Raw genomic sequence first — 121,896 nt, forward strand, 5'->3', positions numbered from 1 at the left:
AGCACTGGCAGTGATATGTAAATACCTTCTCAATTTCATTGAAGTGAGGAGACTCCAAAATAACAACAAAAGCTCTTACTCTTAGTTTTTAAGTGTGTAAGCTCCTGTTCAACGCATTTCTAACATACTAGTATGCTCCTGCTCCCACAGTCCTCAGTAACAGCAACTGTGAGAGCAGTAATAGAATTTTGCCTACCAGCTTTGTGATGGCCACACACTTCATAACCACACATACACTCCTTAAAGCCAACAACACCGGTGTTCTTGCCTCCAGACTGGTCCCTGAGTGCACCTCAGACAGCCTGCCTCTTTCAGATCTTGGCTTCCCGTTTGCAATTCCCATACCTGATGCTGACCCATAGTTGCAGCTGTCTGCCTCTAGTTAAGTCTTTTTCTCTGAAGGACTCTGTGTAGACATGCAGAGAAATTTGCTTCACTGAATTGCTTTTGCCTGCAAAATCATTTACCTTATCAAACATCTTGGTAGTCTGACATGATCTAGCTTTGATGAACTATAATGTAGCTGAACATATTTTTCACTTATCGCTAAGACTTTCTTCAGTCAAATTAACAGAGTTTGGAGTTGCTACTCCTTTCACTCCCTCTCCCTTTTTAGAAGACAGGTTTCTTCTCCAGTAACAGTACTTCACCTCCAGCTTGCCTAATTCATCAAAAGTATTGCTCAGGACTTGAAAAGATAGCTAATAATTCTTTCAGCATTTGGGGTGCAATTTTATGTGGCCTGACACAAGAAAAAGCCTAATTTATGCTTCCACTTCACATCTGATAATGTAATCTTTTACATTATCTCTGCTTATTTTTGGTTCTCTGCCAGTACCCTCACAATAATAATTTTTTTCATTGAAAATGGAGGCAATTTATTTGTTCAATATTTGGAGCAGTCTTCCTCTCATCTCTGCATTTAGCCACCAGACATCTCCTTCTTTGAATCACTTTTATTTATATAGTTGAAGAATTCTTTATCTCTTATCCTTTTCTTTGCAACATCTGGCTCAGCTAGATTTTTATCCATTCTTTCTCTCTGATCCTGCAGTTTCTAACCCTCCAAACTGTACTTCTGTTGTTTCCTTTCCTACAGGTTCACTCACTGATTACCTTTTTCTGGTAGTTACTTATCCACTAGCTCTACTAGTTCTTGACCTATTCCAACCTCTTTTATGGGATGAAAGTGCTATACCGGATTTTCCATTTTGGATTTAAAGTAAGTCCATGATTCTTCCATGCTCAAATGCTTGAGATTTTAGTCCCATGAAGTCTCACCAATCATTTTTCCATAGTTTCTTAATTTTTGCCCTCAGATATTCAGGACTGGAGGACCAGATCTATTCTTGGTTCTCCTGAAATTTGCAGTAAAAAATGTGAGCCATTCACCAAAGGTTATTTTCTATAATCAAATTATTTTAAAAAGGATTTATAATATCCTTTTATTTTACTGAAAAGAGTTATAGAACAGCTTCCTTGTAGGTTGTTGAGACTGTTCAGTGGTTGCTGGTAAATAAAGTTTATTGCCCATCATACTCAAAATACATGCTGCATATGGATTTTGTTTTCCAAACTGTCTAGGGAATTAAAGTCTTCCCTGACCTTTGCTGCTATTTAGTGTTGATGAAAATCTCTATTCGTAGCCATTCCTGAATCTGAGGGTCTTTATCAGATTTGGGGGCATTTTTATCACTCTTATCCACTATCACTTTCAAATAAATATTTTATTTGTACCATCACCATCTCTGTCTTCTCAATCTATTAGTCACAAAATCCTATTAAAAATTAGTAATTAATAGTACAAATACTACCTCCATCCTATTTTTCTCCTTTCTTCAAACCCTCCAAATTAGAGAAGGTAAAGAGAAAAAGGTGGCTTTGTGGTTGGCCTTAGCTCCTAACTTACTTGGCTTCATAGGCTACAGGGATAGTACCTGAGAAAGTTGGCTCTTTCCATCTAACCATTTCCTGGGGAAATCAACCAGATACTGAAGAACTTAAATACATACACATACATACATTTAGAGGCTGGAGGAAAAGAAAAACAAGAACGTTGACTAGAGTTGCGTTTGTTGCAAGTGGGAGAATACACCTTAATGTAAGGCAGCCTATTTTTTGATAACATTTTCCATAAAAAATGTTGTTACATTCTCTGCTATAGAGAAGTCATGCAAAAGGAGCAGCAGGCACCAAAACAGCACAGTGCCTTTGGCTGTTTCTTCTCAGTTGTTGCTAGATTCTTTCAGACAGAAGTCACACAGCCCTACATTCAGTAGTTCCTGGGTTGCAGCAGGACAGGAATCAGGATCTGCGGTGGGAATAAAAACCGAGACAGTGAGGATGAGAAATTGATAGACATCATGTAAGAAAAAAAACAACCCTGTGGTATCTCTTGATCATTTACGTTTTCTGTTTTAGCCTATGCCTACCTTAACCTATGTCTCAAAGATGCCTGCTTCTGTTATTTAATTAGTATTTCTGGTTGCAGTGATATTTTATTTCTGATTTATATTGTGGGGTTTTTTTTAAAAAGGGAAGACGAAACGGAAAGTTTGATAATTCTGATCTCTGCCAGGTGATAAATTGGCCAAGAACAAATCCAGAAGTGACGCCAAGGCTGAGGCACGGGTAAAACATATGACGGATTAAGCAGTTGATGGCTGCACGAACAAAGACCTTGTCCGTGCTCTAGGGCGGCAGGGACGGGCACCGACACACGCGGGGCGGCGAGTCGGGGCCAGGGGCCGGTTCGACGGCAGGAACGCCCCGCCCCGGCCCCGGGGCGCTGCCCCTCGGGGCGGACCCGCCGGGCCCCGCACCACGGGCATCGCCGGCCGCGGAGCGGAGCGGAGCGGGGCGAGGTGCCCGAGGGACATGATGGTGCCGCCGCCCGTCCCCGCGGCGTCGGGTCCGCTGGCCGTGCTGGACCCCACAGGTGAGCCCGGCACCTGCCCCACAGAGCGAGGGAGCCCTGGGGACACAGCGGCGGGAGAGAGGGAGCCGGGAGCCGGTGGCGGGGGCTGGACCGCCGAGCTCCCCCGGGGGCAGCACCGCTGCCTCTGCGCTTTGGTTACGGGCTGTGCCCCGGGGCTTTCCGCCTGAGGTTGCCGGCGGTGCGCGCTGCCGCTCATCCTCTCGCTCGCGGAGATGTTTAAAAATACCGGTCCTTCTTTAGAGCTTTCAGCTGCCCTTGGTGAATCCCTGTGTTGGAGGTTTAACATTGGAAGGAATAGGTACGGGACGCGCACAGGAAATTAATGTAAGAGACATCCTGCTGTGCTCGATGGCCGTGGCCGGTGGCCGTGCTGGAGCAAGTGGAGGTGCCCGCAGGTGTGGGGCGGGCTGGGGACAGGTGTTGGGTTAGTTTCCTTTCTCCTGTTTCTCCTTGTTGAGTGGTTCGCTGCTGAAGTGGTGTGCTGCTTGTGTTTACAGCTTTACGTCCTGAAATATAAACACACAGGCAAAAGAAAGGTCAAGTATTTCATTATCTCAGCAGAATTTGTTGAAGTCGAGAAAATACAAAACTTACTGCTAAGGATTGCTCCATGTAGTGTTTGGAAGGATAAGCAGAGACTTTGCTGTGCACTCAAGGGTCTTAACAGCTCGATAAAAAATTTATCAGATCTTAATTTTTGTCTTAAACTTGGAAGAAAAATTATGTTGGTGCTGAAATGGTGGCACTGGAAGAAGTGCAATAACTTAAATAATAAGTTATAGCAATGATTTTCAGGTAATCATTGGAAAAAGAAGTACCTGTATGCTAGCTTTAAACTAATGAGTAACTGCTCATTAAATTATTTACTGGTGAAACAATTGCTGCCAAGCAGTGAAGTCATAGTGATACTGCATGATATCACTTACTATAGCTATTCTATGTAGTATAGCAGGGTTTGTGGGATTGCTGTCTTGTTTTGGTTTGTTTGCGGTTTATTGTAATAGAATTGTAAACTGTTACGCGTGATCTTGAATTATATAACACATTCATGAAATCTTACTTGAAAACTAATGATAAAGGTAAGAGATGGGCCTGATAAAACCTGCTGTCTTGTGGCTTGAAACAAATGCTGTTGCCTCTGGTTTAATTAGTTCAGCACTCTGGACAAGTCAAGCATACAATCAGAAAAGGGAAAGTAATCACCAATAGCAGGTGTGAGTATCTCTTTTAAGTATCTCAATCCATCACATTGAATTTTGGGAGGCAGTGTAGGATTAATGTAGTTTCACTGGCATAAAACAGTTTTGAAAATATACAATGAAAACCATAGCTGAGAGAGAGATGGCACTGAAGTGAGCACTGCAATAATTAAAAATTATTAATTTAGCTCCAAAGATCTTCTCTTAAATAGTTTCTCAACAGCAGCAAAGCAGTGGATACCTTTGATACTACAGTTTGTCTATTGTGAGGTTCCACTTATTATGTTATCTTAGTATATATGCTTAATGCCACTCTCTGAAATGTCACAATTTTTAGTAGTATTCATTACATAATAAAAATGCACTGGTTTTTTTCTGTTACAAAAGTTCCCTAATATACATTAAGCTAGGGTGTAGCTTAATGTAAGCTACACCTGCTAATATACATTAAGCCAGGGTGTTATTTGAAATAAGTTTTTCCATTTAGATCACCTTAACTAGATCAAAGAAGAAGGTATGAAATTAGGTAGTGCTAATATTCAGCAAATGTGATCGTGATCCCAGTAAATTGCTACATCCTACAGCAATTCTTTCCTTGCCAAAAACCATTCCAAACTTAACAGACTTTATGATGCCTGAAGATAGATTTTAGAAGGAGTAGTGAAGTTAGTAAAGGATAGTTACCTTAATTTAAATGTAGACTTTTTTTTTAGTTTGGTTGCAAATCGTATGCAAGTTTTCCAAGGTGGAAAGATGCTGTTTCACTCTATTTTTTCTTTCCCTTGACCACTGGACACATTTTGTACCATGGACATGTTTCATCATTAATTAGTTCATTCTCCTTTTAAACTCACTCTTTGTTTTGTTCAAATCCAGACCCTACCATTCATCATGAGATCCACCACTTCACAATCTGATATATACCCTCCCCACAAAACCATTCATATTTCCATAGTCTTCCTACAAATTGAATTGAGCCCCTAGCCATTGAAGACAGAGCATTGTAAATACAATTTTGTTTCCTGCAGCTGATAAATGGACAGAAGTCTTTTTGTGGATGCAGCAGAGCATGGTCTTTAGCAGGCACTTTTTCTGTTTGATCCCTGGGGGGTCATCTCAGTTTCTCTCCTCACAGGCCTTTCTCTGTCCCAGGCAGGCAGCAGTCTGGTGTCTTTCCTCCTTGAACTGATGGCATTCCCTCTTTTTCCATTGTGGTAGCTGGGCTGAATGGCTCTAGCAGGTACTTTGCCTAACAAACGATTAGCAAGCAAAGAAGAGAGTGTTTTGGGAACTGTTTCTTTTTATGCACAATTTAGGTCTATGCCAGACAGAGCGAAAGCCAGTGATGTGGAAGCAGCGTTACCTCTCTGATTTATCTGTAGTGACCATTGCTGCAGTATCAAAACTCTGTTAGTACTTTGCTGGCCAAAATGGCCAAAGAATATTGCCAATAGAAAGTAATAACATGATCACATCTACTGTTGACCCTAGTCTCAAGCTAATGCTAATAAGGATAGGACAAGAAAATTTCTTTCTACAACCTTGATTTTTGGTATGCTAAATATAAGAATTTTGAGTTATAACTAAATTGCATTAAGGTCCAGACCAGGAGTTTTTCATATTCTTACCGTATCATTGTTAAAGAAGTTAAAGGTAATAAATGTCCAAATTATTCTAAGAGTCACTTCAGTACTAAAAAATTAGAAAGTGAATAGCCTACCTTAACTGTTTCCTGCACCCCAGGAACATAGGTGCTGGAAGAAAATTCAGCCTACAAAGACTGACAGCAACATTTCCTCTGCTCTTAATTTAACTGCTGTTCTTGTGTATGGCCAGCCTTTGGTCCAAGCCTTGCCACAGAGAGTGTCAGGGAAGAAGGCTGGGCCAGGCACACTGTCTGAGCTGTGGACAGGACTTTTGAGGCAAAAGTCTGGCATTGGGTCTTGGCTGGCATGTACGTTAAAAACAGATCCAAATAAATTGCATGGCAACTGCTACAAACAGCAGTAAACAAAGGCTCAAAAATCTTGGGAGCCAACAAGACTGAAATTGCAGAAGGAAGCTAATAGTGAGAACTCTTTGCAGCTGTAGCTTTTTTCATCCAAAGATATAATGCTGCTTTACAAATATTACGTAGCATATTACTAATATGCTGGTGGCTTATATGCATGTCATTACACACATTTGGATAGCTAAAGATTTTTATTGTTATGACTAAGGAAAGCTGGGTAGTAACCAATTTAGATCTGAGTTCTACCCATCTTCTCTGAGCACGTGGCAGTCTTTGAGAATGCATCCTTGTATGTACCAGCCTCTGCTCCAGACGGGGCCTTTCTGTCCTCCTTGCCTGCAAGTCTTCTCTCATAAGGGTGGAGTTCATAGCTAGCAACATGTAGTTACCAGAGTTTCCAAACTGGACTATGAAAAAGCGATCCAATTGAATATTTACCTCTGTTTTGAGGTGCAGGTGGCAATTGATCAATGACTGTGAGGATTGAAGTATGTCTGCATTGTAGCTGCAGTTTTGTAACAGTGCCTATGAGCAGACATGCCCAACCCACTTTCAGTCTAGCTGTTGTGACTATCATAAAACCATAGAATCATAGGAAAATACAGGTAGGAAGGTACCTCAGGAGGTTGCTATTCCAACCTCCCGCTTGGAACAGGGTTAACTATAAAGTCAGGCCAGATTGCTGAGCGCTTTTTTCAGTTGAGTCTTGAAAACCTCCAAGGATGAAGACAGCACAACCTCTTTGGGCAACTTGTTGCAATGTTTGACTGTCCTAGTGCTGAATTTTTTTCTCCTTATACCCAGTCTGAAACACTTTTTTGTATTACAGTTTGTCTGCTGTCTGTTCTCCTGCTGTGCACCATTATGAAAAGCCTGAGTCTGTTCTCTTGACAACAACTCATAGGCATTGGAAAACTGCTACTAGCCCTGCCAAAAGTCATCTCATCTCCAGGCTGAGCAAGCCTCATTCCCTCAGTCTCTTCTCATACAGCGAGTGCACCAGCCCCTGACCTTCTTTGCAGTCCTCTGTGGAATTCACTGCAGTTAGTTTATGTATTTCCTGTACTAGGGCCCCAAAAATGGGTGTAATATTATGTGGTCTAAAAAGGGCTGAATAGATAGGTGTAGTTGCTCCTCTGATGTACTAATGATGCTCCTGTTAATAAAGCCCAGGATTCTGTTGCTAGGCCACACTGCTGCTTCATGTTCAGCTCATCATCTGCCAATACCCCCCGGTCCTTTTCAGCAGAGCTGCTTCATTGCCTGGCAGTCCCTTACCTGTATCATTGAAAGGAACTGTTGCTTCCTTTGCTCAGGACTTTGCATCTGTCTGTTGGATCTGTAAGGTTTTTGCTGGCCTGTTTTTCCATCCTGCCTAGATCCCTTTGAATGGGAATGCTGCCCTCAGGTGTTGGTTGACTGGCCCCCAGTTTTGTGTCATCTGCCAGCTTGATGAGTGGGCATGCTACGCCTTTCTCTAGGACATTGATGAATACATTAAATGGGACAGATCCCAAGACAGACTCTCATGGTACTGCACTTGTTACTGGCCTACAGGTAGAGTAAATTAATTTACCTCTCCCTCTGAACCCAACAATACAGCTAATTTTTTAACCATCTGCTTGTCCAGCCATCCATGCCATGACATCTCAGCTGGGTTATGTGGGTGTTGGAGGATACCATACTCAAAGCCTTGCTCTCATCTCGTGGCTAGGCTTTGCGAACGAAGATTTAGGAAGGCTCTATCCACATTTGTTACAGGCACGCTGGTGGCTAATGAGGCCAATACGAGATGGACATAGCCGATTGCAAAAGGCACAGCAGAAAGACTCCTTAGATGGTATATTCCACAAGACATGGTTCTTTCTGCGAAAAGCCTTGCTAGAATTAAGGTAAAAGACATCCACTGCTCCACAAGTCCAGCCTTCTTGCCATAGCAGCCACCTGGGCTGGTCAGATATGGCTTGGCTGTGGTAAATCTGTGCTGTTGCCAGTTGCCTTTTCCTTAAGTGGCCAGAAATGTCCTACAAAGGATTGGTCCCAGCATCACAGGAACCAAAGTGAGGTTGGTTGGTTTGTAATTCCCTGAATCATCTTTTTGGTCTTTTTAAAAACAGGTGGAGCACTTGCCTTTCTTCAGTTATTGGGGATTCCCTAATCTCCATGACTTTTCAAAGATGATACAGTATGGCAAGGGCATTCAGATATTATTTACAATCTGGTAGGTATATTGAATGAATCATTTTAGTTTGTGGGAAGCACAGCTGACTTGTGGAGTGTCACATCTGAAGTCTGCTTTTCCCTCTTGGCCATGTGAACAGGCTTCATTGAAAGAACTGTCTTCAACTCTGTACACTTGGGGATGAACTGATTGCTAATGAAGAACCTCTCTGCTTCCATGTCCCCAGTGATCCTCCATGGATTAACAGGAAATTGCCAGAGGCAGACAGCAGGGACACAGGCTGGAGAAGAGGTGTTTGGAGACTGTTATGAGTTATTTCTTAATCTTTAGCAGGACGACTTTGTACATGCAGGTGAAAGACACTTATGAAAGCTCAATAGATGATATTTGTCTTCAGAAAAGTTGCCTGAATTTCATACTAAAAGGCTGGACTCATTTTGGCTGGTTGCTCTGCTGGAGAAATGTCAACAAATACAGCTTTTTATTATAAATGCACTTTTTTACTAATTAAAATAATTTGACTTGGTTTGCAGGCATCGCTAATCTAGTCTGGCTTTTGAACTCTAAACATTTAACTAAGTTACCTGCTTTTAAACTGGCCACAAAACTCAAGTGACTCATTGCAAATGGCTTCTGCTTCCTTTTTGACTTTCCTGCATTTCCCCTGCTGTTTCTTACAGTGGCATCTCCAGAGCCTGACCCATGCAAGTTGCCTTTCCCTCTCATCTGTTGCTGCTTGGTGAGAGCTGCTGCCTCCAGTATGCAGTGAATATCACAGCCTCTGCCTTCTCCTGAAGCTGGGTATGCAGGCAGCTTCATGGGACCATGGAGGGAAAGACACTGGCCCTGTGTCGTGGCCAGGTTGTGCTCTCTTAGGAGCTCTGCCCTGCCCAGATGCAGTCTATATTAGCATGGCATCACATGGCCCAGTGCTCCAGGGGCGATCCTACACACTCTTGGCTTGCCTTTCAAAGCAGGAACACCAGAAATGGGGACCACAGTTTGATTCACTTGGGTGTCTTTCATTACTTAGGGTCATGTATGAATGGCTGTTTTTAAATTGGTCTTATGTATGTCTGTACTGTAGGATGGGGCCCTGATGTTCGTAACCTGTGGCTGCAGCTCAGATATGCCACCACATTCACATGGTTAAGTGCCTTGAAGCAGGCTGAAAGCTGTGGGTGAGGGTGCTGTTTTTCACTTTGGGGTATCTGAATCCAAATCCCAGTGAGACTGAATGTATTTCACTGAGCAGCTACTGTTTGAAAAGTCTCATATATCATTACCTGATTAACTATTATTACAGCTTTTCTTCAGGGATACAGATTGCTTACCCCAGTAAATACGAGAAGCACATTCGTTTTCATGATAGCATGCAGAGTTTCTGATAATCTTGTTTAAAATATACATTTATTTATGTTCTGGCCAGGTAGAGTCAAACTGGTACTTCACATAGTAAGCATTTAAGGCCTGCAGGATCTGACTAACCAATGTGAGCAACATTTAATTATAAATGTTACTGAAGACAAGGTGTAATTATTGTTGTCACTGACTTACAGTTCAGCTTAATAAAAACTCATCTCACACCTGTACTCAATGTATGTGCATTAAGCTGTGCTGAACTGTAGCTAAATCTGTAGCTTCTAATTCCTTTTGTTTTCTCCTAGAAATTTTCTTACATAGGAGAACAACAGTGGCTTAACAACAGAAAAGATTAACAAAAGAAAATCTTCCATTCTTTTTTATTTGTTCTGCCATGATTGCAATGAAAAACTCTCTTTTTTTTTTTTTTTTCATTTTTTCCCTCCCCACTCCCTACAGGACAGTTTGCAAAAAGGAAAAAGACTTCGCTTTGGTTCACAGTTGCACTGCTGGTGGTGTCTGTTTTCATACTGACCATAGGTCTGGCAGCTACCACAAGAACAGAAAATGTTACCGTGGGAGGCTACTACCCAGGCATCGTTGTAAGTAAAAAGCTCTATTTTAGATTATTAGGTATATCCAGAGAAATTATTTTCAGCTGCAGATGTGAAGCTTGGATTGGTTGGGAAAAAAAAAAATTAGTCCTGTAGCATTTCACAGGAGAGATCTGATGCTCCTTTGTTTTGATCTAGTTCTAGTGTGTGATAAGGTTGCAGGGCAAAATGTTTTTCTGAGGTGTCCCGAAGGGGAGGCTGTTAGGGGGCAGAAGGAGGTCAAGGTTGCACTGCACAGCAGTATGCTGGGCTCAGGAACATGTGTGAACACCTGAGCCTGGACTTACCACTGGTCTCCATTAAATGTGGATGTGTAAATGACTGGACAGTAGGCATGGCATAGATTTAAAGAACCCTTTAGAAGTTTACTATGATCATGGCAGAAAGAGCCACTCCACTCTTATGTCCATGTGCCAGGAATTCTGCTCAGTCTGTTGCAGGGCAAACCCTGTAAATGGCCATGTGGAGGCTTCTCCCTGGAGCCTGCCTAACATCCTGTCGTGCAGTCTTGCTGCCAGTCCTCTTGTGCAAGATCCCGTTTCCAAAGTCCTTACTCTTCTTTCTGCCTTGGGAACAGACTGCTTTAACACATTCCTACAGTGGGCACAAGGTTTGAGCTCCACCTGCTTTGCCCTGTGGTGCCTCTCTGAATTCTTGGGAGGAGTAGCCCTGACAGCCCCTTACTGTTTCAACCCCCATGGCCCTTTCTGATCTCAGAAGAAGGGATCAGTCATATCGAAAAGCATAGAAATCCCTGGAGTAAAAAAAAAAAAAAGTTAAATACCTGGGCTGAGTTTTAACTAAGAGGAGTACAGGCAGCAAATAGAGAAGGGCCCATCTACTTCATTTGGTCTCCCTGAGTCAACCAAGAGGAGGTAAAGGGTGCAAAGTGGAGAAAGAAACTCACATGCTTAGACTTAGACACCTGCTTAGGTATGTGGCTCCACCACTGACAAATATGTTGTAAAGTACCGTTATTTCTTGTTCTCTATGCAATTAAATGTCCAGAGAAGAGGAATATGCATCTTTTAATACTGTGCATACATTTTGCACTGCCATTAATAATTTGTGAGTTAGAATTGTTCCTCCTAAACAAGTCCTCTTACATCTTAGTGTCATGCTGAGAACAGGACATTCAGAAAGATAATTTTGGAATAATGATATATAAGCAGTGGTGTTTTAAAAATAGAACAAAAAGCAGTTCCAAGAATAAGACCTTAAAAGAATGAATTTCCCTTCCATTAACCTAAAATAGATAGATTAATACTGACAAAAGTCTCTTCTTGTTCCATAATTTGAGTTAAAATCTTTTAGAAGACCACATTCATTATCTGCATTCATTCTCTAGAAAGAAGTTTCATTTTTAAACTATTGTCTTTAGCAAGTGTAATAAGTAATAAACCCACCCATTTGCACAAAACGGGTTCTTTCAGCATTTATTTTCTTTTAGGAATAACACAATGTCTATTCAGTCATCTGAAAAATATCATCTGGTCAATTTTTTTTCCTAAATCTTGGATTCATTAGCAACCAGGTAGAATAGCAAGAATTTATTAGAACACTTTGAAAATAAAACCTTTTATTAATAATTTTCCCTGTCAAAATATTATTGGAGCTAAATAATTTTCATAAAATTTGGAATTCTATTTGTGCATGTGTGATGGATTTTTGAAGTAACTGAGAAAGAGTGATGGGTAATTGTTACTGTAAATGTCATCAAATACTAAATATTGCAAACATTTAGCAAGAGTTAAAGGTTCTATGCAAATCTTATATGATATCTTTCCAAAAGTCTAGTAAGAGGTGTGTGACAGCACTGCTGTGTTCCTGCCTCACTGCCAGAGGTGATTGACTCCAGTACAGCATTGGCAGATGAACTATCCTAGAATCATAGAATGGTTTGGGATGGAAGGGACCTCAAAGATCATCTCAACCCCCCTGCCATGGGCAGAGACGCCTTCCACTAGACCAGGTTGCTCAAAGCCCCATCCAAACTAGCCTTGAATACTTTGGGAATGGGGTATCCACAACTTCTGTGGGTAACCTGTTCCAGAGCCTTACCACCCTCACAGTAAAGAATTTCTTCCTGATATTTTATCTAAACCTACCTTGCTTCAGTTTGAAGCCATTCACCCTTTCCTGTCATTGCATGCTTTCTTGTATTGCACCTCTAGGAATTGGAAGGCAGTAATAAGGTCCCCTGGAGCCTTCTCGTTTCCAGGCTGAATAACCCTAACTATCTCAGCCTGTCATCAAGGAGAAGTGCTCCAGCCCTCTGATCATCTTTGTAGCCCTCCTCTATACTTGCTCCAACAGGTCCATGTCCTTCCTATTTTGGGAGCCCCACTGAACACGGTACTCCAGGTGGAGTCTCAACAAAGCAGAGTGGAGGGGCAGAATCACTTCCCACCATCACTGTGAGATGGACTCTCCTCCTCTGCACGGAGTCAGCCACCTTTCAGGATGAACTGAATAGCCCCCAAAAGGTGCTTCTCTTTGCTGACAGTAGAGGGAGCTTAGAAAACCAACATAGCACTGATCCCAAACTTCTAGATACCTAAAGCCAGGGGAGTGAATTCAACACTACATATTTAACTGCTTTGCTCAGAGGAAAGAAAGAATATGAGGACAGCGTTCATTTAAATTAAAAATATGGTCTAATTGTCATAGAATTCAGTAGTAAAATATTAATTTAACAGCTGATGGATGAGATGTAAATCTCTACTGACCTTAGGCAAGAGTTTTTTTCTTAAAAAACATTCAGAATTAACCCTACCTTGCAAACACCTACGAAGGTGAGTAGCACTATCCACTGGCATAGATTTACTTGCATAGAGAAGCATTTGCAGAACATGGCTTCAGGGTTAGATTCATAATATTATTTGGCTTCTGCCTAGTTCCCACTGGCTTCAAGAAGTTGGGTGCCTTAATTTCCCTGCATATGTGGTCACTTGTAATTTGTTTTGAAAAAACCTTTTTTCTAAATTCAGCTTTATAGAGCTAGGTATTATCTGCATTTATGCATCCAAAGTAATTGAGTGTAAAATAATTCTGTATGTAGAGGAGTTAATATAATGTTACACTTTGGGAGGTGTCTGCATTTAGTAAATTACTGCTTGATCATCAGTTTGGGCTGTCTTTTTGGAATGGTCTGCAAATACAAAGTTGGAACTTCTTCAGCCTCACTTCCTTATAAATGTTATTTATACTTAAATATTTAATGTCACTTCTCTATGACTACTGCTTGTATTATTTTTGTTTGCTATTCTTATAATCTTTCAATGGGATCCAATTTTCCCAGTCAGCATACTGACCTAGACTCCCAGAGTTCCCAAGCCAAATAGCCTGTTGTCTAAACAGACAAAAAAAAGCAGCTCATCTGACCCTAAACCAATCTCAGCAATTCCATGGCTTCTATTGTGATCTCTGTGGTTCTGCTCCTTCAGATTTAATTGCTATTGTTATGTATTTGGTAATTTTTTTTCTTCATATGGATAATATTACTCCATTTTGTGTCTCCTTAATTGGCAATAAATGGGGCCTTATGAATTGTTCCTTTTGGAATGAAAAATGGAGCTTGGAACCAGGTGTCATTTTGATGTAGTTATCTCAATTTACGAAGTTGCTGTCTCCTGAACAGTGTGTCCTTGCTCACGGTTCCAAGTCTCTCTACCATTCTGCTGTCAGTGTGGGCACACTTGCTCACTCTTTCAGTCTCTGCTCTTAGTCCTTGTGCCTCCCTTTCACGTAAATCTTCCCAAAGCACTCAAGAGTAAATCTCCTTTCCCTGCATTTGCTTTCTTGAGAGTAAGTGATGGATTCCTCTGATACTGAGCAAGTAAAGTGCTTGCAGGGGATTTGCTTTCTGCTGTGAGTAGTTGTGCATACCAGCAAGGAATTTACGGACATGGCTCAAACCCTTGGCTGGGACATATAGTCCTTAAAAACTTAATTTGTTCTTGGAGGAGAGGCTCTGAGCTCAACTCAGAGACCTCATTCCAGAGAGGGGCTTAAAGGGGCTTAGGTTCCTGAGCAGAAATATCTTGCCCCATGGAGTGGGCTGGGTGGAACCCAAGGGTGTGACTTGAGGCTTTGTCTGGGCAGGGAGGAATGTCAGCCCTAGTGAAGAGGAGAGCAAAGAGCATAGAAGTGATGGGGAATTGAGTCTGAGCTGACCACAGGACAACGTGCAACCAGGCAAGGCAAGGAGGGAGCCCTATGGAAAGAGCCTGTTGACACTGGCAGTCCTGCTATGGCTTCTCCTGAGTCTGTGGCCAGCTATGTCACAGGTGTCTAGCACCCAGGAGACCTCATTTTTCCTAGTCAACATGAGCCCAGTGGGAGTCCTGATGAAAAGCTGTTATCACCTGTTGCTGCTTTACTTCATGTTAGCCATGAAAACAAGTCATTTCTACTGCTCCAAACCTTCATTGACCCATCATAAGGAGGGGGCTTTTCCTGCCATGCCAGTGTTAAAGCAACACTGGTAGGAACATTAGGACCACCTTACTCCAGTGGCCCTTCCTACTCTCTCTCCTGCGGCTGTTGATGACACAGCTGACTGTACTGGTCCTTTTAGCATTTTAGCAAGGAGTTTTTCTGGGATCTATGACAGTGTTCAGTCAAACAAACCTAATTCTAAGGGTTTGAACTTGTGTCATTTGCATGGCAGGAGCACATCAATTTTTTTGTGAAAAACTGTTTGCAGTTGCCTAAAGCTTTGCAATTTTCCAAAATAATGATGTGTGGACTAAATGTAAGTATTCTTTTCTCCTACTTCACGTAATTTTTGTTTCACAGTCTGTAAAACCACATGTGACAATGGTAACAGTTGTCAGGTTACAGAAATGTGTCTGCATGGGCTTCTGTTTAGCATGTGACAAATTTTGCACTGAAATACCAAAGAGCTGCAGTTCTAGCCATTGCCCATTACATTGTATTATTTATGTCCAGCAGTAACTTCCACCTTTTCCCCTGATCCATCCCAGTTAGCCTATCTCTGTGATGCATCAGCTCAGATATCTCTGTATGTGTTGGTATATTGACCAAATAAGCTGACATCATGCATTTCTTTTGGTTTTTTTCTTTGCCTTAGCTTGGCTTTGGATCTTTCCTAGGGATTGTTGGCATCTACCTGGTAGAAAACAGAAGACAAATAGTAAGTAACAGCCCTTTTCATTCTTCTTTTATTTTTTTTTTATCATAATGTATTAAACATGAAAAACAGGGATTTTCAGCTGACTTAAAACTGATGCATCTGCCTCAAAATATTAGTCATTTGTTTCACCACTTCTGAGAAGTTTTAGAGAATGAGAAATATGAACTGGCCAGTGACTTCATTTGTACTAGGCAAGACAAAAGCAACTTGCTATGTTTTACTGAATTTACTTTCCTACTAGTTTAGTGAGTTGAATTGACCAAGGACAGGATTAGATAAGGCCAGAGCTTGGCCAGGACTGTGTAGCTGGGAAAAGGGTGAGTAGAGAGCAAAATACCAATTTGAGCATCAACAACCTACATGATCAGCTCTACCCTAAGAGCTGATCTCATCCTGCACAAGAAGTTTAAGTCAGGAACACTTTCCTGAAACTATATGTGTTAAACAGAAGAAAAAAACCCAGAGCTCTTGCTGTCAAGATTCTAGGGCTACATCAGATAGGATCTGAGATACTGTGTGATTTGTTTTTAGATTTAGCTTGGCTTTCCAAATGCTTTGCTTTTATATATATGAGGAAGTCATAGAAAGTCTCTGGAAGGCAAAGGAAGGGATCTGAAGAAGGATGAAGGAATCTGTGGAAATTCTTAACACTTTCCTTGTTCTTTGCTAAAAATTGAAGTCTGGGTTGAATAACAGCATGTCCAATGTGCACTTTACAGAAGATTGATTATATACAAACATCATGAAATATGATTAATTTCATAATGCAGAGGTTTCACTGGTATAAATCAAGAATGGTGTTAAGGTCAGAGGAGGAACTGATGGATTTACTTTGCATTTTATTACCAAGTAACTATTTTACTTACAACTAATCTGTTGTCATTTCCTGTTTTGTTCTTCATAAAATGCAGTCATGTTCTCACTATTTGTAGGCAAATTTCTTTCATAATATCACTCTTTTTTTGCATTGTCTTTAAGTGTCAGTGGCGTCTTTGCAAGTATTCCTTTGCTTTTAACTTCTGTTTCTGGCTGGGTTTCCCAAAGGAATAAGATTTATAAAGCCGTAATGTTTGTCTGTGTCTTTCCCTGTTCCCTATTCCATTTTTTTAGCACGTTGACCAATTTCAGGCAAATTCAAGAGGGTGGAAGAGACTTCAAGGGTGTGCAGTTCCCTCAAGTTTTATGAAAATTCACAGGGGGGTAGAGAAGAGAATTATGACTTAGTTCCCCCATGGTGGTAAAGGTTGCAATGTTAGCTCACCACTTATTAAACAGTAGAGAATCCAAATGGGGCATGACCTATGAGACAAAAATCTGCAGCAAGTCAGTTTTTTAAAAACTATTGCCCCTCATTTCTACATTAGAGACTAGGATGAACAACAGGTTCCAAGTTGCAGACTGAGTGGTGGGCAGATGAAATTAGCTTTATCTTCCACAGCACTCATGCTACATTACTAACAGGCATAATGTTTTAAGGTTGTTTTATTTTTCCATTTTCTTCTAATCTGCCTCATAGTTTTTCTATTGCTTCTGCCCTTAGCAGAAAGTTAAATGTCTGAAGAAGCTATAAGGTGGTTAAACCATGTATTTCTCAGCATGTTGTGTCATTTCCACAGGGACTGTGGAAAAATAAGTGTCCCGTATGTTTGGTATTAGTGCCTGTTTGCATATCCCATCATGGAATAAGGAAAACTTCTTCCTGCTAATAACACATAGTTATGATTTAGCTGTTGAAAGATTGGATTTCTGGGGAACAGACTGAGAGAATAACTAGAAAGTTTAATTATGCTTCCTACCTTGAGCACTGTCCACTGTGGGTCTTTTAACATTGTCTTTGCTGAGGCTGAGCTGTTTGTTTCAAATATTGCAGAAAACAGATTGAAAGGATTTACGTCGTACTACCACAGAGAGTGGTAATTATTCGTTGGGACATAACGGAGTATATTTGATTGAAAGAGTTTAGGGCAGCTTTAACAAATTTGCAGCCGTCAGTAAGATTGTAAAGCCTTATATAAGCACAGAAGGGTAGCATAAATGTCATATTCCTGTAACAAAAAATTTTATACAGTGCAACAGGACAAAAGGGAGTGAGAAGGAAAAGAAATTGTTTACTCAGTTACTTGTATTTTAACTAGACTTCCTTTGAGCAGTTGCTGCAGTATAATTTGAGTTTAACTCAATATAGCTCTGACGATTGTCTGGGTCTTGTAATGACTCAATACTTCATTTTTTATTTGTTGTTTAAATTGAAAATGAATGCAGGTTCAATTGAACTGGGAAACTCCCTCCCTTATTTTAAATTGACATTTCTACTTAAATCTGTTTCTCTTTTTGTCTTGAAATTCTACTTCCTTGTGAGCTGTCCTCTGTAAGTCCAAGTTCTTTCATGGTTGATGAAATGCTAAATGCAATATAAAATATATAATGATTAACGAAACTAGTACAGCAAAACCTCAGCACTCAGTAACTGATGAGCAGGGAGTTTGAGAAAGAATGAAAACACAATTAGGTAGAATGGACAATGGTTTGTTCTTAAAACATGTCATTAATAATATTGCACCTCTTTGACCTCATTCTTGGCATCCCAGGGCCCACAGTGGGAGTTCAATGTGCTGACCAAGGTATAACACTTAATTTAAAGGAACTGCTGCTTGCAGAAGCAGGCTCTGCCTCATTGACTAGTATGATTTCACTTCAGCTCTTAGCATTTGTGCTTGGCTCTGCTATGCAAAGCCTGGCACCAGCTTTGACTGAAGATTTGCACTGACTTGGGATGTTTCTAAGTGGCAAACAGAAGGCATTGAAGAATAATGTGTTGCAGTCTCTTTTCGCCTCTCTTGTAACCTGCAAAGCAGGTTATGGATTGAAGAGCAGCATATAAAGCTGTATGTTGTTTCATTACAAAGGCACACTTACTGCAGCTGGATGGGTGGAAATATGATACTGCTCAAATCAAATGGATTTGATTGTAAGACATGAAGTGTCCTTGCTCATTTGCTTGCTTTCCTTCTCCTCACATTACAGTACAAAATATTTCCAATCAGGAAATGAGATGCTGAAATTACATACAGAGGTGGGGAAGGCTGGGTGTGGGGGGGGTTCATGGCAGCAGAGTTGAGCTGAGAGCAGAAATTTGTGCTGAGGGAGTGCTGTAACAGGTTTCTGCTCGGAAAATATGTGGAGGTGGCATGAGCTAGCACCTAGAAATGAAGCACTCTCTAAATGTGCAATGTCGATATGACACCATGTATGTAGTTTTAGCTAACCCAATGGATAAACCAAGCACTGGCTCACAGTTTCACTCACAAGTCTTTCCAATGCCAGCCTCACCAAGCTGTACTGTTTGCAAGGCTGAAAATGAGCATACTGAAGCTGTGGTGCCTACCAGAGTGATTGGGAGATGCAAGGGCACCATAATAGCTGTTAGGGTTTTGAATGTTTGCAATAGCACAGTGCTGCCTGCAAGAGCCCTCATTAGGGCTGTGGGAGCCACACTGACAGCAGCACAGCTATGGCAGAGAGCAGCGCAGGCAGGGAGGGAGTGGGAGGAGGTACAGGAGCATAAAGGACACAGAGAGGATGGGGAGGGGTCATAGAATATGCTGAGTTGGAAGGCACCCATCAGGATCATCGAGTCCAACTCCTGGCCCTGCACAGGACGCCCCAAGAGTCACATCATGTACCTGAGAGCATTGTCCAAACACTTCTTGAACTCAGACAAGCTTGATGCTGTGGCCACTTCCTTGGGGAGCCTGTTCTAGTGCACAACCACCATATGGGTGAAGAACTTTTTCCTGCTATCCAACCCACACCTCCCCCTCATGAGATTTGAGTTAGCACAAACCTTGGTACTTAGGCACAACTTGGAGGCAGTTGTCTGCAGCAGGTCTGAGACCCAAATTTGTCCACTGCTTAGTCTTCCTCATGTTTTCTTCATGCTAACAAATATTTAATTTTCTTGCTGACATGTCTAGCACATACTCAGATATAAATCTAATGCTCAGCTGGCTCAGTCTGGCCCATGACTTTTTCAAAGAGATGGACAAAAGCAGAATTTGAAAACATGAGGAAGGTAAAAACATGGAGCTCTGCACACAGATAGAAAAGGCAAAGCTGTTTATTCAGGCTTCTCAAGGGATGCTAATTTTAGGTGCCTTAATATGCTTGCTTCCCAATCTCTGTGAACAAGAGTTAGATTTCAAATGAAGTGTTGAAAAGCAACTAAAGCAGAAGTTGGAGAAGCAAAGCAGTAATTTTCCTTTTTTTTGTCAGTTGATAGACTTCTCTGACAATGCATGCATTCCTTCCCTGTGTTCACACATACACGACGGTAGTGTTTCAATATCATCTCCTGCCACCAGATTTGCACCTGTTTCAGAATAAAAGTTTTTTTGAAGCAGTTACATGTGTGAGCCGGTTTTCAGAAGAGCTAAACTTCTTTCACTTTTCAAAACTGATGTATCTTGTAAATAGGTTACGTCCTTCAGAAAATGCCCACTGGGCATTTTGTGTAAAGGTGGTCTTTATTAACATGTACAAAAAAATGTATACTGCTATGTTTACCTAATCTGCTCAGTACAAATCTATTTCTTTTCATCTACTTTTTCATGCAAATCAAACATTCTAGAAGAGACTGGCTGTGTGCAGATTTTGGTCAAAGATGTTAATTACTGATAGATTTCATATCACGTATTAAGCTAATTAAAGCAACTTGTTTACATGAAGAAAGAAAGAAAGACTACTGAAATTCTGTAGATTTCCTGAGACCGTCTTTGATGTTCCTGTGCAAATAAATGGAAAAAGTCTTTACTGTTGTGCACGGGAAATGCAGATAATATAAAGGCAATTTTTGTAATTACCAAGGTATAATTTCTCTTATGAACTCAAGATTCTGACAAAGTCAGCAGCACTTCTTTCTTTCACTGTTGATTTTTTGTGTGCTCATATTTCACATAGTTCAGGGAAAAACAATTAATGCTGGTGTGGAAATGATAATAATGGAAAAAATTATCAATCATCCTTGTCTTGTTTAGCAGCTTTAAAATTATTGAAACTGAAAAGACCTACTAATCCCTTTTCAGTCATAAATGTGTTCTAGGTTTTGTGGTGTGATCTAACTGCACATTTCAGAAACAGACAAGGAGATTTATATAATGATAATCAGTATAGGTTGACATTGATACTTGCATGAGCTTGAGTGGCTCTTCTTTAGGTGTCTGTTCTTTTCAAAATATGAAAGAATCTTATTAGCTGTGAAGTTCAAACAGCTTATTCTTTGAGAGCATCTTCCCGCTCTCTCATGCCTAGCTCTTCAAACCACTCTAATGAGGTGCCCTTTGCAGGCATCTCATTCTCTTCTTAGGTTCTGGAAGGAACCTGGAAGGGTGATTTAGACTAGACTCTGGAATTTTAGGTAGCTAAAGTGTGGTAAGAAAAATCCTGCGTGAAGAGGCAATTATATTTCTCTTCCATAATATTGAGGAGATTACAAAATGTATCGTACTATAACTCTGAAAAGTTTTGGGTTTAGAACAGAGCAGCCTATGTATAGACTGTCCAGTCTCCTTTAGTGCTATATATGTGGTGCAGTCTTGGGCATTAGCTACCTTATTTTGCAGGAATCGGCTTTGAAACCCCTTTTTAATCCTTTTCAGGAAGGATTTTGAAAGTGGTCTGTATATGGTAGGCCTGGGAAATCTGTGTTATTCCTTGTAATGCAGGAAAATATTCAGCAAAGTCAGGGGGAAAAGTCAGGTGAATAATAAGAGGTGTTTTGAAGGCTCAGTTAGATCAGCTGAAGAGGAGGAGGACAGGTGATACGTCTGTGGGTATGAAAGCACCATCCAAAGTGAAGACAAGTGAAATTAAAAGAAGAAAGTTTTATGGACAAAGAAAGTGTAAATAGTTGAAAAGTTGTTTCTAATTTATTTTAGTTAGTATAATATTATGAGAGACATTTTGCTATTATTAGTGTTATATATTCCATGAATAAAGGACTGAATAAAGTATTTTGGATTTTTTTAATGCAGTTCTTTGACTTCGTGCATTTAATGTGAGGATTTCCAATTTGTAATAAATGTAAATATCCACTGATACAGAGAGATCTTCCTTTCTTCTCTTCTCTCCTTTCCTCTGTCCTCTATTTTGCTGATTCTTTCTTCTCATCTTCCTTGCCCCAGCCAGAAATAATTTCCACTGGTTAAGTGAGTAAAAAGGTTCATAGCCTAATACACGTCATACATGGCAAGTAACTGGTGGGGCTGTATGGCTGAGAGTAGAAAGGAATACGTGGAGAGGTGGAACAAGATTTGTCCCTTTTGCTAGTAATGAAGTGTTTTATCAACTCACTGTTCTGTGAAAACAGTGCTGTCAGTGAGTTAGGCAGCCTGAAGTTAGATAGAGTAAGTTTCCCCCCAGTGTTTGAGAATTTGACTCAAAGACAAAAATAGGTGCTCTCACTGTGTGAATTACCAAAGGAAGTGTGGGAGATGTTTCAGATCTTCTGTGGTCTAGTTCCTGATGGATCAGCGTTTCACATCATGTAACTACAGGTCTATACTTTCAGATTTTACCAGTGCAGATTCATCAGATAGTCATGCAAATATTTGTATGTAAATATTACAATATAGAAATTTAATATGACATTATAACCATATAATATATAACCTGTAATATATGTACAAGTAGGTATTTACAGCTGACATGTGCTGGTAAATACCTGTCATAATGACGAAAAGCCTATGCCACTGTGTCTCTGACACTATGTCTTTATTGCACAAAATGCTTTTTTCACTCTTATAGATGTGTCTGCCAGGGTGTTTGAGCTAGTAAAGCTGTAATGGGAAGTACAGTCAGGTCTGTAGTAATCTCTGTGTTCCATCATCAGGGCTCTGTCTGTCTGACATACCAAGAGAGGTGCCACCAAATACATCCACTTGCAGCCCAGCACTGTAGTTCTTGCCCTCTCACACAACCCTATGCTGGTCCATTGGTTGTACCAATCCCATGTAGTACCCTTCCCAGATTCCTCAGCTTGTGACACAACAAAGCATTAGCTCAGTTTCAGACAAGAAACTACCACATTTTCGCTGTTATCATTGGTAGAAAGAAATGGAAAATTGAATCCAAAGGGGAACATTTTGGAAAGGGATGCTTTGGTTTCTATTTAGAGAGCTTTTTTTTGGCAACAAGAGTTACTTCAGTTTGCTTCTGGAAGCTTTATTCTATAGAAACAGAAGGGAGATGCATACATAAGATATATATATATATATATGTATGAAAATATATATGCACCAGCACAGTTTATTTTCGACACTCCGATTTTTGAAGGCTAGCCCCATTCTTTTGAATCAGAGACTCAAGCCACCAATTCAGTTTAAGTCCTCTGTCTTATTTAGTGCAAGTCTTTTGGGATATGGTTCCTTTAAGATGTGTGCTTGGAAACAGCACACAGAATTAAGTGCATAATAGGACACTTTTTAACTGCCAGTTTGTTTTCTTTGGCTGTTTATGTAATGAAAGCATTACTGTCGCACAGTTGAAAGCAAAAGTAAACTTTATGACTCATGAAATGTGCTTCTGGAACAACAAAGTCACTCTCTACAGCAAGCAGGAGCACAAGATAAATAGAAAGTCTTAGTAAGGAGTCTGGGATAAGTGCTCATGTGCGCATGGTGGAGAGGGTTGAGGTGGGGTGTTCCTTGTGAAAAGAACAGGTGGTTTCTGAGCCTCTTGTTGAAGAACAGTTCAAATTGAATAGCTGAGCATCCCTGATGGCCAGGTACAATCTTCCAGACTCTGCAGGTAGAACTTCACTATGTGAAAGCTTGTAATTGTAATGCATTTCTGGTAAAGAGTGTGTGTGTCTTGAGAAACAAATGCAGTCACTATATAGTGAGAAATGATTTATCAAAACACAGATTTTGGTGTAAAAACACTTCTTGCTGATAAAACACTGAGCTGTAACAGTCCTGATCTATGTAAATTTCACTATTTTTTACCAGGAAGCATAAACTTTTATGACACATGGTGTGCTATGTATTTTTGGTTTATTGTTCTTCTACTGCTCCGAACATCTATTTCTGTTTAAGTGATGAAATGGGTTTGTTCCAGTTTAATCAATAAAAGAGCATCCGTGAAAGGAAGTATGCGACTATAATGTCAGCACTGCTGATCAGCAAATCTAAATTTCTCTCGCTTTTGTTTGTTTTCCTTTTAATGCTCTGTTTAGGTGAATTTTATGTCCTTAAATGTATAATAATTTTTAACCACTTTTAGATAAGTGCTTTTGTTGATGTTTGCAAAAGGGAATTCTTACCAGTTTGAAGTGCCTACTGGACTAAGGCTTACTTAGCCTGGTTCCAAAACCATTAGCATTTCTCCAGCTATGAAATCCAGATGGGTTTTTTTCTCTTTTCTGTATAACTTCACTTTGTCTTCTTCTAGGTATCCTTCTCTCCTTCCACATTACTCCCCTCCCTCCCTTTTAAGTCCCAGGCAAATGAGTGAAGGGAAGTTCCGAAGTGGAGAAGAAAAAGCACAGATCAGAGCAGAAGAAAAAGCACAGATCATCAAGGGAATGAAAGAATTATTGACAAGATGTTGATTTTTGCTACGCAGGTACTTCCTCATCTAGGCTTCCTCTGTAGCCAGTGGGAAAAAAGATACCATCAGAAGGTAATTCATCCCGTTTCACAGTAGGTGTAGAAGGTATCTGGAAGTGTCTGGTTCTCCACTGACTACATAGGAGCACAGATAACCAACCACCTGACGCAAATACTTATATTTTAAGTAGCTGAAGTTATATATGATGAAGTCTACCCCTTAAGAGAATTTTCTGAGCAGCTTCACCACATATAAAACACCACAATTGGTACCATTTAGCAGGCTGGATAAGAACTACTGCTTCACTTTGGATGAAGCACCGCAACATTCCCATTTCAGAAATACATACTGAGGCTTCACACCTCAGTACTTCTATTGAGCAGAGCCCAGCTAATTGCCAATACAGACCCATCTGATTTGTGAAGGCCTGCTGCTCCTGTTTTTGGTATGCCTCAGCCTATACTTACATCTGCACAAATGAACACAGTACCAAATGCACCAATAATTTTGGTCTCAAATATAGTCTGGAATCAGTTCACATGGTTTGCCATAGAATATGGCAACACACCCGTGTGACAAAAAAAAAAAGCTAAGAAACAGATGTAAAAAGATGAAAAGGAATAAAAAAGTACATTGCTGAAAGACAGCTCTTGAAACAAAGCAATAATTTGGGAATGACAACTCTGATTCTGAATGTGACTTTAGAATAGGGAGACAAGAACTTGCAAAACCAGGAGAAGATGGCCAGAGAATGATGTTGCCTGTCACAGCACACTACACTGAACTGCCCTGAGAAGCCTCAGTGCTCCTCTACATAGCAGTAAGAATGTGAAACAGAGGGAAGGGGTTTGATCATACAGTCAGCACCCTATTTAATGGGCAGGAAGAAAAGTAGAGCAGCTATAAAAAAAAATATCTCTAAAAGGAGTGAAAATGTGAGAGGAGCAGAGCATATGTATTGCACCTGCTTAAACTAGAGATGGTCAGTCATTAGGGTGGTTGTATCAACTCATACTAGGAAGAAAATAGAGCAGTGCTGTTTGAATGAGCTGAATGAAGCTGAGATGTGCTGCTGCTAAGAGGAAGAGTAACTGCAGTACTCTTAGTGGGATATGAACTGCAGTCCTCAGATGCTGTGGGGGCTTAAATCAGTACTGATAATAAAAGGAACCCTGTCCAAGGGGAAAAAAATACTTTTTTTAAGGTTACCTTCTGTTTCTTGTCTTGGAAAATATGAAGCAAGTACAGTTTAATCTTTTTTTTTTTTTTAATTGTTTCAGTAATATCTCCTGGACTCCAGTGGCTATAACTCTAGGACTCTACCAAACTCCCAGGAAACCTGATATTGCATTATCCATGGTAGCATTTTTAACTGAGTCAAGACAAGCATTTTACTCATCAGTGAATGGATTATCTTGAATTTAATATGTGTTCATTTACACATATATCAAATTAATTCTCTGATTGCAATGTAATGATGACTCCAATTTCAAAGTCTAAGTGCACAGAAACTACTTGATATAGGTTATTTTATCCAGTAGATTGGTCATTCTAGTAAAGGTTTCCTTGTAAAACAAATTGAAAATATTTCCTAGCTATTCTAGTCTGAGTTTGTATCTGATATTAGATTATGAGAGAAGAAAGAATGTATTAATCAGGTAACCTTTTTCAGTAATTTTGTTTCATGTTTCGTAATGGCTATTGATTTAATTCCCACTGTTCTCTCATTGCCTGAAGATAAAAATATAGGAAAATTCATCTTTATTTTGTATAGCATTTTTTGCAGAACCTCTATCTTTGAATGCTTTATCAGGTTAGAAGAAAAGATGAGATGAATTACAGAAAGAGTAGTGCAAATGGATTGGTATAAATTAAGGATTAATGCTGAAGAAAGAATTTCTAGAGGATGAAATCAACAGAGAGACCTAGACTAGGGAACTGTCAGAATTAGCATACAGGGTATTATTTGGACACTACAACATTAAGGCAAAATGTTTCCATGCTACTTTTCCAGGTAACTGGAGTTGCAGAAGGCTTTAGCTGCTGTACTTATCACCTGTGAGAATGGCACAGTTGCTACCAGCAGGCAGAGAACAGGGAAGGAGGATGAGAGAGGCTCAGTGGTGGATGGCTGGGGAGGCTTAACAGCAAGGGTACAAAGGGACAGTTTTGAACAATGGGCTTTCATGCCCTCAAGAGAAATGGCAAGCAAAGATGGCTGTGTGAGCCACTTCCTGTCATAGTACCCAGCACAGCCATCACACAACCCTGGGCATGTCTCAGCGTGGTCAGATGCTAAATTCCCCCACCTCTATAACTAGCTGTCACAGCAAATGGCACAAGTAAAGTTCCCAGCAGCTCAGGTAGTCTGTTTATCTGACTAATAAACAGGTAGTCCCTATGCTAAAGATCTCCGTGTGTGCCTGGAGGAGCTGGACTAAGCAGACTCAGAATCTGTACTCCTTTTCTTGTTTTACTTGACTGTGCTGCATAAGCCCTCTTGGGCTGGGTGAAAGCTGGGACCACTAAGTCACCCTGTTGCACAATTCCCATTCACAGGCACTTCTGGTGGTCCCTTGCCCTTGTGTGTAGCCTAATTGATGAATTATCTGCAAAAGTTGAGTGTCAATACCACTGGAAGTGAAAAAGACAAAACCATGTGCATTACCGATGCCTACGTGTTATGAAAATTAACTGTGAGTACTTAAGGTGTAACAAAAGGTCTTGCAAATTCTGCCTTCCGCAATTTTGCCCTTCTGGATGCGGGGCAAGAAGAAAAGATAAATTTTCCAAACGAGAATGCCACCTTGATTTTGAAAGTAGATTTTGATCTTGTTTTTTTCTCTTTGGCATAATAGTTTATGCCTCTCATGTGGCTTCTGTCATCTTTCCATTTGTTTATCTAATTAATTCAACCTTTTTATGCATGTGAGGTTGCTTAAGTTTCTCATGGGACCTCTTCCCTACCTGTGTTACATCAATTGGCCTTTTCACGTTGCTATTTTTCCTCATTATCTCTGACACTATACTGGAAAACAGTATATGACTTTTTCATAGGCAGTAAAACAAGTCTTCTCGACCACAGACAACAAAATAACCCCAGTCCTTATGATTTATTCATTATGGCTAAAACCTAGCTTTTACTTTGATAATCTCTAGGACTGCAAATTACATGGAACAGGTGAAACAACTTATTAGTTGTCAGCACTTCTACCTCCTTCCCTTCTGTCATGGCTACATGGTCTCACCTTCTCATTTGCACTGGGTCTAGTGCTCATCTCTCCTTACAGTTCTCATTTAATTAATTTCTGCCTATTGAGTGAATTGCACTGGCTTACTCTGGGTAAGCACAGGAGGTGGTATGCAGGGATGCAGCCCTTTGGGAGAGAGAGCAGGAGAAGGGGCTGGACAGCAAGAAACCAAACTAAGGACTGTAGAGCAAGACACCATTTCAGATGACAGTGACCAACTGCCTAGGCTCACACTCTGAGGTGCTATTAACAACAAAGAAAGAGAAAAAAACCCTAATCAGAGATCTGTTATGTTCCTGATAATATTGAACACCATATGACTGAAATTACTGGATTCAGCAGTGATTATGCTGTGAAAAAGTTGTAGTTTTTTGACTTGGTCACTTGATCTAAGCATGAGACTTGATCTAAACACCTGACAACACAGAATCATAGAATCACAGAATGGTTTAGGTTGGGAGGGGCCTTAAAGAGAAGATCATCTTGTTTCAACCCCATTGCCATGGACATCTTCTGCTAGACCAGGTTTCTCAAAGCCTTGTCCAACCTGGCCTTGATCACTTCCAGGGATGGGGCATCCACAACTTCTCTGGGCAACCTGTTCCAGTCCTTCACCACCCTGACGGTTAAGAATTTCTTCCTAATATCTAACCTAAACCTTCCCTCTTTTAGTTAGAGGCTGTTACCCCTTGTCCTCTTACTAAATGCCCTTATGGAAAGTCCTTCTCCAGCTTTTTTGTAGAGTTCCTTTAGGAATTGGAAGACACAGTTTGGGCAGTTATGAAAGTCTTCCATCATTCTGAATCTGTGTCATTGTAGCTAGTGCTGATTGGAATTGGCATTAATGAATAACAAACATGACTTAATTCTATCTCCTGTGGTGTGGCAACCCTCCAGCAGGAGCCTCAGTTACAGTAGTGCCATTACTTAAGGACCAACCTTTGGGAAAAAATACCTTGTCAGGCCATAAATTGTGAAGCACGTTACCTAATGTAGTGACAAACTTCCTAATTAGCTCAACTGTGAAAACCCCCATAGTAGGAGCCTTGCCCAGGCTTAATTTTCATTACAGCAGCACAACTTCTGTCCCAAGGGCAGGGAAAAGAAGAGGCTGTTATGTGAAGAGAAGGGGCCACATAGGAGAGAAAGACTTTCCAAATTAGAGTAAATTAACTCACAATTAGAAGCACTTATATACAGTCCCATCTCACAAGACAGGCAGTGTGTAGTTGACAGCAGCATCTGAAATGCAACGCAATGAGTTTAATTGTCTTAGTTTTGAGGGCTTTTAATTTACAGACCTGCTGAGGTGCCATGGTAACGGATGCAGCTCCTGCTTGAGATTGGTTGTTCCACCTCCCTGGTTGCACCAGGGTGGAAAATCATTCTCTGTGTTGGATTTGTGATAAAGAGGTTTTGTAAACTTCTGCTCTTACATCATCATCCCCATCATCATCCCCATAGTACTGAAAAAGTGCAGCAGATTTATATAAGCCTGTATTAAATTCTGATCTTGGAGACATAGGGAAATCAAACCAGTAACATGGCCCACAGAATTAAACTCTAATTTGGGAAATGTAATGTTAGGGGCAGCCAACAACAAACTGCCCCATAAATTTCTTTTCCAAATGCTTTTGCTTGAACCTCTGTGGGGATAAAAAGGAGTTTACAAACCTATGGTATAACATTCATGCAGCCTTTTGCAAAGACTTCACTTTCTAGAGCAAAAAGTATTGGATGACGGTGTTTCTCAATTTACACTGATGAGCATAATTCTGAGTATTTCTCTGCCTGGAAAAAAAATCCCAGAGAGACTTGATGAACAAACAGTGCTTGGAGACATTGAAGGCTGTGCAATGCAGAAGTAGCCATTTAGCATGGGCAAAGTGAGTCTGTTTGATATAATGTAACTTGCATCCCATATGGAGGTGATTTCAAAAACAAAAATCCATGCATTTTTCAAAGTCTCAAATCTACTTAGTCTAAACTGAGTGAATGAGGCATTTCACACAGCATCTGGTGCTGGAAATGACTGTTGTTATCTGAGAAGCTGTGCCTTTTGGCTGAGGACAGGTAAGGACTGAATTAGAACCATGAGGAAACCAGGGATGTGCTAGAATGGAGACCTGGAGTCTAGCTAGCCTTGCAGAAGTATTTCAAAGGACTGTTGTAAACATCCAGCAAGGTACCAGCCTGTAGCCAGCACGTGCTTATGCTGGGGGGCAATGTAATTTTCCATGTGTCTGCTGGCAAACGGTGGCACATCTCTGCATGTTGCACAGCAGGGACAGGAAGGGACAGGAAGACACGGCACCAACAGTGTGTGATTCAGCACATGAAGTGCCACGGAGCCTGAGATGCGGTGTTTACATGAGAGTGTGGCTGCAGCTGGGGTGGCCTCACCAAACTACTTGTTGGATTTGGTCTGTTGTTGTAGGAGACTTAGTTGCAAAATACTTGGGCCAGGTGCGTTTCTGGCAGCTGAACAGAGTCTGTGACTAGTGTCCATGGCCACTGTGTGTCCCCTGTTGCCTTCACTAGTCTTGTTTGGACAGGAGGGTGACAGGGCAGGCAGTGCTGTTGTACGGCTGCTGAAGGACAGGAGGTTGTCCAAGACAGGTGAATTCTGCAATAAAATGCATGTCTTTTCTGAAAGAAGGCAGCATGCAAGAATTTAGCAGTCCAGCTTTTCACTAGTTTTCCATTTTTGAGTGTTTTCATATTTCTATGAAGTGTCTGAAGATAGATAACAGCTCTCCAGTTAATACTGCGTACAGAAGTCCCTCATTCCACATGCTATTTTGCTCTCCCTTTTGCTAAAATACCTCTGTTAAACAACTGTTTTTTGGTTTTGATTGTTAGGCCCACACAGTACAGCTTTCATTGTTTAGTAACTGGTTTTATTGCTCCTTGTAAATAATCAAATTATTGTATTCCGTACCAGAACCAGGAGTAAATATTTTCTGATAGCAACAGCTGTAGAGAAGCCTGGCTGCACAGCAGTAGAACAGCGAGAACAAAAACTGTTTCTTCAATAACTGTTATTGCTATGAATAATGAACAGTTGTCCTGACAAAACACACTACTATTAAAAATGGAGATGAGATGATGCAACAGATCAGTATTTATTTCTTTTAAAGCGCTATTTCTTGTACCTGTCAACAAGCATTCTCTATGTTTAAATAACCTGCACTTCTTTTCTTTCTAGACAGTGCTAGGCTTGTGAACTCACAACTCCAGCAATCACATACTACTCAGGAAAACTATCTTCTGAATTTACAACAGCTCTTCATTTGTCTGTCTTGGCTGCAATTTTTAGAAGTAGTTAATTTTGTACTTTGTTTATGTGTTTCTCACATTCTCAGTAAGCAGTGAGAGACTTCAGAGAGAATATAAATCTGTAATTTCATTTTAAGGACTTTTATGGTGTTATTCTTCTATTACTAGTTCTTTTATAATTTGAATACATATATAAGGCAATTTAAGTCATAAGAACCTCTCAGTGTTGCATTCTGCCACTTGGCATTGTAATAAGTATTACTTCAGTCAGGAAATGTTCTTGATTTCAAAGGGACTGCTCACTGTAGGCAACCCCTTGAATGGGTAGATGAACCCCAACACGACTGAGGGGTGCAAAGCCAACTCCATAGCTCCTGTCTATACTGCAATTTACTGTGCTATATGGTGAAACTGTGTCCTGGTTTAAAAGTTAACCAGCAGGGGGAATGAACCCAACTCAAAGGAGAGATTATAAGTCAGAATAACAATTTATTAAAATAATACAGTAAGTACAATAATACAAACAAACAATTGGTCTCAACCCACAAAAACCCAAATGTATGACCCAGTACCCTGGGGCCTGAACAAAGTGGTGTTCCTTGGGCCCTGTTTGAGTCCAAAGTAAAGGGAGAGGGGAAGAACCTGCTGGTGGGAGAGCTGCTGCAGTCTGGCCAGAACTGGTGATCGCAGTCCAGTGGTGGTCTAAGTCTGGTTGAGAGCGATGAGATGCAGCCGTCCTCTGGATCCCACGAGTGGGTTGAAAAATGTTCCAAAACTCCAAGATTATATATCCTCCAGTTCAGGCAGGAATGCTTGGTACTCTCCTCAGGGCGGGGAGTTCACAAAGGGTGTGAGGACAGAAACATCCTTCTATCTCACAGGCCTCTTAACACCTAGTTTATAGCCTGAGGAGTCAGGCTCTATGGGCAGAGGGTGCGAATAGTCTATTGACAACAATAGTCTAGTTTCTGGGAAATGACATGGAAGGCTATAGAATACAGTTTTGGGTTACACCCACCATGATGAACTGATCTCAGCTGTCCTAACTAGGACAAACTGAAAGGCCAGCATACTCATTAGGTGATTTAAACTATCTCCGTGGGTGGAAAACGTTGATTTGGAGACTGTAGATCATCAATAAGTTGCTCATGCATGAAATGAAAAGCCACCCTGAGGTTAGCTTCCAGTAAATTCATCTTGGGCTCCGGCAATTTGGAGATAACTGGCTAGGCCCACTAATTATTTGGTTGACTGCCATGACTTGAAAAATAGGATAGAGATATCTGACAATCATGACTTAATCAGAACTTTTAAACACTGCTACATTTTCAAATAAAGAGATCAGGATCTGCAGCAAAGGCAGCTGCCACAGGGCAGCACAGCCCAGTGGTCTGCAGTGATAGGAGCCCACAGCCTTCTTGATTTCATGAATTGCACGCCAAGGTCTTTAGACAGCCAAATTCATGACACATGAACTACCACAGTGGAGAGCCAAGGGACAGTGGAGGTTGAAGGGTGATACAGCCAACAGTGCTTTCTTAGGGTTTCAGCAGGCTGGAGCTGGCTTCAGGGGGAATGCAGCAGGTCCCCAAGATAAGCCAGTACCATCTGCTTCAGCCACTTTGTGTGCTGCTTTTCTCCCCGTGCTGAGGATTCCAATTCCACAGCAATCCCTGTGGCAGTGCCAACTCACCTCTGACTGCATAAGACATGAGCTAATGAGAGGTCAAAATAGTGTATCAGAAAATGTTGTGATTCTTTTGCTTCTAAGTTGTACTTTTTTCCAATTCACTAAGAGCTCTTGTCTCCAAGTGGGTAATACTGCTTTGACCTACGTGTCCAATGCTGTGGGCTTATATGGCTGTAATTTCTTACTTGTCCAATATAATTTTTTTGAGGAAGTCACCAATGCTGCGTCCCCTGTTACCACTATTGACATTGTACTGTTCTTAACCTAACATAAGCTAAAGAGTCTATTTTTCAAGTGGCTTTGTGGTGCCTTACAAATTTTACACTTGTGAAAACAGTGCTTAGGTAATGCAGGTGTGGATTTTGTATAGGCAAAAGGGATATATGAACTGTATGGATGAGATTTTGGTAATCTATACCTGGGAATTTCAGGAATACATGTTATGAAGGAGTAATTAACGACTAGTAAATAACAAAAAGGTTCCACATTCTCGACCAAATCCCTCTTTCATGTGCTCTATCAATTAAGAATGGCATTCTATCAGGTTTTGAAGGATTTTTTTAATCTGTTGCAGTTATTAACTATAACTGTAGTGGGTTGGCCATGGCTGGATGCCAGGTACCCACTAAAGCCACTCTCTCACTCCCTTCTGCAACTGGACAGAGGAGAGAAAAAAAAACAGCTAAGGATTCATGAGCTGAGATAAGAACTGGGAGAGGTCACTTACTGATTACTTTCATGGGCAAAACAGATTTAAAGTGGGGATATTACTTAAATTTATTACTAACAGGATCAGACCAGAAGAGCGAGAAGTAAAATAATCTTAAAAACATGTTCCCTCCACTCCTCCTTCCTTCCATGTTCTCCCTCCTCCCCCCCCAGCAGTGCAGGGGGATAGGGAATGGGGGTTATGGTTAGTTGTTGTTTCTGCTGCTGCTCAGAGAGAGGAGTCCTTCCCCTGCTTCCATGGGGTCCCTCCCACAGGAGACAGTCCTTGATGGACCTCTCGTGTGTGATTCCATCCCGCAGGCAACAGTTCTTCACAAACTACTGTCCCATGGGTCACTCCTCCATGGGGTGCAGTCCTTCACAAACGAGCTGTACCAGCATGAGTCCCCCACAGGGGCCACAAGTCCTACCCGGGAAAAACCTACTCCAGTGTGGGCTCCTTTCTCCACGGGCTGCAGGTCCCTGGCAGGACCCTGCTCCATCTTGGGCCTCCCACTGGGTCACAGCCTCCTTCAGGCATTCACCTGCTCCAGCATGAGCTTCTCCATGGGCTGCAGGTGGGTCTCTGCACCCTGATGTTCCTCCATGGGCTGCAGGGGCTCAGCTGCTCCACCATGGTCTGCACCATGGGCTGCAGGGGCCTCACTCCAGCACCTGGAGCACCTCCTGTCCCTCCTTCTGCACTGACCTTGGTGTCTACTTTGTTGTTCCCATGTTCTCACTCCGCTCTTCCCTGGCTGGAGTTCTTTCTGCGCAATACCTTTCTGTTCTTAAATATGTTATCACAGAGGTGTTACCATTACTCCTAATTGGCTCAGCCTTGGCCAGCGGCAGGAAGTCCATCCTGGAGCCGGCTGGCATTGGCTCCACTAGACAGGGGAAGCTTCTAGCAGCTTCTAACAGACCCCTGTAGTGCCCCCCCCAGTACCAAAACCTAGCCACAGAAACGCATTTCAATAATTTAATGCTGTTGTAAATTAAAATTAACCTATCACATAGAATGTTTCAAAGGGTTCCTCTTGTGACTTTGTGTGAGAAATGCCAGAGATGTGGGAGATGTACATTATCTCACATTAAAAACATAGCCAGAGAGTGCCCGTTAGGTTCACCTTATACCCTAGAGGTACTGACTCATCCAAACTCAGGGTGCAGAGTCCTCAAAGTCACAAAACTCTCTAATCTGAGAGAGGAAGGAGTGATAGCATCTCTTCTTCATCTGATGGCATTCAGATGAATTCCCAAGGGGAGTGCCTTGCCATGACTTTTTGCCATGCTCGCTATGGAACCACTGCTATTTTACGAAATAAGGTGATTTGGAGGAAATCATCTCTGAATTTAATAACTCATACAGCTGACCTAATTTTCTCTTTAAATGTTTAAGCTTTTCTAGTGGACTTGATGGTCTGTCAAACCAGCATCAAGAATTTCTGCCTTTTTACTAGTGCGTGACTGTCATCCTTACACACTGATCTAAAGCGAATTACAGCAGGAGGAACCGTCACTTAAAATTGCTAGAAAAACTAGTGTAATTGTTTTACTTAAAGAATTATATTGAAAACATTACTCAATCTGTTTTTTTCTTCTCAGTTGGTAGCCTCCATCGTGTTTATCAGCTTTGGTGTGGTAGCGGCATTCTGTTGTGCAATAGTTGATGGAGTGTTCGCAGCACGACACATAGTAAGTATAGTGATTTTGGTATCTTTCATTTTTGATCATTAATGTAATTTCTAGCAGAAAAACATTTTCTTTTGGTTTATGTCTAGCAATATATTAGGGTTATTGATAGTTCTTGTTGGAGATTCCAAAGAGGTGATAAGAAAATGAAAGGCATGCTAAAAGACATATCTGCTTGGAAAAAGGCGGACACTTCAAATACCACCATAATTTGTTTCCTATTGCTCAAAGGCTTTGTGGACATGGTAAGGATTTGGAAGGCGTTTGATGCTGATGAGCACAAGGACAACCCAGGGGATTTAAATATGCCAGTTTGCATGTTAGAAATGTGTTGCTTGCTATACCTAAAAATCCATCAGAATCCAACCTTTTAATTGATCTTTGATTTCCAAAATCTTCAGGAAATAAGCAGTCATATGTGTTAATAGGCATTAGAGGTCAGATCTAGTGTGCTACATAATACAGCAAGTATGATGGTATATGACCCTCTCACTGCTTTGAAATACCGTGGGCCTGTTCATCTTTCTGCTTACATTCATTGAGGGGCAGTGTAACTCCACTGGCATCAACAGAACCCTACTTGAACTTCTGTTAGCGAATACATCAGAATAATTAGGCTTTGGATCACTTGGAGCATAAAGTTATAAACTGATTTCTTTTTTACTGTTACTGAAGAGGACTTTAAATCAAATGTGAGTTTCAGAACCTCACGTGCATTGCACAAGGAAGGAGACATCCATTGGTATAAACACCTGAGGTGTGCAATGCGAGCATGGATAAGTGCTCTGGATTATAACCATACTTTGTGCTATACAGAGCCTGCCTGATGTTGAAGTGACCTACTTTTACTTGCATTTGCCCTCTAGTTGCTCTGGATGACACCTGGTATAACTTGGTCTCTGGCTGGCATAAGTCCAAGGAGCCTTTCCATCAGAGCTGCTTAAAAGAAGAGGGGAGTAGACTTCTGTTTAGGTTTCCTGCTCCTGAAAATTCAGTGATTGTGCCCTGGAAAACCACTGCCACTTATTCAAATATTGGACCTGTCCTAGAACAGCTGAGAAAACTGGGGTTTCATAGTCTGGAGAAGAAGGAGGCTCATCACTCCCTACAACTACCTGACAGGAGGTTGTAGTGAGGTCATGGTGGGTGTCTTCTGCCATGTCCCAAGTGAAAGTTTGAGAGGAAATGGCCTTAAGTTGTACCAGGGCAGGTTCAGATTGAATGTTAGAAAAATAATTTTCACTGAGTGGTTAAGCATTAGAATAAGTTGCCCAGAGAGGTGATAGTCATCATTTCTCGAAGTGTTCAAGAGGTGTCTGGATGTGGCACTTGTGGATATGGTTTTAGGGGTGATTATGGTGGTGCTGTGTTGATGGTTGAACTAGATGATCTTGAAGGTCCCTTCCAACCTTGATTATTCCGTGATTCAGTAATTTCCCAGGAACCAGCCTTATTTTTGTCCTGCTTTGATGTGATCATTAGGAAATGTTCAGGTGGCACTTGTGCAGTCTTACACCTTACAACTGCAGTGCAACTGTGCAGCCACAGTCCCCCAGGCTCAGATTAGGCACTGTGTTGCCTTGTCTGAGGTGAGTTACTGTGTCAGAGGACAGTATGCTCAATCTCAAACACAGAGACAGGCATCTCCTCTGTCACCTTTAGGTGTTTCCTTTGTCAGTTTGCACTCTCTTGGCTTTATGCTCCTTTCACATATGTTGCTTAGCTATCCTAGAAAGGACACTGCTTCCTATCTAAATCAAGCAACGGTATCATGTTAGAATATTATTATAGCCTTATATCTGAAGAAACAGTGTTTCATATGCAATAGCTAGAGTTTATATTTGCCTTCTCTGCATTATAATACAATTAGCTGCATGAGATTGCTTGCTGTCGTGGCATGCCCTTGATGTGTGTTAATGAATTAAAAGTGATTTGGTTCATTACAGTGCTCTCTGGGAAAAAAGTGGGTCAGCAAGTAGTTGGAGAACTCCAAGGCATAAAGTCATCGCACTCACCCACAAAAAAAGCGTCTTACACTCTGGGGTGCAGTTCTGTATCTGGTTATACCCGGGTATGACTGAATCCTCTGAGCAGAACTGGAGGCTGGAAGGGACTGGTCACTATGCTGCCATTCCCCAGAGTGCTGGAGGTGTACAACCCAATAACATGAACCTGTTTCAGTGATGTCATGCCAGGTTTTAGGGAAATCCGTTTCCAGCTGTTTACATTTGGGCTGAATTTCGTCATATCTGTCTCTTCTGGTTTCCTTCACATACTACAAAGAAATACTTAGTAGTACCTTTTGTTGAAAAACTAATTTGCGTCTCAACATAATCACACTCAATCTCATTCTCCTCCTCTGTTTAACAGGGAAATTTATAGCATCAGGTGAAATAAAGATGTACATCATCTAGTTTCTCTAACACACCTGGGAAAGTCTGTAGGGGTGGTAGTGTAAGTACACTCCCAAATTAACTTACAATAACAGTGAGACGTTATCAAAAGAACGTGTGCATTGCAGACTACAGTGTCACTGCCATTGTATTACATCCTCTTTGCATCACAGCTCATTTCCTACAGGAGGAACAGCAAATGCCACTTTCAGTCCATTCCGTACAGGCCAGTACCAGCCATTTTCAGACCTGTGTTGTGCTGTTGCCTTTGGCCACAGCTTGTTGTGCTGTGGCACTTTGGCCACTGCCTTTGGGGGATAGCTGCTGGAGAGTTGAACTAAACTGTCCTCCAGTGAGGGAAAGGACAAACTCCTGGCATGCCAGAGCAAGTGCCTAGGTCTATACTAAAGCCATAAACTTTTTGTGAGAAGAAATAGGGCAGCATTGACTATTCTGTCTTCAGTATCAGGCTGCTGATACCAAGCCTCCAGGTCCCTTTTCTCCCGGAGGGAGAAGTAGTAGCTGAAGCTAAGCAGTCCTCAGACCGACAACAAATACAACATCCTTCACATAAATTTGGTAAGAAATGTGTCCTGTTTTTCTTTTTTTTTCCTTTTAGCTTCATTCAAGCTGGGAAGGATGTGAAGAGGACAAATCACATAATTATAGATTTTTCTTAGTGTGTGCCTGCTGTGGAACGGAGATCATTATTGTTGCACATTTTCTCCTGCACTTGTAAAACAGTGAATAGAATAATAAAACACTTTCTCTATTTTATTTTCTTCCCAAGCAGGCATAAAATTGAAAAAAATTCTTTCAGGAAAGGGATGTATTTCAGAGAAGAGATACTTAAATTATTTAAGACTCACTTTACTTTATAGAAAGCTCTGGAGCACACCACTTATAAAATTAAAAACACCGAAGTAAAAGTAGCTTGAGTTAAAATAGCAGTAGCTTATTTAAAAAATAGTGCAGATGTAATTCACCCTAAAAAGAAAAAGCCAGAATCAAGTGAAACAAATTAAAACTGAAATTAATGTGCAGTGATGTTATTTCAGAAAAATATGATGATCACAGGAATTCATTCATTCATCTTTGCTTGAGACATTTTGTTATTTAGCAGATGAGAGTAACCCAGTTGTGCTAATGGACATCATTCAACAGCCTCCTCTCACCACACAGGGAGATCCACTGTCCCACCTCATGTACACATTCTCTGCAGTACCTACTACCCTCCTATCCATGACTGCAAGCCTTGACCATTGCCACATGATCCTTAGCTTTGTGGTTATCCTTCAGGAAGAACCTAAAATAACCAGCGGCAAGAAATCCAGTTATGAAGTGAGGAAATTGCCTGCAAGAGCTTCCTGAGAAGGTTAGGAAAATGACAGGTAGCAAAAGCACGGGCAGATATTTTAAGCTGTGGAGACAAATGTTTTGTATCATCTTTTCACATACTCAGCTAGAGATCATGGAACATTGTTACTGACACATGGCCAGTCACATTTTCCTGAAGTATGGAATAAGAAGGGACTCAGACATGTCTGAAAGCTCTAGGAGAAACCAAGGGCTCAGGTTGGAGAAGTCCTCTCTGCTTGATTATAAGAACTGCCTTTTGATCATATTGAGTGGAATTCACAGACCACATCCAGACAGACTTATTAGAGGAGATTCACTAAAAAGAAAAAGAAGAGCTGAAGAACTTGGGATAATACCAATGAGAACTAAAGATACAGTAGTGAAATTGCAACTTGTGATTGTTGCCATTATTCTTTCTCTATATGTACCTCGTTGGCTTTGTTTTCTATGTAACAATTCTTAAGGTCGCTCAATGCAGCAATAAATATACCCTTAAGCCTTCCTTTCTCCTCACTGAACAAGCCCTGTTCCTTCAGCCAGAATCACAGAATCAATTAGATTGGTTGGAAAAGAGCTCAGAGATGATCAAGTCCAACCTATCACTGAACACCACCATGTCAAATAGACTGTGGCTCTCAGTGCCACTTACGGCCTTTTTTCTTGCACACCTCCTGGGGCGGTGACTCCACCACCTCCCTGGGCAGCCCATTCCAGTGTATAATTGCCCTTTCTGTGAAGAAATTCTTCCTAATGTCCCACCTAACATCCCCTGGCACACCTTAAGACTATGTCCTCTCATCCTGTCACTAGTTGCCCAGGAGAGGAGGCCAACCCCTACCTGGTTACAATCTCCTTTTGGAGGGTTGTAGAGAGTGATAAGGTCCCCCTGAGCCTCCTCTTCTCCAGGTTAAACAACCCCAGCTCCCTCAGCTGCTCCTCACGGGACTTGTGTTCCAGACCCTTCACCAGCTTTGTTGCCCTTCTCTGAACACACTCCAGCGCCTTGATGCCCTTCCTGAATTGAGAGGCCCAGAACTGGAAACAGTACTCAAGATGTGGCCTCACCAGCGCCGACTATAGGGAAAGAATCACTTACTTGGTCCTGCTGGCCACAATATTCCTGATACAGAACCTATTCTGGTACCTCCTGTCTTTTAGTCCCCTCTGTGATCATTTAGTGGCCCTCCACTGATCAGACTGTAATTTGCTAAGGTCTTTCTTGACTTGGAGAGGGATTAAAATTGGCTGCCATAGTGAGATGTAGCCATGTGAGTGTTCTCAGAAAGGAATAATCACTTCCTCCAACATATTGGTAATGGTTTGCTAATGCAGCCCAGTGTGTGGTTGGCCATCTCTTTTGCAAAAGCACCCTGCTAATTTATATTCAACTTGTTGACGAACATATCCATTCTTTTTCTTTGCCAATGGTTGCCTGTGGTTATTCCAGCTCAGATAAAGGATTTGACATTGATGCTGTACAAAAATTAACAGATTGCGGTCAAAGAATTTAGATTCAGGTTCAACTATTTTTAAAGATGCACCAGATTTCTCTTCTAAATGTCTTCTCTCTCCAAAAGAAAAGAATAAAAATGTTTGAATGCTCTATTAATTGCCACTTACTTAGCATTTTTGGCTTGCTTTTAAGCATGAACTGGGCTGAATTTTCTGTTTATAAAGCCCAAGACTTTGGTAATGACTCTTACTTACCTTATCATCAATTATTGATATTTCCTCTCAGCTGTTTTAATGCAGTTTATCATCTGGCATGAACTTGCTTTAAAAGGAAGTGATTTTAAGAGAGTCTGATTTTATGTGGCGCAGTGAAGGGACAGCATAAATCTACGGACATATCCACTGTCCTGTTCCCTTTTGCTTAGAACTGGGTTCATCTGCATCCTGCTCTTTTGTTTTGAGGTTTCACTACAACACTCAGGCAAGAACTGCAGCAGGAGTGACCTGCAGCTTTGCTGACCACAGCTGCATTTTACTACAGGGTGACTTCACAAGCCCATGACATGTAACACAGACCACAGTCTTGCACACTGCAGGCCAGATGTTCTAAAAAGTAATTTGAAAATGTTCTGAGTGGCCTTTCCTTTGAAGCGAAAAACAAATAGTTGTATTCCATGTATAACAAAGCTGTTACCTTGACAACTGGTGGCAGAAAACACAACTCAAAGAATCATTGAGTTGGAATTAAGTTAGGTAGATTCTCTGGAGAACAACACTAAATGCGTTTTACTTTCTCCATGCTGCCACACGAGACAAAATTAGCTAATAACTTTTAATTCCATTTCCATCCTGTGTGACTCACTAATATAACAGCATGGCATAGCATATACCATAAAAACATCAAAAGAAGTGTGGCCAACAGGTCAATGAAGGTGATTCTGCTCCTCTACTCTGCTCTATTGAAGGTCCAACCTGGAGTATTGCATCCAGCTTTGAATTCCTCAGCACAGGAAGGACATGGATCTGTTAGAACAAGTCCAGAGGAGGGCCACAAAGATGATCAGAAGGATGGAGCATGCGTCCTATGAAGACAGGCTGAGAGAGCTGAGGTCGTTTAGCCTGGAGAAGTTCCAGGGAAACTTGATTGTGGCCTTTCAGTACCTAAAGGGGGGCTATATAAAAGATGCAGGCAAACTTTTTGGGAGGGTCAGTTAGATTAGATATAAGGAAGAAATTTTTTACTGTGAGGGTGGTAAAACACTGAATGAGGCTGTCCAGAGATGTTGGGAAGTGTTTTTTACTGTGAGAGTGGTAAAACACTGAATCAGGTTGTCCAGAGATGTGGTAAGTGCCCCTTCCCTGGAAACATTCAAGGTCAGATTGGACAGTGCTCTGAGCAACCTGGTCTAGTTGAAGATGTCTCTGTTCATTGCTATTAGATGAGCTCTTGCAACCCAAACTATTCTATGATTCTATGAAAAGTTTTGCAGTCGTATGTTTTTTTTTAAGCAGAGTGAGCACTAAACATTTATAACTGAAAATTAGCACTAGTTGAGTAGTGATTTTTGTATTGATGGTCCACTGAGGTTAAAATGTTTTATTGATGAATTTCCTAAATACAAAGTGCTGAAGTTTGCAAGCAGTGCATTTTGACATGCCAATGGCCAACTATCCCACAGCGTTAATCCTAGTATTAGACCTTGCATCTGACACTGAGATGGGAAGCACAGGTAGCATTCTTAGAGTAACAATTATTTACAAGGGGAGATTAATTCTTTTTTATGAACTTAATTTAAGACTTGGAGCAAAGGAGGATTCCTGCAACCAACTTAACCCAATCTGCCAAGATTTCTCTTTGTACTGCAAGATGACCATATTCATGTAACATGCATTTCATTTCATGTAGCATATTCATTCGCATGCGTCCAAATGCAGTTGAGCATACTTTAAATTGAAGGATGAATAATCTTCTTTGAAAAAGAATTTTCTTGAAAGGCCTGAAAAGCTCGAAGCCTGTTGTACCGTCATTTTTGTTCCTGTTACTCACATATATTTCCTCTGTGAAGTGCATTACAGCTTGGGAGTGTCCAGTCCCATGAAAGGTAAATTAGTCAGAGGTGCATAAGTCAAAAGCATCACAACAGAAGTCACAAGGAAATCTAGTAGAAGAAAATATACTGACATTGCAGAACAGTTTCAAACCACCCCCACAAGCTATCTTGAAACCAAATCTGAACTAGATGGATAATGCTAAGCTGTGTTGGTGTGAGCAAAATGGTGAGACCATGTGGCATTGCGTCTCCGGCATTTATTGGGCAATATAGGAATAGCTGGTGGGACCATTGCTTGATTACTGACTCCAGCTCTGGTATTTTTTGGTGCTTTGCAAAGGACCTTACTGACTTGGAAAAAGTTCAGAGAATAAAAACCTAAAATTTGGAGTGGTACCCTTTAGAAACAGTACGCAGAAATTTGATTTATTTCATTTAACAAAAAAAAGGTTGAGAGGTGAACTGATATTGTCCTCTCTGAGGTATTTGCATAATCAAAGGTTACCTGATAGCAGAGGGCTTTTAGTCTCTTGAACAAAATCGAACTAAGTGCAGTGAATTGAAGTCAACGCTTAACAGATTCAAACCATGAAGCAGGCACAGTTTTGACAACAAAGAATTATGGAAACAGCTTTGTCAAGGTTATGGATAGTTCTCCATCACTGAAATATTTCAATCCCAATCTTATTTTTATATGGTCTTGTGAAGCTTCTCTGGAAGTTATGAACTTGATGCATATGTCTTGGGATGAAATTATTTAGTCTTTGTTATTCAGAAGGTCATTCTAGAGCAGCGTCTTCAAGAAGGGTCTTGTGAACTATTTTTATAGTCAGGTGGAAACTCTATTGCCTCTTGTCTACAGATCTGTCTGTGTGGTGCCCGGACCTGATCCCTGTTGGAAAATGTTTAAGGGTTCATAGATTAAAACCACCTGAAAACTATTTATTGAGATTTCTGGTCTAGGTTTGCTGGTCTTCAGATCAACAGAGGAAATGCAATCTTTAACATGAACATAACTGAAATAACATCTTTACTAAAACGGCTATTCCTCACGTACTGGATAATATACAAGACATGTATATACAATGATGAGTATATTGGATGCATCTAGGGACTTTTCAGCAAAACTGTCATTTCACTAATGATTTCTGTCTAGAACACAGAGACAGGGAGGAGCTTCAGGGTTTTTGTACCCACAAATCTGCAATCTGATATTCCTTTCTTTCTGGACAGGTAAACGTGATGTGTACAGCCTGAATATACTGACACTGCAGAGGAGCTGGTAGTATGCATTAGTTTGGTTGCCAGATATTTTGCAGTAAGAAAAATAATGGCAACCTGTTTTTTCTGGAGAACCTTCAGTTTGCAGAGCGTCTCACACTGGCAGGGACAAAGGCCTCTGGTTATACAGCTCTCATTTTTCCTCTGGAATTCCTTTCAGGTTTAGCCAAATTGCGAATTCTTTAAAATCTCTTTTTTCTTCTCTGCTGTGACTTGTTCCCTGAGGGAAAAGGGCTGGTAATGTGCCAACCAAACAGAAATGTCTGAACCATTAGGCAGCATACACACCGCCAAAGAACAATTCACTTGCTGATGGGAAGGAAAAAGAGAAATTCCCAGTTCCTTTCCTATTTGCGTCACTGTGTAGGACAAATGCTTTCACTGGCAAAAACAAGGATTGGTCCAGCATCCCCTAACTCCCTGACATAAATATTGGTCCATTGGCTTCCCTCTTTGAGATGTAACAGCCCACAGTGAGGACCCTCATTAATGTCATTACTTGGTCACTCAAATTGCAGCAATGCAGCTTTGAGGGAAGAATTCTGTGCAGATACAGTAAGAGGTATCTTACTGCAATTCATGCAATAGGGAGGGAGGGAGACTACTCTTTTATTTTAAATTGGGAGTTTGTGCTCTGAGAAAAGGTTAAGAGAATGACCCATGCATTTGATTATATGAAAGCTAATGGTTAAATGCCACTGCCATTTAATTGCATGATCCTATTGCACAAAGAGCACAATGTCAATCTACAACAGGGCAGAATTTTTAGTGCACTGGGGCAATAGCAAATCTGGCACTTCCAATTTCTAAGTCTCTGAACATTTTCTTGTAGCTTTGCTCCCAGTGTACTTAGATAGTTGTGTATGCCATTAGGTATATTCTAAATCAACTCTAAAGATATGGAGGGAAATTCTAGACATTTTAATGATATTAACGACCATATTATTATTGCGAGAAATAATATGAGATGTGAGAAAGTGAGAAGCATTTGATCCAAGTTTAAAATTGCACTGGTATTCTAGTTTCCATAGATTATGATCTTCTGCATTTGTACATAGATTATAGTCTTCTGCATCTGTGTGGCTTCTATACATTCAAAAATCAGATGTGGTGCAGGGAGGGCAGAATTTGTTTAGCGGTGTAGAATAACAACTTGGATCAGGGAAGATTTACTGTCTACTTCCATCTTTACTTGGTTACTTTACAAAGCATTAGCCATGATGGAATTTATGCAAAGCATACAAAGCAAGTTAATTACACTTTAGTCCCAGGAAAGGTGGGTGACTGGGGCAAAGGGCTTGCAGTCTGCTCCAAAAAGTATAATCTCTTATGCACTGCCAGCAGAGGGTGATTTCCTTAATTGTTTCCTATTCTCAGAAATGTTTCTAGACTAACCACAGATGCTACTATTCTATGAAAAAAATTCAAAGCTTCTACACAGATACATAGAGGGAGAGGAAGTAACCACCTGCAGACTTTAGACTACAGAAAAAATACTTGGCGATTTTTTTCATCATTTGTCGAAGGAAAAACAGGGGTTTGAATTGCCCAGTGCAGAAATTAGTGGAGTAATAAAACAAAAAGCAAAAAATGTTGTTTATTCACATGCATTTAAATTAGCAAAGCATACAAAAGTCCTTCAATTTTACTAGAGTAAAATTAAAGATGTTTAAGTATGCTGCAATGTGCCCTAGCAAAAATTTTTATTTGCTTCATCTTTAAGAAGAAACCATAACTAGTATGAATAATAATATCATGTAGCAGGAATTTCTCTCTCTGTGGATGGATGATTACGCAGTTGCATATAATGTCCATGAACAGTGTGTTCCAAGGATTCGACAAAGTTTTGATTGATGATTATTTATGGCTCTATTAAGAGCTTATTAAAATGTGTTGCAAAAGCATTGATAGATTATGGAAGTTCACACTTGTAATATATTTTAGTCTTCTATGATAAATTCCAAGAAGGTAACATAGTTAGATTTTTTTTTTTAGCAGGTCTGCCTAGAATTTTGTTGTGTGTGTGCCTCAGTGCAGCTCTCTCCACATTCCCAGCCACCAGTACGTCCAGTGGCATTTTTACCTCTCACTGAACACCATGTATTTCTGATCTTCTGAAATGCATGCGAGCTTCAAAATGACAAGCCAGTGGAGATGGGGAAAAGCTAATTGTACCTGAACAGTCAGGGTATACATGAACCATTTCACTAATTGTTTAATCTTTCCATTACTCCTTAGGCTTATCTCATGGTCTTTTTACTCTCTTATATTTTGGGGCCTAGTCCTGCAGTCCCTCCCATTTGGATGAGCCCTGTCAGCCTGGCCTCTAATGTGTTGTCATGTGTGCTGGTGGAGATCTTCCTTTACAGGGATGACAGTGAGCTCTGATGGCAAATTGCTGGGCATAAACACATACTTTCTGTCTGTTTTCTGCTCAATACCTAACGTAAAAATTTAATACATAAAAGTGTTATTACATTACTTAAATTATAATAGGTATGTTTTGTGCCATGACCTGAAAATTAAAATCAACACTACAATATTAATTAAACCTCCAGCATTTCATTTGTAGATGTAGATATTCAATATATAGATATTACTCAACTTTTTTGCTTGTAGTGCAACCTCTTTTCCCGCTCTTTAATGTTAAACAAATTCAAAAGAGCATTATAAAGGAAATCCTCCTATGTTTCAGTCATTGGGGTATCCAGTATTTCAGATGTCTAGTGTCTTGCAAAATGACATTTCTTAGAGATTTATATACTTGGAGATTTATATATTTATTACATATTATGATAGCATTGAGGAAAAAGGGAGGGGATGGAGGAGTTTTTCTTGTATTTGAGTTATGTGACGAGAAACAGACTAAACATTTCTTGCATTCTTGTGGAAACGTTAATTACTCATATGTCACAACATTATTATAATCAAGACACAGCAATCAGGTCACATAACAAACCCTATAATCAAAGTAACGTCATCAGTGTAAGTAATCAACTATAATAAGCAATTAAATATCTAACTGCATCAAGCAATAACTAAAATTACAGCCTTGAATAGTATCAGCTAATTACATCATTAGAAACTTATGTAAAAGTCAGTGGTAAATCTAAGTTTTTAACTACGCAAAATAGCTGTTGCAGGTATTATGGGAAGGTCTACAGCCTCATCCTGAGAGACACTGGCTAGCAAGACTTGACTAAAGGAAAGCAGACCTATTGCAGTGCCAGGCTTGGATTTGCCAGAGGTCTGGGGTATTAAGGCAGAAGTAGGCATCCTCACTGGAGCCTTGTGTGGCCCCTCATCCCCCAGCCAGAGCAGCTGCCTCTGATGCCATACAGGTTTGCAACAAGACAGGCACAGTGTCGCTCAGCAGCTCTGCACACACATCTTTTCTTCCTGCCACCACCTGTGCCTGCACCAGTTAAAGGCACTGGGGCCACTGAACCTCCTTGGAGATGTGCAGGGGAGTCTGCTCCCATTTCTTCTGCTTGTCCCGCTGCATTCCATCTGCTTTGGAAGGCTGATGGGCCTTTCCTCCCACCTTTGTGCCTCAGAGAGTGTGGCCAAAAGTCACTGAAAGAAGGCGACTTAACCTTTTCTAGTAAATCTATATCCATCTGAGAACAGACCTGTCAGTCCACATCAAGAAGCGACCTGTTTGTGCACGTCATCTAGCAATGGGGCAGCTCCAGCATCTGGAGGCTTTTCATTTGACTGCAGCAGTACTACCAGACCTCTTCGAAATAAAGAAGAGTGAGGCTGAGGCTATCACTACAAAATATTTACACAAAGTAAAAATCAGTGAGGAAATACAAAGTGAGATAGATCCATGTATGTGTGTTTTTCACCCATGACAGTATACAGGTACTCTTAAGTATTTACTGATTTGAAAGACCTGACATGAATATCTACTGCTCACAAGCATTAAGAGAAGAAGATTCTGTAGATCTAGTCTTTCAAATTACATAGAAATCCTAAAAAGAGCTCCTGGAAAGCACGAAGTAAATGTGGTTTGTGAGAGTAAAGTTTTTAAGCCCCATCAGCTGCTTTTCCTATTTTTGGCACTGCAGTTGGGTTATTTCAGCATAGCAGACAAGACATGCAGGGTCCCTAGGCTAGAGCACAGCATTTCTGGAAGAAGATTAGCTCTTAAATTCAGGCAAGGCAGATGTAGAAGCACAAAAAAGAGCAAGTGCTGACTGCAGTCTAGAGTGAACTCTCAGCATTACTCTCATGGCATGACTTCACCCAAAGCATGTAACAAGATACTGTCACAACTGCTTCTTAAGTCTTTATACAACACTTAGAATGTATTATTTGCACCAGGGGATCACTAATGTGTTGTAGTTACAGCAGGAGTATGGCATGGACAGAACCATCCTGTCTCTCTGTGTCACTCTGCATCGTCTCGAAGGGTTTGTTCAACTGCACATTTCAGAACCCTTGACTCTTAAGGCAGGGGCAGTACATGTAGAAGTTGAATCAACACACACTAGCCAAGTCTGCAGATCAGGTCAAAAGAACATGTGAAAACCTAATTTGAGGGATTCTAGTTTCTTAATATACTTTGCTAGTTATTGGCTGAATTTGGAAAAAAATAGCAAAAAAAATGGAAAACATTCTGTTCCTGATTATCCAGTCCATTGCAGCCCTAGGAAGTAGCATAACCTCACATCTGTGCAGCAGCCTAGACATGGGAGTTCCAGAAATGGCTTGCTCTCTTTTTTTTTTATCACTCACCTTTCCAAATCCCAGCCAGCATGCACTATGCACACTCTGACAGCCCAGGACTTTCTATGTTGTTAGTCAAGGTGATGCTGTCAAGAGGACAAAACACAGAATGAAAAGTAGGAAACAGACATTACTATCATAGTGGAGAAAACTTTCTGAAATTCAGAAATGGAAAGATTTAGGAGGCCCACTTGATGAAGTGCCTGGCACTCCCTTAAGAGCAGCCTCAGATATTGAAGGGAGAGAAACCTACTGAGCCCCATGATGGGGTTGGGCAGCCCCAAGGCACTGGCCTGTCCAAGGAGGCACATTTTCCTGTGGAAGCACATGCTCTGTCCTGGCTGGAGAATCCTGCAGTGCAGTGAGCAATGACCCCTCTCTTCCTAGCTGCTGTCTGAAATACAGAGGTTATGAAAATAATGCTGTTACTCACAGAAATAAATGTCAATGAGGCATATGAGGAGCAGTATTTTAATAATTACATGTAAACTATGTGTACAAAAATATAACATCTCATGAATTATGGATAAGGCATTCTATTGGTCTGCCAGGAGGTTAAAGATTCTTTAACAACACAAGGGAAGGTGCAGGTCTGTAGGAAACTAGCCAGTTTAAAATAGTTATTTTAATTAGTTTGTTTTCCAGTAGTTGATGTGGATTCAATATTTGGAAATATGGACTTGGAGAGTTCAGAAGGTATTATTTTGGGTATTTTCTTATAATCATTAAATTTTGCAAGATAAATTGTTTTCTGAAAGCCACTTCTGCTCCAGAAATTACAAACTGAAAATTGAATTGCACATTTAGCTGCTAATGAGTAAAAGCCCAAAACAGTTGTCAAAAAAATCCACCCTTTTTTTGATTCTAGAAAGTATGATCATGTGCTTTATGTGGAGGTTGCAAGCCTGGTGAGCAAGCAGAAATATAAAATGTTTTTTTCTTTAAAGCTTATCCACCCTCACTTCAGTATTGATAACCATAGACTCAGAAGTTCCTTAATGTCATCTTATCACAGCGGTCATTTTTCTTTTGTTTATGAGTGAAAGCACAAAGATGTTTGAATTAATCATTTCTATAAATCCATTGGATCTCCTAGCAGTCTTCCTCAGAGACAGCCATCTCATTTGAGAGCGTTCTTGAAAAACACTGAGAAAGAGCCCTTGGTCAGAGTGAGACAGGAATTACAAAAGACCTATAGCATTTCCTCTCGTTGTTTGTACAGGGCAGGATCCAACCACCTGTCCCCAGACAGTGATTCATTCTGCCTGCTTTCCCAGTCTCCTAATATGTTGGCACCTTCTTTTATGAGGCTCTTTGGTCTGAAAGCTCTCAGGTTTGCATGCTCCCATATACCATGTGCTCTGAAGATAGTCAGTGCAGGGCAGACACAGATACCTACCCTCCATCTCAGCCTCCAGAAAGGTATAAAAGCTTGTTGCTAATAATTTCTGTTTGTTCATATTTGCATGCTTGCTTTCAGAAAGTTATCAGAGAACCTGATCTTGAAGGGAGTTATAATCTCCAGAACACCCAAATGTTGGCGCAAGGCTGAGCTGGCACTGAAGGGTGATGTTTCGGTTTGCTTTTAGGATTAAACTTAAACCTTGGCAACTATACCTCTCCTATTCATTGCTAGCTATAATGTAGATGAAAAGGACCTACAAAAATGTTGTAGGAAGAAAACGGAAAATTAAAAACTTCAAGTTAGTGGGCCACTAAAAACATTAGTCTGGTTTTGGACTCCTCAATTTTATCTATATTTGTCTTTTACATGTGCCCAGGATAGTGTTTCTCAGGCCAACTGGCATGGTGAAGCCCACATCCCTACTCTCAAAGTCTCTCTGGGTGTAAATGGCAATGTCCAAATTACTTACTGGGAATAGTTCTTGGCCCATGCTAATTTACAAATCATGCCCAGAAATTATTTTGGATGAGTAACAGTTTGCCCAGGCCAAAGCCATCATTGGCACAGTTCTAACAATTTAATAGGCTAGATGGTCAAGTTTCAGGCCTGGAAATGTTCCCTGGCAATGATTAATCTACACCTCTAGAAGCCATGGAAGTTAAAACTAAATAAATACTGAAACTGGAAAAAAATAGCCCTCACTATATAATTATTTCACTAAATTATTATCCATGTTTTGTAAAATATAGCATACATTTCAATCAATACAGTTTAAACTATATCTCAGCTTTCTGAAAGTGATCTTACACATAACGGAGATGGAATTTTCCCTATGTTATCCAAAATACATCTGTTCTCCAAGGAAACAAAAAGTGGCATAGAAATATTTACTTTCCGTACCTCACATAAGAACCCTTCAACTCCCCACAGACATTTTTATCAAATCCACCAAAGATACTGTTCAAAGAATACTTTTCTTACACAAATGTATTGCAATGTTCCCACCATCAAAGAGAACATGGGTTTTCCACTGTATGCTCTTAAAGGAATCAACCAAACCAAAACCCTCTATATTTGGACCAAATCTTCTCTTCCTTGGCATAAAGACTTCCCCCTTGTCCATTTGTTTATCACTCTCAAGTTTTAATGCACATACTAGAAAATTATTGAAATAAAAACTGCAAGGAGATGGAGAGCTACATTTTGCCCTGTAAGGTTCAAGGATGAGCAGTTTGGATTTGTCTGAAATTAAAGGGAATTAAATGTTCTAAACTTGGACTGATGGCAATCTGACTGTATCTAGCCAGTATACACAAACACATTCACACATAATTAGCTAAGAAATCATCTTTTTTCAGAAGGATTGAATAAAACCTGTGCATCTTTCCTTTACATCAATAAATAAAACCAAGCATACAACTACATTTTTATACAGAATTCTTCCTCTTTTTGCCAACCTACATATTTTGCCCTCTGCATCTATCAGCAGAGCTCTAACCAACAGAACTTTCCCATCTGCCCATTTCCAGTTAAAGAAAGTTACTCAAAGAAGCAGAGAAAGGGAATACATTATTCATTATATATTAATATTACACATTAGTGGGAGGTTTTGCATAGCTCTATTTCAATAATAGTGATTGAGGAAGTTCCTGGTACCAAAGAATATTAAACCAGTTAAACACAATATTGTTCCTATATACTTTAAAGCTACTGTGATTAGATGAAATACATATATATACTTAGATATATAGTATGTAAAAGCTGTGTCTCTATCAGTATTGCTATAAGCAGTAGAATCAAGAAGAATCAAGAACTGGTAGATATCCGATATTCATACACACTCTGTTGTATGCAACATGAAGTATTTTAAGAGCAGTCTGTCAGAACTACTTTTATAGCTTTAAAGTATGTCTCATTTGCCTTTGGTATTAGAGACTTGAGCAGGTGCTAATGTGGTGTGATGTACTGTTGGTTAATTTTTAAACACCTTTTAATATCTGTGTGGTGCCTTATTCATATAAACACCTTAGCTGAGAGACAGACCACAGCACCTCTGTGGCATGCAAATGGAAGCTTTTACCCTTGCAAGCTTTAGGCATCCCCAATACACCTCTACTTTAAAGCTTTGTGCTTTAGGTGTTAAATTCTATGGGTGTCTGGACAAAGTCAACAGTTGTCTAATCTTGGTTATTTCTGTACACTTGATCATCACTCATTTATTTTGATTGCACATATGGGTGAGTTTAGAAGAACAGGCTGAATGCACAAGGCTGGCTGTACTGGTGCAGCAGGCTTGCCGTTCAAAATTAGGTGCATGAAGGAAGGTACTTGTTTGCCATGATTGTGCATGCAAATGTATTAACTGTATTCACAGTGGTCGCTTCCATGTTGCAGCTCTGACCTTTTTGCTGCACAGTAATATGAAACAATAATAGCTGGTATGGATTAATCAATCACCTCTCTCCCCAGGGAACAGTGCTGCTTCCAGTCATAAGCACACTTGGATGAAAAACATGTTGTCTTCTCCCTCAAAGACCAAACCAATAAAAGGACTAATTTCTTTTTAAGAGGAAGGAGTTGTAAAGGGTACTAAAACTGTGTAAGCCAAGAGATCAGGACCAAAGTGAGGGTCTTTCTGTACTTGATGGAGGCAGATTAGATAGCTCTCTCACTGCTTTTAACAAGATATAGAGGTGTCTGTGGAGAGTATCTTAGCATTTGGGGTCAGACAGAGCCTCATAGTGTGATACAGTGGTGTCACTCACCAGCAACCTGTAATAAGGGCATGAGTGCCCAGAAGGTAAGATCAGGGAATATCTGTCTCCAGGTGCTAAGTTATGTCTGCTAAATTCACAGCCTGTGATACTTCAAGAGAACTTGTTAGTGTGCTCATACCCTGACATAGACTCTGATCATCTTCACAGAATCACAGAGTTGCTGAGACTGGGCAGAACCTCTGGAGATTTCTAATCCAACCACCTCTGCTGAGAGCAGTGTCAGCTAGCACAGGTTGCTCAGAACTGTGTCCAGTTTGAGTATCTCCAGAGATGGAGACTCTACAACCACTCTGGAAAACCTGTTCCAGTATTTAATCACCTAAATTAATTAGAAAAAGTTTCTCCTTATGTTTAAATGGAATTTGCTGTATTTCAGTTTGTGCCCATTGCCTTTTGTCCTTTTTCTGGATACTACCGAGAAAAATCTGTCTTCATCTTCTTTACTTCCCCCATCAGGTATTGGTACCTATTGATGAGGTACATGGGAGCCTTCTCTTGTCTAGGCTGAACAGTCTCAACTCTCAGCAGCCTCTCTTATGACAGATGCTCCAGTGTGTTAATTAACAGACCATGTTCATGGTCTCTGTCATAGTGGGAAGCACAGCACTTTACCCAGTGTTCCAGATACATCTCACCAGTGCTGAGCAGAGAGGAAGGATCATTTCCATAGGCCTGCTGGTGATGCTGCTGTCCAGCCTGTCAGGCCCCAGTCTTTTCTGGGACATGGGATTATTCCTCCCCAGGTTCAGGATTTGACATTTCCCTGTGCTGAACTTCTAGAGGTTCCTGTGGGCCATTCCTCCAGCCCAGGTCCCTCTGAACAATAACATGGTCCCCTGGTATTTCAATCACTCATCCCCGTTTTGTGTCATCTACCAGCTAGTGGAGGGTGCACTCTACCCATCATCCAGTTCAGTAATAAAGATGTTACACAATATTGTCCCTAGTATTGACCTCTGGAATAGACAACTATTGAGTCACCTCCAGTTGGACTTCATGTCACTGATCACAACACCATGACCCCAGCAGTTCTGCCAGCATTCAGTCCACCTCACTGTTCATTTTTTTAGCTCATACTTCATCAGCTTGTCTGCAAGAATGAGACTGTTAGAGGCATTACTGAAGGGAAGGTAAACAACATCCAGAAGCAGATGACTGAGAAGCTCCACTCATCCACCAAGCCAGTTACATCATCGTAGAAGGTTAACGGATTGGTCAGACATGATTCTCCCTTTGTAAATCCATGTTGAACACTCCCAATCACCTTCCTGTCCTTGAGATGATTGGAAATGGTTTCCAAGATTATTTTCTCCATCACCTTCCACCAGTGTGTAGTTCCCTTGATTCTCTTTCTTGCCATTCATGAAAATGGGATGTATCACCTGCCTATTTAAATGCTCCCTAGCCTGATCCTCCTCCAACAAGGGTAAGTCTTTCTTGCCCCAAATTTTCCCACTGGTCTTCACTGAAGACTAAGGCAAGGAAGGCATTGAACACCTTAGCCTTTACCGTGTCTTTTGTCACCAGGTTGCCAGCCTTATTTAGTAGTGTGCACATATTTTTTCTGATCTCTCTTTTGCTGCTAATACACCCATAGAAGTCCTTCTTGTTGTCCTTTACAGCCCTTGCTGGATTGAATTCCAGATGGGCTTGGGCTTTCCTAACCCCATCCCTGCATGCTCATATAATTTATTTATTTTCTTCCCTGGTGATTTTCCCCTGATTGCACTTCTTGTAGACTTTCTTTTTGTGTTTGAGTTACATCTGGAACTCCTTGTTCATTCACACAGGCCTCATTCTGCCTTTGATTGATTTTCTGCTGGTTGGGATGAACTGTTCCTAAGTTTGGAAGAGGTGAACCTTGAATCCCACTCTCCTGGACCTCACTGCTTTCCAGGACTGTATCTCATGGGATTCTTCCAAGCAGATCACTGAATAGGCCAAAGTCTCTGTTCCTCAAGTTCAGGATTGGGATCCTTCTTTTCCCTGCTTCCTCCTCTCCAGATTCTGAACCCCACCACCTCATTATTGGGGGAAAGGCTGCCCCTCATCTTCACATCCCTGACCAGTCTTTCCTTTTTTGTGAGTATGAGATCCAGCAGAGCAGCTCTCCTTGTCAGCTCCTTGTTCTGGCAGAGAAACTACATCCCTGTTAGACCTCCCAACCAGATCTGTCCCTGGAAGTTATGGCTAAAGGCTAATGCTTTCCCAGGACTATGGAAGGATGTTGACCTAGTTCAAGATACGGCATGCTGTTTGTGTGGTATTTGCTTTTTCTCTAGAGAAAAAGAGTTACTAAAGCATTTTTTCTTACACTTGTGTGATATAAATTAATATTTTTAGATGCAGGAAGCTAACCTTTCCCTAACCCTTGGGAGTTGGTGTCCAAACTTCCTTGGGTTTGCCAGAGTAATCAAAAAGGAAAACAGGCTGATGGAGGAGCTTTATTCATTGATCTGTCTGCAATCCTGCCTAGCTCTGCATTTTAACTAACTATGTATTTTGAGTCAGCAAATTTATACAGTTCACACTTCATAATCCAACAAGCATAGAATACTCAAAATTGGTCTGAAGTAGTGCAGATATTTCTGCAATTACTGTGTTATTTCTGGATGGATTTTAAGACTTAAAAATGCAGTGAAAGTTAATCAGTGCAGATTTCTGCCAACAACTTAAATAGTCCTTTGCTTGTAAGTTAGTATGGAAAGAGGGGATGGCAGATAGTGAGTTTCCATCTTCTCTGTTGGAGGTGGTCTGTGTGACATACTGGGGAGCACTTGAGTCCTTTTGAAGGCACAGATCAGGACATAAGTGACAGAAAGTTGAAAAAGTCTCTTTTTATTTTTTTTTCCAAGTATAAGTAATTCCCACACTGTTTTGAGACAGACATTGAATCACAGAGGACTCAAGTTGTCAAATCCTCCCAAGGCAAATATGGTCTAGGTATTTACCTAGACCATATGCACCCTCTAGCCTTCAGAGTGGCCATTTGCCAAGGTCAGAAACACATATGGTCCATCTGGCCAAGGATATTTCATTGTGTTCTTCCTTTATATCAGTTTGTGGGAACTGTTACAAGCAAAATATGAAATATGAGCAGCTAACACATATTTTGCAATAAATAAAAAATAAGGTAAAAACAAACAGTGCAAATTGCCTTCTCTTTATGCCTTAATTTCTTCATCATTTTTTGTTTTGCTTTTGGGGTTTTAAGTGTGTGTTGTAAGTGGTAAGCTCAAAGTATTACCTATTTTACTTTGTTTTCTTTATGGATATTGTTGAAATCCCTTAAAAAGAAAGTCCCATATCTTGCAGCAAAGTAAATCTTGGTGCTCAGTAAGACACTGTACCAGAAAAAAGAGTGGCTGAACTGTTCTCATAGAGCCGTACTCTTTGACATCAAGCAAGGAAGTGGTTAAATGCCAGCGGTGATGCCTTCTTAATAGCGGTGATCAATACAGAGAAAAATAAATGATACTCCCATAGCTTAGTGGTGGAGTGAGGAAGGAAAAGAGGAGAGCCACTCTGGAAAGAAAGCCAACATAGAGGTGTGTGTGAGCTGCTTACCCAAGTGACTGCATTGGCTTTGGCTCCACAGAGCTGTAAGCATTTGGCATGGGGACACGGGACATGGTGCCTTCACACTTCCTCCGTACCAGTTACTATTTTGACTTCTCTTTTCTTTACAGGAACCCAGACCTTTGTATAACAAAAGGTGCCAGTTTTATTCAAGTGGAATAGGATTCCTATATGATGCCTACCAGACAGAGGTAAACAAACTCACTTCATCATGTGTTTATTTTGCTGTGCTTTGAGGGGCTGGGGAGGAGGGAGGTAGATGTTTGGCAGCATGTCTGTCCATGTAGGTCACGGGTAGAGAGAAAGCCCACTGTTCTTTCTCCCACAGGTGACTCCCTGCTTATCCAAGCCTCTGATGATTGCAAATCACTACAATCAGTGCGGTTTTGAATCATCATTGGTGTTTCTATCCAGTACATTACTCTGGGACTGGAATGATTCCCAGTCCATCTATGCTGTATAATAGTTGTCTGGAATGTGTTTGTCACATTGGCATCTTTCTCTAAGGAGGTTTTTGTAGACTCCAAGTGGAATAGGAAATATCTAAATTAATCCACTTGTATTGTCCAGAAGACTTCAAACCTCTGTATTTATCCATCACAGGCCAAAAACATCAATGGTCTGAATGCAGCTTTTTTATTATCTCAATGACATCAACATGGCTGGAAAAGTGCCCATATCCAAATGGCTAGCCTCCTGAGAAGTCCAGATTCAGTTTCTTTTCCTATTTTATTATTGTGGTAAATTGGTGGTGAAAAGAAAGGCAGAGCAGCATTGAGAACAGCTAGACAATGGTATAATTTTCAGGAAGCCAGATGTCCTTTATCACTATCCCTCCCATGGCTAAGAAAAGGTGTATGGGGAGTGCTACCACCAAAAATTCTAGAAAGCTTAGCAAAGTATATTACCAGGTTAAGCAGCTCCTTAAATCTTGCTGCTAGGGCACTCCGTTGTTGATCCCAGAAAAATGTATGACAAAAATATTTCAATTATCTCCTTGACTGAAGACCTGTCCAGAAAAACTTATGAAGTGTGACAACACTCTTTAAGTTTTACTCCATCCTCTTCTAAAGTGTGCTTGCACACTCAGACATATAGCCTGAGAAATGCTTCTGATTTCTGTAATAAGCATGTGGTTGGTGTCACACTGACCACAACTTGTGGGTGACCCCAGCCTTGAGCTTCCAGACAGATGGTTTTCTACAGCTCTGCTGCTTCTGGGAACGTCTGAAGTTGGGCCACCCAGAACTCCTTTCTCTATTCTGGCAAAAAAAAAAAATGTATCTTTTAAAAGCGTGGGTAGTTTTTACTAACATGCTTATCTGGTTGTCCACTGATTTAGAGTCAGCATGTGCTAATTCAGAGTTAAGGATTCATGGCATTTGTACTTGGCTTTTACTTTTCCAAAGTTAGCCAGCTAGTGAGCAGGGGACATGCTCTGCATGCCAGGCAAACACTTAACTAGGAAGAACAGATTGTTTACTGAGTGCAAGTTTCCTTTTGATTGCCATCTCTCACCTCTAAGTGGTCTACAGTGGCAGTTTTCACACTAAAAAGGATGTACAGATTCAGTACTCAGGAGCTGAGAAACATCTTTTTTAACACCTCTTGTGGACACTGTTCCACAGAGTAGCATATTCATGGCTAAGCAGAACTGTCTGACAGAAACTTCTCAAAAGCAGGCATGCTCCTTCTATTTTTTCATTATGAAGAATTTTCCATTCGACAATATATTTTATTTGCATTTTGTGAACAAAATACTTCTCAGTGGTTACAGTACATTTTTTTCCATCAAAATAAAAGCTAGAGAAAGAACATATTTTCTGACCTGCTAGCTTTTGAAACCTGAGAGCTCTCCAGGATTTCAGGGTCAATAAGCTAAAAATCTTAGGGGAAAAAAAGCACCTTACATATAAAATATTTCAATTGGTCTGTAGTGACAAGTAGAAGTGATTAATGCTTACCACACTTAAGGAGTCATTAAAATGATTTTTTTGTCTGGATAGAAAGTGGTGTACATGTGCCTGCCTTTATTGTTCTAACATCTGTCCATCCCTCGAATTCCTGCTCACGCAAATTAACCTTTTCAGTTTTCTATTCAAAAGCTTGCAGTAAATGGTACTTATTTACTGGAGTGCTTGGATCTTTTCTGAATTATTTTGTTTGTGAGTTTTGGGATTGTTCTTGCTGGTGTTCCTAATTATTTCCATCTTCAGGAGGTTTTTACTGAAAGGAGAGAGCTCACATTTATTGGAAGTTGTTCAGATAAATCGACTCCTTTGCCCATTTCACCACTATAATGGACTGGTATTCTTATCCACTTCGGTGACTTTCTGTAATGTATCTCTCAAGACATGGAGACATGGTCTCCACACCACAGCTGTAGAGATCCAAATCTCATGGCTGCAGACCCTGGGTCTCAGCAGAATAGCACCAGGCAGTGCCGCAAAGTGCTTAAAAACTCTGGCAAGCCCTGACTGCAGGCTGATGCTGGGGGCTCTGGGCTTCATAGTGCAAATGCCCTCAGACTCTGGGGCTGACATCCTGGTTAAATGTCCTAGGAACTCAGAGACATCCTTTTGGCCTGTGGTTGTAGATTTTGGAATATCAGGATCTTTCTGCACAACAGGTAATAAAACTTGACACTGCAGTAGTTTATTTTTTCTGTGGCCAGTAGGATGATTTACACAACACTGAAACACTGAGAATAAAGGTCAGTCTCTTCTTTTTTGGCAGGTGACATGTCATACCTTAAACAGCAAGTGCCAGCTGAAAGTAAAGAGTAACACATGCTATTGCTGTGATCTGTACAACTGTGAGAAGTAAGTACCTGGGTGCGGTTCATGGCCTGTGAGAAATCCTTGGTTGTTTGTCCTTACTTGTAAATGATAGGGCCTGGAAAAGCAACACAAGGAGCTTATATGCTGAGAAGTCCAGTTCCTCTTCAATTGAAGTCCTGATGCCAGCAGATAAGATGTCAGGACTTGTTTACTAGTGTTGATATTATTTAAGTTTCTTTTTCTTTAAATACATCCATAAGCTCTTTGCTTTGTGATCAAAATTGATCACAGTCACAGCCCTGTTTGGATATACTGTTGGTCTGGCAATACAATTTTCCCATTAGATTTAATAAGTCTTCTACCTGAGTCACCCTTTGCACACCTCAGTATCATAGATTCACAGAATGGTTTGGGTTGGAAGATCATCTAGTTCCAACCCCCTTGCCATGTGTAGGGACACCTACCAGGTTTCTCAGAGCCTTATCCAAGTGGGTCTTGGATACACTTCCATAAATGGGGCAACCACAGCTTCTCTGGGCAACCTGTTCCAATGTCTCACCACTCTAACAGTGAGGAATTTCTTCCTAATATCTAATCTAATTCCTCCCTCTTTCAGTCTAAAGCCATTCCCTCTTGTCCAATTACTACATACCCGTGTGTCATTGTGAGAAATATCTCTAATTTAAACTTAGAAGATGGTCAAATAAAGTGAAACAAAGAACTTTATTAGCAGAGCACTGGTTGCACCGAACTCGTGACCTGGTTTGAGCACACCTGACTGGGAGGGGACAAGCCTTTTTAAGGTCTCTTGATTTATATAACTGTTCCCTCACACCTCCCATGCCAGGCCCTGCTCCTCTCTTCCTCAAAAGGCAATCCTCACCTTTTGGTACAGTTCACTGGTTGTTCCCATCCACCTATGAGGTTGTTTCCCTGCCCCCAGCTGCATGGTCTCCTGGCAGTGAGCCCAAATTGGTCTCACTGCCTTACAGGCTTTCCGATTCGCCTTCCTACTGTACCAGTAAGCAAAACAGTAAGTCAGCAGTAGTAACAGTGATCAGAACCACCAGAACAATAAGAACAGCAAACAAGGCAGGCAGTAAGCAGCAGTCAGTAACAGTGACCAGAACAACATGCAACCCACCAGTTCCTGACCACAAAATGGCTCTTCAGTCTCCCAAAATGACCTCCAGGTATCTCAACATGAGGTAACCATGGAAATATCTGCTTGTAATAAAACCATCTCATTTATTTCTCACAATCATCTTACCAGGCACTCTCATGTGACCTCTGCAACCCTCTACAGTTCACTGACAGTCAGTTTTCCTTTTTATCCTCCATGTATTTCTCATCTTTCTTCCTTCCTACATCTCCTGTTTTATTTTGGTTTTGCCTCCTTTTCGTATGCTAGCAGCTGTTTATAGCCCCAGTCCTCTGGAAGCCTTGGCTAGAATCCTGCCAGACATGAACAGTTTGGGTGTAGGGAAACAAGGGTGGCACAATCAAGGTTTCTGCATAACAAAGTAGCTCTTGCCCAGTTCCTGGGCAAGAGAAGTAAAAAATGACATTTGGGACTAGGGGTAAGTCATCTATGCGTGCATATTTCTCATGCAGATAGAAGACAAAAAGTGAGTGCAGGTCTACAGGATGGATTAAAATCTACTACGAATGTTACAATCTTTTGCTTATGTAAAAAATATTAAATCTGGATATGATGCAGTTATACAGAACAAGTGAAATGGGAAAGGTAGAGAATGCACAACTGTTGTACCTTTTCTGTGATGGACAACAAGCACAAAAGTCCTTACATTAGTCAATCAGGCATCAGGCATTTCTATGACAGAAAAATGATGGAACACCATATTTGCAATGCATTGCATATACATTTGCAATGTATATTCTGAGAATGCTTCCTTCCATGGTACACAGCTAACTGCTACATGTTAACACTGAATCAAACAGCAGAATTCAATACAGGAAAGAACAGGGGTGTTAAAGGGCTGGAAGTATGCAGAGTTATCAAAGAAAAGTGAGTGAAACTCTGTTGCTTAAAGCATAAGCTAACAACAAGGAGAGCTCAGGCATATTCCCCCTCCCGATGGAGATCCTCATTCCATTTTTCTAAGACATTGAGTTTGTCTGGAACACCTGGGACTGATCACTGCTGTGATAGTATTCCATGATACAATTAGACATGTGTGTCCTTCACAGTGGACAGCAAGTAAACGAGCAGTCATGATGCTGTAGAGACTTGGCAATTCCAGCTCACAGGATGGCTAGAGAGAAGCAGGACTAGACACAGTTACACAGAGTAGTTTGTTCTCAGCCATGGAATAGAGTGGTATGTGGGCAGGATCACAAGTCTGATTTCCTCAGCCTCGTGGTAGCTGAAGTTATAGGTTTGCCTAGTTAAGATGGGCTCGTGATAGTGGCCAAGTGAACTCAACAGTAGTGGTTCTTCAGTGCCAGAACCATACCCTCAAGCCATTGATTGGACAGGACTATGCCTGCCTTGGTTCTTCCCAGGAATATTGTTGGTTTCTCCACACTGCTACCTTCCTCTGCAGAGCTTTCACTGGCTTTTGGCAAGACAATGAAGGTTAAACATGCCTGATTTGCAATAACTAGTGTGGTGTAGAAATATGAACAAAGATTTCTGGATAGTACAATCCATAGTGTAAAAGACACATCTTTATACTGTACTGTATTGCATTTCTTAATTTGGAACCATGGACATCATAAAGAAGTGTAGCCAGCTAGAAAAACCTCCCTTCCTGTGGTTGAATTAATGCTTAAGCAACTTGTTTTTCCCAGTTTCAAAGATGCCAGCAGGTGAGCTGTGAAAAAAATCAAAGGCAAGCATGCTTTAGCTGGTAGCTGAATGACAAGCATCCATATACCAAGACTGTGCCTGTGTTCAGAGGCCCTGAGCAAAAAAATTAAAAAAGAGTCCATGCTGATAAACACCACCAATCAGCAAAACTAGAGTTGGTATTAGTTGGACTGCATGTTTGATGCTAGCCTTAGCAGAGCCAATTTTACAGCAGAACTTTATCCGGTTCTTCCGAGCAGTGTTTGGTGGGAGCATGGATGAAGTACTTTGCCAAACAGGAAAGCAAGCAGGAAGGATTCAGATCCTCTAGAGCTCTATATTGTGTGCAAAACCATTCCCACTGCAGTGACATTGTCTGCATTCCCTTTCAGTTCAGACCAGTCCTCCAGCTACTATGAATTTCTTGGCGTCAGCAGCTGTCAGGATGTGGTTCACCTGTACAGGCTGCTGTGGTCCTCCACAGTCCTCAACATCATTGGCTTGTTTCTGGGCATTATTACAGCAGCCATTCTTGGGGCTTTTAAAGACATGGTAAGGCTCACAGTCTCTTGCCTTATGTGCGGATGTCTGGGCTTGTTGACATTGTCATATGGGTTAAAACCAAGGAAGCGTAAGTGTACAAAGGAGACACTTTGAACGTGTTTACTGTGTGTTCTGGGAGTCTGGAGTTATATCTTTAGGCTAAGCTATTGCCGCTGCTCACAGCTAAGTAGGTCAAGCCTGGTCAAATACATGAATAGAAGGGAAAAAACAGGTGCCTGTCTGAACAAATGCTGGCACTTCACTAAGTGGCATCTTTTTTTTCCTTCTAATTCATCTCTGAACATGTGGGCCAGCACAGAGTCTGAGCATGCTAGTTTGTAGCTAACATGTAAAACTCAAGTCCTAGGTGTGACTGTTTAATTTACGTACTTCTTTTCCCCAAGAATGGGGATGAATTCTGAAGTACCAGTCAAGTTTTTATTTAAACAGTTGTGTACCCAGGTCACATTAACATCCTCTTTTGCTTCGCTAAGGAATGCCACTCTCTAATTGCTGCCTGTGCCACAGCACCATGTTGTGCTGATGTGCAACACTGCAGCCAGAAGAGGCTGTTAGCTAGGAGGGATAATCTGATACAATGCTTCATCCACCTAGATTTTCTTACACATTAAAAGGGTGAAGCTATTCCTGGGATCATCACTGTCACTGGTCATGTTTGCTAAAGCAGTGCCTAAAGACCAACAAAGGGGCTCATGATTGATTAGACTCTCAGAGGAGTAGATGGTCCCAGCCCAAAAAGCTTCCAAACTAAATGGGTGGAGGTGAGGGGATGGAAGTGAAATGCAGGAGCCAAAGGGAGGTGTGATAGCAGCACAGGTCATCTTAGATCCATGATGTTACTGGTGGCTATTCCAGAGGCAAAAACTCAATAAAAAGACAGGTAAAACAAAATAAGAGAGGTATGGAGCAGGGAAGAGAAAGCAAGAGAGATAGTTGAGATGTACATCTGGGCAGGAGGAGGGGCAGACTAGAGGGAAGGTGCTGCTCAGACCTCGCAGCCAGTGAGCCAAGGACCCAGTCAGACTGGAGACCATCCAGGCCTGGCTCTGACCACCCAGAGTTCCTCAGCAAGCATGCCTGGCCTAACTACAACGTGTGTTGGGTGCTTAAAACCACCTGACAGAGCAGGGCCAAATGAATTATTTGAAATTTATCTCTGTTAAGAGTTGCAAAATTTCCTGGAAATATTTCCCTCTCTACCTTAAGGAAAATGAGCACACTGAGCTTTCCTATGGAAGACGTGCAGCTGAGCTATCAAATTTAAGTCAGCGAACTCTTGCTAGAAGTTGATAAGATTGCAGCCAGCCAGTAAAGAGTTGCAGCTGCCCAATGGGAGAGAGCAGATTTCCCATCTTAATTCATCTCCTACTCGTCAGAGAAACAATGGCAGAAGCAACTGCAGTGGGAAATAAGGGAGAGAACAGCTATATGAAGCGTCATCTACACTAAGTCCCTGAGAGAGCATTGCAGCTTTTTAGCGCCACTAAGTGTTTTCCCCTGCCTAGCAGATGGGTGCAAGTGCAGCTGTTGGAGTTGCTAGTGCTCTCTTGAGATGGGAAAAGGTACAGAGAGCCAGCCCAAGTCCATCTAATGTCTTGCTCAACCCAAGGCTTACATGGGATTTGGGTTGATGCATTGTAGCAGGGCAAGCTCTAGCCCAGATACAGCTCTGTACTTAACGGGGCCATCACTGCACTGCGTGTGAAGGATATCAAGCCAAGGAGATGCTCCTGGGAGAACTGGGATCTCCGTGACCTCATACATTGCCTGGCTAGGAGGCAGAGCCTGGGTCACAGTCTTGGTCCTTTTGACTGAGTGGCATAAAGCTGTGCAAGGAAATTGCAGCAGTAGTGGATAAGCAGCTTCCCCCCAAGCTTGGCTGGAGCGAGTCTGTCAAGGCTCCAGGTAAAAACTTGACCTGAATAAGCTGTTTAATGTCTCCTCTCAGTGTGAGCAGAAGAAAAGGTACTCCTAGATCAAGGGAAAGATGAGTTTGTGTCAGTCACCTCAGCACAGGATCCATGCTGTGCTTGTGAAAGTCTTACTGAAGCAGCAACTCAAAATGCAGTGACCACTCCTTGCTCCTGCCTGTGCTTTTTCAGGTTCTTTTGAGTTATGTACTAGAGCTGGTTTGCTAATCTGCTACTCCCTTGCCTTAGAAAAGCAGTAACTCTTGGGGAAAGACAGGGCCAAGAAAACATCAAGCAGAAGAGGGAAAGAAAGGGGCATGGGACTGAAATAAGGAAAGAAACCCTTTAAAATATGTGGGAGAACTTCTTTGTTTCAGGATGTCACCTTCCCACAGAAGTGCTCTCTAGCATTTTGCAGGAAGAGCTGCAAAGCCCAGCTGAAATGCCTCAGGGCATTGCTCTGGAATTAACTTCCAAAAAACTATCTCTCGGGAATGCTGGCAGCCAAAACATGCTACAAAGGGGAGAGTCTGCAAAACAGTGCCGTTGCCTTTAAACCCATCATATTTCCTGGACAGAAAAAAAAAGGTGTTGTTTTGGTTTTTGCGGGCTTTCTTTCTTGTGACAAATTCCCTACAGACTGTGGCACACTCCCTGTAGTTTTGCTTCCTGCCACAGGGCCGTGCTGGCTCAGTGGGAAACATTTCATCCTCTCCTGACTCCCAAGGTGTCAGCTCAGTGGCCCCTATGTAACCCGTGGGGCTGCAGTGGTTGCGACAGGTACCTTCCTTTTCAAGTCTACAGCGTGCTTGGATATAGGACACTGGCTGGGCAGTTACCTTAAAATCACCTTTAACAAAAAGCAGATTAATATATAACTTAAATAGATGGACTTGCAGTATCCAAAATGATAACACACTGTGATTATTTCTTACAGAAGACGGAGGTAAAGAATTGCATGGAAAACTTCACTTGCTGGTCCTAAGAGTTAATCTAGAAACTCCCTGCCCTGTCCCAGTATTCATCTGATGACTTCTGGATGTTTTCCTGACACACCTTGCCAAGGAATCTGCCTTCTGGGAGTTTAGGGTTACATTAATCTGAACTACTGATGGTTTGGGGAGGGGGTTGCTGCCTTTTTTTTTTCAATTTGTCTCCTTCTTGCAGTCTCCTTAAGGGAATCTGAACAGATTGAATAGCATTCCCATATCCCCTCTCCTCTTCCTTCACCCTACTTTAAAAAGGGAAACAAAATTAATACCTAATTACTGAGCTACTTGCCATGGCTTAGCACTCATGCAATTAAAGGTGCAGTCTGATGTGAAAAGTAACCGTAGCTTGAAAATAAATGCTCTGGCAGGTCTGTGGCAGGCCAATGAGCTGACACTGGCAGCACACCCTGACCGGTTGGTAGCTCTTTATCTCTTTGACTTGGGTGGTGGTTTAGTTTAGAATGTCTCCACCTACCAGTGTATTTTAGGTGACTAATTTAACGTAGTGTAATTACTGGAATACTTAATAAAATCATTCAACCAGCTTCAGTACCTGCAAATTGTTGATGGCTCTGGGCTGAGACCAGATAGCCTGATAATAAGGTGCTTTGATCAGTGGATTTGGAGTAGATGACTCCCTAAAACTGTCTCCTAGGACTGTTGTGATGTTCATACTTAGCAATTAGAGAGCAGTGCTGCTATGGATAGAGGGAAGGTGAGAGGATTGAGAGAGGTTCCCAGGAGAAGAACTCAAAAAAAAAGAAAGACCCAAAGCAGGTCAAATAGCAGCACCCAAAGAGACTCACACCAGAAAGTTAGTGACAGATGCAGAACAGGCATCTGTATTTTTCACTGGGCAAAACAAGTGTTTCTTGATGCATTGATGTCCATAACCAGAGGGATCTAATTTCTCTTCTCCTAAGAAGGAAGGACACATTCTAGGGCCATGTTGCTGGCTGCAAACCTTTGGGTCTGAGGCAAGCATTTTAACTGCTTCTCACTCTGTCTAAAAGGCTATGTTTCTTCCTTTCTCCCCACCATATCCACCCAGCAGGGTGGGTAGAAAGGGGGCTACCTTGCAGATGAGTGTTTTTGAGGATGCCTTAAAAATGAGAGACTTGCTTCTCCCATGAAATAAGCTCTCTGCTTTCAACCCCAGCCTTTTTCTATGCCAGCTCCTAAAATGCTAAGTTTCTCTAAGGAGCTAAGGCCTAAATTGTCAGGTAACCTCATGTGGTACATCAGTGACCTAGATGATGTTTTCCATGTGCAAACACAATTAATATGCCTCTTTCTTAATCTCAGAGGTCTCACACTATCTCCAGAGGATACAGTGGTTTATGTCTCTCACTGATAAATCTGAAAGGAAATGCCAAGAAAAAAAATACTGGCTGCTGCTTTCAGCATTTGTCTGGCAACTACCATGTTTTATTATTTCAGTGAAAAGAAAATTCCATGCTCTCATGTGGAGGAATCTGCTAACAAAAACAAAGGAAATCAAAAAACCCACTGGATTTATCTCAAGAAAATCTTTCACAGAGCTCTGTTGTCCTTCACAAATGGTTATATAGCACATAGGTTTAGGGCTTAACACAAACCCCCTTTCATATTTAGCTTTTACTCCTTTTTTTCCTTACCAAGTTTTATTAGCTGGTTTAATATGAGCTCTTACTTCTTCCTGCAAACCTCATTTCACATTGTAATTAAGGGACATGTCAATAAAGCCACGGGAAAAGGATTTTATGTGGTAGGAATGAGGTATGCATGTCGAGAGTGATACTAGAGAGCTAGCAGCAAACTCTTTCACAAGCGAGAGGGAACTGTGAAAGAAGAGCAACTGGTCTGGAAAGGGAGATCTTTGTAAATCTGTGTAGGAAAGCAGTGAGAAAAGACATGAGGGCATCAGGTAGTTGCTGTTGGAAAGTGTCTTCAGCAAATGGTGAAGGACTAGGTGTTCGGTGCTGGAATGAGTGAGAAGAGACAGCCAAATGTATGCTGTATGCTGTGCTCTTCAGGCTGTCTCAGATCTGGAGTCCTGCCAGTGCTTCTGGAACTGTTGCTAGGGAAGCACCAGCCGTCTTTTTCCAAGGAAAGAAGATTAAAATAGCTCTGTATTTTTACTCAGAAAATTCACTCTGGATACACCCTCTCATTCTGTCTGCTCCGTGGTTTTTTGTAATCATGTTGGAAAATAGAAAGCTGTTAAATTGTCTGATTGCTTGTGTTAGGAGCAGTTCCTGCTCCAGCTCCCTCTATGCTGTGTTGATATATTGTTGTCTTCTGTGCTAAACAGGTACCTCTGTCCCAAATTGCATTCAGCGCTGCACCTCCTCCTCAGATCCTGTACAATCCTGCCCAGCAGATCCTAACATATGCTGGGTTCTGTCCTTCTGCAGCAACTATTTCTACATATCCATCCTACCCATTAGCTCTTCAGGTACAGTACAAAATGGCACCCTTCTTACTCCATCAGAAAAGCATAAGATGCTACTCAGTACATACTTTGCAGAGGTAGATCTTAGCTCTGGGGTTTGAACCAAGGCAAGGAAGTTTGATCCCAACTCACAGGTTTATCTCTGGGATGAGTTAGTCTGCACTAAGTTTCAGGTCTGTTCTCAGACCTCGGGCTTTCTCTGGTTGTCCTTTGCTGACCAGGAATCCCACTGTGGGATTCAGGCCGTGTACAAGTTGTTATGAAGGTGAACGCAGCCCCCATATTGGGCAAGATAAAGCAGCAACAGAGGCACTGGGGAAGCCAAAGGAAGCATCTGGCACACACAGGATTTGGCTGAAAAATTTATACACCTTAGCCCACCCTACACTTAATATAGAGATAAGTATATTAGGACTTATCAGATGGAAAGGAGGCGAGAAAGGGGAGGACTTAAGAGGCCTGTGAAACTGAGTGCTACAGAAAGGATTGTGGATGGATATTAGTGATAACTTCTCACACACAAAGTGTTGGTTGCCTCAGTAAAGCTATTAAGGGGCAATATAAGCCAGAAATAGGAAGTGCTTTTATAAACAAGAGAAGATTCAAATGCCACAGGATGGTGTGGAGGAGTATAAATGAGGGGTTAGGGATTTGGGTCTCACTTGCAGCCCAGCAAGACCCCAAATGTCTGCCAGCCACAAGAACCAATGGGGGCTTATCAGAAGATGGAGCCCTGTTTCTTTCAGCTTCCAATAAGCATCTGCCACGGGCCACCACTGGTACACAACAGGTACAGAGCAGCTCTGGCAGTTGGCAGAGGTTGGTGAGCCTCATTGACCAGAGGCAGCTGGCCTGAAAGCAGGAAGGAAAGCTGCCAGAGATGCAGCTTCCACCCCTTGCGGGAGGGGATACAGCATGAGCTGAGTCAGCTTCAGGCCAATCACCTCCTTCAGAAGACTGAGGTACAAGTCATGCTCCAAGTCTGTGTTGTGTTCAGGCAGAACTGGCTTGGAAAATGCAAAGAGTGGTGCTGAGAATGGTGTTTGCTTTTTTTCCCCACCAGAGTGAGGTGATGAACGTAGAGTGATCTGGTAAATAACTGAATATACTGAGACCCTGTAGCAATCACAGGAGCTTTTAGATCTAGTAAAGCACAGTAAGACTGTTTTGTTCCATATGACAGCTTGTTATACTTTGGCTGTGTAGTGCTAGACCAATGGGTACCACAAGTTTTGCAATACTTCTTAATTGAAAACACTGCACAATTTAGCATGAACTAACAGTGGACCAGTGCCCCACAGCCTCCTGGGCTACATCTATTCAGGGCCAATAAGCTACCAGGCACCAGCACTGGGACATCATGATCATCCACACCAGTGAATGGTTAGAATGCTGCCCAGACCATCCAACAATGTTTAGGAAGGGGTCAGAAGATGGCAAGGGCAATGGACTGTTCCCAGCCAGCAGCATGCACACAGACAGTCCCATTGGTTTGGTGGTAAGAGTTCAGCTGTAGGGATGTCCTATGTGCTGTGCCAGTTGGCTTCACAGCCAGAGAACAGTCCTTGGCATGTCTTATGTATTAACATAAATGGGTCCAGGTACTTTGAGACCAAGGGTTGAGAGGCAAAAAAGAACATCTCTTTTTGTTTGCTTTTAGCTGCAAAGCTGTGCTGTTCTGCAGAATTGAGTTAGCATGTAGCCAAGAGTAGAGAGAGAAGGGGATAAAAACAGACAAAAGAAAACAATTAAGCTGAAAAGATGCATGTAAATAGTCATGAGGATCCACTGTAACTGTTCAGTCCTGCGCCCACTGAGAAACAGAAATACACTGTATTTGCCCCAAATTTTTGTCTGCATTCCAAAGCAAACACAGTTATTTTCCTAATTTCTACTTTTTCAAATAAGTGTGTTCATTTGTCTTCTTTCCCCTTCATAACATACATAGGCAGACACCATCAGCTGTTCCCAAGCCAGAAAACGTTAGTGAGAAGCACTCTGCTCCAAAGGGAAAAATTTAATCTTATTTATTCCTAGGGGGAAAGAGAAAAAAACCCTCGAGCCAGCCACCTCCCTGTATGTTTGAGCTCATCATGTTGCAGTTGGGAGAGAAGTAATTTCTGCATCAGTATATGAGTTAAAAAATCATAATTAACTTACTCAAATCTACAAACAGTGAATATTGAAAGCAGGGATGATTAGGAACAGCCAGAAGCTTAACTGTCATCTGCTTCCATTACTTGAGAGCTGTGGGCTGAATCCATGTGGCTGGAAGTCTTCATGATCCATCTAAGAGCTCCAAGCTGCTGGATTCAGGCCTGCTGCTGGATTCACAAACCCTGCTCAGCTGGTCTTAGTGCTGGGAGCTAGGAATCTGGAGCCAGGATTCATCTGACTAAATGCAGGGGCTACTGGCATGTAGGGATCTAGTACTGCCTATAAAGAAATCAAGGAACCACCTGTTCCCTCCTGCCCCTCTGAGAGAGCCCAGGTCCAGGTCTTGTAGTCCTCCCTGTGTCAAATCTGCATGGATATCTGGAATATCCCTTGGCATCCCAAAAGGGCTGAGCACTTACATGTGGGCAACTGAATTAAGCTCTAGCTGTCCACAGAATAGGAGACCCTGCCTGAGCTGGTCTAACCTTTAGAGTCCCACACGGATTATCTCAGGCTAAAGGTATATGACATTCATTCCTGGTCCTCTGCTGAATCCAGGATCTCACTGAATAAATGCTTGCTGGAGGGGCAAACTAAGTCTTTAAAAGAATTGCAACCTGAGCTCGTGGTAAACACTCCTCAGTTCACCTCATGACTTCCTTGTCTACAAGCAGAAATCAGCCAAGTGCAAAAAGAAAGGATGATAACAGGAATGCATTTTGACAAGGATGTAAAAAACATTTATTTTGTTCATTGTGCCAACAAAATCATTCATCACTTCCTGGTACAATTCAGTCACAACCAGTAACAGGCCTGCCAACTGGTCAGGTAAAGGTTGTGATCAGCTGTGCAAGGACTGGTGGTGATGACAGCAGTTACGGGTTGTGCCAGTCATTTGTGCTAGAGGAGAACTTGCTGCAGAAGCAATTTCAGGCAAACAGATGGAACTAGTGGTTGCAGCTTGAGAGAGGAGGAAAGCAAAATCTTCAAAATAAAAAAAACAAAACAACCCAAACCCACAACTAGGTTTAGAGCTGATGTAGCTAGCAGGTCTGTTAGCATACCTGCACTGCCTCAGAGGGTTGAAGGACATAATCAGCCTTCCTGTCAGGATGTGCCCACTCTCACTCACTAAGTCACCCTGTGGCACAAATGCAGGACAACGTTCTCCTTGCCAGGAGGGTTTGACCCAGGGCAACAGCCCCTGCTCACCCAGAGCCCCGCAGAGAAGCTGGGCACTCTGGCATGGGGTCTGCCAACACCAGGGCAGCTCTGAGATGCCACTGTCCAAGGGCCAGCCCTGGTACTGGCCTTTTAGATTGTGGCTATTAATTTTTTTAGCAGCAGGGAGCAGCGTTTACTTGCCATATTTTTCAATTCCCTTGAAAAGGCTCCATGATTACTTCATTTTGTTTTTTAAATTCCAGGCACTTAAAGTTCACTTAAAGCCTGAACCTGAGGGGACCTGAGCCCAACTCTCCAGCTGAAGCGCATGGACTGGCATGTGCTGGCATATGAGGGGAGGAGTAATATCCTGACCCTCTTGACATAAGTGACAAAACTTGGTTAAAAGAATGGTAGGATTTTATCCAGAACATTATTCTCTACATGGATTCTTTTAATAAATTCTGCTTGTTCCTGAACATAGGCTACTTCCTAAGCTCTATTTATTTTTTGTGCCTCTTTTAACCAAAGCCCCATCATAGCTGAGACAGCCAAAGTGAAAGACCTACAGGGAGACACATGCCTACCTGTAAAATTTTCTTAAGAAAGATATGTATTTGGCAAAGGAATAAGACTTTGCATTTATGCAAGTACTACAACTGAGATTAATTATATCTGGGGTAATTTAAATTTCACAGTGATGCCTGGAAACAAGCAGCTACACGTAACCTAATCAGCCGGTCAGGTGCTGTGCCTCACCCAGGAAGCCAGAGCATCTTTTCCTCCAGAAATTCCTGTTCTGTTCTATTGCCCAGCTGTCTGCACAATGTCTATTAAAACTGACTTAGGTTACAGAAGGAATCTGTCTTGTTTCACTAAACACCATCATTGCTAGACTTAAGCAGGTGCTTTAGAACTAAAGTTAATGTTAAGCTGCAATGCAGGAGAAATTTAATCACGAAGCTCATTATCTAACACTAACATGGCAAAAAAACCCAGAACTGCAATGGGGTTGTAAACCTTTACTGAATAAGGTATTTTCTTTTGTCTACATACAGCCTGCCAACAATTTTCCAGGAACATCATCTACTGACATTTCTTTATCAGAAGAAACTCAGCCTCCATCTCAGTCCAGCTCCAGCTATGGTCTTCCCCCAAATGCTCCAGCCCTGTATACACCGACTTACTGCCTGCCTGGAGAAAAGCCTCCACCATATGCACCATAGAACAAAGAATTAATTTTAGGTAGCTGGTAGGCTTTTGTTTCTAAGAAATCTCTGGAAACTGTTGTGCAGGCACTAGACTTCCCAAAGGAACCCACCGCAGAGTGTGTTACAGCCACTCCACTTTTACCTGCATCTCACTGTGAGCAGGGCAGAGCCCTGGAAACATAAGGGCAGGCACATCACCACTGGGGCATCCAGTCACCACCTAGTTTGCCTGCAGTCAGGTGTAGTAGTGCTTTCTGGCTGCAGTAAGGATGAGACATTTCCTTCTTGGTGCACTGCAGAATAGATTTTCTTCAATGGGAGAAATGAAGAAAACACTCCGGATATGTGTTCTGCTTTCATAAACCAATATAGAGGGGTTTAAGCCTGTGCTGTCTGAGTGCATAGTCAGAAGCTCTCTGAGTCAATAATTTTCAGTAAGAGGCCAGGTGTTTGTTTGCTTGTAGTATTTATTTAATAACCCTTTTTGGTGAAAGTGTTGTACCAATAAAGTGTGGCAATTATTTTACAATAAAACTCACAGTGTCTATTTATACTGTACCTAAGGCTGTCTGTATTTGTAAGGACAGGAAAACAAAATCGCACAGAGGAAGAAGTACACTACCCAACAGTTTCCTTTTTCAAGTTTCAGACAGAAAAGCTAATTTTATTGGACTGTTACATCTGTACTTTGTGCCAGTCTAGTCTGCATAGTAAAATGTCATGTCAGTGTGCTAAAGATGAAATTTCCAGACGTGTATTTTATGCTGTACTTTAGTGTTCAAATTATTTCCTTTCTAGTCAAAGGAGGACCACAACCAAAACCATTCTATTTAAATGCCAGTTATTTATTTTTAAACTGATCAAGATGTGATGCAGGTACTTTACAATGACTGAGACAGAATGAATGAAGGGTCATAATTCCTTTTTTTTTAATTTTCTCCTATTGTATAGAGACAAGGCTAAGCAACAATACCTCTGGCAGTGCCATTGACAGGAAAAAAAACATGTCCCTGATGTGTGCATCCTTCTGCCTCACTGTGCATCACATTGGCTGTGATTCATCTTGGCACTTGGCTGCCACATTTTGGGACAGGAGTGGTTACACCAGCATGAAAACCCATCTGACTGCTGCACCCCTTTACTGCATTTTGCTCCTGCAGGAAGGATGTTGGTGCTGCTTGCTCCACAGATCTTACAGTCTAGACATCAATGAAGCTACAAAAATTTCCTGAAAGGCCAAAGAGCAAAGTAGGGAAAGGAAGGTATTTCTCATTAACGTTTTAAGCAGCTGCTCTGAATTATGAAGATATTGAAAAAAACTATATAAACCAAATCAGCTTACTTGACAGTTTCCTTTCAAAGGAAGTGACACCATCAGACCTGCTCAAAACAGAACAAAGAATGATCATCCTTTTACATATTTTCCAACTTTCAAGAAATTTCTGTTAGTTCACGTACATTTGTGTATAAAAAGCAGAAGCAGATTCAGTACTAATACAAGTAAGATCAGAGATTAATTTATACGGATCATAAAAGCCACCTTTTGTTAAGGTTTTTCTAAGGTGCAAAGTTTTAGGCCAGTGATGTCAACATCAGTGACGAGGTGCCTTATGTGTACTGTTGAGTTATATGAACCTGACTGAGAGAAACAAAAGTCAGAGAAGAGACCATTATTTTTGTTTTAAACATTAATTTAATGCATCCAAAATGCTTAGTTCTTGTGCAAATACATGCTATGAAGAGCACAGTCACCATGATCATGAAGTAAGTGGAACCACACGTTTACTTTTTGCTTGCTATGAATACTACCAGGGGAATCACCTGGGTTCATTCTGAGGACTCAAATCCCAGAACAGACTTGCTCCCTTTGAGTTGAGCACCTAAACTAGTAACTAAACAAAAATGAAATGAATGTTTCTCTTACGTTGAAGCAATGACTGAGAAGGAATGAAGGAATGCTTATTGCAGCTGCGTCCTCCTCCAGACCTCTTCCTCCAGTGTGGTACAGATGGAGGGTATTAAAAAATTCACCTTTACACAAAAGAACTCCCCCCCGTTCTGTTATTCTCCAGATAAAAATTCTGGATTTCTTTTCTAAACCACATTTTGAGTCAGGGTGCATTGTGGTCTATGCAAAATGTCTTCACATACATACACACATATGCAAAGTCTGGAGCAATTTTTGCTCTGAATTAGAAAATGAAATAGTCTTGTTCACATAGCATTTAGTATGAAACTGCAGAGTACCATAATGTACCACAGAACTCACATTTCCAGGACCCAAAATAATTCTAGCCTCATAAATAATGCCACTTACATTAACACAAAAGTAAAACATGTTTGTGATTCATTTATGCCACATGGTAGTTTTTTGGGAACTACCACAGAAATTATACAAAAATACTAGACATAAGATTATTTTTCTAACATGTTTCCTTTGAAAAGAACAAAGTAAAACAGAGTTTGTTTCATCTTCTTGGTTTAAAAACAGGTGCCTTCCAAGTCTACTTTTTTCAGTAGAGATTAATCCAAGTTAAAGAGATGAGAAATTGTTGTGGTTTGACCCCAGCCAGCAGTTCAGCTCCACACAGCCCCTTGCTCACTCTCCCCCTGGGATGGGGGAGAGAATCGGAAAGATAAATTTAAAAAACTCACGAGTTGAGATAAAGTTTAATGGGTGAAGCAAAAGCCACACATGCCAGGAAAGCAGAAAAAGGAATTCATCCACCACTTCCCATGAGCAGGTGTTCAGCCGGAAAGCCGGGCAATGTCACATGTAATGGTGATTTGGGAAGACAAACACTATCACACCAAATGTCCCCCCTTCCTCCTTCTTCCCCCAGCTTTATATGCTGAGCATGAGGCCATACGGTGTAGGATATCCCTCTGGTCAGTTTGGGTCAGCTGTCCTGACTGTCTCGCCTCCCAACTTTTGTGCACCCCTGGCCCCCTCGCTGGTGGGGTGGGGTGAGAGGCAGAAAAAGGCTTGACGCTGTGCAAGCCCTGCTCAGTAATAGCTAAAACATCCCTGAGTTATCAACACTGTTTCCAGAACAAACCCAAACTATAGCCCTATATTGCCTACTATGAAGAATATTAACCAAAACCAGCACAGAGATGTATTTTGGTAAAGGACTAAAATAATCATAAAAAACACTGCAGCGTGGACATGCTATTAACCAGAGTATCTTCAAGATTTCTAGCTCTTACTGAAGATATTAATTTAATCTTTCTTGGGTGCTCCATCAAATCACAAATTGATCCAGAGTCATCAGCTCTAACATAAAGCACTCTCAGGAAAAACATGGTTTCCCTTGCTCAATCAAAAAAAGCAAAAACTAGAACTGCTTCTGGGGTTTTCTATCCACGTGCACTCTGCCAATAAGTTATTATTGTCCAGTGAGAAACCTCCCTTTTAAACCTGTGTCTGGTCAGACCTGAGTGTGAAGAGTCTTTTGACAGGTCCTTCTTCAAGTATAAATGAGTAGGTTGGTTGAAAGTGATAAAGTTCTTTTCTGCCCTACTGCATTACTGCTGACTGATTTGGTCATGACATGGAGCTATGATGCCATGCTGTCTAACGGCTAATAGAATACCTTCCTCTTCTCTGCTAAATAAAGCAGGGATCCTTGCCAGAAAATATGCTTGGGATAGTCTTCCCACTCTTTCATCTTTTCCTCTGGGACAGTTACATCTTCACAGCTTGGTCACAGATGTTGCCACACATGTGGATTATTAGACTAATGTGTCATCTCTGTATTTGCTCAGGAAAAACATGAGATGAATGACCAGGAATAATTTATAAAAGACCTTGTAGAATTAGATCTTTTCCACATTAGCCCTCTGAAGCATGGTGTAATATTAGCCATCCAGTATTTGGATTTTGCACCACAGCATATACCTGTATTGCTCAGTTTATTAATTTGGTGCAAGACAAGGACCAAATAAAGCAAGATTTAAGTGGCTCAGAGCAGGCTAGGCAAAGCCCAGCCCAACTTAAAAGCTGAATGCACTTTATGGCTCTACAACCTTTCCTGAGTAAACCCTCAGGTATATTCTGACCTCACTGTAGTTCGGCCTGGCTAACTCTCACAGCTCAAGCTTCTCTGCTCCCACTAGGGTCACAGTGAGTGAGCCAACCTAAAAGTTCAGCAGCAAAAATATGTCATCAGCAGATAATATTCCCCAGTTCTCGACACCTCATCATTTGCTTCAGTGGCTATTGACAAAAAAGCCATGTGGCTTTCAACTTATTAAGTTGTTTCTTCTAAATGTTTCCTGCTGACCCAACTTTGTTTTCTGTTGACCAAGAGGTTTTCTAAAGGTCACAACTGAGTTTTCTTTGAGAGAAAGAAAGAGAAGAGAAATTCTAGCTATAAGAATAGTAAAAACATTTGCTCTCCAACTGAGCAGATATATAATACAGATGTAAGCACATAAACCCCTCCACCTCCAAACAAAAAACTAAACCAACCAAACAGCACTCCCCCACTACTGTAACCTCCACATCAGGCATAATCTGAGTCATTATCTCCAAATACCAGAATACAGAAAAATCTCAGTACAGGTAAATTAAAAACTTGTATGTAAATATTTTATTCTCTCGTATTTTGCAAATCAGAAAGCAGTGTTTGGTAATAAAAAAAAAAATACAGAATTATTACCGTGTTTTGTACATTACAGATAAAACTGTCTCTTACGGTCTAAAGATAACATTCGCTTTTGGTATATTCTGTACTTCTGACTTATTTAATATTAGTCTTCTGAACTATTTACAAATATATTACAACCTTTAAACCTCAAAGCAAAGAGTATTTCAATAATCAATCTGACATAAGGATCAGTAGCTCCTACATAACTTCAGTGTTTAAGAGAAACTATACACGCAGTGCGGTAGATCTGAATAATTTATATCTTTAAAAAAAAGAAAAGCATTGAAAGTTTCTGAGTATAAAACTTTCGCACTGTAGTGGTACCTACAGACCTGCCTCAACTGGAGGACAGGAATGTGAGGTGATGTCACTGTGCTTGTAGAGAGCCTCATCTAAGTCCAGTGCCTTGTTGCTCAGCTTGACAGTCATGCAGCCATGGTAGAACGCGGTGACCGGAGTAGAAGTGACAGGAACGTCTGTGGGAAAGAGGAGACAAAGATCTCTCATGGCTGGTTTTAAATAAATACCTGCCCTACCTATGCTCAGATGACTACTACTTCAACGAATTTAAACTCACCTCTTCCCCATCCCAGGATTTCTACCTCCCCCCTGCCTTTCTCTCCAGAAGGCAAGAGCTCAATCCCAGACATGGGGAAAACACCATCTGCTCTGGTGCACAAAAGCCCTTCTCCCAGAATGAACCCTTCCTCAGCTGCTCTGTATCTTTGCAAGTCCTCCAGTCTTGATAAAACCATGTGCTGCACAGCAGCAAGGCTTCACTCCACTTGTACAACTGTGTTCACACTGCTTTCCATCTCAATATTTTCCCCCCTCTCCATCTCTGAACCCTCTACTTTGTCTTTAGTGGAGCTGTTACACCTTCCTCTAATGCTCCCTCTCTTCAAAATAGCTGCCAAAAGATTATAGAAAGAACTTTATGACAGGAAAGCACCTCCTATATGCAGCCTCTATCACTTGCTGGACTCATCTTTATGATGATTACGCACAAGGAGGTTGCTGGCCTTCACCAGAAAGGTGTTGGAATGCATCTATTGAGTTGGTCAGATTAATGAGACTAATTTTTTCTATGGAGATTCACTGGTGACATACTTTTACTCAGTTTATCAGAGGCAGAAAACATATAGCAAGGAAAAAGACACCAAGTACAGTCCAACAGACTAGAGAAATTAGTCAATCTTACTACTAACTTTTCTAACATCATATACACACTGACCTAAAATAAACAAAAAACCCCACACAGTAACACAATGACACGAAAATTTATGTGAGCTGTGTCCTCTACCCTTCCACAAAGGTCATTAGTTTATTTACAACTCAAAGCTGACCCAATCAAACTGGTTGTGCAGTGGAAAATAGTAAATGTCTCAGAGATTATTTAACGTCACAGTGATGCAGGTAGCTAAATGAACCCCTTATCTTTACACCAAAGCAAGGACAACTCTAACAATAGGTTGTCCTGTTGACCCAAGATTATATGAAATTTAAAAGGTTCTGCTTGGAGACATGCAGGGCCAAATTTGAGGCTGATGTGATCAGACACAGCCCAAAGTGTGTCTAGGACTGAGTGAGAGAAAGAACATTTGTGGGGAATCTGTAAGCCACAAAGAGATACTAGAAATTTTACAGCTTCCTGGGTGAGAAATGCATTGCTCAGTAGTTGCGTAAACTATAGTTTAAGAACCTAAGATGTTAACTTAAGAACTTAAGAAGTTACCTATCTCCTATTCCTCCCCATTTCCCAAATTTTATCTTTGAAGTCTGCTTAAAAGAAGGGGGCATCTCCGTAACACCTCAAATGAATGTAAACTAAATTTTGATGCAGAAGAAGTTGAAGTTGTGGCTTAACACCTTGAAGACTCATCTAAGGAATCATGCAGACTGCTGTTACATGTGCCACAGGGCTGACTGTAAGACAGTGTGGGCTTTCAGATGAATCTGTAAGATACTATCAAAAACAAATAAATTTTTTTCTTTGTGTTACAGTTGTAAATCAGGTGAAATATTTAATTTTCTGTTATGATTAGAAATGGATCTGTCTGAAATGTGGTCCTGTAAAGATTTGGAAGATTAGTTTAAAGGTTCCTTCACCTGGTGGAATGCACATTTCCTGAAAAAACACCTATGCATCACATAAATTATATAATTCAGGATTTACCAGAACTGAAAAGACCACAGAAAATGTAATAAATGCCTACATGTTCCCTCTTATCTCTTGAAACTCTCCATAGTATTTCTTCCACATTTGCAATATCAGCTGTACTGAGGATGGGACATACTACATACTTGGATCCTAAATTCTTTATTTGTGGCAAATGGAATAAAGACATTAAGTGTGACCACTATACTTTGTTCTTTTCCAGTGGGTATGGAAGCCAGGAAAACCAAAAACTATGTAATGTTTTCAAAATCTGAAGGAGCCAAACTCACTTAGATCTGACCATTTGGTATAGTTATTTAACCCAGAATGATTAATCCAACTGAAGTGCTGAAATGTTTATTTGTTTGGCAAATGACAAGGTTTCTCGATGCAAGTGCTGCGTTCCTCTCAATGGCAAAAGCAGATCACTGGCAGAAATTCCTGAGCAAAACAGATCAAAGGGGGGAAAGTAGCTAAACTTCCAGATGCCACCTGGGTCTAAACAGCCATAGCTATGGTATCTCACACTTAGTTCTGGATAATTAAAACTGTGCTTCACCCAGCACAGTTAGTCTAACCAAACCATAGAGAACTTGGGATAGGGACAGAATGGGATGGTTTTCTGAGCTATAAAACCCTCTGCTGTGCATCTGAGATCTACTTAAAAGAAAGTAGGTGTCCTATCTTGCCTATGCAATAGCCAGCTTGGACAATTCAATCTGACACTGGAAAATGCCACATTTGGGGCTTCAGCTTGTTTCTACCAGTGTGTGAATGTCCCAGAGTATCTGGTCTCCTCCTTTTAGGTGTGACTAGGAGCCATTTACATCATCAGCATAAATACTCTTTAAACTCTTGTTCATGGTGAGAAAAGCCACTCTATGTGTCCTAGTACACATGGCACCTAAGCCACTCTGTTCCAGCCTGACTGCTTCAGCACCTACTAAGAGGCCAATGTTGCTGCCTCTCCCTTGCTTGGGCAAGTAAGGGCAAGATTTTGCTTAGATGCTGGCATCATGTGCATCAGAGACGTGTTTCCTGAACTGCATTCCTCAGCAGAAGGGACTGATAAACAAGTTCAGCCAGAACAAGAAACAAACTCCCAAACTTGGCCAAAATTCACAATTCAGATAAAAGTTTGATCTTTCAGGTTCAGAACAGAGGAGCAAACTGACCTCTCAGAAGAAGCCCTGTTGTTGCTGAAAAGCCAGAGAAACTATAAATGGTGGTATGCCCTTGGTTGTGCCCTACATACCCTTTGCTGGGAGGCAATCTGTTAACTGTGGAGTGCTGTGATCAGTTCAAAGAGAGCATCAGCCAGGAAAAATCACCACACTGGGCTTCCCAAGCTTTAGTCAAAACAATGCAAGGCCCTAGAACTCCTCTCAAGGAATGCTCTCACAGGTTTATTATATTAATGAAGCACTGCAGGGGCCTGTGGTCCAGCTCCTACGGATTTTACCAGGTTTAAGATAATGATCCTGCTTACAGGTATCCTTCAGACAAATCATTCCTACTGCTGAAAAAGCAAAACTTCCTCTTTCTATTTTTGCCTCCAGCTGTCCTCAGAAGGACACAATCTTTCAAGAAAAGTCCAACCCCAGATCTGTCATGGTCACGTGCCTGCATTGCAGACAAAGCCTGCTCAAGAAGAAACAGAGAAGGAGGCCCACAACTTGCACAAACAGAAATGGTTTTCCTGGCATCCAGCTCAGGAAGGCGAGTTGGGAGCCTGTGGTCCATGGTACAAAACTGGAGGCTCACCTGGCAATCCTCCCACATATGTCTTCACCGGTGATTGCAAAGAGCTCTCCAAGATAGACAGACTGTCCTCTAACTCAGAGATGCTTAGTTCATTCTCTCCTGCTATCCCATCTACCTTCAGGGATAAGTGATCTTTCTTGAGGAGGATGTCCACAGAGTGTTCCTTCTTATCACAGAGATTTATTGCCAGTCGGGATACAACTATGTTCTCCAAGGCCACAGTGATAAACTGAACAGCAGGAGAAAGAAAGAAAAAGAGGTAGTGAGTAGAAATATACCAGCCACACTTATCCAGTAACAGGATGACCCCACTGTGGCCTTTATTACAAAGATTTTGCAGAGCCACCAGAGAATTAGGCTTATTACTCTTGCTGATTGTGTTATGAACTCATTTGCACAGATGAAAAACCAATGAACCAGTGGACTAATTATTGGTTGAAACCAGTGTCTTCTCAGAGAGAATTCTTAGGAGGTCTTGCAGAGGTTGTTACATTGCACTGGAACCAAGCCAACTGGAGCTGTCGGCTGACTATAAATGAAAAACTGGCTCATGGGTTTTAGTGAAATCATTCCTGGTTTACCCTTGTGAATGCCAGAATCTAGCCCTTTATTATGAATACTATTAAATAGTAGCTTCAGCTGTCCATCATAACTGACCTTTCACAGCACCCAGAGTGACACCTAAAGCCTTGGCTACTTTGGGACTGTTACTGATGAGCTCCAGAGAATGGAAATCTCTGGTTTATGGCACTAAACAGCTTCTGAGCAAGAAAAAAATAGTAAAATATGCCTGCATTGAAGAGAGCAGTTCCATCTTTTACCTAGAGCACATTTGCAAAGAGCCCCCTAATAGTGTCTGACACGTACGCATAAGAGGCAGAACTTCGGTGTCAGGCAAGCACTGCTGTCTCAGACCATGTTCTGAACTGGTGGGGCAAATAAACAGGCAGGCAGCAAACCTGATAACTGTTTTTGAAAATGATTTTCAGTTCCTAGAGAACAGCAAGGAACCTTCTCTAGAAAAATGCTTACGTCTGTACCTGTTGTTTCAGTTTCTTTGTGGAGTGATAGTCGATCAGAGACAGTGATAAAGGGACAGATGCTTCTTCCGTAACTAGAGCAAACAGCACACCAGTATCTGTTGCTGGTTGAATTACAGCATTTACTTCTATTTCCCAGTTCTTCTTGGTTTCATTTCCAGAAGAAGGTTGCACTGCAGAAAAAAAACCGCATAGGACACACATAGGACTAACAGGTAAAATGGGTAGGCTGTGCAATTTCTCCCTAGAGAAGAGCACAGGCAGATGAGCCTATGGAGGGATTGCCACATTTCTTTTGTTAAAAAAAAAAAATCATTCCAAAGCACCTGGACATAAAATCAGAGAAGAAAACGGCATCAGTTTCCTCTTGTTACCTTTTGCCTTCTGCTGCTTTTCAGAATGTCAAAGGATAATGCTGAGCTTTTTTATCACAAAGAAATACTCAAATTCCCATGGCTGTCAGTGCAACACACTCAAAGAACTGCTGCAAGGTAGGGCACCCAATTTTTAATCGTTCTTGACTGCCTGAAGATCACTGAGGAATCCAAGTCCAAATCTGACATATGGGAAACATTTCTATGAAAGCCTGTATTAAACTGAAAAATTATGTAAGCATACTACACTCATCACCTAACCAAACACTTCCTGATCACCAGCCTCCAGAAGTGTGGGATGTTTTATTTCACTTGTTGAATCGTGAATTAAACTTTCTGGTATCTTCTTACTGCCTCAGTGCCCTTGTAATTTAAAAGGTAGTGCTGGCTACAAAGAAAGATCTCAATCCTGCTCCTGCAACCTCCCTTCATAGGAGTATTATCTTCGCTGGTTCACCACACCTTGAAATACAATAATTCCTTCTTTATAAAGCTTAACATTAGAAAGGAAAAAAAAAACAAAATAGGGAATTATTGTTTGAAGAAAAAAAGAATGCGGGTACTGAGGCCTTATCTCTGCTGAGTGTTGTCATCTGCACTTCAGATGCTTGTCTTTACTTTGTCATTTTTGAATCCATGTGCTAAATAGTATGACAGACTGCTGATATTCCCTAATTTACAATGGCACAGCAGAAAAATCCACATAACGATGAACAGATGGCTCCTGCAGAGGAGGACTTACACGCCAAGCTGAAACAGGTGGTCGGCATTTGTGTGGGTTCAAAAACACTGACAGTTGATCACACATATAAACAAATACAATAATCTAGAATAAAAAGGTGCCTTTCTGAGTGCCACATTAGTATGGACAAGTCGAGTTTGAAACTTGTTATTACTCTACCTATGCCAATTTCATTCAGTTTGTATCAGCTTAGTGCATTTGACCCAATTGTAACTAATGCCACCCTATGATTAAAAGTGAACCCAACCTCAGACATTTTCTTACAGACAATATTGATTTTTCTGTCCATCATAAACTCAAAATACAGCACTATGGCTTACAGCTCTCCCTATTGAGCAGAAACAGTGGTAAGGACTGGAAGCACCTAAGCTGCTGGCGGAGATGCTGCTCAGCCCCTCTGGGCTGAGGATGAGCTAAAACCAGTCTGGATGTGAAATATATTACTGGAGCTACACAGAGCGAACCTAATCCATGCTGGGTATATTCACACCAGTTCTAACCATCATACATAGGACTTCCTTTGCTATGAATCACAAGTTTAGTTATTCCTCTCCATCCATAGCTGCCAGTCTTTTGTGTATCAGTGAACAGTGAATCTGGCATACATGTAAGTTTTACACTGTTTATAAACCAAGTATGGTTAATAGCAGGACAAGAGGTCAGAAATTAAAAAAAACCCCAAACTACTTACCATAAGTAAGATTAAACACAGCAAAACCTCGGCCAGGATAGAAAGACCCTCGTCCTGCTACAGCAAAGCACTGCATCTTTTCATTCATCTTTATGGTCTCTTGGATAGAGGTGTCCTCCCCATTCAGCCAGTTCCATGCCCGCATGCAACCATCCAGCCGAGGGTTTATCTAGGAAGATAAAGCAGTATCTCATGCTTCAAACTGCTGTTCAGTGAGGAAGAACTGGGTGCAGAGAAATACTGAGTTATGTTACGATACTAAGTAGGAGAAATAATTTTGACGCATTATGCACATGCAAACTAATTGGCAGCAATCTCAATCCTGCAACCCCAAGCAAATGAGTGTTCAGTATTCCCCAGGAAACTCCCCTAGGCTCAGTTTGTCTCCACAGGACAGAAGGACACTAGCTAGTGCAGGTGCTGATTTGGTTGTATTGATTCTGTAATCTCCCCTATGATGCAGATAATCAGTGCAATTTATTTCTAAAGATCTGTCACCAAAGCTCTGTAACTCTCATAATTCTGCACTGTGCATGCTGGAGGTTAACTGGAAGTTAAAAACCCCAATCCTTTGTGTCATTGCAAACAGCCTGCATGACACACAAGACAGACATTAGACCTGATCACAGTATGTTTTTAGGTTCTGGCCACAAGACAGGCACACCACTCTTCACACACCTTGTTCCTTCCAGCTTCTAGTTAGGCTATCCTGTATGAAATCTCAGCATTAAAACATAAGACAGTATGTAAAGCCTCTAAATCAGCACCATTATTCCCACTTAACTGAAGGAGAGAGAGAATTAAGTGTCTGAGCCAGGATAAAAACCTGAGGAGTTTTTGGCTCTCAATCCTAGATTCAGACCACACCCTGACCGTACTGTTTCAGACAAGCAGTGGCCCTGAATGACTTCTTGTGAAGCACAGGAGCCTTCCTCTGCTACTACACTCCCAGTCACAAGCCACAAGCTTGTCACCTCATTTAGAAATAAAGAGATGCAAATTAGAGTTTCAAGGTGCTAACTCTGTGTGTGGCAGACATTCAAACCAGCCCGAGCAGCAGCTATTTCAGAAATGTAGCAATCATCTGATCTCACCCAAAGGAGTGCCTTAACTTTTATTCATATGCCCTACCTACTTTAATTAGGAGGAAATAAATAAAAACAAGCAGCTGCTTTTCCTCAGATCTCACTAAACTGAATGAGCAAACAGAAGCAGCAAAATTGTCATACAATACACGTGAAGCACAAACTTTGGTCGCAACACAAAAAGTGCCCCGACATTGTTTCCAGACTTAGTAGGCACAGTGGCACCCTCACAGAGAGACAGTGCCCACTGACCACCTCCCCCAGGGCCACTCATGCTCTCCAAGTCCATATGACCACAGTGAATTTTGTCATGTGCTCCAGTTTTGCTGTGCCCTAACTGTACAGGTGGGATGCATCTCACCCAAACTTACCAATCAAAAAATCAGGATTCTCACCTTTGCTACTAGCTTACACTCCTGCTACAGTTAATGGAGAGAAAGCTGTATCCAGAAGGTGACAATTCCACCTGTTTCAGGGCAGGTTGAACTGCTCTCAGAAAAGACGAAATCAAGCCCTTCTGGCATACAAAGCAGCATGAGGGATCGTGCTATACTTACGGGTAGAATAAGGTCCTTTGTTTTGAAAGGAATGCCTCCTACTGTCAAATTCAGCTGATACACTCCTTTGTATAGAGTAAACAGATCCCCTGAGACAGCTATTTTCATAACTGCATCCCTGTTGACCTTTAAAATTAAATTTCTTTCGAGTTCTTCAACAGAGATCTGAAAAAATAAAATTCCAAATTGAACAATTCAGTATGAAAAGAACTTAATATCTGCAGCCTCGACTACAGGACAGACCCCGCCAGTGAAATACCCAAGACAGAAAAATATTTTCTGTCCCCAAGCCTCTTTGTCTACCTTTTAAATTACATTCGACCTTGACATGTAAATCTTTACTCTAGAAAGCAACCTGCAGTTACCCTAACAGTGAAGACAGTCCAGCTACTTCAAAACAGCTGTAGAAAAACATGAATGGAATGATTATGTGACATATGCAGGTTGCTCTATGCAAAATGTAAATGCAATAATAAGTTATTAATGAGAATCTTCTTATTGCAACTGCATGTGAAAAGAAAAGCTGGAAAGACAGACAAGATGGCTTTCGTTGGACCAGTGGAATATAATGCAGAGGGCCTTCCAGGCACAGTTTTTGAATACTGACCTCTGCAAAAAGAACAACAGATGATGTGATTTCTGAGATGGTAATAAAAACATGTAATAGGCAATAGTTTTTCTCTCAAAAAAGCCTCTGCAAGTTTTCCCTCCATGTCTCCAAAGAGCTACTTCTAGGAAGATTATATTACCACTGAAATTTCAAACAAATTTTATAAGTTTAATTATGACCAGGCTGCACAGAGAAGCACAATAAAACATCCATCTCTGCAGAGGGAGAGAAGGAGGTAAAGCATATAGATGATGCACCAGGCTGCTGAACAGCAGCAGAGATTCTGCTGCCTTGGGACCTGGGTCCTGCTACCAACAGGGTGTTCTGTGGCTGTAGCAGAAGATAACCCAATTTTCTTGTAGAGAAGGAGAAAGGAGTGCACCTCTGCTATTTCATAACCTTCTTCCCACTCTGTGACAGATACTCCACCTACTCACTCTTCATCCATACAGCTCTGTTTCCTGGGACACCCAGATGCTGCCTTCACTCATGAGCCACTGTATAGAACCAATTATCTATTTGTGAGGTTGTTTAGACTCGTTCTTCCCTCTCCCTGCGAGCAGGCCAGGTCTTGAGCATCCTTCTCTTTGCATTTTGAGTAGCTGTCCCAAAATTGCTTTTATCAGCCATGCTGAGCTCTTGCTCTGTGGCTGTAACACAAAGGAGGACAGGGCTGAGCAGATTTATACCTGGACACTCCTTTTGGACCTCAGTCTTCAGTAATGAAGATCTAGTTAATTTGATAGTTGAAAAGATTATTCACAGATTTTTCTCCTCTCATCAACCTTTTTTCTTCTCTTGTGAATTCCAGCAGAGTCTGCTTTATACTGCTAGAACACTGCTTACACCTGGTGTGTTGCTCTGTGCCATATCTCACAGGATGTGAATTTATTTGTCTGAAGCTTGCTTTTTTAAAGTGGCACCTACACCTCCTAACTCCATTCCATGGAGACACACAAGCCAGTCTCAAACAGGTTTTTTTGGGGATTGGCAGGCTGTAAAGTCCGCTTGATGGGAACGTGTCCTGGCAGCCACCCAACTGGATGAGCTACACAGGCTATCTAGCTAAAAACTCACTTGGACACCTCTGCTCGGTGTCATGGTCACCACTGCCCTAATGCACCAGGGTATGGAGTGCCACAGGAACTGGCACAGACTGTTTCCCTGTACCTAGCACAGGCACTGGGCAGTCACAGAGCAAATGGGAATGAGGAAATACTGTCTGCAGTAGTGCCCATACTGTTCTTCCTCTGTGAAGAAATCCTGCTACTTGCAGGGCCACCAAAATTTAGGGCCTTCTAAAATTTTATTATATTGTGTAGCAAGTAATAACATAGAAATAAAAAAAAAAATTATTCTGAGTTCTTTGCTGCTTCTGGTCATTAGTACAAGTAAACCCAAATCAGTGAAAACTTCCATCGGAGGAGGGGTTAATCCCTGTAAAAACTCTTAATAAATTCCAGTTTGGGAAATAACATTCTGCCTACTTCACAATGCCCTCTAGCTGTTTAAGCTCATGTTCCTCAAATTCAAAGCTTAATTGCTGGTGCACCACCATCACCTACAAACCAAAAGGGGAAGCATTTCAGTAGTTAGTATCCTGGGGGACATTCAGGTGTGCAGTTCTTAAAGCAAAGGGTTCCCCTATGGTTAGCCATAAGGGCAGTCAGCTTTGTGTTTTGGATTCACACTCTGGATAGCTCGTAGCACATAGCCAGCCTATCTGCTCTTTGCTGAAAAGCAAGTGGACAGTACTGAAAAGGGACAGAGCTCCAGCCAGACACAGGGTTAAAGCCAAATATGAATCTGCTTGTGATTGCTCAACCCTCAGTCCTGACATTTAACAGTGTAGTTAAGTTATTATTTTTGCTAACCATACTGTGTCCTCAGGGTGCTACTAAACTGAACACTGAAAGGAAGACAAAATGATGACTGTTTTTGGAAATGCAAAACAAACAGAAGGCGAGTGTGTCCTCTACTATCATCAGTTCATACGTGCCACTTTATCCAGCTGGATTATGCACAAATAACTACATTAGAAGTCTTTTCTGAGGCTTGCTTGTTTGTGTTTTCAATGTTGGTTCAATGTTCATTTAAAAATAGCTTAGAAGGAATCAACATCAGAGAAAGTACCTAGGTAGAAACACTGGGCTGAAGTTTTGAAAATGCCATCATATTTCCATAAAAGTATGCAGCATTTGCTCAACAGACCAGAAGTCACACACTGCTGCTGCTTTTTCATATGTTTTGCTTTTAAATATCCATTGTTTTTCCATCTGCTGAAAGTTGCATAGTCAAATTACTATTTTCTTATAACCCCTATAAAGTTCTCCCAAGTATCCAAACTCCTCTGTTTAAGGTCTAACCAAAACTAAAGGCTTGATTTTGTGCAAACTGAAGCCCAGACTAAAGCTCCCAAATTGCATTTGAGTCTGGACTGTTACCTCTGAATGTTTTTGGGTTTGTGCTTTACAGAAGGCGAGCTTGAAAAGCACACAAAAGTCCACACTTAAAATGAAAAGTCCACACTTAAAATGAAAAGTCCACACTTAAAATGAAAAGTCCACACTTAAAATGAAAAGTGTGGCTACATGTTTTATAAAAAGAGACAGACAAAAAGGAATAACCCCTTCTTGACAGGATTTCCTAAATTAAGAACCATGCCAAGGAGAAAAGAGAGAGGGGATAAAATGGAGGAACATATTTATAGGTGTATCACTCAGCCATACAGATTAAATGGCATTTCGAGATGGGTGACACTGGATGTCAAGCAGAAGAAAACCAAGTACCTGTAGGGTGAAGGCTAGGAATAAGAAAACAGAGCAGAGAAAGGAGAAATCAACAGCACTCCAACAATGCAAGCAGGATCCCAAGACTCAGAGGCGAGTCAATCATGCAGTCAAGAGACTAAAGGCTCCTTCCTCCTGCTGCTGTTCATCTGTGGGTAGATCCCTCTGCCTTTGGCCAGTATCAAGCAGTTTCACTTTTGGAGACAGTCGCCAGAACTATGGCCACTGACCTGCTCCAGGCAAGCATTCCTGTGCCAGCAGTGCATGTTGCTCTCTCCTCCACTCATGCCATGTTGTGTCTCTGGCAGCTGCCTGGCCCTGCTCAACCCATGTGCAGGACAGCACTGCTGGCTGCAAGGGCACCCTGACCCCTTCATCAGTGTGGGTCCTGTCCACCTGCACCACATGGCACCCACAGCTAGATCTGTACTGTCCCAAAAAGCCTTGGAGAAGGATTTTGAGGGGATTTATACAACCTCTCAGAAAATGTGCAAAGAGTGTGTTGCCTTAGCAACTCAGCCAGGCAAGTTCTTGGTTAATATGGTACCTTGGGATAAGAGCCCTGACACTGGTGCCTGGGAGAAGGCAAATAATTTTTGCCTAAACATGATACTTTTATCATCCTGCCTTCTCTCCCTGAAGAAATACATTTCAGCTGTGTCCCCTCAAACTAACATTGGATAGTTTGTAATTATTTCATAATGAAGTCTGGCACTTAACAAGTATGTTATGCTCTGGTATTAAATGGATTAGCTTGGTAACTGCTGATTTTTGTGACTTCCAAGTCAGTCAGTGGCATCCACTCTACTTTTCCCATCTTCCGTCCCCATCCTCTCTTTGCAGAAAATTACAATTGTCATATTTCAAAATAGCAGAACCATTAGAAATTTTACCATAAAATTCGGTAAGAACTGGCTTGAGGCTATTCCTACATGTAAAGATACAGCATGTCACACATTTTATCTACAACTTCACCAAACCTCTACAGCTCTTCATTTGGAATCTAGAATTGTTTCACTGACAGTAACGGAACTGTTGGAAACATTACCAAATGTCAATAGTTGACAGTGACGGCATGCAAGGTCTTCTTTATTTATGCATCAGGAATAAAATTTTTCCTACCTTGCTTATTTCTTTAACATATAATTTTTATATACTAAAGAATGTAAATCAGAAAATTATTCACAATTACCAGTATCTGCATTTGTCTCATGTGCGACTTAGCTGAGAACTTCCTGCCCAATCCCCAAGAGGCACACAAACTTAAAAGAACTAATTAAGTAAGAAAAAAATGAAAGGAGAGGAAAAGGCAGAAGTGAGAAAGCATATATAAATTGCTCATCTACTGTGGATCACACTACAGGATGTTTTTAATGATCATGTCACAAACAGTAACGATCATAATGCTTCCAAAATCACCAGGCAATGTTCTGCAAGAGCATCAAGAAGAACATGAATCCTTACAATCCTTACAGACTCACGAGATTGCTGGGATTATGTTGTTAGTAAACAGAGTATTTTAGGGGTTACAGTGATTGGACTGAGTTGACGGTTGGACTTGATGATCTTAAAAAGTCTTTTTCAACCTTGATGATTCTATGATTCTATAACAGACCCCAATATATTTACAAGGGAAATTGTCTATTTTGTATATAAACAAGCTTGAAGACTTTATAAAAAGGATACTGTAGCATAAGACATTTGTCAAGGCCTCAGACCATCTGAGCCTCTTGACTAAACAAGCAAACAAATGAACAAAAGCAACTACACACACCCCCCCATAGACCAAACACACTTGGAAACTTCCTTAAAAGAACAGACATAGTTCCTTCCCTCTTACTCCCTTCCAATCCTCACCCAGATGGCATCTTCTCAAGCTGACATAAAGTCAGCTTAGCACTGCTGTATTTCAAAGACACTGTTTGTGCAAATGGTTGCTCTGGTTCTGCAAATTAATGATGCAGTCTGTATTACAATGGATATAAAGTATAATTCAATTTGTTAAGAAGAACATCCCATTCTCATCTTAGAGCGTATAACATACTCGTATGCATTGAATGGATAGATAGGTTGGAAAAGCATCTCAAGAATACACAAAGTCTATCTGCACTTGGCAGAACCCATCTTGAACAAGCCAAGAAGCGGTTGGACCTCAGCCATGGTCTGAACTCACCGTTTGCCACATGCCATGGTTGATAAGAGGTCCAGTGCTTGTCACACGCCCTATTCCATTGTATTTCAGCTGCAGCTCTAGCCGTCCTTTGCGCAGTGCCAAGACTATCCATGTGCTGTCTTGATGGCCTCCAGCAAAGAAAAGGATACCTTCAGGATCAAAGGTTCTAAAGTCGAACTCAGCCACAAGTCTGACCACACAGGTGCCAAGAAATAAATTAGTTATGCAGAATTCAAAAACCACAGAGTACTTTCCATACAGATAGCATCAATTTTAGCAGCTACAAAGCTCTGTTAAAACATGCTAGTTTTTAATGCACTCCTGAAAGACTTAAGCTGTGAAGACAGGTTTTAAAATAGCATCAATAAAGAATACAATACTATACTTCAGTAATTATCCTAACAGCTCTGTGGTCATGGCTGGCTTTCTCAATTACTGGCTTGGATAATGTTTTGCCTTACAAGACTCCATAATCCAAGCAAATAATGGTGAATGTAGGACTAATTGTAATAGTAACAACTTAACACCCTTGCATGCATCAGTCAGAGCATTTGACTGTCATTCTAAATTGTCCTCACCTCGTCAGTTGTTTCCTTTTGAAGCGCAGCCTGATAACAGGAGTGCCGCTGAACATCCTCCCCAGGTACAAGGATTTAATACTTCTTCCAACAGCAAAAGGCACACATGGTATGATGTTCTATAATCAAAACACATTTTTTGAGTGCTTATTCTCCTCAGAGAGCAGAAAGAGAATCAAAGAGTATGTCTCCACTTCTTTTCTCATGTAGATGCTATACATATAAAGACAGAACTGTTGACTTTCGTACTGATTGGTGGATGAAGATGAAGAAAATCATCTGGACAATAAAACCAGGGACTCAATATAATTATAAATGTGTTTAGAGATTTGTTGGACACTTGTACTTCTTGCTGCCTTTTACAAATGTGCCAACTGAAATGTTGAAACTACCGTATGGTGCTATTTCTCGGAAATAGAATTTGGTTTTTTTCACACTAAGAGATGATGTACAAATTTGCAGGTTGTTTATCATTAATTAATACAATACATAGTGCACTGTAATGTTTATTCTCTCAAAATACAATTGTACAGAGAACATTTCCTCTTTTCTTTCCTCCCCCCCCCCCCCCCACTATCTGCCCTGGAGGAATGCTTTCCTGTTACATGATGAAATCATATTCATAAGGTACAGCATAAGGTTTTCTACCACATTGTTCCTGCAACAAAAGATGTGCTAAGAACATGCTGTTGGTTGGTTACCACAGAGGCAGCCTGTGCCACTGAAGCCCATCCCCCTCAAATGCCTGGAGGACGAAAGTGTCAAATGCAAGTGCTGGTCCATAACTTACGCCACAGGCCCTTAGACCTTTGCACCAACCTAGTGGACCTTACTCGGAAAAGCTTGTGCAGCCAACATAACTCATAGTCAAACAGAGGGCTGGCAGGGCTATCACTGGATCTGGGACAGGAGGAGCTGGAAAAGAGAGACTTTCAGGAGAAAATTTCTTTTCAGGAGACCTACTGTCCCCAGCTCATGCAACTTTGCCAATAGGATTCCCTCCTGCTGTTCACTTGGCTCAAATGACTTTAGTCCAGAGCTTCATCAGTTATTCTTAATTGCAATGTAAAGAAAAGGTCTGTTCTGCAGTTACAGCAATGAACACTGACATACCTCACACGTATTCATATCCTGGGAAAGTTTCACTCCCCCTCTGCCATCACAATGACAGGTATAACTCCCTGGTGAGTTGACACAGGTCTGTTCACAGAGCTTTTCTTCACATTCATCTATATCTACACAAAACCAGCAAAGAAGAGAGGAGAAAACAGTGAGTTTCTTTAAACATGAATCACTGGGGAGGGGAAGCATTATTAGTGCTGTTTCGTAGCACCTCCCCCTTGAGCATGTCCAAGTGCTCTGTGGCCAGTACTTACCCTATGCCACATCTTTACAGGAGAGAAGAGTGAGAATTAGCATCTGCACAAAGCTATTTTCATAGACAGATTCCAGCTGCCCAAATCAGTGGGAAGGCTGGAAGCTGTTGGAGCAGAGCCCTGGGCTTTAACTTCTAGACAAGACTTCCTCCCTTCAGTCCCTTTCTGCTATGCCTGTGCTGACTGGCTCCTGCTCCTTCAACTGAGGGACTGCAAGTAAGCACTGAGTTTCTCATTCATTTTTTTCTTTTTTTCTTTTTTTTTCCTTTGGCTTCTTTTTATCTGCTTCACAAACAATTGCAGGAAAACAAATTCTGACAGTCTACAGGGATCTCTTCAGGCAGAGGTAAAGACTTAGAGCTCAGCAGGACTGGTTGGTGTGTGATTTGAGCCAGTATATTAACTTAGACAAAAGGCAGGGAACAATGCTAGTTTTGGAATACTTTCAAAGCTTACTCCATTGAGAAAGCTTGCAGGCAGTGTAGCCAGCAGAACTGTGCATGGTTCCAACACATATTAAGCTCATAGTTCAGAGTAATACCACAAGACAGGTTATGAAAGAACAGCTACTGCTCTGTAACTTTTCTTGTCCAGAGACAGCAATATGCACAGATGCTTCTGAGATTTCACCAGACCTTGCACTTGTCATGAATTCAAGAAATCTCAGTACTCTGGCTTGTACAGCTTGATTCAAGTCATCAAAGTTGACTGCAAACTCAGTGAACTCAAAGACAACTGCAAACTCTATGAACTCAAAGACCACTGCAAGCCTGATGAACTCAGATTGAAATCTGCAAACTCACTCCCAACTAGAGAGATGGAACAGAAGTCCAGTGTGTAAGCAAGATTAAAAAAAAAAAGAAAAATGCTTTTACTGAAGCCTGAAACTAAATTTCAGGGGGTTTACAGCTTTAAATTATGTAATAAATGCTAATGTGATGTTATTTCATGAGCTTACCCTGACAAGTTTTTTTCACGTCATCATACTTGTAGCCTGGGTCACAAAGACATTCATACGAGCTTACTAAATTTTTACAATGAGCTTCTCCACAGATGTCTGCTGATGCTGCGCATTCATCTATGTCTGCAAAACAAGTAATTGAACAACATGGCTTGAGAGGAGTATAACCACTATTCATATACTGGAGTAGGCTTAGGGTCAAGAAATTTTGGAAACTGAAAAACCAGTATCTTTAAGATACCTTTAGGGGTAGCTAGCTATGAGAAGTGACTTCAGGCTTTCAAAACCAGTTGGTCTTTCTTTCTTAAAGCCATTAACCACTACTGGAAAAAAACAATACAAAGTGAGCAAGGAGAAAAACTGTAAAACAAACCAACTCCCAGAAAACCAAAAAGTCACACTCCCTTCACTCAGGGGGGCTGAAACTGCAGGTTAAAAAACCAACAGACAGGAACTGAGGAACAGCAGCATGAATGTTACCAAAACACTGAAGGGAGATGCAGCCTGCAGCACATTGCAGATTTCTGTTCTCTGTCCTCAGACAGGCAAACAATAATTTTTCACACATTTAGTAAATTAAGATCTATACCTGCTGATCTATAGTGGCAAAGGGGAATTGAAGCAGCTCATTTTGTCACAGAGAACAAGTCATGTCTGAGAGATGTTCTGGGGTTTCACCATGAAGGATAAGAACTGGAGGTTCATAAAAACACACAAGTGTTTTCCTAAGATGTTAACTAATACCCAGCAAAATCCTGCTGTTGACAAAACATTTGCAGTATACTGAGAGTTTAATATTTATGTTTGCTTTCTAGTATGTGTTAAAACTACAATTACACATTACACTTGTTGATTTTCCCATGTATGAGTGAGCTGGCTGAAGGTCTACCTAGTACCCTATGAAGCCTAGTCTACAAATTAAGACAAAAGGTAACTTTTGTGTGCATGCACATGATAAAAGGAATAAACATGAAAGAAAGTCAAAATGCAATGATAAATCTGAAGTAGCAATAACCACACCTGACAGCAACCTCAGCAACTGCAGGGTCACACACTGAAGCTAAAGAATGCTTTTATACTACTGCTCACAGTGCCCTAAGTGACAGTATCAGGGTATGAAACAAATATACGTAAGTATGAAAACAAATGTATATGTGAGCACCCTCACCATTCACCTGTCCCTGCCAACTGGCACCAGAGGACAATTCAAAAGTGAAGTTGGCTCTTCTAAGTGGGTACTCCCATTAGAAAGGGATACTATGTAATCTATACAGTCATTTTTAGAGTGGAAGTGACATGGAAATAAAATCTTGCTCTTTGTCTTTTTGCTGGTAGCATTAATACACTCTTCAGATCAGGTATGTTTAGAAATATGTTGTCACATCCATCTGTAAGAGGTATATACACAAACTTACCCATTTTTTATGAGATACACATAACTTTAACAATCACTGTAATCATTAATGAGTCTTTGTCTCAGCATGTAGTTTTATTAACACTTCTGAAATCTCAGTTGCTTAAGTTTTGGTTATGTAAATTCATTTAAAAGTTTCAATCAGATATTTCAGATCCTCACTTTCTGTTCCCACCTGCTATATCTGCCAACCTTCACTAGGGCCTTTCTACATGTATTAATATTCAGTCGCAGTGAATTTAGCCATCTGTATCTGTTTGAATTAGCTGCTGCACATATCCAAATTTAGAAAAATAAAATAAGAAACACACAAAAGAAAAACAAATGGCTCATATACTACAGCACTGTGAGACTGGAAAGAATCATAACAATGCATTTGGCCAGCACTTCCTCCTCTCAGTGTCAGGATATGAGGACTGATCGGCTAAACCAATTTAGCACAATCCAAGCCACAAATCCTCTGTGAATCACGCCTGTGTTAGGATATTGACAGCATCATGGTCCGACTGCTGACAAGCCCAGGCGTGTAGGCTGGCTGGAGCACCAAGCACAATGCCAGTGGAGCACAGCCAACAGGAGCTACCAGCAAGTTTCTGCTGGGCTAGGGAGCAGACCAGGACTGCTCAGGGCAACCCAGCTCTCCAAAATGCAGGCACAAGTCACCAAGCATCCCCTGAAGCAAAAGGAGAGTCCCACCAAAACTTACCTTCACATATTTTGCTGTCTTTAAGAGTGTAACCACTGTTGCATGAGCAACGGTAGCTGCCTAGCTTGTTGAGACAGACCTGGCTACAGCCACCGTTCTGCGTTCTGCATTCATCAATATCTACATCAAAATAAAGTGTTAGTCAGCTTTTCATCTCTGTGAATAATCTGGAGGGTGAGAGTGGGATAGGCACTGGGAAGCAGAAAGATCAAACAAGAAACAGTATTACAACTGCAACGCAATGACTACAAAAAGCACAAAGATTTCATTCAAACACTTGGAGCACATTAGCTCGCTTGTTTAATAAAACAAAAAAAAGAAAAGGCAATGTAACTGAGCATCTCCTTCACGGCTCTGAGAATGCCTATCTTTAGTCACTGTGCAGGTGAAGAAGTTCATTTGCAGAAGCAAACTAATTATAATGCATTTTATATCATAACTAAGTTTTAAAATCATACTATGACCAGTAAGTTCAGGATGAAAGTTTTAAATAAAACAAGAACACTATATCCTTACTACTACAAAACTCATAAAAACACAAAAAGTTTTAAGTTCTCAGCTACTGAGCACTGTATGCCTCACTGAAGTTGGCAGTAAAATCCCAGAGCCTTGATTTCACCCTTGACCTGCCCTACCTGCTCATTATGTCCTGCTTATCTATGGGACTCTAGAGTCAGCTGATGAGTAGAACATCACATGTCATGGAATTTTATAGGAAAATAAGGGAATATGCTTCAGACTGATCATTGTCTGAGCTCTCAAAGCTGACTGGATACTGACTGGTCTGCTTTCTGAATTGCTTAAATGTGCTCCTTGTGAGCGACCCTACAATCTCACCACGATATTTACGTGAGAAGGAAAGGTTTTGGATCTCTTGCTATCTTGGTTGCCACAATTCTGGACTGGCTGAATGTGACTTCTAGCCATTCCTTACCTGACAGGAAGCCTTGCAGGCAGAAGGGGAAAAAAAAGAAACCAGAAAATGGGAGGAGGGAAGATAATTTGTAGAGAAAGCCCTGTGGGTACCTGGCACTCCTTGCACAAACGGATTCTGTCTGAATATTTTCTTTGGAGGCGATGGAAGTATACCCTGGGATATGTGGGATTAAGCGGACGTGGAATAAGGTCCTACTAGCATGGAGGCTTTAACAGACTAATTTCATCAGTTTGTGTATCATCAGACTCAGACTCCAACTTGCTGACTGAAAGTCATTGTTCCCACAGCAGGGATGCTAGAGGGCAGGTGGGCCAGCTTCTCTGGCTCTGCAGTCTGTGATCTGTTACACCGGGGTTCACAGCAGCATCTGCTGCAGTTCTGCTTGAAAAGCCACTACAACTCTATTTCTGCTGCCCCTTTCAGAGGGGTGGGACAGAAAGTCAGAGCCTAACTTCTTAGATTACCTTGCCAAGACCAAGCTAAGCTCCATTAAAGTCATATAAAAATGTTGATGTGAAAAAATTACCTGAGTCAAAGAAGGGTAAAAACACGAGTGGTGTGTAATCCAGGTTCGGTTCTGTGACTTTTGAATTGTGCAGCACAGTATCAATGACCATTTGAGAATACAGCAAAACCCAAAATATCTTTGTTACAAGTATAAAAGATAATGAAACCTGATTACCTTTTTCACATGTTTTCCCCTGCCAGCCACGCTTGCATTCACAATAGAAGTCCCCCTTGAGATCCTCACATTTGACAGTCCCCTCTTTGTGACAAGGATCAGGAGAACACTGGTTTGGCAAATCTGATTTACATAAGGAATAAAAAAGCCAAAACAGAACAGAACAATACATTGAAATCACTGACAAGCAGGAGTTTCACTCTCATTAGAAGTTGGGAAGCTTAAATAGTAATAGGGAATCACTCAGAAATACTCACAGCTGGCAAAACTGGAAGCTAATTCTTAATGCTCACATGCCAAACAAGGTGTGCCAGGAATTTTGCAGAGCACATGCAGTGGAATTCATTTCATTGCAAAACGGAGTGAGCTACCACTGCCCTTATCTGAAGGGCACATCCTGAAAGAAACAACTCAAAGTAGCTCATTTTTAAGAAAGTTAATTCTACTCTCCCTAGTTTTGGAGAAAACAAAAAGCAGTATCAACAAAGTACTCAAGAAGGGATGGGTACTCTTTTCAAGTACTTTTGGTAGTTCAACTGAGGATCTTACCAGAGCTGACAGATTTGCAGCTAGCAAATGTTTATATCTGAATTTTTTGTCAGAGCTTTTCTATTATGTAGAATGAGAATAAAAAAGGAATACCTGTGAGTTAACAGCAAAGGAATAGAAAACCACTAATCCAGTTTACAGAGAGCACAATGATCCTATGGGGATTTTTAAGCCAGGTTTCAATACCTGGCAATGAGTTTTCTCATTAGAAAGCAGCAAAAGAGTAGTCAACACTCTTTGGGGAGGATTGGAGGAAAAAATCTCAAACTATTATCTAACTACTCAACAAATGGAAATCACCCATCTAAATTCACCTGCCCACCTATCTGCAAAACACACAGGGACAGTGCTTCACAGAGGTAACTAAAGGAAGGATGAAAGAATACCCTTGTTCCCACAAAAAAAAAAGAGTTGGTAGCTATCATTTAGTAGTAACCTCTTAACAGTAGTGTTCTAGATCAGTGATCTTCAAAAGCATAAATGTGTTAACTGTTTCCACAACTTTAACCAGAAGGAACAGCGCAGAAGCTCATTCTGCAGATTGCAAAGGTCACCTAGTTCAAGGGCCTTTCTTTTTACACATCTCCTCCCAGCAGTGGGGATTGCCCAGTGGGTACACAATAAGCGAGCAGCAGCAGCAGCAACCTGTTTCCATACACTGGTTCTGCTGAGACCAACATCCAGTTCAGACTCTTGATGATATTCTGAAACATGACCTGTGAACTGATGGGCATATAGGGTGGCAGGGGGGCTTTTAGGAGAGAAACTAGTCATAGATTAGCAGCCCTATCAGACTTCTCAAATTGAGAGAATTAAAAATTCAAATTAATTCCTACTTTTGTCAGGATTATATTGCTTCTATATGTCTCTTCTTAACTTCCTCTGTGTGACCCTGTAAGTCATCTTCATGACAGGCTGCTTTGAAAGAACTTTTAACATTTCTGTGAGGGCAGGCAGAAGCAGCTCCCTTTGATGTCACATGACCAGCATTTTTGTTTGCACTGACTGCCTCAGATTTGAATCTTAGTAATCATAGGATGGTTAAGGCTGGCAGGCATCTTTGGAGGTCACTTGTCCAATCTCCAGAGGGCCCTGCTCAAGGAGGGTCACCTACAGCCAGTTTCCCAGGACCACGTCCAGAAGGCTTTTGATTATCTCCAAGGATGGAGACTCCACAACCTCCCTGGGCAACTTGTGTCGGTTCTGGGTCACTCTCACAGTGAAAAAGTATTTCCTGATGTTCAGGCAAAACCATCTGTGTTTCAGTTTGCTCGACAGTCTTTTGTGCTTTTGGTTTGCCTTTTTAGACAGCCATTAGGACTTATGCTATTTAGGTATAAAAATATGGTACGGGCATATGCTCAAATGTTGGACAGCATTTGTTTTATAGTTATCAAGAAAAAAATGGTCGGCTTCTTGGGCTGCACTGCACGCTGACTGAAGTTAGATGCCCATAGTGCTGTAGTTTATTCAGATTACCATAGAGTACTAATTTCTGATTTCTTTCCATCTATCTCATGGGTACTCTTTTCAAGTACTTTTGATAGTTCGAATGAGACCCTTACCAGAGCTGATACAATAGCATAAAAGTTTTCACTGCTCCTTTCTCTGTAGGTATTTAATTGATCTTTGGGCATAAGAACCGTCTAGAGCAAGTTCAAAAACTACAACAAACATTACCTGTCCACTACACATATATTTATAAAGGATCCACTGTTCTTCTGTAGAGGACTGACAAATGCCAGAAAACAGGAGAAGATTGGCAATATCTGTCATTAAACATAGTGGGCTGAATCAAGCAGAACAAAATAATCAAACAAAGAAAGGAGGTCTATAGAAGGCCATAAATGATCACAAATCTCCATAACTGAAGGAATTTGCATTTCCAGTTATGATTTCATCTACCTCTACCAAAATGCAGCCAAAACACAGTGGTTCCATCCACTCTCTCATTTCAAGTTCTCCTCTGTAACCTGCACAGCTTCAACCTCTAGCTAGGGTCATGCCATTCAGAAGGCAGGCATTTATCCTGAGCCTCAGTAAGGTATCCCTTGTGGGCAAGGCAGGAGAGAGTCAGAGGACTGATAGGGAAAGGAGTGTGACATGGTCAAAGAAATGCCCATTTTCAGTACTTCACCTTCATGCTCAGAAGCTAGTGCCTGGGAAAACTATACTGGAAAAGCATGAATACACAATCCCAAAAGCCTCACAGAAACAACCATACTCTCACTATAAACAAGGCTTAATTTTCTTTATTCCTCTACTCCAGATGTGCAGAGTCAGAGCAAAGCCACAGCCAAAGTAGAGGCCAGGCCATACAAAGGAAAACACAGCTACAATTCTCAACATCCACCTGCCAGAACACCTTCTGATGAATCACTGCCCAGCTGACACACTACTGGAGGTGGAGGAGTTGGAGAAGGAAAGGCCATGTTTAGGCAGCAATGAGCTATGATAGAGCAGGTCTGACCGGGATATTCCTTTTTCCTAGACAGACCAGAATGTGTGTACAGGAAACAGAATGGTTTAGGTACAGTAAGCCAAGTCTTCTTTTTTTTTTTTTTTCTTGAAGCTGCACAAACCAAGTCTCCCAGATATGGCAGTGTTTTCAAAATCTCTTGATAAGCAAAACAAATCAATAGGGTTATGCATGACTTATCTAGTGTACCCACAAGTTTCTGATTCTTTCCCTCAAACTGGATTCTGATATGCCTTGCAGAGCCAAATGGTAATAACACTGCTCAGCAGAATAGTAAGCTATGGCAACCATGGTAAATGGCAGGAACAACCAAGGATGTTTTTATCACATCGACACAGTGCTGATAGTTTGCAGCCTCTTATCATGAGAGGCTGAGAACACAAGACACAGTCTTACGCTCCTCTGGTGGCTTCAAAGCTGTATAATTCTACCAACTTCATAAAAGGTGCTCCTGATTTAAGCAATCACAAAAGAAAATGGTGCTTTTGTTTCCATTCATTTACACAATGGATTTTGTAAAGCTGTTCAAAGTAATGATGGGCATGACCTTTTTGTGTGCTTTGAGCTATGTCTGATAGCACATAGGTAGCTCATAAGTGGACACAGAGAATAGAACTACCAGTTCCATTTTTGAAGTCTTGGATGGAAACAAGACTTTACTTATGTCTGCTGACTGCCACTTCCAGTTCATTACTCCATGCTATGAATTTATTTTTTGATATTCACAAAAAGGTGCATAGTAAAACTTCCTAAGGGAAATATTAGGTTGTGAAGATTATGACAGTCACTACTGAAAAGCAGGCATGTGACATAACAAAAATCTCATTTTGTTTTTTAAGGCCACATGAAACCTCATTTCCAAAAAATCCTGCACAATTTTCCAAAGTCTTGCAGAACCAAATCCTTAATTGCTAGCTGACATGCAGGATCTTTTTTAGAAAAATATTCAGATCTGCAGACCAAAGTACAGGTGTCTGTGTGTAAAGTAAACATCTATCTGCAAAGCAACTGGAAACACTCACTGCAGTTGCTAGAGATAGTAAATAAACAGTCCATACATGGATTCAGGTCTCCCCAGAGCTGGCACAATTTGGTTGATGGAATCCCTCTAGAACCAGAGGAGATTAACGCTCCACTGACTGTGATGGGAATACTACTCATGTAGAACAGTGCTAGAAACACCTGCATCTAACTCTGAATCCAGAGCTGAATCCTAACTGTAAACCTGATCTAAAGAGCTTACGAAACTAGGAATCCTCACATCTTCTGATAAGCTGCCTAATCACTGTCACAGTTAAAATTTCTACCTTATTCCTAGTAAAAACTAGTGTAGTTAATCACTCTCCAGCCCTCAGGCTGTGCAATGTCTTTGTACACCAGGTTAAAAGAGCCTTCCACTAAAAGAGCCTTGTTTTGAGGGGAGAAGGCTGTTAAGAAACAAAATTTAAAAGCATCTTGCAGGCACAAAACCACAGAGCTACACAGTCTTTTAGCAACATCTGTGAAAAATTAAGAGGCACACTGGAACTGGCTAAGCACAAAGCCTGTCATTCTTCCAAGTGCGTTTCAGGTTCCTTTCTGTTACTTCTCCTGTGAATCGACAATGGCTAGCCAAAACTCAGCCATTTTAAAATCTTTTAATATTTTGATGGGGGCAAATATTATCATTTTCTTTCCAAACCACTACATACGAAATGGGCAGTGAGCCCTAAAAACAATTATTCAGCTTTTATTTTTTCAGATTTTTTCATCGCCAACCTTTAGACTTGCATTTCTAAAACACCGTTTAGCTGTTTGGAACAAGTGCTCCCAGTTGATATAACCATTTTCATCAAAAACTCCTGCCTCTGCCATGCCACACACACAAGTAAAAGTAAGCATTGAGCCTCATACCCCACTTCGAATTAGCTGACACAGGTACCACAAGTCCAAGAATTCCCAGTTCAGAGCACTCTTAACAACCATAAGTGATACTGCTAACATCTGTAAGTGATATGAGGGCAATTCTTCACATACCACTTACCAACCTTGGAATTCACTCTTAAAAAAGGTTGCTGTAATGCAGTTCATAAATGTGAAAGGTCAACTAAATACTGATCCTGCTTTGGTAGCACTGGTACAAATGCATGACTAATCAAACTTGATCACAATAAAAGACTGAAACACAGGGGTAAAAAGAAAATAAATATACATACATGTGATTTTTCTCCCCATTTGTTCTGCTCCCAGGACGTATTTAGAACACTTATGCAGTTTTATACCTTTAGCACTGCTAAGCTTCAAGAGGCAACTAGAAATGTATTAGAAGAATTCCCTTCACCCACTACAAAGTTATCAGTTTGACTTCCAAATTAATTTGAGTTTTTAAAGTTTGCAATATTTAAAGCACAGTCACATGACACGTGAAACTCATCTCCGTAATGTAAAGAAGGCTGTCATGAGCCTGAGTTTGACTTTAAGCTTTTCTTAATGTTCCTTAATAGAGTGAGCCAAAGTTAGCAAGAGAATAGAAAATGAAAGGCCAAGCATAGTGTACAGCCTTACATACATCCTACTTCTTGTCCCTCTTGCTCCTCAGTTTATTCAGACCTTGGGAAACTGGTGGGAAAGAAACTTGCATCATAAAATACCGAAGTACTAAAACATGACAGCAAGATGGCATTAGGTTATAAATGGAAAAGATTTTGTTGGTGGTATGGAGTCTCGAGCCTAGAGAATAGGAAGACCAGTACTAAAATACTATCAGAAATGGAGATGGCTAAGCTAGTACCACACCTTTAGACAGAATGAGAGAACATTTAACTACAATATACAAACCAAAAATGCTTACTATGAACGCATGTAAGGAAATCTGGACTTCTTGTATACGGTGACCCATATTTCTGAATACAAGCTGAAGAATAGAAAATAAAATCGTTATTTTTATAATGATGACAGGACAGCGCTTCAAAGCATGTAAAATGATACCTGGACTGCAAGGATTTGGAAGGTGGATGCAAAATCTATGCAATGTTATAATCTCCCAGATGCCTTAAAGTTCTTAAGTTCATTAATTTTTTTTAGCTTTGATGTACAGCAGTTATAAACCATTTGAAGAGGATGATCACTTAACCAGATGCTACCATGATTCTAAAACTGTGATAGTAGCTACTCAAATGTGACCAACTAAATTTCTTAAAATACCTAAAAAGCACAAAGATTTTTTTCACACCATGACTATGATACAGTCAATAAAATAAGTCAGTGGTTCAATAAGTAAAGGCATCTTTTTTTTTTTAAATACAGAGATTAGTTAATAACTAAGTTAATTAAAATGGGAAAAAGGTAGAAAACTACGGATTACTTAACAACACTGCAAGCCACAGATACATATGCAACATCAAGATTTTAACATGCAGAAAACACATAGAACATCTATGTATGCGAATGTAAATGTAAATAAAAAAACACACCTCAAAGTACTATAAGGAACATACACTCTAAAGTTAGCAATGCATGTTTATTGCAATCATATTTCCATCATGTTTCTTAGCAGAGGTTTCAGCTGTAACAAGCTCCAGTGTCAGGCATCACATACCAGCACTGCCACAAAGTAAAAGTAAAAGATGCAACTCACCCAAGTATTTCGGGTAAAAATATTCCTGTAGAAAGGGAAAAAAAAAAGGTAAAAATTTATTGAATAACATTTGCTTCTATTGTCATACCATTTAAGAGCTGCTGTCAGTTTAGTGCTCTTGCGTGACAGTTGTTTAACAAGTTCCAAACACCACCATCCTAATTTCTTTTTATTCAGAACCAGAAACACCACAATATCATACATATATTTTGTCATTTGAAAAGGAAAGAAACATTAGCTCCAGTCTCAAGGTATTTTTTGATGGCAGCTGACCTGGTCAGTGGCAGTGGCTGAATACGAAGCCACTTACCCACCAAGAGGTAAAGGTGCTAATGATGACATGAGATAGGGGCAAAACCCTAGAGGGAAAGTGGAGGGGGAACCTTCAGGCCCTGGGTGCCAGCCCATTACCTGGAAGGTGAATGCTCTTCCCCCCTGCCCCGGCCACGTGGCCTGGCAACCCCGTAAGGAGCTCACACAGACCACCAGGGAGGGACGGACGAAAGAGGAAGTTTATTGTGGGGATAGGGGTTTATAAGGCTTTTAGGAGGGTCAGAAGGGGACCAATTACAGGTTCAGGGTCATACAGAAAATCCAATCAGGTAAAGAGTTAACAGCCAATAGGAAGGGGTTAACAAAGGCCAACGAGAAACACCTCAGGACACCTTCCCAGGACACTCCCGTATGGGAGACAATAGTCCTTCACAAGGGGTGTTGGGAAGAAGGAGCAATGACTTTGCAGAAAAGCAAAAGCCATTTTAAAACCTGTTTAAACCACCTTAAAAACTTCTGTTTCTATAACATTTGAGCTGTTTTCTTATTTTTCTTCACTAGTCCATCTCTGACAGGACTTCTTCCATCCTATATATGGCAAATCCATTGCCACAGGAAAGTATAGGATCATTTAGTCACCCAGTACATCCTCCGAGGCACTCTGTTGATGCAGAACATGGCCAGCACACTAACACCACAGTCACCCAAAATGAAAGGGTACCATTTGCTCTTCCAACAAGCACTCTACAACTCCCACTACAACACCACCCACCCCAGTACCACCCACTCCATCGTGCAGAGAGTCTGCTCAAAGAAGGGAATAATGGCAATTTGCAACTGAGGGGAAAACTGACATTCATTAATCTAAAACCAGACTGCAAAGGGCATTCCCACTGCCTTCGTGGTACACGGTCATGTGTTACTGTTCCCTGCTTTGCATCAACAAAGTGCAGCCATCCAGAGAGAGCAGCCATTTGCTGATGGGATGTGGATCCACCCCTGCATGTCAGAAAACTACTGAGCCTGGTGAGGCCTTGCCACCCACAATTGCTTGCACCAACACAGAGAAACAGCAGGAAAATACAATTGTGCTGCATAGAAGGATGGGAAGTTGGCTGAAGTTGATCATTGTATCACATTTTTAAAAAAAGTACAAAAATTCATGGCTAGGAAAAAGCATTTCTTTCCACCTTTATAGTGGTTTTCATAATGTATAAGTCATCAGTTCAAGCACTGTTAAAATTGTGACTGGGGCATGCAATAATATAAGTCATCAGTTCAAGCACTGCTAAAACTGTGACTGGGGCATGCAATAAGGAAAAAACTTATGGATTGTACTGGTGCTTAATTTTTTTGGTTAAAATAGACCACTTCTCAGCTAATTGTGAAAGCATTTGAACAACATAATTCTCTTTCATACACCATGAGCAATTTTCATATAACACTATCTTCGGTGAGATTGGGACAGTAAATACCCTGCATTCTACAAAATTAAATTGGTCTATACAATGTAAAAGGTAAGAAACTATTTTATCTTCTCCTCTAATTACAGATGTTTGGATAGGCTCGTGCACTCTTACAGGCATGTATAAACAACAGAGATAGGCTCATGCCATGATCCAGTTTGATCTGGACTGTCCAATGCAATCAATTGCATTGCTGTCATTTACCAGAAAAATCAATTGCTTCTGGCAAATATGCCCCAGTAACTGAAATGCACCATGAAATTCAGCCTAAATTATCAGAGCACCAACAAAGAAGTAGAGTAGCAGCTTATACTTATGTTCATTTTCAATTCTGACATGAGCATAATAGGCTAGGCATCTTTTGGGGTTGAGCTTTGAACTGTCTCTTTGGGTTAACATAGTGTTGAGCTCAGAACTCACTACAGTCCCTGTTCCCTATTTTTTTTGTTTGTTTTAAGGTTTAGTTTTGGAAAGAACAAATCAAAAAAGTGCAGTCAAAATAAAAATAAATCCAGCACTCTAAGTATTCAGGTGAGTGTCCAATTGTACTATTAACCATAAGCTGAACTTTAGCCAGCACTTGAGGAGAAAAAGCTAGTGGCATGTAATAAAATATTCAAAACATTTCTTTCATTGGTTCTCCTTTTCCAACATACTTCACAAGAATGTGCAGATGTGTTTAACCACCAACAGGATAATCCAGACTCTGGCAAGAACAACTGTTTGGGCACTCAGAACAATAAATAGGAGCTTTCATATTCATGGCCATCAGCCTAATTGCTCCAAGTCAGTGGTGGCAAAGGCATGAAACTTCATTTTCTCCTTGACCTCTGATGAATGAGTTGAGTGCTAGAAAAGTGGTATAGAGTTTACTTTTGTACAAATAACCCTCTAAATGCAAACTGACTGTATATTGATTCAATGCCAGCTGAACAGCAGACTAGTGAAAGTCCAAGACATGGTACCATGACAAGCTTCATTTCACAAGGTACAGAACCAAGGTAAGTGATTTAAACAGGGGGCTATTAATAGAAATTTAACCCTTCTTTCCCCATCTTCTGCATTTACTTATACAAAAGCACTTGCTGATCAGTAGCACTTCACCAGGTTTACAGGACCTGCTGATACTACCATTCTAAAATAAAGCAATGTGATGACAGGTTCTAACATTACTCATTCTTATATGATTAACTTTTCATATTTCTCCATAATCAATTTTTCTTACAACAGGCTTTTGGAAATACAATGACAACATATTTCCATTCAGCCAAAAGATTAATCAAGAATGAAGGACAAATGATCTCACACCTTGAGAAAAGGAACTTGCTTAAACTGAAAGTAACAGTCCCTTTTCAAAAAATATCAAGGAGAAGTTTTCTTAGTTAAAAATTCAAGCTGTGCCTAACTCCACAATGCCTTTTCAGTCTTCTGTGCTGTACTAAGCTTTAATGACTCCCAGATGTCAGGGAAGATAAAGATCCTACACAGGGTCAAGTCCATGTTAAAAGCATGAGACTTATCTTCTCCCCACCAGAAGTGTTCAATTGTATTTTCATGATCCAACAAAAATGCCAAGAGAAATGCTTGAGGCTTGCTAAGAAAGAGTTGGCAAAGATTCTCTATTACTATTCTGCTGATTTATCAGCTATCCATCTTCAATTTCAGGCTTACCAAATATATCACCATCCAGAAAGCACACACAATTCATATGATCAAAACACAAGAAGTTATTTAACTGTTACTGCTGGGGTGGTAAAAATCATGACAGAATTATGTGTTAAATTTTCAGCTTGGACTCTGGTATAAAAAGTCAATGTTTAAATGTTGTCAGCCCTTCCCCTTTGGATTTGCTTTCCTAATTATAGCTGAAAATAAAAGCAGGAGAAATGGACTTTTAAAATAAAAAGCTATAAACAAATACATGTTGGACATAAACATCCTGTGGATACGCTGCTGTACAGACACTGACCTCACCAAGCTCTTTAACCCATCTGTCCAGTAGCAATGTCCCACTGCAGGCAAGAGGAAGACAATACCTTGCAGAAGCACCAACCTCCACGAGAGACCAACAGTCACAAATGTAGTTTCAACAACTCCAACCTCTGGGAACACTCCTACCAAAAAAACTTAATGTATCTGCACCCCTCTTCCTTGTGACCCAACATACCTTCTGCCTGACTGGTTCCCATGTATCAACCAGCAGGGCTGGGATGCCAGAAGCTACAATAGTCAAGGGCCTGGCAGTAGGACACCAACAGCCTGTGGTGTCCCAGGAACACGAACAGTCCTTTTGTAAACTACATCTTTTATCTGCTGTAAGTACAGTTCAAATGTAGTATGAGCTACACACCAGAGCTGTCACCCAACCATGAGTTCCACGTCATGTGCCATCCAAAGTGCAGCTCAGCAGAGATCTCAGGTAAAGAGGAAGAAATAGGGGAGACTGAAGTGCCTAACATCTGCAAGTCTCCACCCTTTTGGTGAGGTGGAAAGCACAGCATGAGGCCAGTCTCTCCAGGCAGGTCCTGGCTTGCTTACTTCAACTCAGCTCAAGAGACCTTTCCCTTGCTGTGCAGGAGACAGTTATAACAGTAAAGATTTAAGCTCTACAGTCTCCACCCCTTTCATACGAACACATGCAGGAGCAAGTCTTACGATGCATTAAACACAATTATTAGCTTCCATGGCAATATTGTAAGACCTAAGAATGCATGCTTTTATTTCAAGGTAGAGTGACACCAAGCATTTTTCAAGGGGCTAAGATGTTCCTCTCCCACCTACAGCCAGAGCTTACTACTACCCTGATACAACAGCCACTACAACACTTAGCCTGGATATCTAAAATGGAAAGAGAGCATAATTTTAAAAGTGTCCTCAAAAAAACCCTAACCCAAGCAAACAACCCCCAAAAACTTCAGGTTTTTAATTTTTTTATTTGTGGGGTTTTTTTCCTTTCAAATGTTAAGAACAGTTTCTCTTGGGCCATCCCCACAACACCCTGCCTTGAAACAACTGAGGAGAACAGCAACATGAAGGAAAGAATTCATAGCACAGCTGTGGAGCTGAAGGGGCAGAATTACCTATGTCAGCTTTCCTGCCAGAGGAAACCAACATTGCGACTGGGGTCACCATCTATTTTCAACTCTATGGCCAAACTCTCCCTTGGTGGTAAAATCCAGGAGCGAGTGAAATTATACAGGGTTTGCATTAGCCCTGCTGCATTTTTAGAGAGGATGGAAAAACACCAAATCAGAACAAGCGTTAACATGAGTCACTGTATAAAAATAGCCCTTCTGAAAACATAACAATGACCCTGTCAACACCAGGAAAATGTTCTCACTGTTGCTTTAAAGTAATTGGCAACTCTGGAGACCTCAGACAAAAGGGCCTGCCTACTGCTTCTGTTTGTTTTGCTCGAGTACTAGGTCAGGTAAGACTGATCAGCAGAGAATCTAACCCAAATCATGTTTGAGCTCTGGAGGCAGCAGGCAGAAGATGCAGTTTACAGGAGGACTGCTCATGTTCCTGGGCATCTGGCTCTTGGTGGTCTTGCTTGGGTAAGTGGGGTGGACCAGAAGGCCTCCAGAGGTGCCTGTCAACCTCAAACATTCTGTGATCCAGTGACTGCAGCACCACTAACACTGGAGCATCACACTGACTTGTGTTAGCAACAGTGATTTCTAAAAACTACTTTTTTAGTTACCTAGTTACATCTTAGAGAGTAGCAACAACTCCCACTTTATGCCCTTTTCTCATTTCCATATAATGACTCTCCCTTTTCCTCTTTCCTTCATGACTGAATGTTTGTCTTGGGCATGGCCAGACCTCATTTATAAATGTATTTCATGTTTCCACACTGTGGGCCTGTTTAGAAAGATATTCTTTGCAAAGAAATGACTGCTACCAATCACAACAGGCTGTACCTTAATGTTTGGCAGTTTTTCAACTGTTACAACCTGAGAATGCAAATCTCATTAATGCTCGAGAGCTCTCTCCATTTTTTAAAACTCAGCCCTAGACTTCTGATACATAGCAAATCTCATGCTGCGTGATTGGGCCCTTCCTCCCATATAATGGAATGAAGCAGTTCCGCAATTCAGAATATTAAATATGTAGAATCTATAGTTAAAGAAGTTATGATCAAATGAATGCCACATTGCTTGCACAAGCTTTCCTTCTCACGAGGAACCCATCACTCAGCCAGGTTAGTTTGCTTCCTATTTTGCTTTGGGGCGATCTGTATTCTCCATGCAAAGAGCAAACAGAACTTCCCTCCACAATTTGCCATGTGAGGCTTTAGAGTAGCAAGAGGTCACGTTACAATCCAAAAGCAGCCTCCAAGTCTCATGTCCTACTACCCAAGTTACAGCTGCTTCGGGTAGATTTCAGATTTTGTGTCCATTTGCCAAGTAGCCACTTCACACTGTCCAGCTATTCTGGTGCACAAAGACTGTGCTGCCCCTTCCACTGAGTTGTTGAACTTCTCAAACAAGACGCTTTCAAGACCACACTCTCTAGCATCACTCCTTCCATAGAGACTAGGTATCTCTGCAGAATCCTCAAGTTTGGAAATAAAGCCCATCTACTGTCACAGTTTCCCTTGCCCTTTTCTGAGAAGCAAGACCATCTCCCAGTAGCTTCCTGAGGTGCCACTTCAGCAAAAGGTGTTCTTCTGCAATAAGGAAAAACTCACTGATGACTAAAATGCACAGTTATGGGGGAGGGGGGTAAAAAGTAATGAAAGGAAAGAAAAGAAGAAAAAAAAGTTACTGTATGTCACAGATACATTAGATTTTGTGAAGATGCAGGGGGCACCGAGAGATAATTTCTATAGATGGCCCGAGGCAGAGTTTGATTAGACAGTAATGGTGTGAAATGGATACAACTGCTGCCAAGTACTCCAACAAAAATCATTTGTAGAGTGATTCTAATAAGTTGGTTGCATACGTTTTTAAATTATTCTGACTGCAATACAATCACGAATGCCTTGAGGTTTCCTCCATTGCTTTAGGACTGAAAGGCTACTTTCCCTCCAGCTGTAATAATGTGCAATTTCAAAAGATCTCAATTTGATGATAGATCTTCACTCAATGTTGCTTGTTTGAATCCTTACTTCTTGCAATAGTTACACTATTAGTGTATGTGTAGTACATGCAGTTAAACTAACACTTGCTCAGAAACTTCAGTCTAATTGAGGAAACCAGTATCTGACAAAACACCTAGCGTAAGTAAAAGGCTGTCTCCCTTCAACATCATCACTATGTCATCACTCTGCAATTATTTCAGCTGTATTTAAAACAGAACAGGTCTTATATCCCATCAAATACGATTTAAGTATCTATGATCTCTCTTATAGGTTCTGTGACATTTTATCCACTGAAGTTTTTCCGCTTTTGTAATCTAATGATTTGTTTCTTAGGATTTTGCTTATCTGCAGAGGTTGCAACTAATACTAATGGCATTCAGCCACTTTAGGCATTGCTGCATTTGGCCTCAGAAGGGACAGGCAAGCAAGGAATACGGAAGTGACATCTGAGATGACACCAGGCCCCTGTGACACAATCTGATCTCATACTTCCCTGTTCATTAATAAGTAAGTAATTGTTGCTTTTCTGTTCTTGTCCTAAATATTTTCTGGAATTGAACTAGGACTCCCTGTTCAAGGAATCAGCCAAATATGGTAGCTCTCCAGATGCATGTGATTCTGTAAAGAGCAAGCATGACCCATTCTCTTTTTACCTCTTCATTCGCCCTTCTGTCCTGGCAGATGTGCAGAGTGAAGACAACAACAGTTGCTCCTCTCCCTGGGTATCCTCTTTATTTTCCGTCTTTGCTCTTTCTCTGGGTCCCACTGCTGATGCTCAGAGGAACAGGGATAAAATCTAAAACCATCAATTAGGAAATTTCCCCACAGATGTGCATGTGTGGAGAGCTTACAGAACACCAAGTGAAACAAAACTGTGATGAAAGCAGAGATACAGAAGTGAGACTTGCTGAAAAACTTCATCCAGATTCTCCAAGCCTTGGTTGTTCATTCTTTTGTTTGGCAGCCTGAGCTGTGACAACAGTTTCTGCTTCTCACCTGGCACCTGGCCTTCCCATCCTAACCTCAGGCTGTCCTTTCCACTCTGTCAGATGAAGCTGCATGGTGAACTGGACTGAGGAACTGATCCAGCTGCAAAATGATAATTTTTCTCTGCAGACTACTTTTCTTTAGTCAGTTACTTAAATTGGTCCATGCAGTTTCCCAAATTGCTGTGCAAGAAGGGTGAAGAGGATAGATATTTGCTTACCTCTGCTAGATCAGCTGAGCTTCCCAGTGTGAGACCAAAGCCTGAAAGGTAATGTGAGGGGAGAAGTAAACCTTGCTGCTATGTTCCTTATCAGTTCCTGTGATGGTGGTTCCATCCTTGTTCTTCATACTTAATGGGAAGTGACTGCTTGTAATTTATTAAGCTCAATCAGAGTTTGGAGCACACATGAACCACAACTGCCCGTTTATACAGATTCAATGTTTCTCTCACTTGATTCTTATGCAGCTGCACTAACAAACTGTATTAATTCCCAGTTGGCTGTTCCTTTTTTTTTTTTTCATTTAAAAAGAAAATGAGAGCTCATGGCCACAAAACTGTTTTCTTCATTTTTAATTGGCTTTTTCCCCTCTCACGTATTTATTAAAACCTATTGTATCCCTCTAAAAAAACTGACTTACCCTAACTTTATCTGCTTTTTCCTTTATTATCCTTCTTGACCCAAACCTGTATAATCCCCCTGCTTCAATATGCCATCTTTAGTGGCATTCTTTTTCCATCCCGTCTCAAAATAGCCCTTCAGTGTAACACCTTTGTTCTCTCTTGTTCCTTTCTACTCCTCCACAGAAGGTTTAGCATGTAGTACTTTTGCGATGTAGCGTGTCACTATTTCCATGTCTATTCTGAGTTTCTGGGCTACACTGACATGAGTGGCAATAGATAAAGATCAGGTAAGCAGAAGTCCAGCAGAGCTGATGGAGCTGTGTCTGCTTCCACCAACAGCAAACTTTGCTCACCCTTCTCAGTAACTTTTAATAAAGCAGCATTTAGCCAATAAATGTATAATCTGCTTTTTAAGACAGGCAGGAGTTTTTTTGTCATTGTCCTGCTACTGCACAGTACCACCACAAACAAATGCTGTGTCTGTTCCACAGAGTAGATAGATGCATCCTGGTCCACAGTCCCAATCTTTTTGCCTTCCTGATCAGTTAGACTCACTGGATTTTGGTACAAAGCTCCCCTGTCCTTTATAAGAAACTACAAGGAGAAGGAAGAAAGGGATGGGAGAACACCTGGCGGGACACCCAGATCTCATCCCAGCAGAGTTGGAATGTCACTGTGGCATATACCTGGCACTCAAATTTTTCTACTTCCTTCTTCTCTCCTTTAAGCCATTCCTGGATAGAAGTCTAAATCTCCCCATATTTTTTTTCTCAAAATCTACTAGGTGGGTACCACTGTGCCTGGTAATCCATTCTCCCATGTACTGAGTCCAAGTAGATTAAAACACCAGCACAGAGTTTTCCAGTAACTCTTTCCCTCTCTCTGCACCAATAAGAAGAGATAAAGAAATTTATACCAGCTATAAATCTATTCCATTCTCCATGTTCTGCCACAATGCCAAAACAAATCAGTATATTGGGAAGAACAGTCACAGCAAATAAACCCAGATTTTTGCCTGGATCTAGAAAGGAATATTCTATACAGGGATGATGACATCTGTATCTAAAAATTATATCAGTATTTTTCATGTCTAGACTACACAACATGCACTAAATTACTCAAAGAAATATTACACTGCTTTACTCTCCCAATAACTCCTCTCCTCTCCTCCCCCTACATGCCTTCATACTTTTCTGATTAGTATTTACAAATGTGTATCTACCTTGCTATTCTTAGAAATAATACCTAAATATTGCCTGACAGGCACCCTTCTGAAAAGATCAGAGTAAAGTTTGGATGACCTTAGTCCATGCACGCAGCTCATCTGTGTTATCATGACCATGTCATGCCATGGAATACATAAAGAAATAAAACCAAGTGGGCTAGTAATATCGTGAAAGCCAACCAAACTGAACATTATCACATCCTATACATTGCTTCATCTGCATTTCAGCTTCTCAATAAAATCCACCCTAGCAGAAAGAATGCTGACATTGTTGGATGTTTTGTTAGGATCAGTAATTTTCAAGACAGGATTGCAAAAAGCCCCCAAAAGCCTGATCTGGTGTCACTGCTGCACTTGCTGTGAGAGGGACAGTGGACTAGATACCTCTTCAGTCCCAAGTTACCCTGTGATTCTTTGCCAGTGTTTTGTGTATCTGACAAGCTGTAGGTTTTAATAGCATTTTGGATGCAAGTCCCTCAAAAAACAGGAGAACATTTCAAGTGCCTGCCTATGAATCAGATGTCCATTCTGCACACACATGAAAACCAGCTGGCTTTCCCAATAATCTACTGAGGACCAAATCCATAAACAGTAAACACAGGTGGCCAGGCTGACCTACATCAGCGTTTCCGGTGTGACTCACACCTTTAAATGGCAATTTCTATGGTGAGCTGCAGGAAGACCAGTAATTCCTTGGCAGTAACAACAGCTAGCAAGATGTGCAGGGACAGATGCTGTATGGATAAACTATGGTACCAAATGATAAGAGCCTGCATTCAAACACCTTCCCTGTGCTGAGCCTTTCAAAACAGAGAAACTCCTTCCACAAGGACACTTTTTTGCTGTATTTTTTCTTTAGTGAAATCCAATGTTTCCAAGACTACCAGAAGACACACTCCCTTCTGCCCTTTGTTTTACGTGCTTGGATGACCAGATTTTTAGAATAGGTCAACCAAATTCCAGAGTAGTTTATCAGTCACTTAACAAGCTGTAATACCTTGACTGCATACCAAGGTCAAATATTTCTGCAGTACTGCTTTTTATAAGGCCTCATCAACACGCCAAGTAAGATAACATTCTTATCTCTGTATCCAAGATATTTTGCAACTTCGTCCCATCTATCACACCTAGCCTATCTTTTTAATAGATCATGTTTAGAAACAGTCCTCATACCTCCCATGAACATGTTTTTCATCCTTCTTTTTTTCTCACTATATTAATTTTTCTGTTGGGCACCTCTAGCATAAATGAAATTATAAAACAGGAACCATCCCAGAATTCTCCAGTAATATTTAAGAATGTTGCAATCACCTTCATGAAAAAAGTAGGCTGCAAGACTCATTAACCCAGGCGCATACTTGTTTTTACCATGTATAGTCATACAAATGGCACAGACTGAGTTTTGTTCTGCCTCTCAAAAAAAAAAAAAAACAATCTAAAAATATTTCAATTGATCTTCCTTCCTCCAGTCTGAGCGAGCTGATATTTATATTTTCCGTAACATAAAAGACAAAAGCTGCACTGGCCTGCAAATGAATGGCTATTTAGACCCGCCTAATACACTATTCTTAGCAGCTGATGTAAGTAACTCCACATGTGGCAACACCCACATTTAGGTTTCAGTGAATGTGCATCTTCTGCTGACTAGGCCTGCAGATGTTGCTTTGGAAAACTGATCACTGAAACAATGGAAGGCATAGAAAAAGGGTGCTCTGATATAGATATGCGACATTTCATTTCTATTTAGTGGTCTGTCCAGGAAATAGGTATCTTTCTGTATAATGTTATTCTTGGCTAGATATTATAATTGACTGTATCAAGACATAGTTTTACCTGGGAAGCATCATGCAAGCTATGCTACGGCCTTGTTTCATCTTACCTCAACTTCTGGGGCAGTTTGATTGAATCAGTTAATGAAATTTTCTATCATATCTTTAAGTCATAGGTCTTGAAGTTAGGCCTTGAAATTCTCTTCACACAACCACAGGATAGTTCAGAATGGTAAGGTTTACAAGGAAGACTCACACATTTCATTAGCATCTAATGGAGAGGAAAAGGGAAGAGGGACAACACTTTTGGTCTCACATCACAAGCATTTCTTGAGGTTGAACAGAGAAGCTATTAACTAACCTCAAAGTAACTTTCAGTTGTCAAGGCTGCAAGATCGTTTTTCCCATGGGACAGCACACAGGCAAATGCCTACACTGATGCTCGTCTGGTGTTTTAAAGCATAAAACCTGGGAGATGCAACAGAATAGATGAGCAATGCACTGATGTATTCCCCATGGCTTGCCTGCTATGAGGCTAAGCCACAGCGCTTAGCACAGGGTAAAAAGGGCTGTTGCTGTTTCTTTCTGCTACAACCTAGGCAGTTAATCCCTATGACCAGGTTCAGCAGGCAGACACAAAAATTTCAGCCTTCCTAACTACAGAGAATCATCTTCTGTCAACAGCAATCTGTACAGTTCCCTGGTCAATAAAATCTCATTTTACCAGCATGGATTGGTTGCAGCCTGACAATATGCTGAACCACGATTGCAGTTACTGTGATTCTTCAAAATGCCTGGTGTTGTTTGCAGCAATTTTTGTCTTTCCTGAGTCAAGTCTGTCTCAGCTTCCTTCTTCTATCAGTCACCAGGACTGGACGTACAACACAACATCAGTGAAATGACAGCACAATAACTCCCTACTGTTTAAGAAAAACTTCCACTGTGTATTAATACTCTGTCCATCCAATCTACAGAGACTGCTGGAGGAGCAGTCACCTGTGCCTTACAAAGCACAGACGGTTTCCCATGTAGAGCTGTAACAGCCCACATACATGACCTCTGCCACCCTGCATTAGAAAACTGCTACTGAACAGCAGCTGCTCCCTTCATGTCACACACTGATTGCAAAATGGATAGGAAAGGCCATAAATCCTGCTGATACGTGGTGGCACACTTGCTTCTCAATCAAACTGAAGCAAAGTTATGGCAAGGAGTAGGACATACTGCATGTAACAAGCAACTTCACAGCTCTTGGGAGGTCTGTGTCTCAGAAAAGGCAGGATCTTATGTCACTGAAGACATAAGAGTCCTAGTCTAGAAGGACATGTCAAATAAGCAAGGGGGCACAGACACTAGAAGTCCATCTAGCCTTTCTTCAGTGGTTTTAAGAACTGAGTGAAACCAAGCAGCAGTAACAAAGGAAATGCACCAAAAAAATCAAAATCCTTTGCAATGACAGAAAGTTGGCATTGTCTTACAAAACACATTTAAGGGGTATGACTGTATCTTAAAGAATTTACATTATACATGAAAATGTTTTAAAGCAAAATGATTTCACTATTGTCATTACAGCAGGAGAACTGTATAATTTTTTCAATTTACAAAATAATTACCAAATATTGTTAAAAACATATTTACACAGTATACCACTCTCTAAACTGATCTATCGAGGCATCGCCTTCAGCTCCTTTCTTGGTCAGAAGCCAGTTAGTAAAACCAGTGACCTTACATCACCTTTGTTCCAGAATGCTACAAAATCACACTTATAGTTTTCCCTGCATTCACTGCTATGTGGTGAATATTTATACTGACCTTAAAGTTGTATTACTCAACATGAATATGCAAACAGTTGTACCAGCCATGCTCACCACATTACAGTTATCCACTGTAGCTCACTTTTTGCAGAACAAAGCAAACGTTGCTGTATGCAGATGTGACTACACATACACATAAGAGGTGTAACATTAAACACTGCCTGGGCAAGTGCTCCACACTAATCTCTAAAATAAAGATGGTCAAAAATCCATCATAATGTTTTTGCTGTACTTACTACTGCCTTGTGACAACAAGCTACTGCACTGTATATCCAGTGCTGAGACTGTTAATGAAGCACACATGTCAAGACTTGTCTGACTGAAGCATAAAACATGTCCTCAGCTGAGACCTTCCCTTGCCTGTTGTTTGTGCGTCTGTGTACACACACACAGACACGCAGACACACAGACACACAGACACACAGACACACACACACACACGTGCTCTTGCTCTCTCTCTCTCTCTCTCTCTCTCTCTCTCTGTCCTATCTTCTCCCTAGAGCATCATACCATTTAACAGGAACATGCTGTGCCGCATCAAGTTTTAGACTGAACACCAAGAAAATCCACTTCTCACTGCTAAATCAATTCCAGATAATCTTCGCAATGAGAAGATCCTATCCAAAACAGTGTTGAGAGGGGGTGTAAAGTGACTGGAAGAATAAGCCAAGTTTAGTAAAGCATCCACATGCTGCTCAAAGTGAGAAGACTGGAGTGAAAGTCAGCCTTGATAAGACTGGAAAAGACAGCTCTGTGTGCAGTGTGCATTCTGTAACCGTGTGAATCCACACCTGTTAGTACAGCAATACCACATTCCCATACACGTGCTCTCCTGCTGTTGTAGTGACAGGTCCTGAACCTCCTGATTCCAAGATATCGACCAAGCTGAATATGGCCCCAACAGATTTACAAGTGGTTAGACATACTTCTTCTGAGGAACTCCTGTTGTGACATATGCCACATCATTAAGGGGATTTTAAATACAGTTGAGATGGGAAGCTGAAGTAAAGAGGAGTGATTGTAACCTGTCCAGACAGAGCAGCTGTATCACTGTGTCGCTCTGGTCTTGCTTCATGGATTTATACCATGGTAAACAGGTGCCAGGCCAGGCTGCTCACCCAGACCACGCTCACCAAGGCACTCCTAACTGGACAGCCCTGACTGCCCTTGTGCAGGCTGAGTACTGCTGTGTCTTCCTAATTGCTTTCCATTCACCTAATGGTCCTGAGTCCTCCTCCCCACGGCTTACCCAGCTGTGCCGGCAGCTGGCACCCAGCCGCGGACGGATAGAGAGTGGGCGGGAGCGCAGAGCCGGACAACCCACCAAAATCTCCGCGGCGGCTCTGCGCGCTTACCGTCTCCGGGTCGTTCTCAAACACCTCCCGGGCCTCCTCCTTGCTGCAGTGCTCCTCCACGCACTCCCTCTCCAGGTGCCCTTGCTTGGTCTCCTCGAAGATCTGGTAGGCTCGCCGCTGCCTCTGCCGCAGGAACTGGGCAGCCTCCGGGGCGCGCAGCAGCACGGCTGGGCAGCCGAGCGCCGGGGCGGCGCGGGGGAGGCGAGGAGGAGGACGAGGAGGAGAGGAGCAGGGGGAAGGAGCAACGGTGAACATCTGAGCCCGCCTGGCCGCCCCGAACCCGCCGATCTCCCACCCCGCACACCAAACCGCCCAGCCGGAGGGCACCGACCCTCCTTCCGCAGCGCACCGAGCCCCCTCCCTGCCCGGCGCTTCCCCCGCGGGTCGCCGCGGCCTCGGCGCGGCCCCTCACCCGCATCTCCCGCTGCACCCGCCGCCAGCCGCCGTCCCTACCGCAACCGCGAATCTGCGCATCCCCCCGCACCGCCACCCCTGCCCCAGCTGCACATCCCGCGCTCGCACACACACACAAGGCGGCGGGGGATGCTCGGCGGCGTGTGCGGGGGGACGGGCCCCCCGCGGTACTCACTCTGCGAGGAGTCCGCCGCTAGCAGGACGAGCAGCAGGGCGGCCCCGAGGGGCGCCGCGGGATGCGGCATGATGCGGCGCGGCGGCTGCGGCCGGGCCGGGCCGGGCCGGGCTGGAGGAGCGGAGCGGCGGGAGCGGCGCGGGGCGGGCGGCGGCGCGGGCGGGGAGCGCGCTGCTACTGCGGGAGCGCGGCGGCGGGAGCCCAGCGGGGGAGCCGCGGAGCCGCTCGCCCGCCCGCCCTGCCCAATCGCTCGCCAAGGCACCGCCGAGCCGCCGCACACGGACACACCTCGCGGAGGAGCGGCCGCCCGGCCCGGCCCCGCGTACCTGCCCGGGAACGGCAGTCACGGGGAGTCGGGCAGATGGGCAGCCGGCAGGACCCGGGCAGCGGGCGGGGAGGCTGCGCCTTCACTTCCAGGCACATCTCTTTAATAGCTCCGGGGCTTATCACTTGGAAGGGAGAAGCTGGCACTAAACCCAACCCAGTCTTGCTGTAAATTAGAAACTTGGCTTTTCCCCACACACACCAAAGCAGGTTTTCTTCAGGAATACATTTTCAGTTTATTTCAGTATTTTAGGATAGCCTTCTCGGGAAAGAGATGAATGTGGTTTATACCAATATGTTGCAAGCTATCCTTTACTGTCCCTCGTCCATCCGTACTTACACAGAACATGTCCAGTGTGGGAAACCCTGCTAGCGGTACCTCAGAGCTGTAAGGGCAGAGCTCAGAGCTGCACTTAGGTTGCCTAATTGCCATCGTTTTAAAGTCACCCCTTTTATCTGTACTGCCCTGCAGAAGGGTCAGTGTGACAGATGACTCAAGTAACACCAAATCTACGTATTCTTCAAGAAAACTTCAGTGGTATAAGCTGTTTGAAAAGAAGAACTTGACTAGTTTAATTTTATTTTAGCTAAACCTAATACAGACTTTGTGTATCCACAATAAGTTACTACAAATATAATACATGTAAACAATGTATTTATATCACATGTAGTTGAAGTAACATACATGAAAACATAAGAGCCAGCCTACTCGTTCAAAGCAACCATCCCTAGGCTGGTATGTTCTGTCTTGACAATGGCCAGTAGTAGACATATAGGTAAGAGGTGTAAGAGCATGTAAACCACCATGGTTTCTTTCTGTTTTCATCTCGAAAAGTACAGAGGAAGTGCTCTCATGTAAAAACTGTGTTCACTGCAACACTAATAGCCACAAATGTATCTCTTGTCTCTGATTTTGTCAAATAGCTTTTTTGATCTGTTGGTACTCCTGGTTTTCAGGAGTGTGAGGAAGGTTCCAAATGTGCACAAAGACTAGACAGGAACTTTTTTTCACCAGTTTTAAGTCCAGTGCTTAATAATTTTACAGGGTACTTGAATTTTCGTCATCTAGCAAACAGTGAATGATCATGCCCTATTTGTTTTCACCATACCATTTTATAGACCTCTCTCATATGATTTCAGAACCACCCTTTTTCCTGAACTATGGAGCTTTGTTCTATTATTTGTTCCCCAACCTTTCTGAGCTGGCACTGCTCAAAGAAGCAGTCCCACCAGTCCCCATTGCTTTTTCCTGTCCTTTGGCTACATCCTCTTCTTGTGCTAGAATGTGGCAAACCCGATCAGAGTAACCCAACAAAAATTATTGATGTTATTTCAGATCAGTTCCCCCCTCCCAAGTTGCTGCACAGCTGCACAGACACCAAAAGGAAGAGGCTTTCAGGGGTGACAGCGAGTAGCTGCAGGCAAAGGAGCATGGGCCTAATTTCAGCAGCAAAGCTGGCCAAAATGGCTTGTGAAGCTACAGATGCAGACATAGATTTCCTAGGACTGGCTGCCACTTTCCTCCATACATCGTGTGTCCCCCCGCCCACATCCAGAGATGTGGCTACACTGTTTCAGCTCAGTCACCTAGCAGGAAACTCTTCCCTTTTTTTGGTGGGTGTGTGTTTTCTACCAGGTTGCTGTGCTGAACCAGCCCAATGACAACATGAAGAAGTGTGGAGTGGCATTGCGGCACTAAATCCATAGTTTGCTCTGGGATTTCAGCATGGGCCCCTCAAACAGAAACCATTCCCGATCTTTATTTTCATCCTGCTCTGTATCTTTTCTATTTATACCTCTTTTCAGGCAAAGTGGACACAACTACATGCAACATTCAAGATGTGGTTTTACAGCAGCACTGCCCTGCTTCTTTCTTACTTCTGTTTTTTTCTTACTATTTCCAAACATTGCGTGGGTTCCTTTTCACTTCCTGACTTATTCTTTTCAAAAAGTCATGAACAAGAGGTCTGAGACCTCTTTCCTGAGTGGAGTTGCTGTTTTACCGGTGAATACAGAAGGTAAGGGTTGTCTTTCATGGGTGCATCACTTTATGTGTCTGTATATTAAATTTCACTTGTCATTTATTATCCTGACACATTAAAAGTGCTATCAAGCAATACAGCCGAGTGAATCAAACAGCTTCTTGCTACCAAAACAGCTTGTCCCACTTTTCCTTCCCTATGTCCTTCCACCTTTTCCCTAGATGCACAACCTGTGTATGCTTTTGTCACTGGTGTGACCTCTCAGCAAGTCAATTCAACTTACTAATCGAAGATAAAAATATTTCTTTTTTTTTCTAAATGTCTTGTGATATTCTCAATAACCAGTTTAAGATTTGTCTCTTCAGATGAATTTTGTATTGTTTGCCAATTGACCTCATGGCATTAAACTTCTCCATAAAATTTCTGAAGATGTTGAACAGCAGAGATTTTTGTGGGTTCTGGAAACTGCATTATATTGTGTAATCTAATGACGAGCTTTCTTTTAGATGATCTTTTTATCCATTTCTGTTTATCCCATATGATCACATTTTGAGAGCATATGGTGAAAGACCAGCTCAAAAGTTTTTTAAAATCCAGGTATATAATGTTATTGGAACCATCCTTATCTAAGTAAATATCACTCCTTGAACTTCAAATGGTTTTGTAAAACATTACATCCTTCTTGGTATGCAATGCTGATTCTTCTCCAACATATCATTCAGTTT

At 41.4% G+C, this 121,896-nt stretch overlaps 2 protein-coding genes across 2 annotated transcripts; one reads left to right on the forward strand and one right to left on the reverse strand.

Moving 5' to 3' along the window:
• The first annotated feature begins 2,837 nt into the window (after window positions 1-2,837).
• On the forward strand, window positions 2,838-72,259 carry TMEM255B (transmembrane protein 255B). Its single transcript, XM_051772785.1, has 9 exons — window positions 2,838-2,938; window positions 10,152-10,294; window positions 15,402-15,464; window positions 34,605-34,694; window positions 55,833-55,913; window positions 58,459-58,544; window positions 61,707-61,866; window positions 67,074-67,217; window positions 71,594-72,259. The coding sequence occupies exons 1-9, from the start codon at window positions 2,878-2,880 to the stop codon at window positions 71,759-71,761; spliced, it is 996 nt and encodes a 331-aa protein (XP_051628745.1). The 5' UTR covers window positions 2,838-2,877; the 3' UTR covers window positions 71,762-72,259.
• A 4,059-nt stretch (window positions 72,260-76,318) lies between these two features.
• On the reverse strand, window positions 76,319-118,998 carry GAS6 (growth arrest specific 6). The gene is made up of 15 exons (XM_051772747.1): window positions 118,866-118,998; window positions 118,277-118,443; window positions 103,680-103,704; window positions 102,894-102,956; window positions 97,036-97,158; window positions 95,417-95,536; window positions 93,294-93,419; window positions 92,073-92,194; window positions 90,960-91,078; window positions 90,382-90,571; window positions 84,810-84,974; window positions 83,168-83,336; window positions 81,361-81,533; window positions 80,321-80,549; window positions 76,319-76,874 (listed from the first exon to the last, which is right to left on the reverse strand). Exons 1-15 carry the CDS (start codon window positions 118,933-118,935, stop codon window positions 76,723-76,725), a joined length of 2,013 nt encoding a protein of 670 aa, XP_051628707.1. The 5' UTR covers window positions 118,936-118,998; the 3' UTR covers window positions 76,319-76,722.
• Between the last annotated feature and the right edge of the window lie 2,898 nt (window positions 118,999-121,896).

The sequence above is a fragment of the Manacus candei genome, unplaced genomic scaffold, assembly GCF_025592945.1.
Source record: "Manacus candei isolate 608988 ecotype Guabito, Panama unplaced genomic scaffold, ASM2559294v1 h1tg000159l, whole genome shotgun sequence".
Classification (NCBI taxonomy): domain Eukaryota; kingdom Metazoa; phylum Chordata; class Aves; order Passeriformes; family Pipridae; genus Manacus; species Manacus candei.

Excerpts from the sequence above, each read along its gene's own strand:
- TMEM255B (XM_051772785.1), top strand. The coding sequence starts at position 2,878 with ATGATGGTGCCGCCGCCCGTCCCCGCGGCGTCGGGTCCGCTGGCCGTG. Across the intron at positions 2,939-10,151 it reads GGCCGTGCTGGACCCCACAG|GACAGTTTGCAAAAAGGAAA; the intron begins GTGAGCCCGGCA and ends CACTCCCTACAG. Across the intron at positions 67,218-71,593 it reads CCTACCCATTAGCTCTTCAG|CCTGCCAACAATTTTCCAGG; the intron begins GTACAGTACAAA and ends GTCTACATACAG.
- GAS6 (XM_051772747.1), bottom strand. The coding sequence starts at position 118,935 with ATGCCGCATCCCGCGGCGCCCCTCGGGGCCGCCCTGCTGCTCGTCCTG. Across the intron at positions 95,537-97,035 it reads GGGGAAAACATGTGAAAAAG|ATATTGATGAATGCAGAACG; the intron begins GTAATCAGGTTT and ends ATTTTGATGTAG. Across the intron at positions 80,550-81,360 it reads CAAAGAAACTGAAACAACAG|TTTATCACTGTGGCCTTGGA; the intron begins GTACAGACGTAA and ends CCTGCTGTTCAG.